Source organism: Daphnia magna, linkage group LG7, assembly GCF_020631705.1.
Source record: "Daphnia magna isolate NIES linkage group LG7, ASM2063170v1.1, whole genome shotgun sequence".
Lineage (NCBI taxonomy): Eukaryota > Metazoa > Arthropoda > Branchiopoda > Diplostraca > Daphniidae > Daphnia > Daphnia magna.
The window spans coordinates 10,798,291-10,936,128 of NC_059188.1; the positions used below are offsets into that span (position 1 = coordinate 10,798,291).

At 40.4% G+C, this 137,838-nt stretch overlaps 14 protein-coding genes, 8 long non-coding RNA genes and 1 pseudogene across 53 annotated transcripts; 14 read left to right on the top strand and 9 right to left on the bottom strand.

The window, feature by feature from the left end:
- Positions 1 to 827: 827 nt before the first annotated feature.
- Positions 828 to 1,600, top strand: LOC116927669 (serum amyloid A-5 protein). The gene is made up of 2 exons (XM_032934715.2): positions 828 to 1,018; positions 1,120 to 1,600. The coding sequence occupies exons 1-2, from the start codon at positions 979 to 981 to the stop codon at positions 1,452 to 1,454; spliced, it is 375 nt and encodes a 124-aa protein (XP_032790606.2). The 5' UTR covers positions 828 to 978; the 3' UTR covers positions 1,455 to 1,600.
- On the bottom strand, positions 1,553 to 4,692 carry LOC116927645 (Usher syndrome type-1G protein homolog). The gene is given in 7 exon segments (XM_032934677.2): positions 1,553 to 1,887; positions 1,961 to 2,074; positions 2,077 to 2,120; positions 2,182 to 2,374; positions 2,447 to 3,222; positions 3,319 to 3,462; positions 4,359 to 4,692. Coding segments are annotated over 7 exon segments (1,533 nt in total). The 5' UTR covers positions 4,379 to 4,692; the 3' UTR covers positions 1,553 to 1,645.
- Positions 4,693 to 7,008: 2,316 nt separating this feature from the next.
- LOC116927682 lies at positions 7,009 to 8,871 on the bottom strand. Of its 2 annotated transcripts, none has more exons than XR_004396738.2 (8): positions 8,685 to 8,871; positions 8,476 to 8,594; positions 8,069 to 8,183; positions 7,919 to 8,010; positions 7,765 to 7,830; positions 7,509 to 7,645; positions 7,345 to 7,442; positions 7,009 to 7,270 (listed from the first exon to the last, which is right to left on the bottom strand). It is a non-coding gene; the product is annotated as an uncharacterized LOC116927682 (long non-coding RNA). The 2 variants fall into 2 exon arrangements; XR_004396737.2 differs by having other exon boundaries at positions 7,514 to 7,645; positions 8,685 to 8,870.
- Positions 8,872 to 9,682: 811 nt separating this feature from the next.
- LOC116927677 lies at positions 9,683 to 10,817 on the bottom strand. Its single transcript, XR_006649452.1, has 6 exons — positions 10,784 to 10,817; positions 10,632 to 10,720; positions 10,491 to 10,579; positions 10,140 to 10,424; positions 9,936 to 10,077; positions 9,683 to 9,870 (listed from the first exon to the last, which is right to left on the bottom strand). It is a non-coding gene; the product is annotated as an uncharacterized LOC116927677 (long non-coding RNA).
- A 17-nt stretch (positions 10,818 to 10,834) lies between these two features.
- LOC116915802 lies at positions 10,835 to 15,993 on the top strand. Its single transcript, XM_045176823.1, has 10 exons — positions 10,835 to 11,280; positions 11,349 to 11,673; positions 11,741 to 12,383; positions 12,447 to 12,678; positions 12,753 to 12,845; positions 13,243 to 14,094; positions 14,168 to 14,323; positions 14,393 to 14,584; positions 14,658 to 15,035; positions 15,099 to 15,993. Exons 2-10 carry the CDS (start codon positions 11,352 to 11,354, stop codon positions 15,930 to 15,932), a joined length of 3,702 nt encoding a protein of 1,233 aa, XP_045032758.1. The 5' UTR covers positions 10,835 to 11,280; positions 11,349 to 11,351; the 3' UTR covers positions 15,933 to 15,993.
- A 1,128-nt stretch (positions 15,994 to 17,121) lies between these two features.
- LOC116927633 (probable chitinase 10) lies at positions 17,122 to 35,546 on the bottom strand. Of its 2 annotated transcripts, none has more exons than XM_045176824.1 (15): positions 35,526 to 35,546; positions 25,310 to 25,415; positions 22,252 to 22,890; positions 21,969 to 22,148; positions 21,376 to 21,809; positions 21,026 to 21,267; positions 20,666 to 20,856; positions 20,390 to 20,481; positions 19,946 to 20,301; positions 19,565 to 19,853; positions 19,251 to 19,436; positions 19,033 to 19,155; positions 18,737 to 18,953; positions 18,510 to 18,656; positions 17,122 to 18,434 (listed from the first exon to the last, which is right to left on the bottom strand). In XM_045176824.1, the coding sequence occupies exons 1-15, from the start codon at positions 35,529 to 35,531 to the stop codon at positions 18,367 to 18,369; spliced, it is 3,276 nt and encodes a 1,091-aa protein (XP_045032759.1). In that variant the 5' UTR covers positions 35,532 to 35,546; the 3' UTR covers positions 17,122 to 18,366. The 2 variants fall into 2 exon arrangements, with proteins under 2 accessions (XP_045032759.1, XP_045032760.1); XM_045176825.1 differs by lacking the exon at positions 35,526 to 35,546 and adding an exon at positions 29,937 to 30,874.
- A 1,545-nt stretch (positions 35,547 to 37,091) lies between these two features.
- Positions 37,092 to 63,026, bottom strand: LOC123474581 (rhomboid-related protein 2-like). Of its 2 annotated transcripts, XM_045176827.1 has the most exons (11): positions 62,337 to 63,025; positions 60,439 to 60,780; positions 58,070 to 58,093; positions 55,077 to 55,328; positions 44,396 to 44,508; positions 43,727 to 43,844; positions 39,631 to 39,773; positions 39,412 to 39,524; positions 39,196 to 39,296; positions 39,037 to 39,091; positions 37,092 to 38,959 (listed from the first exon to the last, which is right to left on the bottom strand). In XM_045176827.1, exons 2-11 carry the CDS (start codon positions 60,751 to 60,753, stop codon positions 38,706 to 38,708), a joined length of 1,488 nt encoding a protein of 495 aa, XP_045032762.1. In that variant the 5' UTR covers positions 60,754 to 60,780; positions 62,337 to 63,025; the 3' UTR covers positions 37,092 to 38,705. The 2 variants fall into 2 exon arrangements, with proteins under 2 accessions (XP_045032762.1, XP_045032763.1); XM_045176828.1 differs by lacking the exon at positions 58,070 to 58,093 and having other exon boundaries at positions 62,337 to 63,026.
- Positions 63,027 to 63,451: 425 nt separating this feature from the next.
- LOC116934703 (40S ribosomal protein S9) lies at positions 63,452 to 65,254 on the top strand. The gene is made up of 4 exons (XM_045176839.1): positions 63,452 to 63,590; positions 63,963 to 64,199; positions 64,443 to 64,629; positions 65,007 to 65,254. Exons 2-4 carry the CDS (start codon positions 63,977 to 63,979, stop codon positions 65,179 to 65,181), a joined length of 585 nt encoding a protein of 194 aa, XP_045032774.1. The 5' UTR covers positions 63,452 to 63,590; positions 63,963 to 63,976; the 3' UTR covers positions 65,182 to 65,254.
- Positions 65,255 to 67,724: 2,470 nt separating this feature from the next.
- On the top strand, positions 67,725 to 72,120 carry LOC123474588 (annotated as a pseudogene).
- A 1,370-nt stretch (positions 72,121 to 73,490) lies between these two features.
- On the top strand, positions 73,491 to 75,038 carry LOC123474583 (kelch-like protein 21). Its single transcript, XM_045176836.1, has one exon. It carries the CDS (start codon positions 73,827 to 73,829, stop codon positions 74,910 to 74,912), a length of 1,086 nt encoding a protein of 361 aa, XP_045032771.1. The 5' UTR covers positions 73,491 to 73,826; the 3' UTR covers positions 74,913 to 75,038.
- Positions 75,039 to 75,665: 627 nt separating this feature from the next.
- On the top strand, positions 75,666 to 77,327 carry LOC123466288. 2 transcript variants are annotated; one of them, XM_045176834.1, is made up of 4 exons: positions 75,666 to 75,720; positions 75,794 to 75,907; positions 75,998 to 76,022; positions 76,084 to 77,327. In XM_045176834.1, the coding sequence occupies exons 2-4, from the start codon at positions 75,869 to 75,871 to the stop codon at positions 77,196 to 77,198; spliced, it is 1,179 nt and encodes a 392-aa protein (XP_045032769.1). In that variant the 5' UTR covers positions 75,666 to 75,720; positions 75,794 to 75,868; the 3' UTR covers positions 77,199 to 77,327. The 2 variants fall into 2 exon arrangements, with proteins under 2 accessions (XP_045032769.1, XP_045032770.1); XM_045176835.1 differs by lacking the exon at positions 75,666 to 75,720 and having other exon boundaries at positions 75,727 to 75,907.
- A 327-nt stretch (positions 77,328 to 77,654) lies between these two features.
- Positions 77,655 to 80,243, top strand: LOC116927679. 3 transcript variants are annotated; one of them, XR_006649460.1, is made up of 4 exons: positions 77,655 to 78,347; positions 78,419 to 78,495; positions 78,588 to 78,882; positions 79,074 to 80,243. It is a non-coding gene; the product is annotated as an uncharacterized LOC116927679 (long non-coding RNA). The 3 variants fall into 3 exon arrangements; XR_006649459.1 differs by having other exon boundaries at positions 79,314 to 80,243; XR_004396728.2 differs by having other exon boundaries at positions 77,656 to 78,347; positions 78,588 to 80,243.
- A 758-nt stretch (positions 80,244 to 81,001) lies between these two features.
- On the top strand, positions 81,002 to 83,190 carry LOC123474582 (adhesive plaque matrix protein-like). 4 transcript variants are annotated; one of them, XM_045176833.1, is made up of 4 exons: positions 81,002 to 81,129; positions 81,580 to 82,376; positions 82,428 to 82,637; positions 82,734 to 83,190. In XM_045176833.1, exons 1-4 carry the CDS (start codon positions 81,126 to 81,128, stop codon positions 83,019 to 83,021), a joined length of 1,299 nt encoding a protein of 432 aa, XP_045032768.1. In that variant the 5' UTR covers positions 81,002 to 81,125; the 3' UTR covers positions 83,022 to 83,190. The 4 variants fall into 4 exon arrangements, with proteins under 4 accessions (XP_045032768.1, XP_045032765.1, XP_045032767.1 ...); XM_045176830.1 differs by having other exon boundaries at positions 81,580 to 82,637; XM_045176832.1 differs by having other exon boundaries at positions 81,580 to 82,637; positions 82,758 to 83,190.
- Positions 83,191 to 85,077: 1,887 nt separating this feature from the next.
- Positions 85,078 to 86,780, top strand: LOC116926328 (extensin-2). Its single transcript, XM_045176829.1, has 2 exons — positions 85,078 to 85,179; positions 85,326 to 86,780. Exons 1-2 carry the CDS (start codon positions 85,176 to 85,178, stop codon positions 86,687 to 86,689), a joined length of 1,368 nt encoding a protein of 455 aa, XP_045032764.1. The 5' UTR covers positions 85,078 to 85,175; the 3' UTR covers positions 86,690 to 86,780.
- Positions 86,781 to 87,985: 1,205 nt separating this feature from the next.
- LOC116926257 lies at positions 87,986 to 90,232 on the top strand. The gene is made up of 7 exons (XR_006649451.1): positions 87,986 to 88,115; positions 88,453 to 88,650; positions 88,721 to 88,776; positions 88,873 to 89,029; positions 89,088 to 89,191; positions 89,263 to 89,371; positions 89,434 to 90,232. It is a non-coding gene; the product is annotated as an uncharacterized LOC116926257 (long non-coding RNA).
- A 372-nt stretch (positions 90,233 to 90,604) lies between these two features.
- Positions 90,605 to 94,331, bottom strand: LOC116926881. Of its 5 annotated transcripts, none has more exons than XR_006649439.1 (8): positions 93,964 to 94,331; positions 93,742 to 93,906; positions 93,533 to 93,648; positions 93,357 to 93,422; positions 93,246 to 93,290; positions 93,136 to 93,179; positions 91,025 to 92,959; positions 90,605 to 90,714 (listed from the first exon to the last, which is right to left on the bottom strand). It is a non-coding gene; the product is annotated as an uncharacterized LOC116926881 (long non-coding RNA). The 5 variants fall into 5 exon arrangements; XR_006649437.1 differs by having other exon boundaries at positions 93,369 to 93,422; positions 93,533 to 93,658; positions 93,964 to 94,325; XR_006649436.1 differs by having other exon boundaries at positions 91,025 to 92,956; positions 93,533 to 93,658; positions 93,964 to 94,325.
- Positions 94,332 to 94,687: 356 nt separating this feature from the next.
- On the bottom strand, positions 94,688 to 96,842 carry LOC123474590. Of its 9 annotated transcripts, none has more exons than XR_006649447.1 (7): positions 96,806 to 96,842; positions 96,625 to 96,742; positions 96,080 to 96,539; positions 95,704 to 96,015; positions 95,378 to 95,497; positions 95,095 to 95,298; positions 94,688 to 95,031 (listed from the first exon to the last, which is right to left on the bottom strand). It is a non-coding gene; the product is annotated as an uncharacterized LOC123474590 (long non-coding RNA). The 9 variants fall into 9 exon arrangements; XR_006649443.1 differs by having other exon boundaries at positions 95,960 to 96,015; positions 96,602 to 96,742; XR_006649441.1 differs by having other exon boundaries at positions 96,602 to 96,742.
- Positions 96,176 to 99,650, top strand: LOC123474580 (snake venom 5'-nucleotidase-like). The gene is made up of 12 exons (XM_045176826.1): positions 96,176 to 96,477; positions 96,645 to 96,711; positions 97,418 to 97,489; positions 97,592 to 97,717; positions 97,801 to 98,002; positions 98,111 to 98,308; positions 98,378 to 98,541; positions 98,599 to 98,698; positions 98,757 to 98,918; positions 98,981 to 99,090; positions 99,169 to 99,259; positions 99,337 to 99,650. The coding sequence occupies exons 1-12, from the start codon at positions 96,176 to 96,178 to the stop codon at positions 99,570 to 99,572; spliced, it is 1,830 nt and encodes a 609-aa protein (XP_045032761.1). The 3' UTR covers positions 99,573 to 99,650.
- LOC123474591 lies at positions 97,046 to 97,739 on the bottom strand. Its single transcript, XR_006649458.1, has 3 exons — positions 97,626 to 97,739; positions 97,225 to 97,557; positions 97,046 to 97,154 (listed from the first exon to the last, which is right to left on the bottom strand). It is a non-coding gene; the product is annotated as an uncharacterized LOC123474591 (long non-coding RNA).
- A 611-nt stretch (positions 99,651 to 100,261) lies between the features above and the next one.
- Positions 100,262 to 126,253, bottom strand: LOC116926877 (zinc finger protein ush). Of its 7 annotated transcripts, XM_045176817.1 has the most exons (8): positions 126,134 to 126,253; positions 125,640 to 125,735; positions 123,525 to 123,675; positions 106,244 to 106,741; positions 104,659 to 104,763; positions 104,271 to 104,499; positions 102,518 to 104,154; positions 100,262 to 102,411 (listed from the first exon to the last, which is right to left on the bottom strand). In XM_045176817.1, exons 3-8 carry the CDS (start codon positions 123,562 to 123,564, stop codon positions 101,177 to 101,179), a joined length of 3,744 nt encoding a protein of 1,247 aa, XP_045032752.1. In that variant the 5' UTR covers positions 123,565 to 123,675; positions 125,640 to 125,735; positions 126,134 to 126,253; the 3' UTR covers positions 100,262 to 101,176. The 7 variants fall into 7 exon arrangements, with proteins under 7 accessions (XP_045032752.1, XP_045032753.1, XP_045032756.1 ...); XM_045176818.1 differs by lacking the exons at positions 125,640 to 125,735; positions 126,134 to 126,253 and adding an exon at positions 123,815 to 124,017; XM_045176821.1 differs by lacking the exons at positions 125,640 to 125,735; positions 126,134 to 126,253 and having other exon boundaries at positions 102,518 to 102,932; positions 102,999 to 104,154; positions 123,525 to 124,017.
- Positions 126,254 to 126,590: 337 nt separating this feature from the next.
- Positions 126,591 to 129,227, top strand: LOC116926882. 5 transcript variants are annotated; one of them, XR_006649456.1, is made up of 4 exons: positions 126,591 to 126,987; positions 127,074 to 127,477; positions 127,552 to 127,689; positions 127,800 to 129,227. It is a non-coding gene; the product is annotated as an uncharacterized LOC116926882 (long non-coding RNA). The 5 variants fall into 5 exon arrangements; XR_006649455.1 differs by having other exon boundaries at positions 126,596 to 126,987; positions 127,535 to 127,689; XR_006649457.1 differs by having other exon boundaries at positions 126,600 to 126,987; positions 127,074 to 127,236; positions 127,326 to 127,689.
- Positions 129,228 to 132,060: 2,833 nt separating this feature from the next.
- On the top strand, positions 132,061 to 136,518 carry LOC123474589 (extensin-2-like). Its single transcript, XM_045176843.1, has 3 exons — positions 132,061 to 132,212; positions 132,496 to 133,510; positions 134,986 to 136,518. Exons 1-3 carry the CDS (start codon positions 132,209 to 132,211, stop codon positions 136,139 to 136,141), a joined length of 2,175 nt encoding a protein of 724 aa, XP_045032778.1. The 5' UTR covers positions 132,061 to 132,208; the 3' UTR covers positions 136,142 to 136,518.
- A 351-nt stretch (positions 136,519 to 136,869) lies between these two features.
- LOC123474586 lies at positions 136,870 to 137,643 on the top strand. The gene is made up of 2 exons (XM_045176840.1): positions 136,870 to 137,022; positions 137,437 to 137,643. Exons 1-2 carry the CDS (start codon positions 136,870 to 136,872, stop codon positions 137,641 to 137,643), a joined length of 360 nt encoding a protein of 119 aa, XP_045032775.1.
- The last annotated feature ends 195 nt before the right edge of the window (positions 137,644 to 137,838 follow it).

Sequence of the window (137,838 nt, forward strand, 5' to 3'; positions counted from 1 at the left end):
AATCTACTCCTCACTCTCCATTTTCTCTTTCTTTTTTGCACGCAAAGTTACTGCAAAATTAGCATTAGCTTTAAGTATGATACAGGTTGCTCTTTCGTCTGAGGGTAGAAAGCCTCAGGAGTCGCAATTAAAATCCAGAAAACATATATCTGCTTTAATATGTAACTCATTATCTGGAAGGCCGAACTGAAGAATGAAAAAAAAACCGCAAATACACGTTGATAATTCAAAATATAATTGTGATTGAGATGGGAAAAAGGAAGGCCGAGGAAAGTCATAACCAACTGTATTTCGTTTAAAGATTTGAATTGCTTTGATCAGCGGGACAAAGTATTGAAAAGGAAAGAAGAGTTACACTAACAACCCGATACAAATTTTTGTATATGATTGGTGGTTTGTGTCGCAATTTGACATTCCACCCTTTATCGTGTAACTTGATAAGCACAGCCGAGCGCAACGCAGTAAAACTGCACCATAAACAAATAAAACTCGTGTTCACACATAGAGTGCGAAGTTTGAAGTGACATCACAAAGCCTGACATTTGAAAGGCCCGACTTTTTTGTGATCCTAGTCCTATTTAGTGTCGAAATTAAGTGGTTTTATTAACGTGATGCGTGAAAATGTTTGTTGCCTAACTTTACCAGCTTGCAATTAAAGATTCTCCGTGTTGAGTTGAACAATATCTTGTTGTTTCAATCACCATTCATTACGTCAAAATCAGGTATAATTTAATTTCCTAATAATTCTAAGGACTGAAAAGTGCGCGTGATTGTCAAAATTTGCCAGGTCAATCGTTATGTTGCCAATCGCCATCCGGATTCTACCACGTTTGCAGTTGACCTGACCTCCACCAAACATCAAAACATTTTGCGATAGCCTTTACTTGGCTGGTTGTTGAGAGATAACAGCTCTCAACTTCAACAGTTCCACTTTCACTACGCAGATTCACGAAAGTTATCGACATCATTGCCAACAAAATGCGTACACTCTCAGCACTGATGTTGCTCTTAATGTTTGGTAAGTTAACTTGTGATTTCAACTTCATCACTCATAACACCAATTGAATTAAAGTCATAATTCAACCGATTCTTTCAATTTCTTTATTGCAATGCGTATAGTGCATGCAAGCAATGGTTTAAACCCTTGCTCTTCAGCAAAAATGTGGGGGGCTTACAACGAAATGAAAGCCGCCAATTGCCGAAACTGCGACCGTTATTTTCATTGCATCGGAAACTATCGAGCCGTTTATCAATGTACTGGCCTGTTGAGAAGATCCACTGCCAGCTTCATCAGCAACATGCGTGAATGGACCGATGGATTTAGGGATTCGGGAAATAATTCAGCAGAGGACCAGAAAGCCAACAACCACGGCCGCCATGGCAGAGATTGCGGCATCTACCTGAGGAACGTGGGATGCGCTTACCGACCAAGTAACAAAAAATGCCACTGGTAAGGCTTTTTTCAAACATAACTATAACGTAGCTAACATGTAATGTGTAGTTATTATTATGGGCATATCACAGTTCACTGTAAACATTGATATATTTGACGTTCGTATAAACCGTTAAGTGTATTAAACTTGTTAGTTCAGTGATAAAATTTGTTTGCGTTGTTTATTTTTTAAGAAAAAGTAAAAAAAAAAAATTACAGGTGACTGTCCTCCATTTCGTCAGGACTTTCGATGGCAGCTTTTCTATCGTTAATGGCTTTCATCAGCTTACGCCGATGACCTAAAGGAATTTTCATTGAAATCAGGTCCGCCTCGGTGACGAGCATCAGCGAGTCCAAGTCAAATTTTTCTTTGACAAGCGGCTCGATGAATTGTTCTAATCCGAAAGCGGCCAGGAAAAAGTATAGGGGAGTCTTGTCTTCATCTTCGTCGTCATCTAGATTGAAGTAATAGACCCTCAGGTTTTATTTAAATAATTGTAAATATAAGAGTTTTGAAAAAAAAATTACCTGATTCTAAATCATCCTGATCCGAATCGTCTTCTCGTTGGCGTCTGTTGTGATTCAAACGGACGACTTCGTCGGTGTTGGATGCTCCATTTTTCTGAACTGTAGCGCTGCTCTTTCCAGTCTCCGCCGAATTGATCTACAAAGCGCTGCAATCGAATTCCTACATCCCCATAAAAATCAGTGAATGCATCTTGCTTTCTTGTGTACAATAGTTGAATTACCTAAAAGCAAGACGGCCAATTCCGGGCCGGTCGAAAATGGATCCTCTTTGCTGTTGTTGATATGCGGGAGTTTTATCGTCGTCACCGAAGCCACTATCTGAAGTCGTCGGAACCCGCAGATGTGTTCCTCCGGAAATACTTTTGCTGCGGCCTTCTATACCTGGAAAGGCGCCTCCCAATCCAGCGCGTTGACCTGCACACAGAGCGTAAATTGATTCACGCTCCTTTTCTTCCAGAAAAAAAAACAATCGGAAAAAGAGCTTACTGTCTGCGCCGTCGAATGTGGTTACATACAAAACCTCAGAGTCCCTCCTCACTCCAGAAATGGAGCGAACGGACCTTTTACCATCTTCAATTGCTCCGATTTTAAAATCGCCAGGTGCAGCTCCGGCCATTTCGCTGTTGTTATTGTTAAGGGCCGTCAAACTGGTACTTTTGGACAGTGATTGCTGGTTGGATCCGCTCTTCATCTTGAGGCGCTGTTGCTGCACCTTTTTGGAAACGATGCTAGAAGGCAATCTGATTTTATCTTTTTTTTCTTTCGGGTTGACTATTTCAGAGTACTTTGGACTCTGCGTGTAGATGAGCCGAGAATCTCGTCGAAGATCGAGCGCAGCAATCGACGGCCTAGGAATGATGGTGCTCGGTTGTTCAACCATACTGCTCATTCCGGAGCGTTCCATTTTCTGTTTTTCCTTTTCTAATCTTTTTTGTTCCTTTTCAGCCAACTTTTTGGCCTTCTCTTGAACTTGAGCAAAATCTTTGACGAGTTTGTCTGTATCCTTTTTAGCTTTCTCTGTTTGAGCTTTGACTTTCTTGGGATCGCTGCGCTGCTGCTTTGCAGTCTGTTCGTCTAAGTAGCGCAAAATCTCTTGGCGGTCATTCATGGCGGCCAATTCTGTAGCTGTATGGTAATCGATATCCTTGGCGAACAGATTGATGCCGTAGTTCATCAAGAACGTGACGCAATTCATGTGTCCCTGAGCCGCGGCAAAGTGAAGGGCCGTGTTGCCATAGTGATCGCATTTTTCAGGGTCGCCTCTAATGGGAAAACGGGAAATTAAAAGACAACAAAACAGACATTTACGTTAAACGTTTAATTTGCATTTACGAATTTCAAAAGTTTTGTCTTTGTACCCTCGTCCGACAATGAGCCGAAGAGCATCCAGTTTGCCTTCGAAGGCGGCCCAAAGCGTCGGAGTCATCCCGTCGTCATCTTTGGCGTTGCAATCTTTTCTCGTTGCTTCTTTTAAAATATCCAGCTTTCCATCACGAGCCGCTCTATTTTAGAAAGGTATGTTTTGAAAAAACAAACAATTTCTCTACGGGTAATTTGATTGATCGATTGAAATCAGGACAGAAACGTTGCGCTCCGATTGTGTCGTTATTCACTAGTTGCAACGACCAACAATTTGGATTAATTGAGACGGCATCCAGTTTCTTATCAAAAGAGAAATTGGATCAGCCACACAGCGAAACGTCAGTGCGGGCCATTATGATGCGATAACAGAGCAAAACTTTGCTGATAAACCGAAATGCCCCGGTTTCAAACGGACTATGTTCTCCTTCGACTGATACCACCCGTGTCAAAAATCCGTGATTGCGCACATCAAACGGGAATTTAGTTTCAATGTTACCACAGTCCAAGATTGAAATCAGATAAAGTTGTCCATCGCGTTTAGTTGATAGTTGAAAACTGTGCTAGTTTTGATGCTACAAGGGATTTGTAAAATTAAGTGGAAAGCTGTACTTTTGCGCATCAAGCCGAAAGATGGATTCGCCTGTAAAGTTCCTGCCATTTGATATTGAAAACAATGACGTTTCCTTTTCATTCTAGAAAATATTAACTGTACGTCAAAAGCAAGAGCACGTTTTTTTTTTTCTTTTAAATCCCCTTTGCTTGGCAGCGAATGTGTCCGTCAACTTTCCCCCTTTTTCCGAGAACCGGAAGTTGAGGGGCAATTCAAATAGAATTTAAAAAAAAAGGGGGGGGGGGATCGAGCAAACAATGGCAAGGGCAGGTTGTGTTATGCCTGTCTGGGTGGGGGCCCTAACAACGGAAACATTTCCACTTGCTGTAACGTTTTTCTCTTGTGAAATTTAGCAGCACGAAAAAGAAAATTAAAAAGCAAAAACGACGAGCGCTGCTGGAAATAAATAAATTCAACAAATCTTACCGATGAAAACGGTAGGCCATGACGATCTCAAAGCGTCGACAACACACAAATCCGTACACCTCCAACCGAGACTCAGTTGTAATCACGATTCCTTTCTCCGCTTCTAGATTATTACAGATACCGACAAACAGATGGGTAGCGTCAGGTATGAACTCTGGATGATGACTGACCCACCTGAATCCCTCCCCTTTTTCGGATGGGTCCACCTCTGAAAATAAACCATCTGTCGGCTGGCAACGAAGGCAGAAGAATGAACAGCTCACAGGGTACGCGAGGTTTCAGATAATCATATTAAAAAATATATTAATAATATAACTTAATGATATCGGAGGACGATGGAGTGAATGGGGGTGGTGTGCTTGGTCGTATGCAAAAAGGTGAGTTTATAGAAAAGATAACGCTGAAGACGAGGCCATGAAACCCAAAACTTTATGCTTTTGGTATAGCTATTCCGTGCAAAGTGGGGATACTAAAACGTTTCCGTCAAGGAGGTTTTATCCTATAAAGTTAATAAACCCATCGTAAAGACTGTGCGACAGGGTTTTTGTTATTCACAAGGGATCCTAAGAGACACACATTTTGGCAATTGTTGTTGTTGCCGAAAGACGAGAAAAGGCATCTCTTGCATTGCCGAACCCAGTTGATATCAGTGTCATCTGGCGTTAGCAGAGTTCACCTTCTTTCCTTGACTGATCTTGCTGGCGCGCCAGCATTATACGTATTGATCTTTTCCCCATGTTAAAAGCATATGGTAAACCAAGGGGTTTGCCGCCATTGCTAATTTCAACAATTGTTATTGTTTGTTTTTTACTTTTGTCCCTGAAAGACTTAATTAATTTTTTAAGTTTTGGTTTGTTTTGAGTTTGTTGTTCAATTAATCAATGTATTTCATTCATTTCATTTTTCGCCCGGTGGGAGCGCCTCTTGCGGGTGACGCAGAAACTCATTTGTCGACACCGAGTCGAGCTTAATTTTCCTGATAGAATTTCCGCTGGATGGCGATACAGTACTTTTCAAAACAATGTGCAAAATTGAGGTGGTCAATTATAGTTCGTCTGCTTCGGAAATAGTTAATCTGTCTCAGGAGTGGGGTTGACGTAAGCACGTAAGTTTTTAATTTTTAAAAGAAAATTTGGTTTTTATAATTTGAAAGAAAATTGGGTTTTTATAATTTGAAATCGCAATAAAGAAGCAAAATCAAATGTTTTTCTACCGGTTTGGGTAGTATAACAAGGGACAAGCCAAGTGTTTGACCTTTATGATATTCTGATTCATAATTCTGAAGGCCTTACTTTGATTATTGTCTAATGTTTAATAAGGTTGGTAGTGAAACAACACTTTGTTGTGGCTTTATGAGAAACCAAGATCCATTTCCCAAATGGAAAGAGACTAAACTGGACACAAACATATCTACTAAACACATTGTGTTCTCATTCATGCATTGTAGTTTATTTTTTTATCTTGCTACACGTTTCCCTTGATGTAGATTGCTACTTGTAGGGAATAAAAAGGGATAGCGCTCCTAAATTTTTTTTGACCTTTTCCTTGCAAAAACCCTTCATCAGGCCCTTGTAGTTATATCATAGTTGTCAATCTTCTGGCAGCCAATTGTGACACTGCCGTGGTTGACTGCAGTTGGTTGTATTTGTAGTCTGTGAAAAAAAATTAATACAAGCAGTATGAAACAACAAATAGCAAACATGTGAATACTTTAATTTAAGTTTAGGGGTTAATTGAATATTAATTGGAATTAGAATTAAGTAATTGAATATAGTTAGATTAATAGTTGAGTCGCAGTTGATAAACTCAATTTCACTGTTTATTCTTGCTTTTGATTGATATATAGCATTCTCATGTGTTTGATATATATGCCATTTTACTATTGTTTAGTAAAAATACAGCTCTTAACATGCCACCCAAACAGTCTGCAAAGTGAACCATATTTCATCCATTTACCTAGGGAATTCCCATTTGACAATATAATTCTAAGTGTATATAGTCTATACATTTACACCTAAATGTACACACACCTTACATGACATAGCAAAACAGTAAGATTGTAATGTGACTCATGGCTCAGTGGTTGAGCATCGGCAAGGGATGCTGTAATGTAAAGGTTCGATTCCTCACAGAGTCAAATTGAAATCAAATATGAATTGAAAAGAGTATTCTAATGGCAATATAGCACTTTCAAACAGTGTATGCTTAAATAAATTATATACCATTGGCATGCGGTGCTTACACTAATGAAACTTAGTTGCCTCAATCTGTGAATAACGAAGTTGTGACATGCAATATGTACAGACAAATCATAGGAGAACAAGTGCGTTGCACAAAATAAAAAAATAAAATACCAGAAAAAGAAACATTTTTGAAAATTTTGTTTTAAGCATTTTGTATTGATAAATAACCTGTAAAGTAAAATAAGGTAGGGGTAAACCCTACCTCAATTGAACCGAGCCCCCGGGGAGATTACCCGGGGAGTGGCTAAGAGAAGCCGGAAAAGGATGGAAGGTTTCGGACAAGTTTTTACGTGAGCGATTAACCGTTATTCGGATTTGTGGGTAGCCTCTTCGCCCTCCAATGATATCTCAGAACTTGAGGACCCCCACGTCCCCTTTCCGGACAGCGCACTCACAACCTTTACTGCTGATCACAGTAGGGGCATGACCCCCTACGGGCTTATTACGAGTCAAGGGGAAACGGGGCCACAGAAAAGAAGGGAGCCCAGATATGCACTTCAATTTATAAAAATTATAATATTTTATCTTCGGTTCGAATTAGTGGCTAGCGGTTAAGTGCAGGTAAGTTTCTTCGAAAGTGCAGCATCTTTTTTCGTCTTCTATTTCTGACACCGTCAAATATAAGACAAGACATCTTTTATAGTCAGCTGCAAAACTTCCTCGTGAAACCTGGAATGAAAAGAAAAACAAACAACGGGAAATGAGGCAACAGAAAACATGTGAACCCATCTAGTGCTTCTCACCTCAAGATGGGAGAGTTGGAATTAATATCCAGTAGAAACCCATCTATACATTTCACTCTGAATATAATGGTAGAGGGCTGGACCAAAATTTCCATTTCCTTAGAATAATACAGATGATATACAATTTAAAATATTTTCTACTTTGCCATCAATACAACATCTACCAAACCATGGTCTTGTTTTCTGGAGCCTTCATTCCGTAATTGACATTTTAGTTTAATAAAGGCATGGCCTCCCAATCACCAATCAGTTATAGATTTTTTAAAATGAAGACGCCTATGGCAGAATAACAGTCATGGATCTAAATTCAAGAATTTTTGTGGCATTTTTCGATTACGAAATGAACACCCCATAAAAAAGAGGAATAATTTCTTTTTAGTGCAATCAAATAGCATCACATGAACTAGTATCCACACATACCATGAGATAGAAAGTCCTGAATGATATTTGCACTCAATTCTGATCTGCATGGCTAGAATCCTTGCCCTAAAAAAAAAAAATACTATGGATGTAAGCATGCAATTAATGTAAAACCAAGTTTTTAAAATAAATTTGATATAGGAAAAATTTTTACAGCTCAGGACAAGTCAAGCTATGTACCAGGAGATGAATCTTTATTTTAAATAATTTTTAGATTCCCAAATGACCATTGTTCAGAATCAAACACTGAAAGCAAATAAAAATCTGTTAACGCGGAAACCATGAGAATCTGAAATCATCATACCATTTTGAGTTATTCCTTCCCTCTAGTACTCAGCATGGCGATGCATAATACACATACCAGCCTTAATTCAGAACTGCGGACCAATGAAAAAAAAATGGATCACCTCAGACTAGACCTAAAATACAAAGAAAACACATGATGAGAATAATTGTAGTTTACTGAACATATAGTAGTGAAATGGAAGAACTGTAAAAGTAAATCATGTAAATGCTATGGTTGATGCAATCCAGACTAGGTTTCTTCTTCCGATCACACAAGTCATGAAAGTGAGACATTTTTACAAGCTTGCATCCCAAACATTGTCATTTATCAAAATTGAAAATGAGAAGGGAAAGAACTTTTGATTAATAGGGTTATGAGGGAAACCATTATGACAATAATAGTGATTTATTTTGAATTATCTTTACCTCTTGATCTGGGGAACTGTTGGTATTCATTGTACTCAGGGGTTGTGATAACACAAGTCCCATTTAAATTCTGTCACCAGATCATGTGGATTTTAACACTTATCTTGAACAAAAGACATCTAACATACATTCGATTTTTATAAAAATATTTTCAATTTAAAAATAAATTCAATTTCTCTTTTTAAAAATACTTCACTAAATCTAGTTACCATTTGAATGTCTTCATTATCCATTTCATTGTGAACTACAGAATGCCATCAGACACTTTTTTACTACCGACACACTCGACAGTAGCAGACACCACTAAACAGCACTGCCATCTAATGACAATCTACCGTCCAGTAACACACCAACCACTTCGAAACCGAACTTGAAACCTACCCTGCCCAACGCGACTAAGGCCGCGACTAAGCCAACGCGACTAAGGCCCGACTTTTGTAAAAAAATAAGGCTTAAAAATTTTAAACTGGATTTCATGAAACCTAGCCTGCTGTAACCAAAAGTAAACTCTGATGCCGAATAAAATACAGTTTTTTCGCAAATTAAGGGGCGTCTCTCAAACGCGAAACTCAATGCGGAACACGGGAACAGCCCCCACGCAATGAGCCGCGAAACCGATTAATTTTGCACAAGGGCAGCCCAAACTACGAAACGTCTTTGCAAAAACCCTTATTGAAAATGCTATTGAATTTTGCATTTTATTGAATCAAATCATAGAAGTAATGAAGTACATGCCAAGATACTTATATTCAGTTTATTTCCATATAAAAAAACGTATGTCTAGGCGACGAAAATCAAATTGTGAAAAAGAAAAGGGTCCCGTGCTTTCCATTTCCTTATGAACATGTAAAAAATAAAGTAAGTCCGACTTTTTTGTAAATTATATTATGGTTTTGTAATTTTCCTTGAATTTCGAATCCAAATCATGCAAATTTTTGAACCCCCGGGGAGATTACCCGGGGAGTGGCTAAGAGAAGCCGGAATAGGATGGAAGGTTTCGGACAAGTTTTTACGTGAGCGATTAACCGTTATTCGGATTTGTGGGTAGCCTCTTCGCCCTCCAATGATATCTCAGAACTTGAGGACCCCCACGTCCCCTTTCCGGACAGCGCACTCACAACCTTTACTGCTGATCACAGTAGGGGCATGACCTCCTACGGGCTTATTACGAGTCAAGGGGAAACGGGGCCACAGAAAAGAAGGGAGCCCAGATATGCACTTCAATTTATTAAAATTTTAAAATTTCATCTTCGGGACAAATCAGCGACCAACGGTGATGTGGAAGTAGCTTTCTTCCAAAACGCAGCATCTCTAGCCGCGTACAATTTTTTGACATGTCAAAAAACAGTTACATGACATCTTTCGTGGTTAGTTGGCATAAAACGATCACGAAATCTGGAATGAATAAGATAACTTAAATCAAGGGGCACTTGAATTTATGCATATAATGTTTAGAGTACCATAACGTACGAACTCTGGCATTAGAATTAGAAGCTCTTACTGCGTCAACGTAAACTGGTTTCTTAAAAAAACCCATGGGGAATCACAATTTACATCCCGGAAAATTCCGAGCTTGGTGCAGCAAAATTTCTTTAAAAAGCACTGTAAAAGAATTAATCGATGTTAAACATGGCTTATGAGAATTCTACGCCGAAATGTATTACCTCAGACTTCTTTTTGACCGTATACATGACATTTCACTAATATCAGTTAGCCATATCTGTTTTAATTGGTTTCGTTATATTTCCATTTTTGGCCTTAGAAGCAAACATGAGTTCCATAACATTTGATGGAATTAATGCTTTTCATCTGAAGCAATAGAAAAAATTAAGTATCAGAAATATTTAAAAAAAACTTACTTCACAATATTCTGTTTTACAGTTCATATCAATTACATTCAATTCCATGGTTCAACTACATTTCATATTTTTGCAAGCCAAGCAACACCTCTATATTGAAATCAAAACGAGACAAAATTTAAAGATAAATCAAACAAATCTATTCATTTCATATACCTTGAGTGTCAGCAACATTTTGACAGGTAGTTATTTAAATTTTATTGGTGAGTGAGTTCAATGTGGCGAGTCTTTACCTTCTGTTATATCTAAATAAACCAGATTTTAGAAAACTGTATCAACAACTTCATGCTACTTTACCCATCATTTGTCACAATGCCAATCATGCACTGATTTGTATTTTGTGAACTTCACTGGGACGAGGAATTCTTCCAAGGATTAATCCATGCCTTTTGCAGAAGGTTAAATAATTCAAAGAAAATCAAGAAAAAGGACAACAGCAAACAACTTACAAATCCAAGTTTTCTCTTCACCTTGCTATCATAGACAACGAAGTGGAAGACCGCTAACGCCTATATTCCTCTGTAGCGATGCGCGTGAGATGCCGCATAGTGGCGCTGCCTCTGCTAAGATAATAATTTTGGGTTTCCCTACTGAACCAATGCTTCACACACCGTAATTTTTAATTAAATCATGCACGGTATAACTTTGGTATGCACATGTAAATTAAGCACAAAAATTCAGCATATCGTGTGAATTATTTCATATTTTTAGTGGTTGGGTAACCTACTTTCATAAAATGATTGATTTTTCCCCATTTTCCCCCATTTTCCGAAACCAGATTGTATTAATCGTGAAACGCTGCATGTAAAAAATAGAAAACTGCAGTAAAAGTCAGTGTTGTTTTGGCGGGTTTTTTTCATACCATCATAGACCAAGTTTAGTTTTGTACTGTTTTGTTTTAGCTGGTTTCACTTCAACAATTGATATGTTGTAGGGTATCCTTCTCGTAAGTTCTAAATAGAATTGTATATTAAAGTTAAAATATTAAGATCCATTTTTTTCTGTATGGTTTAGGAAATGGCGCAGTGTTACATAATTGGTTGTAGAAATGGCAGAAAGAAACGCACTGCTTTAGGGACACTACCTAATGTCAGCAACCTAGTAAAAAAAATCAATTTATTCAGAAACCCAAAAGAGGTAGAGTATCTAAAATTGTGGGAGAAAAGTATTCCAAAAGAGAAAGGAATTTCCTTTCCCAAGAATTACTGGTTGTGTGAGGAACACTTCGAAGAGGGTGACATAATTAGGAATGACATAACAGTCATCAATGGACAGCAAGTTTTGTTACCTCGACAAAGATGCAAATTAAAAGATGGAGTGTTGCCAAAAATATTCATAGGTAAAACATGTTAGCCTACATGCATTATGTTGTTCCGTTTATTGATATGTATATTATTGTTTTGTAGGAACACCTACTGAACTATTGCCAACAACAAATTCCATAAGAATACAGGAAACCATTAGATTACCTGTCTCTAACGTCAAGTATACAACCTATTACAATCGGTGCAGTACTAAAACGAAGAAAAGCACAACTGTAACATACAGTCACAGTGCAAATGATTGCGAGCAAGAAAGTCATATTGAAACTGCTAACAGTGCAAATACTATTCAGTTAGAGGAACCAATTGAAGCTCAATCTTGTACAACACCGGAAGAAATGCCATTACAAACTCCTTCACTACCACTAGCATACATGGAAGTGAAATTACCTTCAAGTATGTGGTTGAAGAAACAAGTAAATGCGTACAGTGTCAACTATTTTGAAGTACAGCAGAAAGATTTCAGCCTCGCCATTTTTAAGAATGTCAACATCAATTGGGTCTCAGACATTCACAAAGTAACTGTGGCAGTTCACTCTAAAACTGTTCCAGATTTTGATGGTGCAAGTATGCCATGTACAACTGAAAGGGATATTGAAGAACTACTAATTAGTATTGACAAATCAAGATTGTGTCCTGGTATAAAGAACGATGAGAACAAACACCCGAACCATACCAAAGTTGTTCATAATGGAAAATTACTCAACAATGTTTGGTTAGCAAACAGGTTTGTTGTAAAGCTATTTCAATAACATAACAGAAATAACATATTTTTCTCTTGATTTTCCAGTTGTAGGATTTTGCTTTCAGCGACAGAAAAATCGACAAAGCCATGTTCTGCTTGTAAGTTATTAGATCATTCGATGAGGATGCAAGTTAAACGAAGCAAAATTATGAAAGAGAATTCGAAACAAAATCATCGATACATGCATCTGAAACAACTGGCAAAGAAAGTGCGTGAAGAAGGAAAAAAAGCATTGTATTTCAAGAGACAAGTTGAAAAAAAAAATATCAAGATAAAAGTAAGTAGTCGATGATGTGTAACTACATTTGGATATTCGATAAAAAATTAATACCGTATCTGATTATCTATTAGGAACTCAAGTTGCAGATAAATGCGCTTCGTAATGAGATAGCATCTCTTAAAAAGGATAAACTTAAGGCCGTTTTAGACGAACTTGATGATAAGGTATAATGCGGAGTACTCCTTTATACCTACTGTTATAGTATATTGGTTTTTCAAAAATACTATTTTTTACTATTATAGTTGACGTATTATTAACTTATTAGAACTCTTACATGTAATCGCATTTTTGTAAAGTTTCCCTTCTTACTACAATTGACTTTTTTAAATTAAAACACAACCTATGTAACCGACTTTATGAATGTTTTCTCATGACAATTTCTTTGAATACTGCTATAATCAGTTATCCTTTAAAAAAAAACAGTAATTACTATTTCAACATACAAACATTCGACCTAAGAATGATTTTCTAATATGGTTATTGACTCTTCCATTGTAATTCTTAATATCCATGTTTGCTTGTCATTACACTGTTGCAATAATCTAATTTATTCTGTAATAGGGAAAGCTTGTGGTTAAAACCATTGTCATGAAAGCAAGATGTAAGGATAAGAAGTTTCGGGACATGCGATATGAGGTTGAATGGCTTTTAGAATGTTTGCTGATGAGAGTGAAAAGTCCTGCTACCTACGAACACTTAAGGATTAACAACGTATTACCTTTACCATGCAAAGATACAATTAGAAAAATGACTAGTTGTCTTTCAGCTGAATTTGGGTTCAACGATTTTGCAATTCAGTGCATAAAGAAACATTTCAGAAACTTGCCACTACATTTGAGATATGGTTCGTTGATGTGGGACGAAATGGCCATCCTACAAGACATACGATTTGACAAAAACAATTTCCAATTTAAAGGATTTTCCTACCTACATGCTAGCCCTGATGAAGCCGAGGACGACGAAAATAATATTTCAGCTCTCAATGAAAATTGGTTTGACGAAGAATATGAAGTGGATGAGAATAATATTCACGAAGAAACGTTAACTCCACATTTAGCAGATCACGCTCTTGTATTGGTATTTAGACCATTTCGTGATCGATGGATACAACCCATCTCAGTGTTTGCTTCAAAAAGTGCAGCTAAAGGCAAAGAGCTACAAAGCATCGTTATGAAAGCATTAATTTTGCTTGAAGAAGCGGGTGCGAGAGTTGTAACTACGGTCTGTGACGGTTCACAGCCAAACAATTCGCTGTGGAACTTATTGGGAATATCAGGCTGCAACACTGACTACGTGACCATGAAAAATTCCATCAAGCATCCGATCTCTGATACAGAAATTTTTTTTATGAGAGACGTCCCCCACTTGTTTAAGTGTATTCGAAATCATATTTTTAATCATGGCGATACTCAAGTAGGTTCTGTTAATTTGTTATATTCAGAGTTACAGTTGTATTAATTCATTAATAAATTCCATTGTTTTTTAGGTTTCCGGTAAAACGGTTCGATATTCGCATCTTCTGAAATTATTTCAGCATGATTCTGATCGGGGAAGCACAGGACTCAGTGTTGTTCCAAAACTTAAGCCTGTCCATCTAAGCCCTAATAGCTTCCAGAAAATGAGCGTCAAGCTTGCAGTTCAGGTATGAATTAATGTGTCTATAACGAAAATTCACCAGTAGTTTCTTTAATATAAGGTTTTATTTTTCCAGATTTTGTCAAATGCTGTCGCCGACGGTCTCAAGCGTTACCGTTCAGACGGAAATACAAAGTTAGCGAATCAGTTTAAAGACAGTGAAGCGTTGGAAGAACTCGTGAGGCTTTTAAATAACTCATTCGACGTCATGAATTCTAGATGTAAAGTGAATGCGACGACAAAACAAAATTGGGCCGACAGGCGTGAGGTACCATAACATGAACAAAAGAACTTTTTTGAAAGTTATAATAATAATAATAAGTCCTTTGAATTCCTTTAAGACACTCTCACAGTTATACAAATGTATTGAGGAAACTGAATTTGCTGCGTGTGGACAGTTGTCACAAATTGAGCAAGAAGATGAAACTTTGAAAGATTCAGTTCTAGAGAAGGATTGTTTTGATGGAAACACATTTGAAGACCGTAGAACCATAGTAATTGATTTGGAATACTGTTCCTCCGCTGAAGCGTTCAACTTGCCGGACAACGCTGAAAAACCTACAGAAAATACTACAACTGTCTATGAACCATTTCTATCAACAACCACCATGAATGGTTTAAGGGTGACGATCCTGAGTACAATTGATGTTACAAATTTTCTGTTTGAGTCGGGATACGATTACGTTTTAACAGGAAAATTTAATCAAGACTGTATTGAGGTGAGGTTCACATTAATTTATCTCCGTGGCACGTTTCTTTATATATTTTACTTATTGTTCTAGAGATTTTTCGGTATCATTCGAATGAGCGGTCGCTGTGGCGACAAGCCTACAGTTACATCTTTCTTGGAACTCTTTCGGTTGTTAACACTCTACTACCCTACTAAACAAATCCTTAGAGGGAGCAACTGTGACAATGAAGAAAAAAATGTTGTGCTTACAACATTTAGCCTATGGATGAAATCTAGATTCAACGATATGAAGGAAAAAATGAAACAACGAAAGGAACACCTCCGTGACGTACTACTAAAAGGAATAGAACGTGAGCTATGTAGTCTGTCAGTGATCGATCCACTCTCACAAGTAAGTATATGTGATCCAAACACAAAACTTGATGTTTTGGACTCTGAAATTATTTATTACATTTGCGGGTACGTTGTACATTGTTTTCGTAAGAAAGGCAGAAGGAAGAACTCGACATTTTGTAAAGAATGTCTGAAAACTGTCGATGTTAGTATTGAAGATCTACCACTAAATTTCACTGCAAAAATGCTCACAGAAATAAAAAAACGGGGACAGCTAATTTTCAGCTCCTATAGCTTGTTCCAATTGTTATGTGAAGTAGAATTAGCTTTTTTGTCATTGGTGCAACGTGATATGGTATTTGTTCGTGATGCCTTTGAGGCAACTTTAACAATTCTCGCTGCCAAAAAATTGCCATTCGTTGGTTGTCCGCAACACCAAAAATCTCTCATGGTTAGTGTAATTTTTCAGTATTTAATTCTACGTTTCCGTTGTTTCGGGGAAAAGAAATTTATCGATATAGTGGAAGAGAAAAAAACGCAATCTCATGCAAGGATGAAATTGAAAAAATTAAATAAGTCAGTTAGAAAATAAAGTCAAGGGCAAATTACTGTTCGTAAATTTCAAGAAAATACAAAGAACGTTTGAACATTAATGTATTATTTTAACATTTATTTGTTTCTTAAATAAAAAAAATAAATAGAAGTATGCAACAGCTATTATATCCATTATAGCAAAATTAGTAGGTTACCACAATAAGAAGTATCAGCAAATCATAATTAGCGCCCAACAATTGCACTCTATCAATATAAACAAAACAATGCTGCGTTTCAAGATTAATAAAATTGGTCTCGGAAAATGGGGGAAAATGGGGAAAAATCAATCATTTTATGAAAGTAGGTTACCCAACCACTAAAAATATGAAATAATTCACACGATATGCTGAATTTTTGTGCTTAATTTACATGTGCATACCAAAGTTATACCGTGCATGATTTAATTAAAAATTACGGTGTGTGAAGCATTGGTTCAGTAGGGAAACCCAAAATTATTATCTTAGCGGAGGCAGCGCCACTATGCGGCATCTCACGCGCATCGCTACCTACCGTCCTCTCAGCCTTATGGCCCCCTTCGTGGTCTTCCACTTCGTTGTCTATGTTGCTATTGCAAAAGTTAGAAGGGCACTTGCACGGAAATGAATATTGCCACTATGGATTGGAGTGGTGTTGTACCCAATCACCGAACCCGAATAGCATCAAGAAAGAGTGAGACTGGATTTCTCAGCGAATGTAGAAAATTTATTTAACTGACCATTATTCCCCAAGTGTAGAAGATCCAGTATTGGTTGATTACCTAAACACAAACACACAAACAGATCAGCATCGCGTGAAATTAATACAAAATACCGGTTTCTTCTGATTGGGATAGAGATGCATTTCATCACATAAATGATAAACGCCTACGTAATTAAGACTTCGAGTGCTAGATGGCTACGAGTAAATTTTTAATTGTGGCGAAACCGGTTGCCATAGTTTTCAGGTTTCCAACCACATTAGTCTATGCCTACTACCACCAAGAAAAGCAGATTGCATTTTAAAAACGAATCCTACCGAAAAGCTTGTTGAAGGTTAAAGCTGTGAACGTCATCTATTACCATTCTGTTGGCAAAAATAGCATGAAAAACGGTGCAAGTTTGGTAGTCATTTCCGTTTTCGAGGCAGAATCTCTATCGGGAAATTCAAATAGACTTTCTAAAAACTTGAAAAACGGAACAATAACACAATTTGAAAAAAAAAATGCGCTGGTATGTATTATGGTCAATCGTGTATGAGAAAAACAATTCAATAAAATTGGTAAGAAAAAAAATTATGTCAAAATAAGAATGCCTCTGATTGGCTTCAATCGACAGTAGTGCCATAACTTTTGCCAGATCGCACACGTAATAGGTGTGTCAACAAACCTTCCCCTCCTGAAAATGTTGCTAGGTTTTTTTTGTTTTTGTTTTTTTTCTTTTTTGTAAGGAAATTGAAAAACAAAAGAATACTAAAAACAAACTAGTTAAATATCATTTGCCATGGGGATATAGGGAAGGGAAATGAAAAGACAACGCGGAGCAATTTCCCAAAATATTCAAACCACAAAAAAAAAAGAACTCAATAAAAAAAAACAAACAAAAAAACTTTTGTATATATGACAAAACCAAGACCAAAACAAGAATATGATTTTTTTTTTTGTGTGTGTTTCCGCATCAGCAGCACGCTTAATTTGTAGTTCGGTTATATGTACACTATATCAATTTGTTGCCTCAAATTCGAATTCTTGTTAATTTCTGATTTAAAAAAAAAATCAGAGGATCAATCAGGTGTCGACCAGACATTTTTCCAACGTTCACGTCTTGTTAGGTTATGGTTATTATTTGCCACATCCGATCGAATATCGCAACACGTTGATTGTAGGTAATTATAGGAGAAAATAGTAAGGTGGTCCAGGCGGAAGGGAGAGATTTCTTAAAACTTCTAACATCATCCCATCGATATCAATTAATGAACGTACTAGAAAAATAAGAAAATCACAACATTTCTGGACAAAAATAGAAACAGGGGATAGGACGGAAAAGTAGCCGAGTACATTGTGGAGTGATCAGCTTCGCTTTCTTCTTTCTATCCTCACTGCGCGCAATCGCAACCCGATTATTTACTTATTTTTTCCCCTTCTTCTTACGTTCAAAAAAAAAAAGAAAAAAGAAAATTATCTAAACAGAAACCAAACAAAAAAGGCACTGGAAACGACGGGCTATATCACCACGCATATGGACACGAAACAAAATGTAGACCTACAATTGTAGAGGACTTGAATATATCATCACCCAATTACGAACGAAAAAAAAAAACGGAGGGAAAGAAATTACGCCGGAGCTGTAGTATTCGTGTGAATGTTTTTCTTGTGCGGTTGTTTCTAATTTTGAAAAAAAAATGGGGGTGGGGGGGTGGAGGAAAGAGGGCAACCCAACGCTCAGACACTTGTTTTTTTATCTTCGGCCAGTTCCCGCAGTAAAATGTGTCTCACAACCTGGTACATTTTCGGGCCAATCGCAAACTACGTCAAATACAAAAAGAAAATAGTGAATTAAAAGCGCTTGATCACTAATAAAAATTCCCTTGATTTAATTACCGTTTTGAGAAGGATTGAAGACAAGTTGAACGGGACACGGCATGTGATGTTTACGTTCACCTTCGCACATGTAGTACATGGCGCAATTGGCTTTGTCCGGATGATAAGAAATGTGACCGTCTTCTTCGTCGCACGTTAATACGTTAGCTATTTGAGTCATTAAGAAAAATGAAGATGAATCAATTCAAATAAGTCTCATCGAAGAAAGGAAATGTAGGCTCAATTACGATCTTTGGCTGCTGCCCTGGACGTGATGAGACTGGATGCCGATCGCTCGTAAGGCCCGTCATAGACGAATTGAACTTGATAATTATCGGCTGTCAGCTCCTGGCGGACGGCTTGAAGCAACGGGTAGCGTCCCGATCCGCAGTGTCCACGGAAATCGTCCATATCGAGAGAATAGAGCATAACACCGCCGAAACCTTGCTCCTTCAACCAGCTCACCTTAAATCAAACATGGGCGACGTTATAACAACTTGTCGTTGAAACAAAAAGAAATGCATTGCTTGTTCGATATATTTACTTTAGTGCGAAGACTGCGCTCATCGTCGAATCCGACCCACTGGTCGTCGCGGTAAGCGAACGGCACCTGCTGTTCGTTGTCCCAGACAAGAGTCGTGTTATCTTCTTGCAGAAAATCGCACACCTGCGTAGCGGCAGTCGGTTAGAAACATGAGAACTTACGTTAAATAACGCCCCCCCTCCCCGCAAAAAAATAGGGTAGTTCTTTGTTCCACGTACCTCATAGTAAGCCAAGAAACCAGCTTCGGAAGTATAAGGGCCTGGAATTCCACCGCCACTGGCTGGCGAACCGATATCGAATTTAGATAAATCGGCCAGCGTGAATGTCCTGCCGAATGTGGGCATTCCGATCATAATTTTCTCAGCTGGAGCTCCGAGTTTGACCCATTCACGTGCTCCGTAATCCTATTTTCCAGTTATGAAAAAATAGCATTAAATCACGGCTGCTGCAATCGTTGCGGTTACGAGAATGGGATGGCCGTAAAATGCAAAGTGGGACGATCAACAATGAAGGTAATGATTTGAAAACGTACGACAGTGAGTCTTCTTTGGTGAGAGGCGGCAGTTTCCAACGGGAAGAGGGGGCTGTTGTGTCCCACCTGACCTTCCCAATGACCGTGGAAATCGTAGGTCATGACGTTGAGAAAGTCGACGTACTTGACCACTTCGGGAACATCGTAACCGGCAGCAATGGCTTCCGGGCTGGCAGGGACGGCAGCCGTCAACAAGAGACGTGGCAGTTTGTTGGTAACGGATTCTCCCTCAAAGGCCAAACGAAGTTCTTTGATCAGATTGAGGAAGGACGCCCGGTCATCCGCACCTCTGCCAATTTTTCAAAAAATACACAAATAAAAATGGAAAAAAAAAGGGTCAATGAGAACTTTACTGGTAATTTGCATAATTCAAATTCATACCTGGGATACTCCCAATCGATGTCCAAGCCATCAAAGTTGTTGGCACGCAGAAATTCGGTCGAGTCGTACACGAACTGGTTCATGCGGAAGATGTTTGAAGTGAGGTCCTTGAAAGGACCGGATCCGACAGCCCAGCCGCCGATGGCCAAGATGATTTTCAAGTCAGGGTTTTTAGTGCGAAGGTTCTGGATTCGGGCGTGGACATCCATTGCGTCACCTTCGACGGCCACGTTGACACGTTGACGTGGCTTCCTGTTACCGGAATCGACATTCTGCTTGATGTTGCTGTCGCCGCCTACGAGCGAAAGTCGGTAGTCCTTCAACGCTCCAAATGCGTACACCAAATGTGTGCACAACTGAACAATAATTTTTCATCATCATTAACACGATTAATAAGGACATTTTATTTATTATTATTATTATTTATTTATTTTTGTAGGTTACCTCAACATTGACGTCCTCCGGAGTGAAACGGCCCAAACCAGGTCGATTGGCCGACCAACTGGTGTAATAACAAATCGTTTTTGCGTTGCTACCTGTTCGGGTTGGTTACATACATTTCACGATTGTTTTGTGTGTGCGTTTCCCCACGTCAGTAGAGCGAGTGAAAAGATATCCATCGCGAATCGTGAACGGGAAAAAGAGAAAAAAAAAAGAAAAGGAAATTGGCGTTAGAATTAGAAAAAAAAAAGAGCGTTGGACTTTTGTGTTTTAATGTACCGTTGATGGGCGCGGCATTTGGAATGGTGGGCAAGAGCAATTGCGGCTTCTTGGTTGACACTTTGTTGAGTATCTCCGATAACGAAATTTGAATGGGCGGTGGGAGAGTGGTAGCCGAAAGGGAGATGGTGGGCACTTCTTGGGCCCAGTCGACATCTTTGCCAGGTCGCGGAACGCCTCGCAATTCCTCCCTGAAAATAAAAAGACAACAAAATACGGTCACACTACGCTGTCACATTCCGTTGGCCCACTTTTACGATTTGACAAGTTTTTCGAGAAACTAACGGGCGCGCTACTAGTCGACCGTATAACAATCATCGTTTGACGACAACGTTTTCTACGTAGAGAAATCGAGCGAACCTCATGGCTCCGATGAGCGGGTATTTGACGTTGTTGCCGCAGACCGAGCCCGTGAAATCGTCCATGTCCAATGTCCACACCATGGCGCCACCGAAATTGTTTTTCTTGATCCAACTCATCTTGTTGCGGATGGCTCGTTCGTCGTCGAACCCGACCCACTGATCGCCATGGATCAGGTAGGGCACCTGCATCTCATCGTCCCAAATGTAAGTGGCTTTTCCCGATCTCAGCATTTCACAAATCTAAAAATTCACGAACATTTTTAATATTTTAAAATACAATTTTTGTTTTAAATGAAAAAAAAAAAAAAACATAGAAAAAGGACGACAGTTTCACGCGTTCAAACTAACCTCGTAATAAGCGAGGAAACCGGCCTCACGGGTGTAGACACCGGCCTGACCGCCGCCGCTGGCCGGTTCGTTGACGCGGAATCGGGCCGTGTCGGTCATCTGGAAGGAGCGGCCGTAGGTGGGCATTCCGATGATGAGTTTCTCACGGGGCGCGCCCAGTCGGACCCACAAATTAGAAGCGTGATCGACGGACAGCTGTTTGCGCCATTCGGAGTCGGAAGATGGCGAGAAAAGCGGGGCATTATGGCCGACCGTGTTCTCCCACTTGCCGTGGAAATCGTACGCCATGACGTTGATGAAATCCAGGTAACTGGCCACAGCTGGAACGTCGTAGCCGCCATTGATGTTGTCCGGCCCGACGGGCACGGCAGCCGTCAACAACAGCCGAGGGCTTTTCAATTCTTGCGATTCCGCTTCGAAAGCTTCGCGCAATTCTGTTGAAAATAACCAAGTCAAATGGAATTTCATGGTCGAACTTTTTTGTGATTATACATTCGCCTTTCTCTCACCAACGTCTCCCCTTCTCCCTTTTTTCTTTTCTTTCCTTTTCATTTTTTTTTCATTTCGTTTCATTCTTTTCTGTGTAATTTTACCTTTGAGGAGAGAGACGAAATTGCGCTTATCGTCAGATCCTTTCGGGTATTCCCAATCGAGATCAAGTCCGTCGAATCCGTGCTGGCGCAGGAAAGGAATGGCGCTAAATACGAACGTCTGACGGGCGTATCGTGTTGCAGACATCTCCTTAAATTTGGCCGTGCCGAACGTCCATCCACCTACAATCCCAAGACGGACCAAATATACGTCATTAAAAACCAAACAAAAAACAAAAAATGATTAATTATAAGAAAGGAATTGATCGGAAAATGTTTTGCTGACCGAGAGCGAGAAGAACCTTGAGATCCGGGTTGGTATTCTTGAGGGCCATCATGCGCTCGTAAAGGCCGATTTTGCCATCGACTGTTTCGTCGTTGGCCTCCAACGAGCTGAGCTTGCCTTTCTTCAGCCATCCGAAGGCGTAAATGATGTGCGTGCACAAGTGAGGGTCGATATCTTCCGGCAGGTATTTGCCCGTTTTGGGTCGGTACTGCGCCCAGTTGGTGAAGTAGCAAACGATCTTGTAGCCCTTGTCGGCGTTGCCGCTACCCACTGGTCTGACATTCTTGTCGTCGTTCTTGTTGCTGGATAAGGCCGTCGACAGTCCACCAGGGGCGACAGGTTTGCGCATGCCCGGCCGTCGCGACGGACGCTGGAAAATGCTCTTTGGCGTCGTGGTGGGTGCGTCAGTTGGCGCTGCCGTGGTGGAGGACGGCCGGGTTAAGCCGCTGCTCGGCCGTCTGATGAACGGCGTCGGCTGCGTCGCACCAGTTTCTTCTTTTTCGACGCTTGCCATCGTCGTCGATCCGAACGGTTTTTTCGTCGGTCGGATGAGACGGTTGCGCACGACGCTGTTGCCCACGCTGGCCGCAGCCGACAGGGGATCTCTCCTTCTCAACGGCCGGCGTACTTTTGATTCAGCTGCAACACATCAATGGCAATTTTGTTTTTGTTTTTAAAATCCGGTGAATGGGAAGGGTTTTGTTAAGAAAAAAAAATATATATTTAATTAAAGTAAATGCCCAAACGGACGCGAATTGCGCAATTAGCGCCTTTTAAGTTGTTTTGGAGTGAAAACCAATTTTCAAGCATTTTTTTTGATTATTTTTTTGAAATTTCTGGTTTCGGTATCGAATTAGACGGTGGCCGCCATTCGTCCAAGTATGGCTTCTATCTCAGACTGTCCTTCTTCTTTCTTATTCCAAAGCCATATTTGATCTCGAGGCATTTTCGTGACTTTTACTTTGCTGAGCTGTTTCACAGTTAACGAAAGAATGGCCAGACCGAGTAAAACCGAAAGAAGCTGAAAATAGGCATAACTTAACAAAACAAAACTTTGAAAATATGAAAAAAAAAAAAACGGCTACGTTTTAACCACTTTTTCTTTTCTTTCTTCCCTCTACTTTCAACTAAACGATATAGAATTATCGTCCTATTGGTCAAGAACAAATCCAACAAAACAAAAAGAACGAAAAAGAGAGAGGAGTCCTTGAAGTGCAAACTGCTTTGCGGTGTGGTGAGAATTTAAAAAGAAACAAAAAGCTAAAAATTTCAAACCGAACGTCGTTTTTTTTTTTGTTTTGTTTTTCTCTTTTTCTTTTTTCGAACAAATCTTTTCTTTTACAGACATAAAAGCAGCTAAGGGCGCACACGAAAACTGATCAAAAGGACTTCTCAGATTTCTTTTTGGATTCCATCTGTGGTATACATCTCTCTCTCTCTCTCTCTTCTATGCCTTTCCTTTCGTTATTGCGCGATGATGGACGGTGGGCTCGTCGGCTCTTCTGATTGGGAACTCTCGCCCAACAGGACCCCCCTCCCGCGCGTGCAAGTGAAAGTCCCGACGCTGCAATAAAAATGATTTTTTTTTTCTTTTTCAAGAAGATTTTTTGTTGTTGTTGTTGATGTTGTTTTCTAGTTAAATAAATTTTCCCGTTATTCGTTCACGATAAGTGCGACCGTGTACAGGTGATATCTTTATATGCAGGATCCGTGGCATGATATTGATGTCACTGGTCGCCGGAGAGCTCGTTATTTATTTTATTTCTCACGTTTCTTTCGCGACTTCGATTGTTTTGCATATGCGGTCATCGGCCAGAAGGAGAAAAAACCGGGAAGAGGCGACGAACGGACGACGAGTTTTTCCCGTTTCAAAGAGAGAGGGGACGAAGACGTTTCTAACACTTTAAACCGACAAGCTAACAGCGCGCACTAGTAACAAGTCGTGAGTGAAATCCGATGCCGACAGGTCTCGTGACTGCTGTGTTTTGTTTCGAATCTCTTCGGCCAGTTCCTCTATTTTCTCGTTGTTCCCGCCGACAGAGGATACACACACAACACGAAAAGAAAACAAGAACCTCATTATTGTATGCGTGTGTGTGTGTGTTATATACTACTACTCGGTCGGGGATCTATTTACTCTGCGACCGTACGTCTTTCTCTTTTTCTTTCATAGCTCCGTGTCCACAACGCTTGCCACCGTACAAACAACTTAGTTTACAGAAGTAAAAACGCGGAGAAAGGTGTCGGTGCCTTTAGCGTGAATCATTCGGGACTCCCGTAATTTTTTTTTTACTTTTGATTGATTTATTTCGTAGTTATTTAATTTTTTTTAACAAATCTACAGTGTCGGCGGTGTATGCGTAATAATACGTATACAAGGGACTTTGAATGCAGAGAGGCCGACGGCTGGAAAGTGAAAGGTGAAAGGATCTATTATAAACGGCGTGATTTTTCATCGTGCCCGCACGGTGGACCTTCCTTTTGATTTATTCTTTGGTTAAAATAAATCGACTCGGCAAAAGATGTGGACAAACAATCGGCCATTTTTGAGCGTGTCTCGCTGCTTCTCAATGGGGAAGTTCCAATAAGAGAAAGGTCTCTATCTCTATATGCAAATATTATGCGTCCCGCGTACAGACTATAGCAATACGGAGGAACCCGCAACCGCCAGACGGCAGTGCATCAAGCAGGTGAACTCATCAACCTGGCTCGCCATAGAACGACTTTCCCCTAACGCCAGACTGCCGGTCTCTCTCTCTTTCTTATTCATTCTCCTTTCTCTATCTTCTAAAACGATTCACCAAGTCTTCCCTTTTATTTTATTATTTTTTATTTTCTTCAGTTTTGTTGCGTCTCTGGCCCGCAGAGAAAAAGTCCTGAGCCAAAAACTTTCACTACTAACAAAAATATTACGACTCTGTATACTAAAAAAACAGCTCGACCTACCCTAAAAATAACATCAGCTATAGCAAATACAAAGGAGAGGAGGAAAAAAAAATAAAAATAAAATGCGTATGGTATTAATTATGATCATCGTGCGGGACATTGAGTAACTTACCGTCGACGGTGGTGGCCGTGATGAGCGCCAAAACGAGAAGGAAGACCGCTACCAGAGCCGTCAGCCGCCCTATCCGCAAGTGTTGGCATCCTTTGAAAGCGGCAACCTACCACCAAACGATTTAAAAAAATATTTATATTTTGATTGATTTATTGTGAATAAAAAAATATTCTTTGACGATGGAATGAATTAACATCATCAGAAAAGGGTTTTCTGCGCGCATGTACAGACAAACATAGAGCTTTTTTTTTGTAGTGACCCGTTCCAAAGCATATCCATATAAGTCAAGGTGTTGATTGATTCCGTGATTTTGTGTGTGTGTGTGTGTGTGTGCTGTACAAGCAAGTGTGTAAAAAAGTAGAAAGTTTTTTTGTTTTTTTTGTTTTTTTCGTTCAGAAAAACACGCAAAAAAAAAAGGATTTTGTATGAATGGTCCGCGTGTGGGACTTGACGCCTTGGCCGGGGTGAAATCGTCGCCAACGGGGAAGAATAAAAAAAAAATAATTTTTTTTTTTAATAAACAGCCGATTGTTAAACGTGAGAAGAATGTTTGTAAAGAAATTCTTTTGTCTTGTGATGGATCACGGCCGATTGGGATCACGTAATAGCCCTAGAGCTGGTATAACGATGTGGTCATTTGAGAATGACCGGATGGAGGGGAGAGGCCACAACAAACGTTGCGGTCAAGCAACGAGTCATGAAAAAAAAATAAATAAATAGGAAAAATAGGAAGAGAAGGGACAACGTAATCGTCATTATTTGAAAGACAGAGTATCCGATATTCAAGGAAAAGCGAGAGAGACAAATAGAAAGTGTTGGATGTATACGCAAAATATAATATCCATACAATACGTATACTACACACAATCGGAAAGTAAAAGTGTGTGTCATTATGTTTTGCTTGTTTGTCGTTCGCTTTCGGTGTGCCTAAGGTTAAAAAACACATCACGGCAAAAACGAAAACAATCGACAACATCCAAGGTTTATTTATTTTTTTTTGTTCTTTAACGAGAAACAAACAAAAACGCGGGGGGAATCGATTGGCTTTTTACGACTCTAAATATAGTGAACACTCGTGTTCAGTTGGCCTTTCAGAGATTATTAAAAGAAAACAGTGTTCGGCCTCCTCCCACTCTGACACCTGACCGCGTCTATTTTTCGCCAGTGTCTGGTTGTTTTTGGTGCAGTGGCGAGAGGAAAAATAAATGACGTCAGAACAAACACACAAAAAAAGCCTTGGGACGTCGATGTTGATCGCAGATTATGGTAACAGATAGAAGGCGATGAGGGGCCAACAGCGATATCAGTAAATGGACGGAGGGACCTGGGCGGCCACAAACATCACACGACTTTTGTTTTTGTTTTCCCGAAAAAGAAAAAAAACAAAAAGAAAAATATCGTCCATTTATTTTTCTTTCCTTTTTCTATTCACTTGTTTGCACTGAACACTAAACGAACGCAGCGAAAAATACAAAGAAAAACAATGGCGCCCGCCCAAGCCGTTGGCACAACGAGAAAAAGCACCTACAAATGCGCAAAAAGAAACAACTAAAATCTAGTCTGTTACGTAAAAGTGGCTTGCATGTCTACAGTTGTACAAACACGGCGAAAGAATTTTGGTTTTGGCCAGAGAGAGAGAGACTCAACCACGCCCTTATTCCTATACTAATCTTTTTGCCCCGGTGTACAGGTGTGTGCGTGGAAGACCTTCAAATTCTCTTTTGAATTCGATTTGATTTCTAAATCGTCGTTAAATAAAAATAAATCGTGATTCACGCATTTAACGTGTCACACACACACACACAATCGAAAAAGAAAAATCGCATTTCGACCATGAAGATTGGATCCCCCCATTTTTTTTCTTTCTTTATTCCTCCGTGCAATTTACTTGTTGACAATTCGTGAAACGAAAAGCGGGGGAGTCGAAGCGGGAGGTCTTTTGCAACGAGACCTACCAACACGACCGCGTCACGAGCTCGCATTTTGTGAAAGAAAACGTGTTCGTTTCACATAATTGTGTACAGAGCCGTTAGACGGTGTTTTTCGTGTGTTGCCAAGAAAAATGCGCCGTGATTGATAGGTGGAAGAAAATATATGGCCGAACCCCCCACCCCATCTGTACGTCCTATCGTTGGCCAAAAGACATCAAGTACAGACAACGGGAGCAACAAAAAAAAAAAAAAAAAAAAAAAACATAAAAATTTGCATAGACTAAATATGGCGAAAATTCACCTAAACGAAATGTGCTTCTCCGTATCACCTTATCAGCTGTTTTTCTGTTGGCTGCGCACCCAGCCAGAAATAGAGAGAGAGAGACAGAGAGAAAAGGACAGCTGTTTGTGTGTGCATTTACATTATAACTCGAGATGTATGCAACATGAAAAGTGAGTCTGACATCAGCGTCTCAAGGTGAACAAGGTGCACACATTAGATTCTGGTGCACACTTCTTTTTTTTTTCGCACAGTTGCTGACGGTGATTACATTCAACTTCTCTTCAAACGCCGCAGTTGCTCATTAGCAAAGGGTTGGGTTGCAACTATAATCTTCTGCTTAGTGTCTGAATGATATGCTTTTCTCATTTAATGATCATTAACAACAGACGCAGGTGTGTGTTACATACCAAGGACAACGAGATTTCAGGAATCGACGAGTTTTGTTTTTGTTTTGTTTTTTCTAACTAAGAGGCGGATTGCGATTTGTGGGTCGTGTCCAAAAGGACATGACCGACAAGGTCATTTTGCAACACACACACACAGCGAATTATACAAGCAGGCGAAAAAAAAAGAAAAGAAGAGGAATGAACAAAGTCTTCCGGGTTGTTTCATGATATCCATCCCACTTTTTTCCAAGTTCTTTTTCTTTCTCTCTTATTTTTTTGTTGTCGTCCCTCCCTTCTTCGCCCAGGTGAAGAAATCTGTCCCTCCGTGCCCTGGAACGCAAGTTCGACCCACAAGATGCGCCACAAAAAGGAGAAGAAATAACAAAATAATAATCATAAAAAAAAAAAAAAGCAACGGGGGCAATGGTCTTGGAAATCACATGACTATTGAATATTCTTGCACACGGAGGAATTGATGTTGTTGTTGTTGTTGGCATAGCGGGTTTCCTTGCCTCTGTGCGCAGTTCTCTAGGTCAATCGTTCATAAAGCCGCAGCCCAGAGAGACACTCGGCCAATGCGGTGCAGAAGACCCACATGCCACCAAGAGCAACAACAGGTGAGCGCGCATGTGTTATTTTTTTCTTTTCTTTCATTCTTCCTTCTTTTCTTTCAAGATTCCTCCACTTCTTTCCTTTACTATTCTTCTCTCTTGTTTGCCTATTTTTTTGTTCTTCCTTCCTTTCTTTAATGGATTCATTTCGAGGGTGGCGTTTAAACAATGCGCATGTGCAGCTTTTTATTTTCAAAACGAAAAGAGAGAGAAAGAACTTTGGAATAAATAAGTTTATTTTATTTTTTGTAACAACCGTCAACAGGCGGCGCCTTCAGGGGATCGGCACCGGCTCTTTCTCTCTCTCTCTCTTATTCCACTTTGATTTTATCCTTCACTTGATTCATGACCATCAGCTGCTGTCGTCAAGACCACGAACCCCGAAAAGTACCGTACGTTTCAATCAACGTGCGAATAAATTCGAGCGTTACAGAAAAACAAAAACGGGTATCGCGGGCAATTGTCGTGAATTTTTCTTTCTCCCGGCAATGTCCGCGGCCACAGGGAAAAATTCAGAAATAACGAAACGAACGTTTGGGGGGGGGAGAAGAAGAGAATCACGAAAGACGAATAAAAACACAGGCGCAGCTGCGCTTTGTCACCTACTGACCGTATTTCCTACCCCGCCCAGGTGTGTATAATAAAACGACTGGGAATTCTTTAAAAAAAAAAAAATATCCCGCCCCATCCGCCCACACGCAAAAAAAAATTCTTTCGCATCCGCAGCCCGACGCCTGACGTCATCGGCGTATTCCAAATTACACGTTTGACAAATCAATTGAATTTCGTGTATCGCCTTCCATTTTGAATGGATTTTTATTTTTTTCAGCCGAATTGTTTTTCCTTTTCAATTTTTTCGATCATTTTTGAAACGAGAAAAAAAAGACACAAGAGCGCAGTCGTTCGTGATAAACAGACGATAGGGAGAGAAAGAGAGAGAGAGGGTCACCGGTGACCTAGAAATGAACTCTTTTTGATTCTCTCTCTTTCTCTTTCTCTCTCTCTCTCTCAGTCTTTTCCATGTTGCCCCTTCTACATCATCACCATATTCTTCTTCTTTTTCTTGTTCGTGTTTCTCCCGATTCGAAATCGGATCTTTTCATTTCTATATAGGGTTTCAAAAGAGCGTTCGATTTTTGTTGACGTTCGATCAACTTGAAAGTGACTGTTTTCTTATGTTTTTCTTCGGAAATGTAACGAACAAAAGTTTCGTTGTCGGTCACGATTCGCTCCACTAATTTTTCTGAATCAAAATGAAATCATCGCGGCTTGCCGATTTGTTCTGAAGGGGTTAGAACTGGCGTGACACATATTTCCAACGGGAACGAGACCAGTTGGGGGAGCAAACAAAAACAAAGACAAACAAAACTATCTAAAAACTAACAAGAAAAAACAAAACAAAAAAGAAATTGTTACCATTTTGTGATTAGAAGCGGATGGCTCGTCGTTGTAGGATTTTCGGAAAGGGAAGTGAAGAACAGAAAAAAATGGACGTGGAGATCCGTCAAAGTGATCAGGCCGGGAAGAAGATGCAGCCAAATTGCACAGCACCAACTGATCGGAGTTTGTCAAACGGTGGGATTTCGACCGGACCGAACGGTCTTTTCTTTTTTGCAAAGCAAAATCTGATCTGCACTTGACGTCGTTGCGATGCTTTCAAGTGTCTCCCAGAATGAATGAATTCACGGCAATTCACCCTCGTCAAAAACAAATGGAATAGTTTCGATTCAATTGGCACTTGCTTCTTTGTTTTGTTTTTTTTTTTGCAAAAAGAAATGAGTCAAATTGTTTGCCGAGCCTAGGTTTGTAAAAACCAACAAACAAACAAAAAAACAAAAAAAAAATGTTGCCGATCGAGAAGTAATTGGGGATTATGGAAGGAAATGAAAACCAATAAAGTGAGTGCTTTAGAGGGTCCGCTTGGCTGGCCGTCTGGATGGCAACTGACTGGGCCACTGGTGTCTCTCTTTTCTTCTACCTGCTAGTTTTTTTTTTCTTTTTCTTTTGGGTGCTGCCTGAGTGTGTGGGAGCTGGTGGGGTTTTATTCTTTCTTCTTCTTCTTTTCCTTTTCCTTCTTCGAGCACCTTGTTAGCCACCTAGCGGGGGTTAGTACTGCCGGCACACACACTTTACCCAAGACTCAACGAGTGTTGTGCTATACAACAACCCTCCTCGCCCTCCTGCCTGCACTCAGAAGAAAAACACCGTTTCAGAATTACAGGTTAGGGCCCCCGGTGTCACTCAGTTTGTGTGTATGCACTGGCAAAAGGTTTTCTTACACACACACAGACACGGAGTACAGCAGACATTTTGGGGGCTGCTTGAAAAGACACCTTTCTCCTCGCTACTGCAGCCCAAACAATATGTTCGACGTACACCCGGTTTTCTTGTGTTGCCAAATTTATTTATTTTTTTTTTCATTATTTTTTTTTTTTCTTTTTCCATTATTTTAGTCTACGTTTTTTTGTTTTGTTTTTTTTTGTCCGTCTGTTGGCACACGCTCTCTTTCATTCAATTTTTTCCATTTGAGAGAGCGGGAAACTATTTTCGTGAATCACGATGAAAAACGTTTTCTGATTACACGCAGCGATGCCGTCAGGCTTAAACGACACTCCCAGGTATTACGCTATATGGAACACAAACAATAGAAGAATTTTTCTTTTCGACAGGGAAGTTTTATCGACATCGCATCCTTTTTTTCCCGCCATGGCGGCGCTTTCCAACATTGCGAAGGATGCAGCCATTTTTTTATTAGCAAACTATAATTAAATTGTCCCTTTTTTTTTGTTTTTTTTTTTTTTTTGCGAAACTGTGTGTGTTTTTAAATCCTATTATTTATTTTCATTAAAAGTAAAAGGATTTTGTGTTTTGTAATAAATAAGAAAAATGGGAGGCGCGTACAGCCAAAGAAAAGAAGGTTTTCTTTCATTTTTCATCCCAAAAAAGAAAATACTTTCATTCAAACTTTTTTTGGTGCCATCGATCATGTCCATATGTCGAGTAAGAAAAAGGGAGAAAAAGAAAAAAACAAAAAAAAAACTCGTCGCCCGGTTCTCTCTCCCACGGCAAAACTGGACGACCTCTTGATCCGTACGATCAGACCTCCCTCCAGGAGCTGGGATACACACACACACACGAAGAAAGAGAGAGAGAGAGAGAGAAACAATCGGCTTATGATCTAGTTTAAGCGTTGTTAGAGCTGTTTCTTTGTACCGCGTGTAAAAAATTATAAATTACTGTTACTATACTAGCGTTTTTTTGGCTCTGCGAGCTCGGCTAGAATCTTCAAGGCCCTCCAAACTGCTGGCCTATCCAGCGTTATGTTGTAACATTGGAGCTGTTTTTTTTTTTATTTTTATTTTTTTGCTGACACACAATAGAGTCGTGTTTTGTGTGTGTGTGCTCTAGTTCTCCTGCACCCTGCTTGCAGTTATGATAGACGTACACACACCTTTCGGGCTCTTTCGCCTATAACCGTGAGGACGTGGACTTTGAAGGTCGATTTAACCCTTTAGCGAAATAGATTGGATTTATGCTCGGAAAATACTTGGGTTTATTTTTATATTTTTTTTCTTTTGTTTTATTTTCATTTTTACCTTTCTCAAGGTGGGCTGGATTGGTAACACACGAACCTTATTTTTCTTTGCGCAAGAAATTCTAGTGAAGAGAAAGAAACAAACATTAATTTTACTCTTTTTCGCAATGCACGACGTTTATAAGATCGCCCGCTTTTTACTCTAATCAGTTTCTTGTGATTCATTAACAAAATTCGTTTAAATTAAGAAAAGGGAATTGCATTCCCCCCCCTCCAAAATCATCCGCTTTTTATGTATGCCCATCCATAATCGTTTGGCCAGCGCACAAAACTAATGGGCCAGACAAGTTTCTTGACCCAAGGTGTACGTACACGTCGGCCCGGCACTTAATATTTAATATCTAAAAACGTGATACTCCAACTGGTGGTGAAAAAGAGAAATAGCAATGAAGTTGTTCAATCAGAGCTGTGCAACATCAGAAAATCACCTGTTGTTTGAAAAAAAGGTGCGCCAAGGGCGGCACAGGTGCGACAGGTGTTTTTCTCAGGAATCGGACCATTATTATAATTTTTTTTTTCATTTTTTGGGTGGGAGGTTTTGACTCACGCACGGCGCTCGCCGCTGTAGGCGAAGGTGCGGTCCCATTGGCGCGCTAATCTTTTCCGTGCTCCTTAAGGGGAGTGCGTTCGAAATGCCATCGGATCGGATAGCTGCACTTTAAAGCTGCGAATAGATTTCGGGGATAACGTGGAAATTCCTTTCGTTGATAGCCAAATTACAAGTTTGCTGTTGTGTACAGGCTAAGTTCTAGTATTGCTTCATGTAAACGAGACAGACATTATGGCGATCGCTGTAGTTTCCTCCCTCTCTCTTTTTAGATTGTCTATTAGAGCGGCAGGTTGAGGGGTTTCCCATGGGTCGGTATTCATAAATCCGCCTATTTGCTAGTAATGGCCAAGGGTTCCGTATTTTTTTGTCCGACAGCAGCAGCAAGTTGTGGGATGCCTTTGGATAAATAAGAATGAAATTTAGCGATTCCCAACGATCTACATCGCAGAATTGGATCTACAACCAGTTTCAAACGTTAACGAGCAGTTTTTGAATGTAATCGTGACACGGACTTTGTGCAATCGGAGCATCCGATTGCAAACACAAAAAAAAAATCAGCCAATCCAGTTTAACTGTTCTCCTTCCATCGTCTTCTTCGTTTTCTATTTGTCTGTTTCCTTCATCGTGTCCTTTTTTTCCATTTGCATTTCACCCGGATTTTCGTCAAAAAGATTTCCAAAGAATCGTCTTTTAGGTTAAACGCGCCATTCTATCGTTTGCTTCGTTTGTCTTTTTCTTTCTTTCTTTCTCTCTCTCTCTCTCTCCCTCCCTCTCTTAAGCGAGAAACAAATAGGTAAGCGCGGCCTCGTTCTGATTGGATTGCCCGCCCCTCGACTCTGCAGGGCTCCTCGGGAGGTTATCGGGACGTGACAGGAATAGCCAACAACAAATGACTGAAATCAGAGAGTGAGAGAGATGGACGCAGACAAGAGGCGGACTTTTAATGCTAACTGCGAAAACAGTCTAGTGGAAAAATGGAAAGTACCACCGCCGCCCTGAAAAACAAAAATCACTAACCGCTCCGGGATGAAATACATCAGAAACCCACTCATTATTAGTCACATCCATCCAAAGGTGTGTGTGTGTGTGTGTTATTAAACTGTTTGCGCGCGCTCACCCGGTCCATATTCAAATATTCCCACCCTTTTGTTTTTCTTTTTTTTTTTTTTTTGAAATGAAATAATGTACGATGTACAACAGATGTAGACAGAGAGGTTGATGAAGTCACGCTGTATATTAGTACCGGTATAGTTGGGGTTCCCGCGCCGATATGGCTGCATCGGTCTAAAGTGAAATCCGAGCCGACCAAGAAAAAAATAAGACAAGCCGATGAACAACAACACAGAAGCGCTTTCTCATTTTTTATTTTTTTATGTTTTCGTTCGGGAAAAGAGGGGGTTGGGTGTCCTGTTGGCGTCGTACCGCCATCGCTGATGTATCCACTTGTTCCTACTGTCCTTTTATTTTATTTTTTTGGCTCCTTTGGCTGTTATCGCTTTTATAGAGACACCATTCATATTATTTCCTTGGTCTCTCTCTCTTTTTCTTCTTCTAGCGTTCGGTCGGTGGCCTTTTTGGCCGGTTACGGTGTGCGCTGAATGACCGATTGCGCAAAAGAAGTCGACAAAACAATTCGGCCAGTTTAGGTGAGGATAAACATGAAACAACTTTTCCTTTCTCGATTTTTGGAGGAACTCAACTTGTGTTTGGCCGCTGACACACACACACACACACACACGCAAAAATGAATCTCGCTATCGGGGCTGTGTAGAGTGAACGTTTTCTTCTCGAGAAAGAACCGGCTGTAGAAAGAAAACAAAATACCGTCCATCACCACCATCACTCTAGGCAACCACCCCCACTTGTATTGCGCCGACGAGGGAAAGTTACAACGACCATTTGCTTTTCAAAGGATCAATAACCTTTTTCAAGAGAGAGAGAGAGAGAAAGAAAAAACAAAACAAGAAAGAAAAGCCTTTCGGGTATAGGTATTTAATGCACTACTCTTACTTTGATGTGTGTCTACCTGTTCACTTGTAGACATACTTTTTAAAAGGTGTGTGCGTATAGTTTTATGCTCGTTGCGCGTAATTAGGGTCTAAGGAGAGGGCGGATTTTGTTGTATATATGGCTGAGTGTATATAGACCTTGCTTCGCAAAATGACAAAAACAAAACAAAAAAAGGGAATAAAAAGCTTGAATTCCGCAGAAGACCGCAAAAGCCATTGCGGTAATAAGAAAGGACAGTAAGGTCCGTTTTCACGCTCGGTCGCGGTGAGGGCAATTTCCATTTTTTTTTTTCTTTTTATTTTTATGATTTTCTACAACGAAAGAAAGTGCACCGTAGTTGGGAGGCTTTTACATGATTGCGATAGACTTCCTATAATTTTGTTTTGTTTTGCAACCTGGAAGGGTTTGAAAAGTGTAAAGAAAAAGCGAGAAGCAAAATCAACGACATCTTTCGTCAACCGACAGAGAAAGGGAAAGAGATATCCAAAAAGTTTGACGAAAGTTCTATGAACCGCTTTTGCCCTTTTTTGAGTGTGTGTTGTGTCTACAACGTATCCCCCTGAAGCTCTCCTTAATAACATCCAATTCTTGAATAACAATCTCTTTCCTTTCGCAAAAATTGCCGGCAGTTCATTTCGTGAAAGAAAGAACGTCATTGTCGTAGTTTGTCGTGAGCCATCGGGGCAAACAAAAGTGGAGGACTTAGAAGAGAGAAAATAGAAAATGGGTTTTGATGATCGGGATTGGTTACAACCGATGCACGAAAACCAATCAATCGTTAACAATCTACGTGTCTATTGTGATCGAATCATTAAGTCGGGATATATCCAATGAGATGGGTTTCACTTACCCCCATTTTCGTTTGATTCAGTACAGACAATTCACGTCCAAAGATGGCAGGTCTCCATTTTGACAACTGAATGCTATTTATCGTCTGCTGATTTTTTTGTTGTCTCCAATGGTCCTGGAACGTGACGCTAAAGGACATCCATCGTTTGACGTGCAAAATATGAGGGCGAAACGGGGACGACCGAGAAACGTAATAATTGCAATCGTGACAATTACATATCACTTGTTTTGTAGTAAACAGTACGTTAGTAGCCTTTCGTTTGGGTCTGGGCACAACTTTGTTTCGTTGAATTTGTCAAAGCTAAATGGCAATTGCAACGAAACACGAACAACCTTGTTTTCAATTCCCTTTATTCTGGCCTTCTCTGAAATCTACCCCCCACGTAGTGTCTTCAATAAACATCTATCCCACCACAACCGCCATGTTTTTTTTTTGCCTCCTCGAGGGCTCCTGGTGGCTTGTTGCGTCACTACAATATGCGATCCCGAGAAAATGTCCTGCTTCGCAAAACGTTGCAGACAGTTGTCTCAAAACAAAACGACAGCAAGTTATTCGAAATTATGCGTGATTGTGAACTCAGCCGAACTACGCATATTTGCTATATAAATTATATGCACGCGCGTGTGTGTAAACCGTGAAAGCGATGAAAACGGGAATCAAATGCACACACACCTTTTTGCTTATTGTGGTAGAAAACAGGAAGAGAAAGAGAGAAAACATGCAGACAACGGGACGGGAGGACTGGCCCGGGATTCCTCCTATCGTTTCTTTCTTTCTCTTTCTGTTCTCCTTTTTTTTCTTCTTCTTCTTCTTTGTTTTTTTAAAGGTTTTTGTATGTGTCTCTTTTTCTTTCACTTGGATGTATACGAGATCGAGAAAGTTGTGGGACGACACACGTCACCGCACAGCGCGTGCAACATGCGCATTTGTATCATGTGTTTCTCTTTCTCTATATGAAACGGAAAAAAACAAAATGGAGGATCACAGAGTGAGAAAGAGGAACTCCCATTTTTACTACTGTGTACAAATATGGATATTGTAACAGTCCTTTGGTTGGGAACACTATGCGGTAGGTTGTCTGCAAGAAGATCCGTTTCACCGGAATCGAGTCCAGAGATACAAAAAAGAAAATCAACAAAAATTAAACCAAAAAATTTTTTTTTATGGTAATAAATTATCATATGGGAAAAGCCTTTCTCCTCCAGACCACCGAAAATGTTATAATCAACACAAAACCGGATTTTTTTTTTCTTCCTTTACTCGGAAACCCACGAGGGCGGCCTGTTTGCTGCGATTGATTGATGTTTTTTTAGTTTTATTTTTTTCTCAAAAGGGGAAAAAAGTGGAAATTTTTTAATTGTATTGAAATGACAAGCGTCTAGCGGTGGCTTTTCAAATCTAAACCTTTTTATACAATTTCATTTTTGTTTGTTGGTTACTTGCGCATTGAAACTTCTTTCTCTCTGCGCATTACTTACCGAAAGATGTCAAACTATCAAAAGTCTGTTTCAGCAAATAGTACGAGAGATTAGAAGAAAAAAAAAAGAGACGCGAAATAACAAAACGTTTGTTTGATGCAATTATTTGTTTTCCACTTGGTTATACAACAACAGGAGAAATATACACAAATTGTTTGTACAAATATATATAATATATGTAGTAGAATAATATGCTTTTCTTTTCTTTTTCAAGCAATTTTTCATTTAATCATTTGCAATTAAACTTTTTTTTTTTTTTTTTTTTGTTTGTTTTATAATTCAGGGCCACGGAAAAATTGTTCAATGCTTTATCCTACTGTGCATACGGGCGATGGAAAAATAAGAGACAAATCGATTTGATATAATTTTGTAGATGCAGTAGCAGTAAAGAACGAGGGAAAAATAAGAAACGGAGGGATTAGACTGGTGAATTTAAGTTTTGCAACGGTTTCTGTGTAGAGAGAGAGAGAGAGAGAGGAAGAGAAAAGTCGCGTTTGTTTCCCGGTTGAATTGCCTCACATCCCTGAGATTACATAAAGTGATCTAATCCCGACAAGGCGATGTTTTGATGATGAACGGCGTAGTTCCAACTTGACGAAATGTGTTGGAGTTTTAAGAGATTGGAAATTATGACAACTCGAGAGACAGAGAAACAAAGGGAGACACAATTGGGATGTGGAGCAAGAAGTGACAGGAGTGGCGTTTTTTTTTAGATATTTTTGTTTTTGTTTTGTGGAGACTTGCGAGATACTCTGACCTCCAATGGTCAAAGTAATCAAACGTTCTTGCCTCCCATTCTCTCTCTGTGACAAGAGAACAATGACTATATGGCCAGGCAGACCTTCAAGGCCAGAAGGAAGGTAAAAAGTGAAAGAAAACAGAGTAACAACTTGCAAGTACGTTGGGGATGGGTGGACAAATAATTTGGAGGGGTTATAGATTGGGAGAGAGAATGACGGGATAATATTTTGTTTTAAAAATGGAAAGAAAACAAGGTCTGATTGACTTGCGTGACAAGTTTTTTGCAGACTTGATGAGGAAGGGACTTTGACTTGAATGAAAGGGTGACGGCATTCAGACTCAACATGCATGCAAAGGCAAAATCTACACGAGAAACTAATTTTGTTTAAAAGTGTGACAACAGAAAGATCAACAATCATAACTTTGGATCACGTTATATATCTATAACATCCTCCTCAATTTGTAAATATCATTCTGGAAAAAAAAAGGAGGACAAAGAGTTGAGGGAAAAGGTAAACCATTTTTGAACGAGTCGCGAGTGAGCCAACAGGGGAGAGAGACGGACAACCAACAAAACAGGAAAGAAGAAGGTCAAAGATAATAGTGTCTGTCAAACCGTATCCAATCATCGTGCGTTTTCCGTTCGACTAGCTGGTACTCTTCGATGATAATTCGCCGACGTTTTTTGTTTGTTTTTTTTTCATTGGGAGAAGCAAATCTCTTCGATGCATATATAAATTTAATGTTTGTGTTTCTCAGATGGTGGCTTTTTCTTCAACAAGCACTTTTTTCCACTTTGGTTATTCTTTTTGCGTCCAAAATAGAACAAAACCACCAAGGACCATTGTTTGTTGTGTTGTTTTTTTTAAGCTCACTACAATGCCATCTGGCGATTGTGATTGGAATCCTTTCGCACTTGTAGACATCTAGCGGCCAGTTTCCACAACAATTAGAACGGGAGTCAGTTTGCCGGATAAAAAGGATCGGGATTGAAAACGTTGAACAGGATGCCGAAGAGCGTGCACGCAGCGTAGACGCCCAGAGCCACCCACCAAATGAGCTGTTCGTGCAGTTTTTGTTCAAAATTCTTCAAAACAAGAAGACCGATCGTCAGGCCGGCCAAAGCACCCGTTAAATGAGCCACGTAAGAGACGGGCGGGCCTATTTGCTCGGCAGCGTAGCGGTCATAGATGGCGAATCCAACGTCAGCGCTTGCTACATTTTCGAAAATAGAAAAAAGAAATGAACAATTGTGATCTCAAAAAATGTCTAATCATTTTTCAAAAACTCACCGACTATGAAAATTCCGATCAATCGAACGATTCCGAATTCCATATTGTTATAGTTCTGAAAAAGAAACAAAAGGACATGAAAACAAACGGTAAACATCCATTTTTCTATTGTCACAAGAACATTCTTTCTTGCTCAACCCAGCGGTTCATGTAACGTACCAGCAAAACATTGGCCAAATGGGCGGCCAGTAAAGCGTAGACACCACCAGAAGCACCGACCAGGTAAACGTCCGTGTCGAACACAGATGTCCCCAACGAACCTGTCATTGAAATAAAGCAAAAGAAAAAGAGAGAGAAAATGTTATTTTTCTGTTACAAAAACGGTGTCGTGTTTCTTTTTTTTTGTTTATAAAAGAAAAAGAAAAAAAAACTTACCGGCCAAGACACCAGCCATGTAAACGGCTCCTATTCTCATAGATCCGTGGACCATTTCGAGCGGTAGGCCGACCAGGACTTGAACCAACAAGTTGAACAGTAAATGTAACCACCTTTATTTATTTTGTTCGTAATTAACAAAAGAAGGATTAGTTTGTTTTTATTTCATGATCATTTCAGAATGAAGTAAAAAAAAAAAAATGGTGTGAATGAATTTACCCAGCGTGTAGGACCATGTAGAGAAGAAACCTCCAGATTTCGCCCCGTTTGTCTGGCCGGTAGATGAAAACGGAATTGATGGGCACGGGACCGGACGGGTTGATCTCTCCCATTACCACCGTATAATAAGTGAAGAAGCCCAACTGTAAATCACAAAGAAAAGAAAAGAAAAAAAAAAAGGGTTTTTTTTTTTAAAGGTGTCCATCATTTTTCCTCAAGTCATCGCCGAATTATAAATCAAAAGATAAGCGGATGATGAACGTTTTACACACCCGGGTGTTAAATTTAGAAAGAAAAAAAGAAAAAAACGTCAGCTTTTCTAAACACAAGAGAGAAAAAAAAAAACATAAAATAAAATTCTTGACGATGTAAAAGAGAAGAATGGTCGGTTTAAAAAGCTTCCGAAGTCCCGCAAAAAATTAAAAAAAAAAAAATAAAAATAAAAATGGTTTCGTTATTTTTGTTGTACCCTCCTCTTCTAGTTCTTCTCTCTCATTTCCACAACAGACAGCTGGTCGATATGTTTCGACAAGAGCTCTCCTTGTGCTCTCCTTGTTACGGTCGGCTCCCAATTAGCTCTCTAATCGCCGCCGCCGCTCGGCCCCGACAGGTGGCCAGTAACAGTTTCATTTCATTTCATTTTTTTTTTTTTGTTTCTCCTTTAATACATTTTAATTCTTTTTTTTCCTCTTAAACTTAACAAGCAAAACGAGTCTGTCTCTCGCTATTTTGTACATGCAATTCACTTGTTGGATGGCTAGAACGCGAGAAAAAACTGTTGGAAAAACAAGACCATACGACAACAATAGAAGAAAAAGGCCGATGTTGGACCTCCCTCATCGTTAAGACACCTTTTCTTTTTCTAGTTTAATTTTTCTTTTTCATTTGTAGAAAGAAATCGAGCTGTGTCTCTACCCAGCCAGAAAGACGAGAGAAGCGTAGATAACATATATACACACACACAGCAATAGAATTCTTTTCAAAATCAAATAAAAAATAATAATCATAATAAATATTAGGCAAGGTTTCTCTGGGGTTCGAGTTCTTTATTATTTTCAATGCATTTGTTCTTTCTTATTTATTTTTGCTCCCATTTTAAATTTTTTTATATTCTTTTTCTGTGTTACTCGAATTTCATGCCGCCGTTTTTCAATAAAAAAAAAACGGAAAATATGACGAATCGTTGCAAAGCCACGTAACCGTCACGACGATTAACTTTTGCTTTCCTTTCAACATTTTTCGTTTAGGGAGTGGGGGACAAATCGAAAAGGAAAAAGAGATGGGCGAGGCCAGCAAATACAAGTCCCAATAACCAACAGGAGGCGATACGCTATAGCGGTACAAATTAAATAAAAGGCTAATGCAACACCCCCAGAAAAGAGCCTTAACCTTAAAAAAAACCCACCGAAAACAAAAAGATAATAATAAAATAACACACAAGAAGAAGAAGAAGGTAAAATTGATGATATGGTATAAGAAAAAAAAATAAAAAATAAATAAATAAAAAGGTTTTGGCGCGCGCCAGAACGTTCCCCGCTTGCTGTTGGGTCCGCTTTGCCCCCTCTTTTACTCAAGAAACTGTAGCCCTGTAGCCTATCAAACGTGTAATTAAATACAAGTAAAAAGAAAGAAGAAGATCCTTTTTCACCCCGACAAAACCCAGCTTGCCATCTGACGGCAGGCCGCGTGCCAATCTGTTACCTTTTCATTTGGGGGGTTTCAACCCCTCATTTCACCCACCTCCTTCAATAATTATTTGAAAAAACAAAAAAGAAATACATACACTATTTTTTTCTGTTGCTTGTTCTGTATGTACACACACACACACATTCCAAAATTTCAAAAAATAAAAAAAAAATAAAAAATATGTACCGGTCAGCCGTCTGCTACCTGTCAGAAACCTTCAACAACCTTCGCCCCCCTCTTTTTTTTTCCGGATATGAGACTATAAGGTGGTGTACTCTCTTTTGCTTCAGGTAGTAATGGCACATAGGGCTTCCCTATTTTCATTTATTTGATATACATTTTTTTTTTGTAACACTAAAAATTCTTTTCCTCTCTATTGAAATCCCCCCCCCCACCATTTTTTATTTTTTTATTCCATAAATGTACACACACACACACATAACTTTGTGTGTGTGGTAGTGTGAAGCAGAGGGGAGAAAAGATCTACTACATCATTTTTTGGGTTTTTTTCGCTTTTAAATTCTTTCATTTAGTTGCGTTATTACAAGCAGAGGGGGTGACATATCCGTCCGCGTGTCACCGCATACGTAACAAGAGTGGTTTTGTGTATGCGCGGGTGTAGTGCGAGGGTGGTGTAGGGGGAAGAAGAAGAAGAAGGAAAAAAAGAAAATGTTAAGCATCCGATTTCACCGTGTCCCGCGCGCTAAACGTACAAAATATGTCACCCAGGATTTTTTAGAAAAACATTTGACGACTCGTCAACACAACATGATGAAGAGAAAACACGACCCCCTCAAAAAAGAAAAAAGAATGTGAAAAAAAAGATGGCTCTTGTTATTCTATGCACGTTTTTTGTTTGTCCTAATTGATTGGGTTCTTAATTCAACCTTCAATTGACCGGTTAAGTCAATTTAACCCTGAGGGCGCATTAGTCGATTATGCAAGTGGGAAGATAAAAGATTCTAATAAAAATTTAAAAAAAAAATGAATGGGATTGATTAATATTTTTTGTATATCCGTATTATCCGGTATGAAAATCCGGTTTGCAGTGCCTTTGTGTGGGGGGGAGAAACGAAGTTGAAACGCAACTCAGCGAATCCTTAGGAAAACTAACGCTGATGTGTGCATAGTAAATGAGTTCCCTAAACCCCGATGTTCTTCTACATTACATCGAGAGGGTGGCAGTAGACTGATCAAGTGGCAAAAAAAAAAAGAAAAAAGAAGAGCTTAAACCCGGATTAGAACACATGTAATGTCTTGTCCTGTGATTTAGAGTTTGTTTTCCTTCACCCTACCCCTACACCTACACCCTGAAGTATTGCAATCGATCGGTTGGCTCTTCTCCAGCGTTCTAAAAATAAAAAAATAAATGAATTGCCCTTAAAAAAATGTTCCCACCCGAAATGTGTGTAACACTCATTAAAAAATGTGTGTTAAGAGCCTACACCAAAAAGCAAAAACATCAACACACACAAAAAAGGAAACAGCGGGAGGCGCCCGCTGCGGAGAAACCGGTTCCAGGTGTCAACAACAGCGTCGGCATCCTTCACTTTTAAAAAGAACATTTGTAATTTTCTATTCCAAGTTTAGAAAATTAAACATTCAAAAATAGACTTGGTAACTAGGCACGTTCCATTGCATCCGTCAAACGTCTATCTGCTTTTTTGTCTCCCCTCTATAATTTTAGGTGTAACTCTATCGCAATCAAAAACCGATAACAAAAGATTTTTTTTTTTTTAACAAGAAAAAGAAAAGAGAGAGATCTCCACTTTCTGATTAGAGTTCCAGCAGCTGAACAGGGCGGGCCGAGTGTAGGAGAAAAATAATAAAAAAATAGAAAAATGTTCGGTGTGGTCTTCTTTTCTTTTTCAAGTGAAAACACGTGCCATCCGGTCTTGTTATAGAGATGCGCTTGCCCCAGAAGACAAGACAAATAGAAATGAGGGGCCGTGCATATAAATGGATGATGTAATTCTAGATGTTTTCATTCTACTCGCAAAAAAAAAAAAAAAAAACAGCCGCCACAAATTTGAGAAAGAAAAAAAAAGGAAAAACAAATCCCCTATTCATTTTTTTTTTTTTGTCTTTCTGAATGACTCGAACATTTTGTTGTGGAAGAAGAAACTGAGAACACCACACGATGCGGGTGAATGGGCTTCTATCTACACGCACGACATGCAACGGATTTTCCCTTTCCCGCTCCCTGAAAGCGATAAAGAAAGAGGGGGGGGGGGGGAATACCAGAATCTACAAGAATCGCTTTCATCGAAATTCAAAATTGATCGCAATCGATTGGGCCGGTTTAGTGGGTAAAACAAAACAAAAAACGCATGTCGTGAGTCACGGTCGATGTTTCTTATTTATTATGATGGGAATAATAAAAAAAAGGGAAAGAATTCTCAAAACTGACCTCAACGAGCGTGATGAAGATGATGAAGAGGGGCGGTGGACAGCACGAATAACGGTCGGCGTAATATTTGCGCTCCCGATCGTCCGTCAGGAACTCGTCGGCAATCACCTTCACCATTCTGCGTTTTCCCGTTGATGAAATTTAAAGACGGAATAAAATTTAAAAAAAAATATTAATAAAAGAGTTTTGATTGAAATGTTCTTAAGATTAAATTTTAAAAAAATAAATTAAAAGAGCTACTGATTTATTTTTTCAAATCCAATGCCACCTCCCCGCTGTGCTTTAACTTTGTTTTGTTGGCCATTGAATTTGAATTTTTTTTTTTGATTGACACATGGACAGATTCGTCACTGGGGGGCCCTTAAAGGGTGTCATACTGTGTGGCATTTCATTAGCAGCCCTGTCCTCCAATCACACGCACTATAATCTACATTGTACTCGTATAGCCCTGAGACGATTTAAATTTTGTTTTATTTTTTACTGCCATGATGATAATCCTCTTTGTCTTGTTAATCCCCTTGTACGCATCCAATCACTAACCACCCAACACAATGGAAATCGAGAGCAAAGAAAGCACATTCCCCGATATGTTTTTTTAATCTACGTAGGAGAGCCAATGCACAAGGAGAAAGAAAGTGGAAAATCAAAAAAAAAAAAGCGATGCTGTACCTTTGAAAGAGAGTGGGTGGCTGTAGGAGCAGGTGAAAATCGTTTTCGCTGCACACTTGACGGTCGCGGTGATGCACGGCGCACTTGAAACTCCGGCTACGCTTCCCGCTCATCTGTCGAAACGAAATAAACAACAACATCAAAAAAACATTCAAATCAAAACATTTCGAAAACTAGCGGCAAGGTCGATGTGTTGGTTACATAATGGGAAAAATGAGGTCAAATGAGGTCAATGATGCAACCCGAAAAAGAAAAAAAAAAATGGGGCCATTTACGTAACTCTTCCTCCGATTGCAGAGGTGGAGAGAGAGAGAGAGAAAAAGATCAAATTGAAGACGGGCGTGGTTCTTTTGCTTCATTTTTAACGACGTGTTTGCTTGTTCAAGGTGCACAATAATGTCAATTATTGTGCACGATGGAAAGGAGAGAAGAGCGGGAGTCCCCCCCCCTGCCCCTTGGTGATCCCACAAACGGTCCAAAAACAAAAATTTGAATAAAAATAGACACAGAAAATGACCGGCGGAAGTGACGCTTGATAGAACCGCTGCTTCTCATTCAGTTCGTTCGGGATTTTTTTCCTTTCTCTACACATAAAACACACCACGAAAAAGGAAGATAGAAAATAAAAATAACATCGAAAAATATTTATTTGAAAAAAAAAATAAAATTGCAGTTTCCGGAATGGGAATGGGTTAGACCGGGAGAGAATCTCACGGTGTATTATAATGCCGTTTGGAATGTGTCCTCCCCAAAGCCCCCCCAAAAAAAAAACGAGAAACACATTCGTGACAATCAAAAAAAAAAAAAAAGTCCTGACATAAAACAAGATTTCATCAAACGTAAATGAAATAAACAACTAACCAGACGTTTAGAATCCAATGGGAAGTGAAAACATGTTCGCAAAACGATTGGAAAATGTGTTGTGTTTTTGGGTTTTTTTTTTTTATATTTCTGGTGGAAATCCGCACGCACAACACCGAAACAAATTTCACGTCTGTCGACGATGGGGGTATAAACTGGTTGGCGTTCACAAGTGGACACCCTCTCCCCCCCCCAGCAAATGATAATGAAAAAATAATTGGAAACAAAAATATTGGTGAAAACGACCTGGCTTAGGCGGCGGCCGCCACGACACTGAAGTAAGAGTGGCAAAGGTGTAGGGAGCTTATAGTTTTCTTCCCTTTCTGTGCGTCCAAGGGTGGAGGGGGGGGAGGGAGGGGTGTGTACACACACAGAGTGCTAGGGAAGCAGCAAACTCCAGCACAATATCCAACACACACACACACACAGAGAGAGAGAGTCTAGTACTGTGAAAAGGGGCGCTCCTCCTTTCATCAGGCTCCTCCTACTTTTCTTTTTTTAACACACACACACACGGCAAACGATGGCCAATCGCTGCTATCTGTCCCCGGTGTGTTTGGACGTTAAGAAATGAACTTTGCTCGACCCTTTCGTCTTTTAACACCGTTTGCGCATGGAACATCAAAGATTTCCTTGTGTGTGTGTGATGGAAAAAAGCACAAGGGGAAAGCCAGCAGCCGAAATGTACACACACACACACACACAGAGAAAAGAAAATGATGGGAAATCATTTCAAAAGAGAAGATAAAGATAAGACTAATCGATTTTCGGAATGATGATCCGCCTCTTCCAGTCTCTCTCTCTTTTTTTTTACTGGAACGTATTTCATTTTCAAAGAATAAGAAAATCTAAATCAATTCTATTTTCATGATGAGATCACAACGCGTGACTATTGGGTGCGCCCCCCCCCCCTCCTTTTTCTTTCTTGAAAAAAAAAAAAATAATTCTTGAATTTTGATGTTCCCTTAAAAAAATCAAACCAAAATGTGCTTGATTGATTTAACGGATGGGACTGGCATTGTTGACACTTGAACTCTTTGATTTTCTTTCGACAATGGGTGCGCCAGAGGTTAAGGAGGTTCAACAGGAAGAAGAGAAACGTCTTTGCTTCTTGTATGACTACTACACTGGAGACAATTGGTGGAGGGAGCGCGCAAGACGTCCTCCTTCCTTCCTTCCCCCCCACACACACACACATACAAAGTTCCGGAAATGGAGAAACACAACATTCTTTTGTTTCAGTTCCTCTATCCTCCCCCACACTCACACACACACACATACAGAAAAAATCTTTTTGGGAGCACGTTCTGTCGTTTAAACATTGGAGCAGAGCTACTTTTCAATGTCTGTCAAGATGAGACGAGTTGGTGCGTATTGTTTTGTTCCAAAATTCAAAGAGAAAAAAAAAAAAACTGCATCGAATCGGGGGAGGGGGGGAGGGCAGACAATCTTTTGTTTCATTTTCATTTTCATTTTTTTGAACTTTGAGAACGTGACGACGATTCAAGCCAACAATCAAGCATTAAGACTCCAGTGTTCCAGGAAGGCCAGACATTTTCTATCGTCATTAAAAAAAAAAAAAATGAACAACATTTTTGAATTCGGCCCTTTTTTTTTTTCTTTTATTTAGGAGGCATGTGTTTTTCTTCAGCGAAGCCTGTCGAGTAAATTAGTAACAGACTATCGAACCGGAGAAGGTCGACGACGACGGACGATACGTACAACAACAACAACAACACAAAAAAGAGCAGGTGGAAACAAGAAAACAACGGGGGGGAAGAAGGCGGCGGCGCTCGGCCAGTGGCCGTCGTCGCCCGGCACCTTCTAATACATAAAACGCAACACAAACAACTAGACGGACACGCTCCGATGCGCTTCACCGACTCTGCGCACGCGCCCCATTTCCCTTTTTTTTTTCTTTTTGTTTTGTTACACTTTTTTTTTTTTTGACTTCATCAACGTCTAAAAAAAGGTAAAAATGTTGGCTGGATATTTGTGGGTGTGTGAAGAAAAATGCGCCTCGTCACACAACAACAACAACGTCCCTTAAAAATGTAGTTTCATTTTGTGTTGGGCTGGCCTTTTTGAATGGAGATTGAGATAACGGCTGCCATCTCGCTTTTTAACACGACGCTTCGACAGCTCCCGATGAATCCAACATTTTCGAGGAAAAAAAAAAATATCAACAACAACAACAAAAATTGCATATTTTGTTGTCTGTTTTCTGTTTTTTTTCCTGGTTTGTTTTAAAGAGATCGCGATTAGATCATCTTAACGAGGTTTTTGCATGAGCAAAATAGTCCCTACGTGGGCGATATGCAATGATGGATCATCTTCGACCCGATACACAAACAAATTTACCTGCATCGAAAAAAAAAGAGGAGGCAGGAAAAACAAAAAAAAAACTCGCATATTTTCCGTTGTCTTCCTCTTTTCTATTTTGTTTTTTAAAATTTCTAATCAACGAAACGAGAAAGAAAAAAAAAATGGGAAGGGAGAGCAGAAATGGTCAGTGAAAGAACAGGTGAGCGGATGTGGCCATCTCAAGCCGTGCGGATCGCCGGACCAAAAAACCACCGGCCCATTCCACCTGCTTTCCCCCCGTGTAACACAAGTCCAACGCGCGTTACAATTTGTGTGTGTACCATACGAACGCGCGCCTGTCCAATTGTTTCCCTTTTTTTGGGTTATTTTTGAATCACACATACAACGAGACAAGGAGGGGAGGGAAACCTAGAAAGAAACGCTATTTATGTGCAGACACAGACGGTTTAAATTCACATTCCCGACGAACTTTGATAAGTTTCAAGGTGTATAGAAACACTTGAAAGATATTAACTTTTGAAACGTCGAAAAAAAAAAGAACAAAAGAAAAACGGGGGGAAAGGGTTGATTTAATTATTCAATCAGATAACAAATGCTCGTTTTTTTCTAGCGGAAAAAAGGCAAACAAGAATTTGGGAATTTTCGGTTTAGTGACAACAACAACAACAACAAACTGGACATGGAAACAGAAGCCACGCAATGGCTTCTGGAAACCTTTGATGTTCTACATTTAAGATGATAGTTATATATAATATAACATCTATCCATTTCCTTTCTTCTTTCCTCATCCTCATTTTTTAAATGTTCGTTTCTGTCGTGAGACTGAACAAAACAAAAAGATGACGAGAGCATAAAGGAGAGCGCTACTGAATCGCCGATGAGAGAGAGAGCCGATAGGCTAATGAAAGCCCCTTCTGAAAAAAACCAAACAAAAAGGGCTAACGAAACGATCCAATTATCGAGGAATTCGTTGCGCGTTAAATAATTCATTAACTGACCCCCCCCTCTCTCATCGAAAAAAAATAAAAGACAAAAAGCCCGACCGACTTGCTGATGATTGTGTCGACCTACCGCACAATACCATTTTCTTTTCCATCTCCAATAATGATGAGCACGTCTGTTTTGTTTTTTAAAACTTGCAACTAATAACATAATACACAACGTTTCTTACTTGTTTGTCTGCCTACCTAGTGATGCTGTTTGCGTGTTTGATTTTTGAGGACTCGAAGCTGGAGCGGCTCATTAGGCAGCTAAAAAGGGCGGAGTAAAAGAGAGGGGGGGTTGTTTTTTTTTTTTCAATGAATAATTCATCGTCGGCAAACAAAAGAAGACGATTCAACTATCGTTTCGAAAGAAAGAAAAAAGGGGGCTAAAGTACTATTAGGCCTACAACAACTACCTCGACAACACACAAAGTCTACACACACACACACATCAAGGTATACACGCAGCTCCTTGGGCGGGGCAATGAACATTTTTTTTTTGGGGCCTCAACTTAAACACAGAGGAAGATAAAAAAAAAAAAGGGCAGCCAACGGGGGCAAAGTCGATCGAGCTGGACGGATGGGATCCGCCTTATATTTATAGGTGAAACATCTTTCTCTCTTCTGCTGTGGTATATAGCAAGTAGAAGAAGTCGTAGACCCCCCGCATTGCATGTCAACTGTACCTTTTTTTTTGTTGTTGGGGGCCCCCCTTTTTTTTTCTTTCCAAACAGAAAATACAATTTGAAAAACATTCCAATCGTTGAAAACCCCCAGATCGTCAGGTGGGGCAAAAAGTCTGCAACAAAAGGGGAAAAAAAAAAATATAAAAACCTTTGACAGTTCTACAACTTCTTCTGTGCAGCCATTTCCACATGTGTTGTGTATAGATGCAGAAAATTGTACCGGCTACTCCCTCCACTAACTGTATAGACCCCCCTCATGAAAAAAAAAAAGGAAATTTTATTTTAAATAATGTACGTTTACTATATGGGATTTGGTAAATGTATTGATAATGTCGTATATACTGTCCACACCTGGGGGATACGCTTCTTCTTTGAGGTACACACAGACACACGGAGGAGGGTGAAAGGTAATAAGAGGGCGCGGTCGGCTGAGAATCGCGTTCAATAGAGGCGAAGAAATGCGTGGCATTTTGAATGAAAGTATCTAACAATTCGACCATGCCCTTTATTGGTTCAACAACAATTCGGCACAGCTCGTTACCATGACGATATGCCGCCCCTATTCAATCAATTCATTAGTCCACCCATCGGATCTTTGAAAAAAGAAAAGGAAAATGTTTCTGTTTCCTTTTAGATCTCTCTATTTTCATCGATGAGGTACGTTGACGACTGGGGTGGTCGACTACCTTTCTTCTTCTTTCCTTTGAATATACACACACACGAGTAACACACGTTGGGGGTAGATTGGACTTGTAAAATACCTGGAACAACTTTCTTCTTTCCCTTTTTTTTTTTTTGTTTGTATTTTTTATTATTTCGGAGTTTTGCTATTTCTGTTGATGTGTACCTTAACTCGGCGTGTACATGTACACTATAAAATGTACATCTTCATTTTTATTTTTTAACAACTGGCCACAATTCTGCCGCTCGTGTTTCAATAGTCGCACCGAAAGAAGAAAAGATCCATCAAAAAATAGTCGCAGCAAATTGGGTCGGTCTTCTTCTCTCGTTTGCACCTTTAAAAGGTTCCAAAAAAGAAAAAAAGGGAAAGAAACAACGGGATCGACATAAAAATAAAGTTCATTTACGGGTCTTTTTTTTTTTTATGGCTTTCAAACAGAAAAAAGAAAAAAACTTTCCATTTCGGACCCTGAAAGCCAATAACCTATACAATTAGTCTTTACATTTGTTTAAAGCGCGTGCTGTTGTTCGTGCAACATTTCGGGCAGGAGGCAGGATAGCGGCCGGTTCGTTCGTCGAAATCAAACTTCAAATATTTGAAAGATAAAATCAAGAGCGACGTCAGTTTGTCAGTCCAACTATTTGCTTTTGAAAAGGAAAAAAAACAAAAAAAAATGAAACAGGAAGAAAGATGAGTGTTACTTCCGTTTGTTTCTCTCATGTCATTGCGAAATGGACAACAATAGAAGAATTTTTTTGTTTTTTTTCGTGAGGGGAGAGAGTTCGGTTCCCCCCTCGTGCAAAAGTTTGAAACACCTGACTCGTTACATATCCGGTTTTTATTTATTAAATACCCTACCAAAAAAAAAAAAATGAAGAAGACCGGATGGAACTACGCTTTTACATTTCTTTTAATTTTTTCATATTTCTGTGGGAGGGGGCTAAATATCTATTGTCCCTCATGTCCGCCTGTCCAGCAAATAACGCATATTTAGCCCATATATATACAGTTGTGTGTCGCAGTGACTGTGCCAAATATAGAGCGGTGTGTGTGGGAAAGATCAGATAAAAAAATAAATCAAAATGAGCAAATTGGGTGTAGGCTCTTTCTTCTTTTCAAACGCTTCACACAAACTTGAAGAAAGAAAAAAAGATAAAAATAAAAATCGGACGTGCCAATCCTTCTAGCCAGAAGCTCTGATCATCGGAGATTTTCTCTTTCATGTCGCCCCCCATCAGCTTCCCCATCTACCGCCAACACACACACACACAAAAAAAACGGATCCATTAGTAGCGGACATATGGCCCCATCATATCTATTGTTGTTTTCCAGAGACGTGATCTGGTGATCCCACACACATACTTTCAACATCAGATTTCTTCAACTAGAAAAAGAAAATTGAATAGCATTTATGTAAAAAAAAAAAAAAAAAAGGGATTTTTGGGTTTAAATCATTTTTTTTTTTAATAATATTCTTTTTGATCTATGGTTAAAAGATTTTCAGTGATCTGTGGCAGTTGGAGGGATAATCTGATTGCCCTCTCTTAAACTATTTAGACTTGGCCTTTTTTTTTTTTTATTATTTGGCTGTGTACTTTTCTTTCTTGTGTGATTTATTTGTCCAGAAAAAAAAAAAAAAAAATCCAAGAAAGGGAAACATTCCAAAGCGGATTATAGCGAGATATGGACTGGAACTTTTGCTGCATGCAAAAGAGGGTACCCCTTAAGGCCTCTGCGTATTCACGTCGAGCACGTCCCGACCATTTTGGACCAAAAAAAAACTATTCAAAGAAAGAAGTGACAGAGTAAGCGGACGACAACTGAACGTAAGGCCAATTCTCTTATTTATTTATATATTATTCTTTATACTATATTTTTTTTTTCGCGCAAAGGACTTGTTTATAAGAGGGGAACTAAATAAGAGACGGAAAAAAGAAAGGCCCGGCCGTGCGGGATGAAGAAAAGGGGCCTAGTCTCTTCTTTTTTTTCTTAACAACACAAGGTATTTATTATGATCAGAACCATCGTAAAATTTTAGTGGGGTTAAACGTTTAAAAAAAGAAAAAGAAATTTAGGGGAGGAGCTTTCTCTAAATGGTTTTATTGACTGTGTTTTTACCATGTCAATCTTTACTCTTTTGTTTTGTTTTCTTAAGAAATAACATTTCACGTCATTTAAAGATGATGGCAAAAGAAAAGAAAAAAATGTACCTTTTGAATAGCCATCAAGTTCAAGATAATTAAGTGCTAACTATTGTGTATATATGGCCAGACGTGTGTGGAGGAGGAAAGAGTCTTTCGCTATCCGGAAATGGTCGAAAAAAGTTTGTAATTGGAGCGCCAGGATTCACGTGACCTCATGTGTGTGTGTGTGTGGACAGCCGGTCTATTTGACTCTCTATCCTGTGTTTTACACACACATATGTTGGAGTGAGAGTTTGCTGTAAGACATAAGGATATTGGGCAGTTGGAAGGGCACAAGGAAATAAGGGCCGCTCTTCCTACATCTTCTTCAGCTTCCTACTTCCTGGTCGCTTGTGTCAATTTCATTGCCGCCCATTCTTTTTCATTTTCCCTCTTCTTACACACACATTTGGAAACACCCTTATCGCTCTCCCCACACACACACACACACGCTAACTTGTACAAAACACATGCACGAGCCAAATGGAGGGGGGCAAAGGGACTTCCGCGTTTGCGAACGGACGAGAAAAAATGTTGGCCATTGCCTTTGTGTTTCCTTTAGGGAAATGACGACGACGTCGAAGGCGCAAAACTTATGGCTTTTGTACTCTACTAAAAACTAGTTCACCAGTGACGTAATTGGCTCATTAAAACAACGCCCACCCTAGTCGTCCACGTTGCCTGTCGAACTCGTAAATTTCGATTCCAACAAAGCGAAAAGACGGGCGGAAAAGAGTTTCTTTTTTTTGCCCGTTTGCGAAGGAATTCGAACCTCCCCACATTTACGTAAAATCCCCTCCCCTTTTTTCTTAAAAACGTATTACGTACAAAGTTCCGACATTATATTGAAAAGTCCCAAATATTTTATGAGTTTGGAAATGAAAATATTTTCTTGCCTATTTACTCTCTCCAAAACCCCCAAAAAAAAAAAAAAAGAATAAAGAAGAGCGTTGCACGCGAGCCTTGTTGACAAAATGTTCAACCAAACAATCACAAGAACCGGACTCTTTTTTTTTTTTCGGGCTCTTCTATTACACACCCGCAACAACAACATGATACAAAAAAAAAAAATGAATTCGATGGTCTCCCCTTCCGTCATAAAAAAGTTCGTTCGTGTCCGTTGTAAAATGAAGGGGGGGATGACATTTTGTCAATGAATGGATGAAATCTACAATGTCCTTTTTTTCATTCATTTTTATGTTTGTCCTTTTCCCAACTATACCTTTCCAATATTTGAATTGCCGTTTAAAAGAATGGTGTACGGTCACGGTATGGTTTGGTTCATTTTATTTCCCTCCCTCCTCCTTTTTATGTGTTATATGTACTAGCGTACGCATACACTATAATTTAAACCCCCCCCCCAATTCATCAAATATTTAGAGGCTGGATGTGGCACACACAATTTTTTCTGAATGGGGTACCATGTTTTTCAAAGGGGGACGTATATATAACACATTTTCGAAAGAGGCTGCGGTTCATTAAGTGTCACCATAGTGACGTCAAGTACCAGAGAAAGAAAGAAAAAGGGCGTGCCCCCTTTTTGCCATGTTCAACTCGACTAACGACGCCATTTATATTACACACTACACTGAAGATTTTTTTTTTTTTAAAACTCCGAGATGTGAGGGGGAACCCACTAGTTCCGGTCTCCCCCCTCTATCCCCCCTATAGGAATAACAAAAATAATATTCAAATATTATTTCGTCAATAGGACACACACAAATAAAGAAAAAGAAACATTTTCGGGTTGAATTGAGAGAAATAGAAAATCCACACGTTCGTACAGCTGTGAATTCTTCAACCATTCGCTATAGGTCAACAATAATAGTCGGAGAAAGAGAGAGAGAGAGAGAAAAATGTACATATAAATATAGAAATAACACCGGGACCCAAAAGGAAGGTCCACTTTTGGATCCGGAGCAGCAGCAGCCGCAAGTAAAGGGGGGAGTTTGTGTGTGTCCCTTGTTGACACACGCGCGGCGCGAGCGGACACATGTGGCCACTTTCACTTTTGTGCCTTTTGTTTTGGCAACCCAATGAAGATTTTTCTGGAAATAACCTTTTGCACCCTCTGAAAAAAAAAAAGAAACCTCCCTAAAAATATATCGTTTTTTTTTAAGGAGGGGGGGCTCTTTTGGTCCCACAATACCAAACATATTAGCACCGGCCTCCGAAACCCCCCCTTTCCTGCCGTTCTTTCATTCGTCCGCGAAAAACAAGCGCGACACATGCCGCGCTATTTTTGAGTGAGGCCAATCCCCCCCAATTTCTTACAATCTGCTGGCCGTTCCATCAACTCGTTAACGCTCAAAATTATTATTATCGCCCCCTCCTATTAGCCGATTTCAGCGCAAACGGAGAGCAGTTGACGACGGAGAGTATTGCGAATGCACACGAAAACAAGTGGGTACACATCAAATGCTATTTTTAGGTCCTTTCGATTACGTAACATTGAACCCCCCCACCCATCCCCTGGTCCTGGGTTATTTGTAAGAGGAGGGATGTCATCGTCATTGAATAATCATAGCAAAATGGCCAATAGGTAAACAATGGGGAATTGATTGACAGAGAGGAGAAGAGAAAAAAAAGGGATAGTGATGGACGGGAGCAACAACTTTTCCGACATCCGTCACGCGATGCAGTGATGGATGATTGGTGCGTGCGGACGGACGGGTCCGCGAGGGTGGTGAAGTTTGGAGAAGAAGAAAAGGGAGGGGATTTCAAGTCTCGCTAGCGTTTTTGAATTATTAATAAAGAGAGAGAGAGAGAATGGGCCAATGGCGTGATGCTGGTCGGGTGATGAATGTCAACGCCATCTTTGATCGAGTATCCACAACTTGTGGATCAATCAATCAATCAATCAATCAATTGGAGAGACGGGAATATTTTTGTTTTGTTTTGAAAAAAAAAAGAGGAAAAAGGGATGGGAAAATAATCATAAATAAATTCACGTCCACTCACCACATTGACAAAGTCCTGGAAGGTGATGGCCGATGTTCGATATTCTGATGTGCGACTGGGTCGGTCGCCGTGGTGACCACTGCAGCCGCTCTTGTTGTCCTCTTCCTGGTCGTTGTCCAGTTGTTGTTGCAGGTGAAATTTCTCCTCCAGCTGCTGGATCTTGTGCGGCTCAATATGTTGACGAAATTCAGGCGACCGCAATGCCCGGCCGAAATCCTCCCACGGAATCTCTCCGAAACCTTCCGGATCGAACTGCAGACAACGAATGAATTTTGGCTCTTGTTATTATTATTTAATACGCCCACACACACACACACACACAGACACAATGATGATGAGAAATGGCTAACGATCCAAGACGGACTAAAAGAAAAAAAAAAAAAAAATCTTTTCTTTTAATGAATGTGTCCGATCTCTCTTCCTCTATACCAACTCAATATACCGGAACCCCTTGCGGGAATGCCTGTTTTTTTTTTCCGTCCTCAGAAACACAAATCATATCCGGCTTACGTTTGCTTTTCCTATATTACTTGTTTCAAACGATGTCCATTTTCTTTTCTTTTTTTTTTCCCGCGCCCCCCCCCCCCTGTCCAACGATAATCTTCAAACCGCTCCTGTCACGCGTTGTTGAACTCGTTAAACGAACCTTCCTCTTTCTCTCAAGGAAACGGCAAAAAAGCACACAGTAAAAGACGCTGGTGCGTGAACTATATTAGAAAACGTCTAGCCAACAAGTCGGGCACACACACACACACAAAAAAAAACAGAGAGAGAGAGAAGTCCAGCTATAGATACCGTAGGTTTGTTTCGCTCATTATCAGCCTATTCTCATGGAAAATTCCGTTGAAATGCGTTAGAAATTCCAGTTTTCTCGACAGTTGGGTTTTTTTTTTCATTTCTTTTCTTTTGATGAGAAAGTGAAATCAATTTTTTTTTTTTTTCACAATAGAAGAGGGAAAAAAAAAATATAGATGCACAATTCAGAGAGGGAGAAGGAAAATAAAAAGTGGAGCGGTCATCGGAGAAGGTTTCGGATAACAAACAAAAATGGAGAACGTGGGAAATGTTTCAAGCAAAAATCGAAATACGGAATAGACCCGTTGTAAAACGTTACACAACCTCATTACTTTTTTTTTTTTTTTTGCTGTTGTTGTTGTTGTTCAAAGTGAAGAAAATGTTTGATTAAACAAAACCGTGTAGAATGTGTACCTGTTCTGGTGTAATAAAGTTTAAACGGATAATCCCTCGGAGGGAAAGAATTTTGTTCTATAGGGACGCAATATATGCGGGTCAATCGCGCACTGTTCAAAACGAGGATGAAAACAACAACAAAAAAAACAAAAAACGATCGGGGAGGTGTTTCTTTTTTTTTTTTGAAAATCCCGCGGACCTTTTGTGAAAACACGTCCGGCGGACGGCAACGTTAGCGGGCGACTGGAGCGACGTTAGTCCTTATACAACGTAGTTGTTAGTCCACGGTGGGACGATGTTACGAAAGGGGGGGATTTTTTTATTTTATTTTGATTTTGAAATTGATGGGAATCATGTCATTTTCAATATCTAAACTTTCTGTCTTGCTAAGCCTACAACCCCCCCCCCTCCGTGGGATTCGATCGTTTAATCGATAACGTCATCGACGAAAAGAGAGGGGAACATAAAAAAAATTCACTTGTTGAATTTGGTTATTAAAAAGAAATAAGATAATTAGATTTCCTCCCCAATGTGGACAAGCTTGAAAAATGAATCCCTGCCATGATTAATACAAGGCCTTTCAATTTATACACACAAACACGCAAAAGTTGTTGCCTTTTTTTTTTTTTTTTAGATTTTCACGGAGGCCACTGGACGAAACTTGGGTGCCGCTAAAAAAAAAAAAAAAAAAAAACTTGTGTCTCGCAAAGCGGCCAAGCGAATCCGGTGAATGGCCGGATGCGGTTTTCTATTCCGTTCCATCGTCTTTTCTCCGGCACTTGATGTGTGTTGTTATTATTCTATACGTATCGACTGAATGCCTGAGCGCGCGCGCGCACACACGCACTTCGTTTCTCTGCATTTTTTTTTATTTATTTTTTACTGATGACCATTACAAAATACACACGTTACAGGGATTCCCAGATTGATCATCCGTTACAGCCCGTTTTTCTTTTTCAAAGTCTCTTTCCTTTCTCACATGACGTCACCTGGTTTTGAATGGACGAATTGGCTAATGCATTTGTTTCTGAATTGGAAAGGTAAAAATATGCCCAGTGACATTCCGATTGACCAGGTGCAATCGCTTTCTCCACAAATCCACACACGCCCCCCCGTCTTATAGCATTCGCCGTGTTTCCTTCTCTTCTTTTTCTCTTTTCTCCGTGTAAAAACATTTTATCGATAGGCGATAAATCATCCGGCCACAGGCTAACCAATTTGGCAGCACGTGGGCTTTCCCTGGACATACTGAACAAACTTATGGCCATGCCTACTGAATGGTCAACAATAAAAATATCTGCCAACACCCAACTGTTCTGCATGCAGGGCCACACAAAAATGGAACAAAATAAAAAAAATTTTTTTTTATCAGAAAAACCTTTGACCCTATTCTTCGTGGCTTTGAATAGAACTGCGGAAACCTTAACCGATGCGACAATAGGGTTATTCATTTTTATATTTATTATATTTTTATTTTTCCCCATTGATCGGAACGAGGGGGCCCTGTCGACGCGCGAGACAAAAGACGCTCCCCACTTTTTCTTTATTCCTGAACGACGACCGCCGACGCTTTTTTTTCTTTTTCGTTTTGTTCTCCAGCGCGTTTGTTAAGTTATGGGATCCCTCACCCTCGCTTACCCAAAAGAAAATCGGCCTATTTTTCTGCCAGAAAATCTTTTCTCATGGGCACAACGGACGCGAGCCGTTGATTTCATTGGTAGCTAATAAAGGCAACGCTTAATCCGTACACGAATTTTTACGAACAAAAATATGTTTTAAAAAAAAATGGCCGTTTCTCTTACCTGGTCGAACAGCTGGCGCCATTTCTGCGAGAGAGATAAAAAAGAAAGAGAATAAAAGAAATAGATTAGCATCAATTAACAAGTTGTTTGGCCATTCTTCAACTACAAAACCGCCAACGAAAGTGACTAAACATGGAACAACAAAGCATCGTCCGATATGACAATAGGCAATCATTTAAGAAAATATGAAACGCATGAAATATGCGAGTTACGTGGAATGAGAATCTATTACAGTAGCTTTGCAATAACAAAATGTTACGCCACTAATTTTTTTGTTTTTTGTTTTTTTGTGGGAGGTTCTTTTCCAAATATGAGCCTGAGAAAATCGGAAAAAAGGAGGATAAAAAAACTTGGGAAGAAAAATTTGAATGCCGAAACGGATGGCAAAGATGGAATGTGTCTCGTTATATTTATACACTCTAGTGACGAGGTCGTACGTATTTTTTTTTATCTTCTGTGTCTTCGGGTCGGTCAAAAGGACGGAGAATCACACGAGAAGAGCAGCAGCAGCAGCAGCAGCAGCAAAAAAAAATGTTAAAAATAGGAGGTAAAAAGGATGGCCAGAGCTTATGGTATAAAGGAAGACTAAAGAGTCACACACACACAAAAAAGAAAAGGGAATTTTCAAAGCGTGATACTATTCCGCCGCAGCGGCAAAAGCAAGGACGGTATAAAGAAGCTTCTATATAGAGGAAAGTAAGCAGCTACTATGATACCGATAAGGAACCTTGGCGGTCATTCATCACGAGCTCGTATGCTGGATAGTGACTGGCTTGTCACTAATTTGTCCACTTCGTCAGCTCGCCAAGTCATTTTTTGTTCCCCATTTCTTGCGTGTGTTGGTATATTTTGAAAATGGTGGGAGAGTCAAGGACTGAGAACCCCCCGATGGAGAAAAAAAAAAAAATTAATGAAAATAAAACAAAAAAGAATACGGGATGGGTCATCAGTCAATCTGGGGGAAAGAAAAAGAAAACGGGTCGCGCCCGGCATTCCGGACGGGCCGACATTTTCCCATGGAATATCAAAAGAAAGGCAAGGAGGACAATTCCCGGGACGGAAAAGACAGCGCGACATACTCCTATATGGGAGCCACAGACAGAGAGCTACCACTAACTACTACCGAATAAGACTCACGTGAAAAATAAACCAAAAAGAAGACAAGGACAGGGGAATTACACAAGGAGAAAAAAAAATGAGCGACCCAGAAAAATTCTTTGCCTCATGAGAAAATTAAAGATTCAAACGTTTTTAAGGAACAAGAGAGAAAGAGAGAGACTCTCGTGAATGTGTGTTTTCCTTTTAGGAAAAGAAGGGAATGTCGCCCATCAGCAATGTGTGCGTGACAGCTCATCAAATTCTTCCGAGATCGAAATGTACAGATAAATTAGTGTTACTATTTGGGTTTAGGTAGTTTCGCCCTGCTAGTAGCCTCTTTCACCGCTAGATGGCATTGGTTACTATATCTAACGTTAGATGGCGCCACATGTCGGCGAAACATTTCGCAAAAAAAGGAAAAGTGACTGAACACGAACAAAGCTTCGTTAAATCATCCATTCATAAACAGACCACAGCTGTTTCCATGTCTGAGAAACGTCTGAATAATTCATCAAATCCCTATTGAAAGCGAGGAAAATCTCATTCTAAAGAACCATTTATTTTATTTTTTTGCTTGTGTTTTCCTTTTTCTCTTCTCGCTTCCGTCCTGTTTTCTCCGCACATATTCCGGGAAAGAACCACCACAATGTCGTGTCTAAATCGCTTTGAAAGTTCACTTGAATGTTGTACAACAAAAGACGGTCTTAGGTAGAAGAAAAAAAAATTTGTAAAAAGAAAAATAATAAAATAAGAAGGGCGTGTTGTGTTGTGTCAGCGTTGCTTAATGGACTGGAGAAGGATAAAGAGGGGTAAAAAAAAAAATTTTAAAAAATGAGGATCGAAGGAGCGAATGAAGGATGAAAAAAAAAAGTGAGTGGATTTTCCTTGTTCAAGACCGCGATGTATAAAAAAAAGGAAGCGAGTCGGAGCGCTGTATGCGTGTGCGGTCGGAGTTCACGCCGACCATTCCCTTATTTATATCTTTTATGTGAATGTCTCGCTGAGAAACGACCAGAAGAGGGGTGGACGCATTGTTACGGGACAACAAACAGCTTGTTATTTATCTCGACCGACGCCCAGCAGCCAAACAGAAAGAGTCCCGAGAAAATGACGTTGCTGATTTTTTTTTCTTCATTCTTAACCTTTAACGACACCACCATCCGCACCCATAGCACATCGATCACATTATTTAAAAAAAAAAAAATAATAATAATAATAAAAATGTCGATACGTTCGATCTGAGGGCAAAATGCAAATTTAAAAGAACTTACGTCAGTTAATAGTTGCCTTTTCTGTTCGTAATCATCGTCCTCTTCGTCATCGTCTGATGCTACCATCGAAATAGCTTCAAGCTGTTGGGCTCCATAACGGCTGATCCTTCGGTTATTGGTGATCGGTAATGATGAACGGTGCTCCGGTGAAGCGATCAGAGTGGCCGCATCATTGGTAGTCGACACGGAGCCAGGAGACGATGGCATATCGTACGAGACGGGCGTTTCAACCACCACCATTCTGCCTTCCGCATCTTCTTCACCATCCGTCAAGATCCTTCGATTGTTGGGCCGTATCGGCCACGACAGACGCATGGCTTTTCCTTCCCCCACTTCCTCTTGCTGTAAGAAATAATCAAAGTCAATTGAGATGGTCCCACCAAAAAATAATTCCTCTCAATCAACAATGCATCATACCAGACGGGAAGCTGTTACGTTTAGCTCTCTCTCTTATGTTCCCTACAGAATATAGAGGGACTGTGCCTATAACCCGATAAGCACGAGTACAAAAATGGCTGCCAAAAACATACACATAAAAAAAAAAAAAACTCGTTCGAGCAAACACACACTGTGTCTCGCATATACAGTACAAACAGGCACATACACGTAGTATATTTACTGAAGAAATGAGATTATATGCCCCGCATGAAAGTATCCAATATCTTTTTCGGCTCCCCTCTCTAACTCGTTTTTGTTTCTTTCCCTTTTTGATACGTTTCAATATATATTTCTGTTTTTATTATTATTAAATAGAATCCCCAAGAGGCAATCGGCTTTCACGCAACACGGCGTTCTCCCTCAACACAGATAGCATATACTTAACGAAATGGAGAAAGAAAAACTTGTTTAAGTTGCGCGTTCCCCCGCTTTTTCTAATGGAATCACAACTCGACTGTGTGACTAAAGCTCATCAAAGATTTGATTGCTATTACGCTGACGACATCATGCATCTTTCACCCTATGTACGTCAACAACTGTCTCTTTGACTACTTTACGAAATTAAATCGATATACAGCACCTTTTGGGAACCAAGTTCTTTTTGGGAGGCACACATTGACTATGTGCACGTTAACTGTCGATCGTTTTCTCGTATAGCCTTATCTCGTTTTTTCGTGACAAACCGTTCGGGTACCCCGAGAGCCTGCAAGGGAGGATTCCGGAACGGTTACGTAAATACCCAGAGGCAAATTTGTTTTTGTTTTTACAGGTGAAGAACTTCTTTTGTATTTTTTTAAAGCCCTCGAGCTGGACTGTTTTTTTGTTGTTTTTTAAATACACAAATTAAAGGCTGGAGGGAAAGATATCGAATTTGGCGTGTTTCAACGGTAGCTATCGATTGATAAAGGAAGCCTCCTGATAGGCAGCAATTCAATTAGAAGTTCAAGCGCCTCAGCCATTAAGCGCCTTACGGCGACATTTGAACAACTTCTCCGTGTTTATTATGCATGTATTCTATTATTTACTTCACTTTTTTTTGTGCTGTCGTTTGAAAATAGAATCACTAGTACACGGACCGCAAGAGCCAAACTCTTGAAAAGTCGTACAACGAAGGGAAAGAAAACGAGAAAAATTAATGCCATCACGTTTCTTTAGAATCGATTGGATTCTAAAAACTGTGTTTCCTATTGCGACATCATTAAACCGAAAGAACTTGTGGCAAAGAAGATTGAGTGCCATTTCAAGTGGATGAACGCCACGTTCCACAAGCATGGATGGCCATTAAAAGAAACTTGACGAAGTGCTAGCAACAACAAGTAAAAGTTTACGTAGTTAATCAAACGGGCATGTGTCATCAGTCTTAATTAAGCCTTGCTATTCGTGTGCTATGCCACCATAATAGACTGTGCACAAATTACACATCAATAGACCAAGTTATTTAGTGAAAAAAAAGAACTTACTTTTGTGTGTGTACGCTGGCGGAAAGGAATTCACTGGTACGACTGAAGTAAAAAGAAACGAAAATGGAGGGAACGGCCATACACACCCGAACTTCCGGTGTAATCAAGTCGACACACACGAGCGATTGTTTCGTTGGCACTCGACAAAGTTCGTCAGCAACGTGCGTGATTCACCACGAAACGAAGAAGAAAAAAACAAATTCTAATGAAAGGACTTTAATGGCAGTGAGGGGGGAAGAAGAAAAGCATGGGGCACCACACGACGACGTTGCTCGACGCAACCACATGCCACGCCGTCGCAAAACAAACTGAACTGTTGGCGCATGGGAAAGAAGAACTTTCCCTCCGATTGTACACACACACACACGCACCAAACGATGGAAACGAAAAAATATATATATATTTACGAAAAAAGAAAAGACGACGTCCCGCAGGGCGAACTAGTGAAGCACCTCCTATTTTTCGGCACGTTCAACGTGTGTTTTTTGTTATTCGATGGGTTCGTTGACATGAGGCGAGTTCGGCCATTATTGAAACTTGGACAATGAGCTTTTGCATTGAACATGGGGTAACTTTTTGTTTAAAAAAGTTGATTCGAGTTACGAGGTATCATCACATATTCAATAGAATACTCTGGATTACAACTGAGGCACGTGGCAGTCAGGCAACGAGGAACAGCGAACTGAGAGTGGGGGAGGAAAGTTAACCCCCTTCCAACGTCACTTCCAATATCGCCCCCCACCCCCAATGCCATAGAATTGAACAGCCCCTAGTAGAGGGTGACTCATTCGAGATCAATATGAACCCCCTCAAAATAAATATGGCGGAAAATCAGCCATATTTAGACATTCACGAGAAATATTGGTTCGACACGAAATGGTTTGCAAGGAAAACGAAAATGTGATTTCCACCGTCGACGCAAGCAAAGTTTTGTTGTAATTTTGTTGATGTCGTTAACTTTGAGAGTGTGAATTAGAGACAGCAAAGTTTTCAGTTTGTTACGAAGTTGGTAAGCTGGGATTAGCTGGGAAAAGCTACTTTCAGTTAAACTTGCAAGTATAAGTTTGCAAGTAGCTTTTACCTGTCGTTTTCCATAACCATTTTCGGAACTCTTGCAATGCTGTATTTTGTATCAAATCGCGCGCGTTTGGCAAGACAAGGCTTCATCGACGTCTATAAGAAGAGGTACCCCATATACCAACCATCTATCCGGCCACACTCTCTCTGGCCGCCGTCGCTTCTGTAGCTTGCTTGGTAAGTTCCAGTTCATATTTATTTCCTGAAAGTTGGATGATTTGTTAAAGCGTAAGCAGCAATCTTATTTTTGACAAACAGCTTTTATCAACATATTGAAGTAGAATTGAAAAACAATTAGGGGATCGTAAAGATGTGTTTGATTTGTATGGATTTTGCGTACCGGCCCGGGCATGCCTCTGTTCCACTTTTGACTACTCTTGTTTAAATAAAGACTGTCGATGGAATGTGGCTAAATTAATTGCCAGTTTTAATCCCAGGAATCTTGTTGTAGATTGACCTGATTCGTGACTAGGCGATAATGAAACTTTTCTTTTTTCAATGTTCTTGATTTATGAATGTAAAACCTTAATTTCTTTGTTATCTGTACAGGCTAAACAGTCAAAATGGTGAACCACCGTGCTCCCTTGGTACAGCGAAAGGTGTGCGTCGCTCCCCGACGCCCCTTCGAGAAAGCTCGTTTGGATCAAGAGCTTAAATTGATTGGTGAATATGGTCTTCGCAACAAGAGGGAAGTCTGGAGGGTCAAGTACACTTTGGCCAAGATCCGTAAAGCTGCCAGAGAGTTGCTCACTCTTGATGAGAAAGATGGCAAACGTCTGTTTGAAGGTAATGATAATGTTGTGATATATATTTTTCTTTGCATGCTGATTAGAGCATGGTAGGCTTTGTAGCCTATTCGTTGGTGAATAGAACTAATTTGCATGATGCACATTATCTGACACTTCTTGGCTGAGACCTGATGTCAATCTTACATGAGTAAATAACTGAGATAATTAGTTGTATAATGAACCCTATTCTGTGTTCATTGAATATGTGGAGTGATTTATCATGCAATTCTTTGTCGTATAGGTAACGCCCTTCTTCGCCGTTTGGTACGCATCGGTGTGTTGGAGGAGAGCCGCATGAAGCTCGATTACGTGCTCAGCTTGAAGGTTGAGGATTTCTTGGAACGTCGCCTTCAAACCCAAGTTTTCAAATTGGGATTGGCCAAGTCGATTCACCACGCTCGCGTTCTCATCCGCCAGCGACACATTCGGTATTCAGCAACTCCCGTTCAGCTAGCATTATGAAACAAGTTGCCTGACACGTCACCGGATTTTCCCTTTGACGTGATATTATGTTCCATTGGATGTCATATGGGCCACTGGTTTGTTGCTAGCAACAGTCCACGCCTAGTAACATTTCTCATTGTCGCTGAGCGTTACGTGTTGTGGAAAACATCTACATGTAATCTAACGCATACGAGATTTTCTTTGAATGGCCACTGGAGTTGTTGCTAGCAACACTTCACGCCTGATGTCTAGTTTTGGGTAGACACTTATGGCTCGGTGGGCAAACTTGACTGAATCTTATTGTCAAACCTTCCTAAAAATGCATACGTTTCAAGCAACTTACTGTTTTTCTTATTTTCAGCGTTCGCAAGCAATTGGTGAACATTCCCAGCTTCATCGTTCGGTTGGATTCCCAGAAACACATCGACTTTGCTCTTCGCTCACCGTTCGGTGGCGGCCGTGCTGGTCGTGTCAAGAGAAAGAACTTGAAGAAGGGCACAGACGGTGGTGATGGCGGTGAAGAAGATGACGAGTAGGCTATTCGCTCCACTCTTAATTCGAGCCTTATATTGTATCTGATCAGCAAATACAATTTCGTGCGCGAAGACAGTTTTCCATGCGTCAGGTTTGTTTTTGTAAGCGTATGGACCATGGTCTCAGCTATGAAAGGAACTCTTAGCAAAAACCCTTAATCTTTCATGTTCACTGTTGGGGTTAAATGATTGTATTTGCAATTTTTGTAAGTAACTTGGCAACAAGAAACTGTTAATAACTAGAGTGAGATAACTTGTTGCAGAGAAGAAAGTATAAAGTAAGTTAACTTTTCAGCTGTGATATTACAATTTCTAATTGATAAAATATTAACGTAAATGAGGTTATTGTCAGAATTTCTATGGTGTAGTAAACCCGAGCGTCGATATAGCAGCTAAGAGCATAATAGCTTGTAGTGGAGTGTTTGGTGGTGTAGTAGGGATTCATTATACTTGAGTGAGTCGGTTTAGTAGACAGCATTTGTGGTGTAATATTCGGGCTCTTTGGTGTTGAAGTAAGAGACATTAGTTTACATAACTCATGAGGTGTTGTAGTTGTGTAGTATACAGCTGAGCACGAATCCGTCGGTACACAAGAGAACGAAGCGGCAACATCACCATGACGCCGTAGTTACATACAGATAGAAAAATTTAACAGCTCAGTAGATAATTTAAATAATAAACTATTTTGAGAAATATGGCAGTTAGTTTGGCTTAAAAATAAATGAAAGATTCTGTCTTAACCATGATTGCAAGCTAAAGTTACCAAAATTAGTGAACGGTGAAATCAGTTTGAAGGTACCTGATAATTCGCACGTTCCTTTTTATAGTACCTACCGTCACCCTGATTCATCGCTTTAGCCCAATGGCATCTTGAAATTGAACATTTTTGAATTACCAGTATTCTTACCCCACCTCTATTGCACTGGACGGTGTAAAGAAGATCCTCTCAGGCTCTATTTCCACCGCTAGCCGGGTTTTCTTATAGTTTTCAATTTAAAATGTTAAGTAGAGAGTCGATGCTCAAAATTTGGTATTAGTAGCTAGAATTAATTGTTGGCGCTATATCACTAAATTCTGAAAAAAAAAAAAAAAGGTTGCGCTAAGCACTTGATTGACTTGCTATTTTAGTAACCTCCAGACCTGCCCGGATGGAGATCATATTGCTGTACTATATGATCCACATCGTGACATCAGCTGATAGCTCTTACCTATCTATTCAGTCTTGCATTGCAATGGGGGGCCAATCCCATTCCAACGCTAGACCTTTCGAGTTGTAATTGCTTACAGACTCTTGGTTACTATAGCAATCCCAACATTGGGAGGGTACCATACCCAGTCATTTCAAGCTCATCTCGTGCTGCATTTCCATCGCTATCGTGGGTTTTCCTAGTTTTCCATTGAAAATGTCAAGTAGAAAGTCAATGCTCAAAATTGGGTACTAGCAGCTAGAGTTCATTGTTTGCGCAATTTCACTTAATTGTGAAAAAAAAAAAAAAAAGAAAAAAATGGTTGCGCTAAGCTCTTGAATGACATGCTAGATCCTCCAGACCTGTCACGATGTTGGCCCGGATCATATTGCTGTACTATATGACCCACATCGTGACATCAGCTGATAGCTCTTACCTCTCTATTCAGCCTTGCATTGGAATGGTGGGCCAATCCCATACCAACGCTTGACGTTTCGAGTTGTATTTGCTTACAGACTCTTGGTTACTAGCAATCCCAACATTGGGAGGGTGCCATACCCAGTCATTTCAAGTGCCGCTACACATAGAAATGCACTCAACTCTTATATACCGTGAATTTAGGCACCAAACCACGTTGATAAAAAAATCGGGCAATTTCCGACATAAAACTAACTCCCATTTAAATTCTGAGAAAATATTACACAATGTCTTAAATGAACATTACTGGGAAAACAATGATGAATATCATTTGACTTGACTATAAAACAAATAACTTAATTAAATGTTAAAAATTTCGAATTATTATCTAGCACTCACGATTTAGGGTGTGGCATCACGCATCAACACCGCTAATGACATGCAAGAATCCTCCATATTACCTTGCGGCCGATGTCGACACTAATGAGTTTATGCATCAACTAAGAGTTATACGAAACGAGAGCGCAAATTTTAATCGCCGAGTTCAATTTACAATTAGATTTCAATATTTAGATTTGTATTTACCCGTATAAGCATTAAGCAATGTCCCTTGTCATTCAATCAGTTACCCGTTGAAAAAGCAACTACAAACTTATGTAGGATCTTTATTGTTTATTTATGACAATTATTGTCAATCCTACGATTCCAGTTTTGAGTTTTACATTGCAATGGCATTAAGGGACACATCCTTCTTTTTTTTTAACCATCATAACGTTTTGAATGAAAATTTAAGACAAGAAAATACGTGGCCTTAAATCGCAATTGCCAACGGCCAAAAAGAGAAGGAAATGGGGAAGATGATGTCATAAGGTAGGCGAAAATATCAATAAAGGAGGGGTAAGCATCATACAGCACTTGTAATTTTCAATGCCATGGGCTAGTGGCGTGCACATCAGGCTGACAAAAATTCTTATAAAATGAGGACAAAACTCAATTGGAATCAGTCGAGTGGACTCATCGATCAGTAACGGTAGGAAGGAGAGTGTCACACAGCCGTTCATTACCAAGTCAAATTTCACTTATTATCATGGGTAAATATGTTACGTTAATCTCACCTTTGTTTTGAATGAATTCTATTTTTCTAGAAGAAGCTTGTCATTTTTATCAAACATGTTTTGAACCGTAATTTCAAGCTAGATTTTCAAAGTGATGATCGCATTGTTTAGTTTTATGTACTCAAGATTTACATCTTGTAATTATGGGAAAACCAGGCTCATTTATTGACTCTTGGATATTGTTAAAAAACTGATGTAAATGTTTTCTAAGGCTCTTTGTTTAGATCATACCTTAAACCGCATTCTTTTTCAATTTGCAGCTAACTACGCCACATTGCTGCTATTGGCTGTTTCTTTGATGGCTGGAGAGTCCATGGGTGGACCGATGGGATCGTCTTCATCCGGGTACTACACCACGCCGGCGTCCTACTACACCACCAAGGCTCCTGATTACTACACAACGAAGAAGGCCGAGTATTACACGACAACATATGCTTCCCCGAGTTACTACACAGAGCCTACCAAGTACTACACGACCAAAGCGCCGGAATACTACACCACTACTTATGCTGCTCCGACCTACTACACTGATGATTATTCCGCTGATGATTATTCCGCTGATGATTATTACGACACTGATGATTATTCCGCTCCAAGTTACTACAAAGAGGCCCCGGTTTATTACACCACAACTTACGCTACACCAATCTACTACACCGAGGCTCCTAAATATTATGCTGCACCCAGCTACACCACCACTACTATTGCCTACTACACCACAACAGAAGCAGCCAAATATTATACAGCTCCGACTTACTACACTGAAGCTGCTCAGTCTTACTACGTGGAGCCTACATACTACACTGAGGCTCCAAAGTATAACTCTGCCCCCAGTTACTACACCACTGCTGCTCCTTCGTATTACGTTGAACCTAGCTATTACACTACAACGTATGCTGCTCCATCTTACTACACTGATGCTCCACAATATTACACCACAAAGGCTGCTGAATACTACACAACTAAAGCCCCGGAGTACTACACAATGAAAGCTGAATACTACACCACCACTTACGCTGCCCCTGTTTACTACACTGATGCTCCCAAGTACTATCCGGCTCCGACCTACTACCAAAGTGAAGAGCCACAGTACTACACCACCAAGGCACCTGAATACTACACCACATCATATGCCACTCCCAGCTACTATACAGAGGGTCCAAAATACTACACTACAAAGGCGCCCGAATACTACACCACCACTTATGCGGCTCCCAGCTATTACACTGAGGCTCCAAAGTACTACTCTGCCCCAAGCTACTACACTGAAGCAGCTCCAAAATACTATTAGAGGATAAGTTTTTTTAAATAGCTAAACATTTCATCTCCCATATTTATTGGTTCATCACAGTCGTTCTTGAAGTACAACATTAATGTCAAATGATATGTTTCATACAAAAATGTTCTCGTTAACCCTTCGCATTTAATATCTTTTTTTAAAATAAAACTTGGGTAAAAAACAAACGTGTCATGGTGAATCGAGTTTCTTTCACGATAGGCCTATAGGCCTTCGGAACACCTTTACACCTAGCCGTACAGTATACCCTATGGTAATTCTTAATGGCAAACTAATGAGGCTTAAAGAATCCCGTTATTACCTTATTTCTTCAAATGTGAAATTACGTGAGGAAAAATGTCCATCAACATAGTCCTACGTGTGATAGTAAACGTATTCGTAAATGCCTACGTACCGTACGTACCCAAGGCACGTCCTCTGATCTTATCAAGCCTAGTTAACTAAATGTATGTTCATAATTGCAATCAACTCAGTTATCACGACGTATGCCCCACAAAGGATTTTTGATCGTTGGTTTACATCTTGGATACACAGGTGCAAGATTGGCACTTGAATGCAAACATGAATTTTAACATTTTAGCAACTTTCAACGCTTAATTTTACAATGATTTTGACGCAGCGTAAGGCGTCCTTTCTTGACAACCGTAAAATTGGTATATTTCTTTTTTTATCTATGAAAATTAAATTAAAAGAAAACCAATATTATAAATTAAATTTGGTAAAATAAACCGAAAAAAAGTTGAAAATTTTTCAAATTTCTAAAAAACAATGAATAAAGGACCTTTTTCTTGCAATTACCGACTAGGAAAAGGAAAAGATTGAATCATTCGTTAAATCACATCTTTTTGTGTTTTCTTTGTCTCGATGTCGTCAGCCAAATCATTGAAATTAATAAGTTAACGGATACATTTTGCATTCCCGGGGTAATTATAACAGATAGTTAACAAGTTTTAAAATTATAATAAGAGTTTTAAAATTAACATTCTCTTGTGCCTATTGTTTTAAAGAGAAATTGATATTCACGTTAAGGATTGTTGTTTGACATTGAATCAGCAATGTTCGCCCTTTCAAACGTGCTCCTACACAACAAAAGCGCCAAGCCAAAAGGGTGGGGTAAGAATATTGGCTGTTACGTCACTACCCGTAAGGTGCACGTGTCGTAACCGCAGGGCCAATGAATTGAAACAGGGTGACTTTGCAGTCATATAAAATGAGAGGAAAGAGGTGTATCAATTCATTGTAGTTAACAACTTGGACAGCAGCACGACATCTACCATCAGTTGTACTTCACATCGTGTTTTCTAACTCTAAAATGACGAGTAATTTATCGTTTTATTTAATTATTTAATCGTAGGAATTGAAATTGTGATTCATTTTGATTTTAATCAATCGAAATGAACTTGTGTGCATCTAATTATTACATCCAGGTGGATTCAGGAGATAACGTTTCATGTATTGTCTTGTTTCAGCTAACTACGGCGCGATGCTGCTGTTGGCTGTCGTTACCTTGTTGGCTGGAGAGGCCATGGGTGGACCGATGGGATCGTCTTCTGGGTACTACACCACTCCGGCGCCTTACTACACAACGACGTATGCAGCCCCCAGCTACTACACCACCAAGGCTCCCGAGTACTACACAACGAAGAAGGCCGAGTATTATACAACAACATATGCTGGTCCTAGCTACTACACTGAAGCTCCCAAGTCCTACTCAGCTCCAAGCTACTACACTGAGGCTCCCAAATACTACACCACTAAGGCACCGGAGTACTACTCAACTACTTACACTGCACCAAGCTACTACACCGAAGCCCCAAAGTACTATGCTGTCCCCAGCTATACTACTACTACCACTGCCTACTACACCGAAGCAGAAGCAACCAAGTACTACGTAGCTCCGACTTACTACACTGAAGCCGCTCGGTCTTACTACAGTGAGCCCACTTACTACACTGAGACCCCTCAGTATTACTCCGCCCCGTCTTACTACACCGAGCCTAGCTACTACACAACAACCTATGCCACCCCAGCTTATTACCCTGAAGCTGCCAAATACTACTCGGCACCAAGCTACTACACTGAAGCCCCGGTTTATTCTGCTACATATGCCAAGCCAAGCTACTACACCGATGCACCACAATACTACACTACAGCTTCTTATTATACCACTAAGGTCCCCGAGTACTACGCTATGGAAAAGGCCGAATACTACACTACCACTTATGCTGCTCCCGTTTACTACACTGAGGCTCCTAAATATTCGGCTCCAACCTACTACCTGAACGAAGCTCCGAAGTACTACACCACTAAGGCGCCTGAATACTACGCGTATTCTTATGCTACCCCAAGCTACTACACCGAATCCCCCGTCTATTACACTACGACTTACTCCGCTCCCGAGTACTACACCACCAAGGCTCCCGAGTACTACACCACCAAGGCTCCCGAGTACTACACCACCAAGGCTCCCGAGTACTACACCACCAAGGCTCCCGAGTACTACACCACCAAGGCTCCCGAGTACTACGCCACAACGTATTCTGCTCCCAGCTACTACACCGAGGCACCAAAGTACTACTCAGCTCCAAATTACTACCAAACTGAAGCCCCAAAATACTACACCACAAAAGCGCCAGATTACTATACCACCACTTACTCTGCTCCCAGCTACTACACCGAGGCTCCAGCCTACTACACAACATATGCAACCCCATCCTACTACACTGAGCCACCAAAGTACTATTAATCGTTAAAATTGTGTTGTCCATCTAGCTCGATGAAGTGTCAATTAGATTTTGTTTTATCATTGGCAGTCCTCGTTCCAAATTAAGTATTTCCTTGATATATATTTATGCATTCACTAGTCGTTCCATACCATTGTTGTTTCTCAATGAAATGTTGAATACAAATGTATATCGTTACCTAATTCATTACTGTTTCTATTCTTTATCAAATAAGGCGGATGAAGACAATTTCAATTTTGTTTTGAACAGATTTGTAATTCTGAACATTAATTTACAGTTTAAAATTTTAAAGTTATATGAAATATTTGTGAATCTGTTTATGACATTATATCTTCAGATACGTAGTACAGAATATTGACTTCATTCATTACGTTAGCCCATTGGCATAGAGAATTTATTGGGCATCTTTAAATCTTACTTCTGCTGTTTACCCTATTTCATTGAATAGCATAGTGTAGCGAAATTCTTTCAGTATGCATTTCCACCATTAAAGCTAATTTCCTAGTTTCATCCTGTAATTTCTATTTTAGGGAAATGCTTAAATAGTTGTTGAAAAAAAAAAAAAAAAAAAAAGGGTTGCGCTAAGCTCTTGATTGACTTGCTATTTTAGTAACCTCCAGACCTGCACGGACGGAGATCATATTGCTGTACTATATGATCCACATCGTGACATCAGCTGAGGGCTCTTACCTCTCTATTCAGCCTTGCATTGGAATGGTGGGCCAATCCCATTCCAACGCTTCACCTTTCGAGTTGTATTTGCTTACAGACTCTTGGTTGCTAGCAATCCCAACATTGGGAGGGTGACATACCCAGTCATTTCAAGTGCCGCTACACATAGGAATGCACTCAACTCTTATATACCGTGAATTTCGGCACCAAACCACGTTGATAAAAAAATCGGGCAATTTCCGACATAAAACTAACTCCCATTTAAATTCTGAGAAAATATTACACAATGTCTTAAATGAACATTATTGGGAAAACAATGATGAATATCATTTGACTTGACTATAAAACAAATAACTTAATTAAATGTTTAAAATTTCATATTACTTTCAAGATCTCACGATTTAGGGTGTGGCATGACGCATCAACACCGCTAATGACATGCAAGAATCCTCCATATCACCTTGCGGCCGATATTGGCACTAATTGGCTCACGCATTGTTTAGGTGTTATTCCAGTTGTCGGAAATAAAACAATCGAGGATCGTCACCCGTCACTACTAAATTCTAGCAGTTATAGTTATTCAAGTTTAAATAGGAAACGTGAAATAAGGATCTTTATTTCACCGTATGTTTGCCATTCAGATGGGTTAAGAACATAGTCCATTAAATCATTTTCAACTACACATCACATCTAACAAATACGTTACCCATGCCCGATTACACGGTCAGGGCTCAGCATATTGCACAATGAAGACCGAACACTTTAAAATCTATTGCTACAGTGTTCGTTCAAATAATTGGCATTCTGTGCACCACATTTATTCGGGCACTATAGCTCTTCCATGAAGAGTAACTCGGCTTTAAAAACGCGACATTTTCATTCGTATGTGAGCCGTTGGTTAACGTAGATGTTGCATCTCCGCCGCCAAATTGAATAACGCCGACGGACATCGGTGCAAAGGGGAAGGTAAACTAGAAAAGAAGAGGAAGGGAATGGGCGTTTTCGAAGAAAAATCTGTGCAAACAAGTGCAGCTTAGGTGTCACTTGATGTAATGTCGCCTCGGGTTGGTGTTCGATTGTGCTTGATTTAATCTCTTGTGTTTCGTTTCGCCAAGGAGGAAATTCTCAAAAACCACTTGGGTAAAGGATAGTAGGGAATTCAACAGCTGTGCCGAGTGCAATTAAAAGTGTGTTTTACTTCATTATCTACTAAGTAATGTCGGAGAAAAAGAGTGTGCTTCTGGAGGCAAGTACGAAAATGGCCAGTTTGTCAGATTCAGATGTTTCTTCTTCGATATCGGTGAATGTTCCATCAGACGTTCAGGTAACAGCGCTATCTGGCGGATTGTATCATATTAAATGGGCATTCGACATCAGCTCAATTGAAAACGCAAGAGGAAGCCAAGAGACGACGTTTAGACTCGACCAATATTCCTCAGCTTTCTACAAGCTTACCTTGAAGTTCTACAAGCAAGATCGTGAGCCTGATCAATGTGAGTGCTCACCCGATACTCAGTTCATGGTGAATCTCAAGCTGAAGCGTGAAGCATGCCCAACATCGCAGTGGTTAATTTCTATGGATGGTAGGGACCAATCAGCTGCTGTATGGTCTCGCGTCGGTAGATGTCAGAAAATCATTTTGGACCAGTTACCTTACATTGTATGTAAGTCCGAAACGTTCCCCGTCATTCCAGATTGGGATGCAACTGAAATTCCTTGCCAATTTTGGATCAAGTTTTATCAAAGTGTTGGAGAGATTAACGCTCACAGGCAATTCACGAACTTGTACGTCAATCAATTAAACTGTGACGTTTCGTTCAGTTTCGATGAGATCAATGAAGACGAGCCGATCGGTGGTCATGTCTTCCTTTTGTCGGCCAGGAGCTCCGTCTTCGCTGCCATGTTCCACGGCGGAATGCAAGAAACGAGTACGAGAAAAGTTTGCATCAAAGACATCAAAGCGGATATTTTCAAACAATTGCTCCATTACATTTACTCTGGTCGAACATCGTCAAAGTTGTCAGAGGAAAACGCCCAGCCTTTGTTTGTTGCGGCCGATATGTACGACATTGAGGACCTGAAAGACGAGTGTGTTCAGTTCTTGTTAACTTGCATCAAATTGGAGAACGCTATTAATCTAATGGCGTGGGCGCACGTCCATGCAGTCGATTCCCTTAAAGAAGCAGAACTCGCTTTCGTGGCATCACATGGAAAAGAAATATGCAAACAAGATGATTGGGAGAGACTGATCAAGAATTATCCAGATCTTTGTTTGTTAGCCACTCGAAGCATGTGGAAATAACACTCTCTGTCGGGCAGAGTATCTATATGTTTACAATTAAATCAATTTCTAAATTGGGATGTTATGTCATCAAGATGGAGAAAAAACTGAAATCTTTTTAATAAAAAATCTGATTTGGTGCTGCAACTTGTCGAGTTTCATTTGCCAGTTTGATAAATTGCGTGAATTTTTTCATACTTGTTCCATAATTTAAAGCAAATTGAATATTAAATGAGAAATTTTACCTGAGAAATCTGGGATGTATTACGTTCACTGCAAATGGATCGAACCAATTCTAGGAGCCCTTTAACGTTCTTTCCAGGAAACAAAAACGTCAAAAAGGGTAAGAATAGTGGCTGTTACGTTATATTTAAGGTGTGCATGTCGTCGTTTCAGTTTGCATTTTTAACAATTAAAATTTGGAATCAAATTGTCTTTAAGTAGACAGATTGTCTTGCAGGTTGGTTTTCAGATGATGTAGGAGCCTACTTTTATTTTCAGTTTGCTGATATCATGCTGTTTACAACAAATCTCAAAGCAAAGGTAAATAGACTACTTTAAACTTATGAAATTCAATTATCAATATCACTTATGTCTAATTGAAGCAGAAATTAAATGATTATTTGCTATTTACGTATCTTCAGGGTCGCTCGCAGCCAAGATGTCGTCATAACTATTTCGCTGATAATTTGGAGTTGAGTTGTTATCGTACGTGTGAACTAGACTCAAGCGACCATGGAAAACATATTATCTTATCTCTTATCTCTCACATTTTAGTTTCTTTGACTAGCAAAAAGATTTCAGTAAAGAGGAAAGAATTGAAGTTCGTGTATGTTCCATTAGAAAGTTGAATGGGATTCTCTAAATTTATTACTCTATTTGTTCTTTCACAATTTTTTTAGGCATTGTGCATCAAACGCGATAATCTCAAACGACCATCGCATAAGAAGAGAAGATAAAGAAGAAAACTTGAGAAAATGGACAGTCGTTTGTGGAAACCGCCAACCTACGTGGCAGTTAGTAATTTCGTCTAAAGTATTACATGTTTCGTTTCTCTAAACATTTTTCCCTTTGTTTGTTTGTTTTTTCTTTTTTCTTTTGTCAAGGAAAAACTTAATCCGGGGGAAAAAGGTAAGAGGAAATTTAACGTCTGTGCATATGCGTCTATATTCTATCGAAATCATGTTATTAGATATTATTGAAGAAAAACCAAAACGGTCTAGTATCACTGCAAGACTATTCCTGGCTCGGAAGATCCTGGTTCGGGAGCTCCTGGCGAATACAGCTGCTTTGTCACCGGAAAAGCACCCATCACCTGTACCTGATTTTCAAGTAACAGAACTGGATGATGGTTCATTTAAAATTCAAGGGACATTCAACACCACCGAATATGAAACGTCACGCCAAAAGGTGAAATTTAAGCTCAACCACATTTGTCCGGGGCTCTTTTCCTTTAATCTTTCCCGGACGTCCTACCAACCGAACCAACTCGGTGCTGATTGCGAAACTTCCTCATCCAGCTTTGAATTTATGGTTGAACTCTCCTTGGAGAACACGTCATCGTGTTTTCGACACGATGACCACTGCAAGCTAACTGCTGTTTGGGCCAGCATCAACGCAAGTCCGACATTCTTTTTGAAGCCGATCTCTCCAGGTCAATGGAAGTCCGCAAAAATGCCTTTTGGATCTCAACGTTTTGAGTTGAAGCAAACAAAGATCCCTTACGTGCTGCATATTAACTTTTCAAGAACTTGTGGCGAGATGAACGCACAGATGCAATTCATTAATTTGTACGTCAATCAGTTCAACTGCGATGTTACATTCCATTTCGACACAGCCGAAAAAGACGAGTCCATCGGCGGTCATGTCAATATTTTGTCGGTTAGAAGCTCCATCTTCGCAGCCATGTTCCAGAGCGGAATGCAAGAAACAAACACGAGAAAAGTTTGCATCAAAGATATCAAACCGGATATTTTCAAACAATTGCTCTATTACATTTACTCTGGTCGAACATCGACGAAATTATCAGAGGAAATCGCCCAGCCTTTATATGTTGCGGCCGATATGTACGACATTGAGGACCTGAAAGACGAATGTGTTCAGTTCTTGTTATCTTGCATCAAATTGGAGAACGCTATTAATCTAATGGCGTGGGCGCACGTTCTCTCAATCGATTCTATTAAAGAAGCAACACTCACTTTCGTAGAATCGCGTGGAAGAGAAATATGTAAACAAGATGATTGGGAGAGGCTGATCAAGAATTATCCTGACCTTTCTCTGTTGGCCAGCCGACGCATGTTGAAATAACAATTTATGTTGGCAGCATATCTATATGTATATGTTTTAAATAATATTTGAAATCTGGGATGCTATATCACCAATACGGGGAACTGACCACTATCTAAAGCTTATCTGTTCAATAAAAACTAAATCAGATTTTGGACTGAAAATCATCGAATATCATTTGCCAGTTTGAGGAATTCCATTAACTTTTTCATGCCCGTTAACTAATTTAGCAGATTGAATATTAAATGAGAAATTTCACCTGAATATCTAGGATGCATCACGTCCACTGCAAATGGATCAATCCAATTCTAGGAACCGTTTAACGCGTTTCCAGGAAATAAAAACGCCAAACAAAAAGGGTGGGGTAAGAATATTGGCTGTTACGTCATTACCTGAAAGGTTAACGTGTCGTAACCGCAGGGCTAATGCGTTGAAACAGGGTGATTTTGGTGTCGCATATAATGAGAGGACAAAGGTGTTTCAATTCAATGTTGTAAGCAATTTGGACACGACAACAGCAGTACGACATTTTTCATTGGTGTTATTTCACATCGTGTTTTCCCAGCTTTGCAGTTATGAGTAATTGGACGTTTTATTTTAACATTTGATCGTAGGAATCAAACCTGTGATCAGTTTTGATTTTAACCAATTCAATTGAATTTGTGCCTACCTGCATGGCATTCAAAAGGATTAGTTTTTTAAGCCCTCAAATAATAATCGGCCCCAAGTTACTACACAGAGGCACTGGTGTACTAAACTACGACATACGCTACACCAAGTTATTCCAGCGAAGCCCCGAAGTACTATATGCTGCTCCCAGCTACACCCCTTACTGTTGTCTACTACACCGCAACAGAAGCAAACAAGTATTACGTAGCTCCGTCTTATTACACCACAGCTGCTCCATCTTACTACACCGAGCCCAACTACTACACAACAACCTCGTCACCCCTGCATTCTACACTGAGGCCCCAAAATATTACTCGCCTCCAAGTTACTACACTGAAGCCTACACCTCATACGCCAAGCCAGACAACTACACCAATGCTCCACAAAACTATGCTACTGCCTCTTATTATACAACTAAGGCCCGGAGTACTACGCTATAGAGAAGGCCGAGTACTACACCACTACCTATGCTGCTCCAGCGCACTACACTGAAGTTCCAAAGTACTATTGATGGCCCCAAAGATTTTAATTGGTGAATTGCAAAACCCTAACTGAATTTTAATTTTATGTAGTTATACAATAGACGTTTTTTAGTAGACTATCACGGCGTGCTGATGTCATGCTGTTTGCAACAAACCTCAAAGAAAAGGTAAATATTTCAGACTAATGGAATTCAATGATCAACATCAGCCATGTTCAATTGCACGAGAAATAATAAGAAATTTTGGGATTTATCCTCAGGATTGCAGCCGAGGTATCATCATAATAATTTCGCTGATGGTTTGGACTTTGGAGTTCAGTTCTTATCACTGATATTAACCAAACTTAAATCGACTAGAAAACGTAGACGCTTATCTCTCATTCTTTTAGTTTCTTTGACTAAGACAGAAATTTCAGTAACGAGGAAAGAAGAGAAGTTCGTGTATTATGTTTCATGACTTGTACAGTCAATTCTTTTGCGTTTTTTAGGCATTTTGCATCAAAATAGAAGGCAATGAAAATCGGAAAACCGGAGGCAATGAGCCAGCTGCCAGAGGTAAAGGCTTATCTTGGGTTTTCTGTAATTTCATTTAGAGTTTTCCATGGTCAACATTGTTTTCTTTAAATTTCCTCTCCCTCAAGTTTTCATGACCTTGCCCTTTTTTTTCATTAATTTCTTAAACTTGTTCGATTTTATCAGATGTACAAAGGTAATAGAAATTTACCACCTGTGCCGTATGTCTTTAGATTCCACTGGATATCATTTTATTTGATACCAAATAGCCCGGACATTTGAAAATTGAATAAAATTTGTAATTTGGGGTGTTATATCATGAAGGCGGGGACCATGATTTAAAGCTTATATCATTCATCTGGATTTGATCATGTTCACAGCAAATGTATCGGACTGAATGTATTAGAAGCTGATAAAAACCCGCTTGGTCTATGTCAAGTAATTTCTCTAAATACGAACGACCCATTTTGCAGGAGCGTGAACAATTGGCACTCAAATACACCACAAGTGATTGTCTTGTAAATAATGATGTCACTCTTTAACAAACCCGTCAACAATACCACCGAAGGTCTACCGAGAAACGAAAGGAACCTAAGTATTACTCAGCTGTCAGCTACCAAACTGAAGCCCCAAAGTACTATTGATAGCCCTGTGATTTTAATTAGCTCGTTAACAAAAATAATGCTTCACTGTTTAATGTAAAGTTCTACCGAAGGCGTTATTGATCATCATAATAATTTTGCTTCAGCTTTATTTATGTTCTTGACTAGAATCACTTCCGATTTGGAATGTGGTATACTAGCTCATTTGTCTATAACAAATGTTGCCGTTAATCAACTTCTAATTACGTTGTTTGTACTCAACACATCAATCAATCGTTTCACATTCGCTAATCAATAAGAGTTTAGTTTTGCTAGTCTGATATTTTGAGCGAGTTATTTCAAAAGATTAAACGAAATACCTCAGCGGAGGAAATGCAGCTTCTGAACATTTTCATTTCACGCGTTTGTGAAATGTTAATTGATTAAGAAAATTGATTGCATAATAATCAACGACGCATCACATTTCACACCTACGCCCGCTTGAAATCATCACGTTTTCTGCACCCACTTGTTACATCAAAGGTACAGCTCACTCCATAACGCGGTAGGCAAAGTTTTAAAGGACAACACGAGGTGCTCTCAATCTACTAAATCAAGCCCAACTTACAGCACTGAAACTACATCTTAATGTGCCTGTAGTCAACACATTGGAGTTTATTCGCACATTTTTCGTTTCAAACGATCGATATAGTCTTTGCACTTTACTAACTCGTACCCTAGCTTTTCCCTGCATAGTTACTCTGTCATGTTTAATAGTTAATTTCACGTGAAAGTGTAATAAAACCGGCTTTAAAAACGCAATATCTTCTTTCGTATTTTAACCGTTTGTTATCGCCTGTTCAAAAATCCATAGACTCTATACGCTATTCCCTATGTTAAACTTTGGATATCAAGTTTTCTAAGAGTGTTGGTGAGACTAACGCTGACAGGCAATTCTCTGATTTATTCTTCAATCAATTAAACTGTGACGTCGTACGTTCTGTTTCGACGAGATCGAGCCAATGGTCGCTATTTTGTCGGCCAGGAGCTCCGTCTTTGATGCCATGTTCCAGGGCGCAATGCAAGATGATGATGACTGGGAGAAGCTATGGTCAAGAATTATCCAGATATTTGTTTGTTGGCCACTCGACGCGTGTGGAAATAAAAATTCATATTGGCAGTTTATTTATGGTGTTGAATGTTAAATGAAATTTTTAATTGGGGTGTTTATATGATCCAGATGGGGAACTCATCGTTAGCTAAAGCTTATCTGTTCAATAAAAATCAAATCAGCTGCAACTCGTCGAATTTTATTTGCCAGTTTGAGAATGTCGGTGAACTTTTTCATTCCTGTTCAATAATTTTGCAGACAAAATATTAAGGGAGGCATTTTAATTGCGATATTTAGGATGCATAACATTCACCGCCAGTGGATCGAACCAATTCAAGCAGCCCTTTACCGCGTTTCCAGGAAACAAAAACGCCAAGCAAACAGGGGTGGGGTAAGAATATTGGCTGTCACTACCTGTAAGGTGCACGTGTCGTAACCGCAGGGCAAATAAATTGAAACAGGATGACTTTGGAGTCTTAAAAAATGAGAGGACAAAGGTGTTTTAATTCAGTGTAGCGAGTAACTTGAATCTGACAACAGCAGCATATTTTCCTTCAATTGTATTTCACATTGTGTTTTGCAGTTTTGCAGATATGGGTAATAATTAACATTTAATTCACACAATTCACACTGTGTATGGTAGGCTACAAAAAAGGGAAAGGGTAAGAATCGTTACGTCATATTGGAAGGTAATACCCGCTGGGGATGGCGAGCAACATCAGGGTGACACAAAATCGTATAAAATGATGCAATAGAGACAACTAAAATCAGTCGAGTGTTCATCTTCGACGGAACAAGAGACGTTTAGTTGTTTACCAATTGCTGAATTCCTTTGCTCGTTACCATCTGCTAAATTTCGGCTTGCCACAATGGGTAAAGTATACAATGTATAACTAGACTAGAAATTGATGTTGATGGACGGCTATTTAGTGATGTTCCTGAAGATGTTGAAATGGGATTTAAATTAAATTCTAAGCATTAATTGTAATGTTTTAACACTCCAGTGAGCTATTAGTAATTGATTTCGTTTTTCTTCCATCGGTATAGGTATCCATGGCATTACACTTCTAATTACTGTTGCCGTTATGGCTGGATCGTGCATAGCTGTGCCAATGGGTTCTCCGTCTTCTAGCTATGGTGGTTATTCATACCAAACTACCACTGCTGCGCCGTACTACACGACGACGTATGCTGCCCCCAGTTATTACACTACAAAGGTGCCCGAGTACTACCCCACAACAAATGCGGCACCCACTTACTACACCGAGGCTCCCAAGTATTACAGCACGAAGGCTCCTGAATACTACACCACCACGTATGCAGCTCCGACTTACTATACGGAGGAACCAAAATACTACTCCGCACCGAGCTATTACACGGAAGCGCCAGTATATTATACCACTCCAAGCTACTACACCGAGGCTCCCTCCTACTATACCACAAAGGCCGAGGCCCCAAAATATTACTCTGCTCCAAGCTACACTACAACCGTGTCGTACTACACAACTACAGAGGCGCCTAAGTATTACGTAGCTCCAACCTACTACACCGAAGCCGCCCCATCTTACTACTCTGAACCGACCTACTACACTGAACCGACCTACTACACTGAAGCCCCGAAGTACTACGCTGCCCCAAGTTACTACACCACGACTGCTCCTTCGTACTACGTCGAACCTACTTACTACACCACAACTTATGCTGCTCCGTCTTACTATACTGAGGCTGCTGAATACTACACAACTAAAGCCCCGGAGTATTATACCACGAAAGCTGAATACTACACCACCACTTACTCCGCTTCAGCTTATTACACTGAGGCTCCCAAATATTCGGCTCCACAATATACTACAACATATGCTGCCCCAAGCTATTATACAGAAGCCCCGAAGTACTACACTACAACATATGCCGCTCCGGTTTACTACACCGGAGCTCCTCAATACTATACCACAAAGGCCACTGAATACTACACAACTGCCGGCCAGGAGTATTACACGAAGAAAGCTGAGTACTACACCACACCATACGCTGCTCCAGCTTACTTCACCGAGGCGCCTAAGTACTACACCACCACCTACGCTACTCCGGCTTACTACACTGAGGCTGCTGAATACTACACCACAAAGGCTGCTGAATACTACACCACAAAGGCTGCTGAATACTACACCACAAAGGCTGCTGAATACTACACCACAAAGGCTGCTGAATACTACACCACAAAGGCTGCTGAATACTACACCACAAAGGCTGCTGAATACTACACAACCACTTACGCTGCTCCAGCTTACTACACTGAGGCCCCCAAATATTACCAGACTGAGGCCCCTAAATATTACCGGACTGAGGCTCCAAGATATTATACTACAAAGGCCCCCGAGTATACCACAGCATATGCTGCACCGAGCTACTACACTGAAGCTCCGAAATACTACACAACAACCTATGCAACCCCATCCTACTACACTGAGGCTCCCAAGTACTATTAATCGTGAAAATTGCGTTGTCCATCAAGCTCGACGATGGAATATTCAGATTTGATTTCATCATTTACAGTCCTCGTTCCAAAATAAGTAATTCCATTTATGCATTCAGTAGTCGTTCCATACAAATGTTTCCAAATGAATTGTTGAATACATATATAATGCCGTTAACAAATCCCCTCGTTGTTTTTATTCTGTATCAAATAAAACTAATGAAAACTATTTGTTTCTCTACAACATTGAAATTTCTGAACGCATTTATGCACTAGAACATTAGTGAGAATTACATCATTGGTATTCATCAGTCTGGTATAATTTATATAGCTATTTAGTTGCGTAGCATAGAACATTGCTTTAATTCATAGCATTAACTAATTAACATAGAATTGGGCAAGGTTGAAATCCACTTATCTTTACAGTGTTTAATTGCGTAGCGTATAATTTTTTAGTTTGCATTTCCACCAATAATGTTAATTTCCTAATTTCAACCTGAAATTCCCTTAAAAGGAAATGCTCAAATATTCGGACTAGATGTTAGAAGTTTTGGTTTGCCGGTTTGAATTATAGTTGTTGAAAAAAAAACAAAAGTGTTGCGCTAAGCTCTTGAATGACATGCTAGTATCCTTCAGACCTGTCACGATGGACCGAATCGTATAGTACAGCTTTTGATCCGATCTATCATGACATCAGCTGATAGCTCTTACCTCTCTATTCAGCCTTGCATTCAGCTATTCCGCCTTGCATTGGAATGGTGGGCCAATCCCATACCAACGCTTGACGTTTCGAGTTGAACTTACAGACTCTTGGTTACTAGCAATCCCAACATTGGGAGGGTACCATACCCAGTCATTTCAAGTGCCGCTACACATAGAAATGCACTCAACTCTTATATACCGTGAATTTAGGCACCAAACTACGTTGATAAAAAAATCGGGCAATTTCCGACATAAAACTAACTCCCATTTAAATTCTGAGAAAATATTACACAATGTCTTAAATGAACATTATTGGGAAAACAATGATGAATATCATTTGACTTGACTATAAAACAAATAACTTAATTAAATGTTTAAAATTTCGTATTACTTTCAAGCACTCACGATTTAGGGTGTGGCATCACGCATCAACACCGTTAATGACATGCAAGAATCCTCCATATCACCTTGCGGCCGATGTCGACACTATTGTGTTCATGCATCAGTTAAGTTTTTTTTCCAAGTGTGTGGCGAAAATATAAGATGTCGAGATGAATCAGTTACGCCAGTACATTCAAAGATATTCTGTTTGTCTTTGATTATTTGATCTCAGTTATCACAACGTTCCTGTAGTAGGAAGTTGTACATGACTATAACGCCCTCCGACTACTGTACTACACCACCACATCCTACGTTCAAACCTACACTTAAATACCATCTGATTTCAAGCTAGCATTCCGAAGCTCTTTAACTACTACACTACAACAAAGGCCGAATCCTAGCTACTACACCGAGGCTCCAAAGCGTCATTCCGCCCCAAGCAACTACACTTATCCAGCCCTGAAATTTTACTTAAACATACCGTTGCTAGAGTTTAGCACATGAGCTTTTCAGGTGGGATGACGTAAGCAAAGATTCACACCAACACGAGCCCAATGCGTCCAATGATCCAGGCCGCTGAAAAGATTCCGTATTTTCAATTTCCGGATCTGGAAAATGATCGTATCAAACGTAGCTGGAAAATTTGAGTTTATTATTATCATCAATCCGATTGTCACGATGGATGTCATACCCGTACGCTTTCATGATGAGCTTATACGTTTCTGTACAATTCACATTCACCTTTCTCATGGCATTATATATTTTAAAGAGAAATCCCAATTTACTTTCCTTGTTCTATACTGAATCAGTTTATTGAGCTCACTTGTGCCCCTTCATAAAATTCCTATACAAAAAGCATCAGTCAAAAGGGTGGGGTTAGAATATTGGATATTACGTCATTACCTGACAGGTGCACGTGTTGTAACCGCAGGCTAATGAATCGAAACAGGGTGACTGTACAACCATATAAAAAGAGACGACAACGATGCAGTAAGTCAGTGTAGTAAGGCACTTGGGCACTCCAGCAACAACATTAAATTTTCTGTCGGTTGTGTTTCACATTGCGTTCTTCAACTTGGCAACTATGGGTAATTTGACGTTTTATTTCGATCGTATCGTATCAATTGAAACCCTAAACAAGATTGGTTTAATTCAATGAAAATAAATGTGTGTGTAACTACGTTGCAATTAAATAGGATAAGGAACTGAAATGATTTACATTTTCTTGTTACAGCCAACTGCGCCGCAATGATGCTGCTGGCAGTTGTTTCCTTGATGGCTGGAAAAGCCATAGGTGGACCGATGGGCTCATCTTCCGGGTATTACACGAGTCAAGCGCCATACTACACCACGACGTATGCAGCCCCCAGCTACTACACCACCAAGGCTCCGGAGTATTACACGACAACATATGCTGCCCCCAGCTACTACACCGATGCGCCCAAGTACTATACGACCAAGGCACCCGAATACTACACCACAACGTATGCTGCTCCGGCCTACTACACTGAACCCCCGAAGTATTACTCGGCTCCAAGTTACTACGCAGAGGCACCAGTTTATTCCACCACAACATACGCTCCTCCAAGCTACTACACCGAGGCACCCAAATACTTCACAACAAAGGCACCGGAGTACTACAGAGCTCCCAAGTACTATGCTGAGCCCAGCTACACCACCACCACTGTTGCATACTACACCACAACGGAAGTAGCTAAGTACTACGTAGCTCCGACTTACTACGCTGGAACTTCCCAATCTTACTACAGTGAGCCCACATACTACACCGAGGCTCCACAGTACTACTCTGCTCCGTCTTACTACACCACGGTTGCGACATCTTACTTCACCGAGCCCAGCTATTACACAACCTATGCTGCTCCGGCATCCTACCCCGAGGCTCCAAAATATTTGGCTCCTAGTTACTACACCGAAGCTCCGATTTACTACACCGAAGCTCCGATTTACTACACCGAAGCTCCGATTTACTACACCGAAGCTCCGATTTACTACACCGAAGCTCCGATTTACTACACCGAAGCTCCGATTTACTACACCACATATTCCAAACAAAGCTACTACACCGAGGCACCACAATACTACACTGCCACTTCTTATTATACCACTAAGGCTCCGGAGTACTACGCAGTGGAGAAGGCCGAATACTACCCTACCACTTATGCTGCTCCTTCTTACTACACTGAAGCTCCAAAGTTCTATCCGGCCCCAAGTTACTACACCACCAAGGCTCCCGAGTACTACACCACCAAGGCTCCCGAGTACTACACCACCAAGGCTCCCGAGTACTACACCACCAAGGCTCCCGAGTACTACACCACCAAGGCTCCCGAGTACTACACCACCAAGGCTCCCGAGTACTACACCACCAAGGCTCCCGAGTACTACACCACCAAGGCTCCCGAGTACTACACCACCAAGGCTCCCGAGTACTACACCACCAAGGCTCCCGAGTACTACACCACCAAGGCTCCCGAGTACTACACCACCCCATACGTCGCCCCCAGCTACTACAGCGAAGCTCCGAAATATTATTCAGGTCCCAGCTACAGAACTGAAACACCAAAGTATTACAAATAGCTCCGAAGATTTTAATCAGATGGTTCGAAAATCAATGTTTGTTTTATTTTTGTTACACGGTAGACGTTACACAATATAATGGTATCCGCTAGTTATGTACTATTGCACTTATTAAGATATGATGTTAAAATGGTACTGGAATATTATTATTCCATAAAGAAGTTAAGTTTACTTACAAAATTTGTCCTGCTCCATTGCCTCCCATTGGCATCAGTTAATCATCAGTATCAGTTTAATTTCGACAGCTGTGGAGATCTTTTGCTGGGTATGGGCCTACCATTGTTTCACTGCTTCTTTCATCGACATGGCGTTCCACTTAGTGAGGTATTTTCAAAATCCGGCGGTTTTTACCCCGCCGGCTGTGTGTGTCTTGGAACTATTGTATCAATCGAAGAACTTGAGAAGGTAACTGTTTACAGAAACATTGCACGATGTAGGCGTTACACGTTTGCGTAAGAGATTTTGCCTTAGCAAGCTTAAAAAATTATACAAGCAGTTGGTCAGCACCCCATCAGTAAGCTCGTTGGGGGATAGCTGGTAACGAAATAACAAATAAACTCATCGCTGCCCAGCAACAGCTCTAGGGCAACGGCAACTAGTTTGGTCGATTGAGAAGTAGTAAACCATCAAGAATATTTTCCTTCCTGATCATGAAATCAAATTTATGATTCAGGAAGCTTTAGTTAGACAATCTTGCAGTATGATGGTTATTTTAACAAATCGATTGTATTCGTATTATTGTTTCTTTTTCATGTTTTTAGTTTTCAGAGAAGTAGCCATGTTGAACATTTCAAGATGGCACCGGTTGTCACTGAGAGTCGTTGTTTCATTCAGGTTGAATCTATTGCCACGAAAGATTTCCTTTTTACAGTTTTTGAATTAAACGTAAAAAACAAAGTTAAGTCGTTGCACTAGCAGTATTTTGCTTTCGTTTATTTTTAAAACGGCTGATTTTACGAGAAAATCAATAACTTATTCGAAATCCCCGTTCAATTTTGATTATACCGTGGGATTTTTGTCGAATTCCAAGAGATGTCGTTTTTTTCATATTTTGACAAAAGTGGGAAGGGGCCTTCCCACTTTTTCATTTTTGGCCAAATTTTGAATTTTGCTTAAAATACATGATTTTGATTCAAAATTGAATGAAAATCACGGAAATCAAGTTTATTTTTCCATTGGTCCTATAGTTTTTCAACTAAACGTAAAAAACAAAGTTGGTGCTCTAACAGCAGTTTATTTTCGTTTTAAAAAAAAAAATGGCTGGTTTAACGAGAAAACCATATAGTAATCAAAATCCGTGTTCAATTTTGATAACATTGTGTGATGTGTCTTTTTCTCCAAGGTTTATCGGGAACTTTCCGAACACCGGTAGCCGTTGAGTCCTTCTTTCATCAAGAGTAATGCGTATTTTTAGGCGCAACCTAAGGTCTAAGGCCGAAACATTCCTATTGAATACCATGTTATAGACCTTATTAAGATCCAAAGGTATGGGTCAAGCCTACCCCCTAGCGGCGCGTTTCAGTGTGAAGGGGTGCCGTGAACAGCCGCTTTTTATTTGGCTTGCCGCATGTGGCATGCCAAATAACGGCCAAATACGGCACCATGCCATCGCGCATGTGGCACCATGCCACATGCGGCGAGCCAAATAAAAAGCGGCTGTTCACGGCACCCCTTCACACTGAAACACGCCGCTAGGGGGTAGGCTTGACCCATACCTTTGGATCTTAATAAGGTCTATAATTCTTATTGTTATACCATGCTAGAATGCAACAATTGGGTAAGGACATCTGGCGGATGAATTTCAGACTAACTGAATTTTGACATCCATTAAAATTATACAGGATGGAGTGTGTGACTGTGTGTCCAAGTAACAAGTAACCCTTAAGTTTGTTTTCTTAGCTAATTTTTGTGTTCCCATCGATAATTCAGCTATTGACTATGGGTGTGTTATTTGCGATCTAGTAAGTTCAGTGTTACGTGTCTGTTGGAGAAAGGACACTTCAAAGGGATTGTTTTTTTCCTGTCTCGCAGTTTCCCTTGTCATCAGCTAGGCAAGCTGTTGAACCACAAAATTGTTAGCAGCCCAGGTTTGTCACTTTCCACCATGCTATTGTTTAATGAGAGGTACTTATATTCTGCCTATTATCAAAGTAATTGGTATGGTTCTATTGTTCACTTTCAAGGATGAAACTATTTCAAAGTAAAAGCACTAAGGATGTGGACGCTGGAAGAATTGTGAGCATCTTACGTTTGTTGATTTTCATCATGCCATTGTTCAGTGAGAGGATACAATTCTACCCACCAATCTACCCATAAGCTTTAATGCTATCATCTTATTAGGTATTTCAAGTTTCTCTGTTGTTTTAGTATTCTTCTATTGTTATGTAATCACATGTAGGGATGTAATCCCAACATTAGGGCTGCGAGCCTTCGTCTTTGTTTCTACGCAAACCGCCGTCCAGACGATTTCCGCATTTCTATCCATCAGACTGCACGCATTAAGTAAATTGTTTTTTCCGTTATGGTTAGATAAAATACATTTCACTTCCTATCTAAAAATGCTTCCTTTTTAGGTAATTCCATCAATTCAGAACAACTATGTTCAAAGCCAACTTCAGGATTTCGGTCTTGCTGTTTTCTTCCTTCGCCTTCGCCTCATCGCTGTCCTCAATCCATCTATCCGTAAGTTCAGTTTTATGTTGCTTCAAGAAATTAAAAATGCTCCTATCTCTGTTCTTTATTAGGATAACGTCATAACTTGAACGAAATGACGAATGACGAATGACGCCATCGCCATCGCCATCGCCATCGCCATCGCCATCACCGCTGCCGCCGTCTTCGCCTTCGCCATCGCCGCCGTCTTCGCCTTCGCCATCGCCGCCATCTTCGCCATCGCCATTGCCATCGCCGTCGTCTTCGCCTTCGCCATTGCCATCGTCTTCGCCTTCGCCATTGCCATCGCCGCCGTCTTCGCCTTCGCCATCCCGTTCATGCTTCACAGAAAAGTCGATCACAATTGGATTTGGTTCAGCAAACAGCCCACGGCGATGGTGGATTTCACCGTGGATCGTCCTCGTGGTATTGTTTTGTTTTGCATTGTATCTTGTATGTATAAGTTAACCCGTTGGCTGCCACCCCGTTTGCGTCCCATTTTTTTTGTAGCTTTTAGGGAACCGGGCGCTGTTCTGCCCCATGGCCATGGGGTGAACAGTCGCCGCGCCTAAAGGCTTTGTGCCTTTAGGCGCCGTAGGCAATGCACCAGTAGGGACTTCTCTTTGTCGGTGCGGTGATAGATTCCTGGGGTGTGCATTCCCGGAATGGTTTCTATTGCCGTGCCAGCCCGGACTTGTCTTCGGACAAGTCCCACCTTGTTCGTGATCCTTCAGACGCGATGCGTAGCTAATGTAGTTTAAGCAACCTACGGGTTGCATGGCCTGGCAGCCAACGGGTTAACTTAGTTAAGTGTGTATGTTTGTATGTATGTATGTTTATGTATTTTACATTTATGTAATATTTTGTGTTGTATAAAAAAGTGGTGGAATTGTGGGATGGAGGAGGGTCAATAAAACTATTTATATATATTAACTTTTTTGTATTTCATTTTATAATATGACAAAAAATAACAGTAACATTATATAACTTATTTCACAAACCTCTCACTTAATCTCGTCGTCATTTGAGTATGTGACCATTCACAGCTGTTTACCATTCTGCAAGACTTTGTTGTCGAAAGAAATCCCAAACGAATCTTCATGACTAAAGGAATTTTTGTTGTTGTTTCCATTTTAAAAGTATTTCTATCATTGAATTTCCATCACGTGACAAACAGTCATCAATCACCACAATTAACAAGACAAAAATCTTGAACTTCCTTTTACTTCTTACGTGTGAGCTAGCAATTCATCAACACAAGAGTGACACTAAAGATCTTTTATTTACAGTGGCAACAAAACATCTGTGGCATTGCATTCTGTCACAAACAGGGTCCTGTGGCCATCACAGCACATCGAGCACAGTTCTGAGACCTAAAGGTAAAATTAAAATAGTAATCCTGTTAATGATCAGTTGTAACATTACCATATGATACAACTAGAAAATTTAGGTTGGAATACAATATTAAGAGCTGTTTTCTTTATGGAGTGCCATTGGTATAAAAATTGGATGCATTTGACTAAACGAGATAAAAAACGTGCTGGCAAAGCAAGCCATGCTTCTACTTCGAAAAATTTTGAATAAGTATGTTACAATGTTTATTATGAATTAGTCAGTGCCATAGTACCTTCAATTAAGTATGAGTTTACTTTAAAGTTGTAAAGCACAAAATGGAAAACTTACGCTAAATTCCAGGTAAAACCACACGACATCAGGAGTGTAATTTTAACAAGAACTTAATGACGCAGGTATTCTCCGTGGACGCTAAACCAGAAATGAAACAGGTTCTGTCATGTCTTGAAAATATGCAGCAGTGGCTCCATCTACTTTGAAACCCAACTTAAAATCCTCTCACTTCTCCATAAAAGAAGTAAGTCCGACTGTTTTGTAAATTGTATTGTTTTTTTGTAATTGTTGTTGAATTTTGAATCCAAATCATGTAAATTTTTTACACAAAACGTGTTATTGAAAAAAAAAAAACTATTTTCCTGTCAGAATTCCGCTAGATGGTGATGCCAGTGACAGTACTTTTCAAAACAATGGGCAAAATTGAGTTAGTCATACAGTTCGTCTGCTTCAGAAATAGTTAATTTGCTTGGTAGAATCTATTGCAACGAAATATTTCGTTGCAATAAGAGACTTTTTCCCTATTTGTTTTTTTGCGGTGGGCCACTTTGCCCGGCTACCGATGCCCGTGAGGCATATTTTTAGCCAAAAGTCGGATTTGACCAAAATCGCGATTTTTCATGATTGTGTGTATTGCGCTTACGTGACACCGTTATATCTGGCAAAATGGGGCGGGGCTATCAAGACACTATCAAACAAGTATGTTACATGAAGATTCGGCAAGATGAGAATGCCAAAGAAGCTAGAAGAAGGAGTAATTTAGGGGGGAAGCTGGAAGGGAGCGATGTTAAGCTAGGCGAGCAATGTTAATGTACATGGTTTATGGTAAAGCCGTGACGGTTGCGGATATTGGTGCTTCGATCCTGCCACTCGGGGGTGACGATGGGTCCCCATCTTCGAGGCTCGCTGCTTCTCTGGTCCCTCTAAGGTAGTTGGCGATTATAGCCAGCGACCCTTGGATGGCCATTAGTCTGCTTTTACGGCGGAATTGTCACCAGGCTTTTTGGGTGATCCCCAGCTTACAGACTACGATAGTACTAATAGATGGATTAGTGGAGGGTCATAAAAGTATAAAACTGTAATTCCTCATGGCATTTTCATTCACACATGTGCGACAGTTCGTGAGCAAACGAACGAGCCTTGCAGTCTAGCTGCATCCAACCAGATACTAGTAGAACCCGAAACATTGTTTTGACAAGTACTGTGATATTTCGGTTGCGGGTTTTCAATAAATACCAAGTGAGTAACGGGTTTAATCGTGTTAAATGTTTGATTTTACGATTCAAGTATATTTAGGTGTCAGAACTGAAATTGTACTTTTAGAACACCGCATAACTTTTATTAACAATAGTTTACTTTTACAACTATCAAGATCTTGTTAACCTTTTAAAGGAGAACAAAGCTTATTTTTTAGATTTCCGGAATTTCTATTTCCGGTTTAATTTTCGGTTTTTAAATGTCAAATAACTCCTTATTTATTGGTCTGTCAGAAAAAAGATTCCCATTTTCGTGATCCTCGTCAAATTTGGGGTCGATTTCGACTCGATGTATCAACTCAAAATACCCGAAATCGTCAAAAATCGCGATTTTCCTGTTCATGAAAATCGCGATTTTGGTCAAATCCGACTTTTGGCTAAAAATATGCCTCACGGGCATCGGTAGCCGGGCAAAGTGGCCCACCGCAAAAAAACAAAAAAACAACGTGTCTCACGGGCATCGGTAGCCGGGCCAAAATGGCCCGCCGCAAAAAAAATAACAAAAACCATGCCTCACGGGCAACGATAGCCAGGAAAAAAGAATGCCTGACGGGCAAAAACCCGGCAAAAATAACTGGAAATAATTAAAAATGGAACTAACCTTTTCACCATTAACCTTCACCAGAAAAGTAAGCACTGCACAAAACCACCAACCAACAGATACACTTACACACAAAAACACTGATACACTCCACAAGCGTTCTGCTTCGCCACACCATGCGACTATACTGAACTACTATGCATAAAAATATACAATTTAATCTTTCGTTAAAATAGGGAAAACGAGGATTTATTGCACCGAAACATTTCGTTGCAATAGAGAATAACGCCACTTATTGCAACGACATATTTCGTTGCAATAGTGAAATAGTGCGTTATTGCACCGAAAGATTTCGTTGCAATAGATTCTACCTTGCCACTATGGATTGGAGTGGTGTTGTACCCCATCACTGAACCTGAATAGCATCAAGAAAGAGTGAGACTGGATTTCTCAGTGAATGTAGAGAATTTGTTTAACTGACCATTATTCCCCAAGTGTAGTAGAACAGACAGCATCGATTGATTACCTAAACATAAACACACACAAAAATCAGCATCCCATGAAATTAATAAAAAATATATTACAATACTACCACGCATTTTACTTGTCATTTGTGATCTTTATCAAAGTGCATGTCAACGTCATCTAGTTTTTCATCCTGAAACCAAACGAAAATAGATTTTACTTTTAAATCAGTATAATTCTTGCTTTTAAGTGCTTGAACTTTGCTAGCCTTAGACAGTTGATTCCAATTTTAAATATAAAAACCTAGAATATCAACTACAAATAGTTGCAGCACGAGAAGCTAAACATCTTTAGCTAAAACTGTCGTTGCTCGTGGGGTCAGCCTCTACTGTTGATGGCAAAAATACACGGAATAAAAGCTACAACACCCTAACACAAGCAAGAAAAACATTTGGAATTGTTAGAATAATACAGGTCATTTCAAACTTTTTCAAATTGTCACGAAAATTTACCGGAAGTAACTGGAAGTAGCCAATATCTTCGGAAATAGGGATTCCATAACAAAACGAATAGGATTTTCGTGATCCTTATTAAATTTGGGGCTGGAATGAGGTGTTTTAGCCAAAAGTCAGATTTGAGCAAAATCGCGATTTTTCATGAACAGTCAGTTCTGACACCTAAATAGAATTGAATCGAAAACTCATACATTTAACACGATTAAACCCGTGACTTACTTGGTATTTAGTGAAAACCTGCAATCGAAATATGACAGTACTTGTCAAAACAATGTTTCGGGTTCTGCATATATCTGACCGAATGCTGCTAGACTGCGCAAGGCTCTTTCAATGGTTCGTCTGCTCACGAACTGCCTCGCATGCGTGAATGAAAATGCCTTGAGGTATTACAGTTTTATAACCCTCCACTTATCCATGTATTGGTATTCTTCATGGTTTAACCAGCAAGTATCATCAATAAATCCACTTGAAAAGTGAAGAACACCTCTGGGTTTTAAGAATAAAGATTGGGTGCCACTGCTAAACGCCACCTGCCAGTTCCAAGTTTAGATTCATTGGGTAAACGAAAGAGTTCATTCTTTAAACCGTCATCTGACACTTCAATATGCAGTACTTTTTCGCTTACCAAAGACGTCAGATCTGTTCTTTGCTTTAAGAAACCTAAGTACCCTTTTCTACTGTCATACTTTATGGTACTACTCTGAAAAGACCTTAAAAGTTTGCGAACTTATAACAAATTTCCTGAATGTTAAATTTCAGGAAATGGCATAACGCCTCGAATAGCCTCCCGCTTGTTTTTGGGCGACATCCGAACGTTCCCATAAGAATTAGATTAACAATTGGGTGAAAAAGGGTAGTTTTACAAGGGAGGGGAACAACAACCCACCTAGCTGCCCATTAACAATGTTTAATTTGTTCGACGAAAAATTAAATGCACCCATTATTTCCGACAAGTGTGCACGTATATTAAGAAATAGACAAGTCATCACGTGAACTCCTCTTAAAAAGCGAGTTAAAGAGATTTTCACGAGACGACAAAGCTAATAAATTTTTTAATTTCAAAAGTCTATACTGAATCCAATGTTCGTAATATCTCCCATCTAAGTCTGGTCATGATAAAACTCCGTATCCTTGTCCTATAAAGAGTGTGGAGATCATTTGCCTAAGCAACGTTCGTAAATCAAATCATCCCCACTCCGTTTTCTCCGGTGGTTTCGCCGTCAGGTCATACAGGACCTTGGAAATTGCTGGAACAGTTAAGACGGCTTCAGCCATCTTGTCTACAACCTAATAAGCGGTATCCATGTTTACAGCAAGATCAGTTTTAAAAATGTACCACTTTTTACGTACCTCTTAGGACAGATGGTATCAGGAATTGCAGGAAGTCCAGTCATAAAATCCTGTGAAAAGAATGGTCGAACAACGTCTGCAATCGCTGGCATGATGGAATGCGTTGACTCGAATCGCAATCAAAGGGAGAGGGATCAAGACGATTGGCATCTGGGCTAGCTTCTTATAGCAAACCGAATCCCGAAGGGAATCTGCGAAGGGAAGCTATATTTCATCGATTTACCTCTGTGAGTTTCATTTAGCAAAATTATACAAGCAAAATTAGTAGTGTACAAAGGTTTACCCTAAATCATATGGAGAAATAGTGAGCAATAAAATGTGAATCATGGCTCAATGGTCGAGCATGGGATAGGTGTGCCGCTAATTAAGGGTTTGATTCTCGATAGAGTCCAATTGAAATTTACTGGTGGTTTCAGTTTGATAATTGTCCATCGAATAAAAAAATACATTTTTTTAGTAAAACAGGTGAAAAACTAGTGGTTGTTAGAGTTAACATTAGAAATTCAATTGAGACAATTCTGTGACATCATCAGTTATCACAGATGTTCCATACAAACAGCTGGTTGACACAAAGTAGAACATTTTGATGCTGTGACTGTCTTCACTCACCTATTGGTTACAAGCTACAACAGAAACTTAAAAACAAATTCATTTCCAGGAAGAAGTCGTCGCCACAAATTTACTGTGCAAGTACCTACTGAGTTGTTCTTAAAATGACAGGCTAAAATGAGACGAAACTGCATAATAAGAGCTTATGTAAGTCCCACGCTAACGAGAACTATAGGATATCAGCAGCGAGAGATTTCGTCTGCAATATGGACCAGACGGCTTATTTGCTATCAAATGGCAAAAGAAGTTCACTCACTTTGAATAGGAGATGACTCTTGCTGGTTACGTCCTTCGGATTTAGTCTCCTCTCTCCTGTAAGCGAAAATGCAACCATGTTACTGGGTATGGAGACGATCAACTAACTTGCCAAGGTTACCGAAAGCTAGTAGACAGCTTGTGGCGACGCCTATTTCCAGTTTGGTGAGCAATATAACGCTGAACGCTCAAAATTTTGTCCACAGTTGAGCAGAAAATGCAGGACTGGTCGACACGTAATACCGTACTCATGTGGTTGAGGCTGTTGGGTCTGTTTTGTGTATCTTTCGTTGTCAAGCAGGCATCAGCTTCGTTTAATTTGACTATCCTACACACTAACGATATCCATTGCCGTTTCGAAGAGGCCAACAAACTCGGTGGGGCGTGCAAACAACGAGACTCGGAGGATGGCAATTGTTTCGGTGGATATGCCCGTCTGGTCCATCAAGCTCGAAAAATTCGTGAACAGCATCCGGACACAATTTTTTTAAATGGCGGTGATTTCTTCCAAGGCACCATGTGAGAACAAATGCTGTGCAATATTTATATCTCCTTGCCTGCTTTGCTACTTCTGATTGGCGCTAGTAAAAGAAAAAAAATATCTGGCAATCTTCAAGATTTTTATCTTTATTTTGTTTATTACTTTGGTTTACGTATTTGGTTTACGTATTTGGTCTCGCCGACAGATGGTATACCATCCATAAATGGAAGGCCGTCAGCCACTTCGGTAACTTGCTCAACTTAACGGCCATGGTAAGTTATTCATGTTTCCTCCGTTGTTTCGCTACTTAATATTCATGTATTCTATTTATCCCGACGAATTGTTGAATTGTGTGTTGTGTCTTACCTTTCTAAAGACAGATGTTTCTGTAGCATAGTGGTTCCGGCCAAGAAGCCAAACAATCCTTTTCCTTTCCATTCACTGTGGTTATTAGGTTTATCGAGGTAGCCTATGTTGAAATGGACAATGGAAAACGTCCGTCATTCTTTTTAACGGCCACTTTCTATTCCAATGATTTTCACAATGCGAGTTGTTGAAATCCTTCTTATCTGCTTGTAATGGAATGAAAAAAAGCTGCGTTTTTGCGTGATCATCGCCGACAGTTTTCCCACCCATGTGGCAGCGCGTTAACGGTCCGTTTGTTTACACTCACGTTGATAAATTTGTTTCTTAATTATTGATGTAGCGCGTTTTCCTATTGTTGTTCAAATGTTGTTTACACACATGGTCGGAAAAGCATATGATTGTATGATTTTTGGTACTACCTGGTTTAGACAACCACGAATGGGGAAACGCCCTATGCTTTGTACACATCCGTCGGAAAGCCTGGCAGCACATATTGAACGTTCATTATTATCAATTGTGCTGTCAAAACGTTTACAGGCACGACATGTAGGGATTAGAAATTTTTAGCAATTAATTTTTGATTTTTTTCCCTCATCCTTTTGTGCTGAGTAGTCTCTTGGCAACCATGAATTTGATGATGGCGTGGCGGGGCTGGCACCGTTCGTGAATGCAGCCAACCATCCGGTAAAAATACCTTTTCTTTTAATCAATTATGCCTCTGTAAACTCTGATTGAACTTTCTTCCTGGAACTCTAGAATAAAGTTTAACAAAATTAATTAATCTAGGTGTTGGCAGCAAATATCGACACAAGCAGAGAACCTTGGCTTCATGGGAAAATTCCAAAATCAGTAGTCGTCCAAGTAGGTGGACACAGGGTAGGCATCATTGGCTACCTGACGGTTGAAACATCGGTGATAAAACATTTTTCTAACAAAATTGGTGATGTGAAAATTATAAATGACATCTTCTTTTGGCTCTTGATCACAAATGGCAGTACATCTCCACCTTGGACGCAGTCAAAGTCTTTGACGAAATTCAAGGCGTTCGAGAAGAAGCAGAACGCCTTAAAAAGGATGGAGTCAATATTCTAATTGCAGTCGGTCACGCGGGTTATCTCAAAGATATGGAAATCGCTGAACAGGTGCCAGATATCGACGTGGTGGTAGGCGGTCATACCAACACATTTCTCTGGAACGGTAAGCTGTTAGTGTAATCAACTTTCAGCTCGAATCCACTGCAACGAATCGCTGAATTTAAGTTCAACCAGTCCAACTAACACTTTCAATCATTTACTTAACGTGCAGGTCCGGCTCCGTCCATCGAAATTCCACAAGGTCCATATCCGACCATGGTGAAGCAACCGTCTGGGAAGGAAGTGCCCGTCGTTCAGGCATTCGCCTTTGGCAAATATCTGGGCAACTTGATGGTGACTTTTAACGACGATGGAGATGTGATCGCTACTGCTGGCCTACCGATTCTCATGGATAAGACCATACCTCGAGGTACTATTGTAGTTGTAAATCCTACTGGTCGTAAATTACACATCTGCCATCGTTTCATCCACGATGCAGATCCACACGTCCTGCAGGAACTGATCCCATTTCGAAAAGAAGTCGAAGCTTTGTCAGAGAAAGAAGTTGGAAAAACGCTCGTCTTCTTGGATGGTAATCGTCTGTCCTGTCGCATGGTTGAATGCAATCTTGGAAATTTCATTGCTGACGCCTACGTTGATTTGGTATGCTAATAAGATACTACGGCAATCCTTGAATAACCGTTTATAGCTTTAATGCAGTTCACCAAGTTTGCAGGCGAGGGTCAGTGGAGTAAAGTGGCTATCGCTCTCGTCAATGGCGGCGGAGTCAGGGCATCCATCGATGAGCGCGCCCAAAATGGTGAATTCAGTTAATGACGAGTTCTTTTAAAAATCTACAAGTGGATTCTGTCTTGTAGGATCCATCACGTACGGTGACCTTCTTTCAGTCGCTCCTTTCAGTAATACAGTAGACATCGTCAAAATCAGCGGTGAAACGCTGAAGAATATTTTCGAGTTTACAGTGCATGATTACGATCCATCAGCTCTGGATCCCTTCGGTGGATTTCTGCAGGTTTCAGGTAAATGGTTTTTCTTTCACGAATTCTTTTAAATGTTTTTTCTATCGAGCAATGATCCACAGGTCTCCAAGTTGCGTACGACATAGCTAGGCCCATAGGTGATAGAGTGGTAGAGCTTTTGGCACGATGCAACAATTGTCGTATTCCAGCCTACAGTCCGGTCCAGCCCAAGGTTGACAATCTAATATCATTTATTAATAAAACAGCTGTTCATTGTTATATCTTGGAATTTTGAAATGTAATTTACTAGGAAATCTATGACGTGGCGATGCCTAGCTTTTTGGCCGATGGTGGCGATGGGTTCGATATCAAAGGCAACATCACTGAGCACACTTTGACTGGTAAGATCAAAGCCAACTCGATGTCCAGTTCAATCTAAAACAATAAACACAAAAATTTATTTATTTGATACGCATAGGTATATTAGATGCGGATGCGATCATACGTTATATGGAGAGAGTGCCGTCCATCACAATCGGTTTGGAACGTCGGATTCGTTTTGTCACCAAAACTTACCCCTCATCCTGTGGTGAAGTTTTCGGCAAAAGGGTATCAGCAGAAACTTCTGGATCGACAAGCACTTTGAGTTTCATAAATTTCAACATTTTCCTAGTTTCAACAACACTTTCAACGCTTTCAGTAACAGCTTTTTAACATCTAGAAAGAACATTTATCACCTTTAAATTGTTGACCATTAATCAATTGTCACTTTTCACCAGTTACCTCTTTGTTTTGGCTAATGAAATGATTTCCCAAGCTCCTCTTTTTATTTTTTCATTTAAGAACGAGAGAAGTAAAAATGAACTTCTTCGGGTGTCCGACATGAACTAAAATCGATTATAGATAATGTTCTATAGTTCAGAGATAAATAGATCGATTGAGGTAATATAGTTACAAATTGTATCAAGCATTTAGGCAGCCACAAGTTTTAAAAACCAATGCAAGGGAGAGTAAACGATGATGGTCACACTCGGTACCCAACGTCAAAGGTCAACGACGCCATTACATGGCTGACAGATGCAGTACACTAAATTGTGGAACGACAAGCTGGAAGTGCATGCAGCAGCGCCAAACCAGATAACAAAGACAGACACGGGAGATTACAATTTACAAACCTCTTATTTTACTGGCGAATGTAATAACGTGAAATACCTTTGCACGCCGAATCGATAATCGAAGGAAGCGGAATTTGAAAAGAACTTCCTGTCCATTGATCCCCTGCATGAAAAAAAAAAAACGAATTAATTTTTCACAAACTCCCGCCATGACGTGGGTTGTTTGTTGATCCTGTCACAAAACAAGCCAGTCGCGTCAACAGTAGTCTAGTAGCTTAGCTAGACCAGTAGAATATTAACGACTTTGTATTTGACACTAAAAAAACACGCACACTCACGTACGCAGACAGTCACGCACAACTGAGCATAATTGATTCACCAATAAACTGAGTTATAGATCTGTGTTGAGAATGGGAGGGAGGGTGGAGATGATCTACATCGATGATTTCCCCTATTACACGATATACCACATTTGATGCAACAAAGCCCTCAATCACTCCAACCTCTGCGTATAATATACTTGGAATTTGAAAAAAACCGAACAAACAAACAAAAAACCAAACACAAAATAAAGACATCGAAGTTGTGTTTTAAAAGAAACAAAAAATAAACATCAAATTATAGATATGTAGATCACTTCCATCAGCCCTATTAAAATGCTGACACGAATATTGATTTCACACATTTTTTTTTCTTCTTTTTGTGCCATAAATTAGAAAGAAAAGAAAAAGAAAAAAAAAACAAAAACAACACAACTCTCAAGATGATGATTTTCGACAGGGGGGTAAGAAGTGGTGGACAAAAAATTCCACAACTTAAAAAAAAAATGACAATGTCGTATTACGAATAGATTATTAAGATTGCACATAGCGTCCCTTTTCCCTTAATTATGATTAAGTGTTGAACCTGACTCGAAATAAAAAGCACAACGAGACATCGGTAATAGATATGCTTCAGTTGATATCGATTTGAAGTTCAATATGTCGAAATAGAAATCCTGAACATTTGAAGACAAAAACAAATGACACAACGTGCCAATTAAAACACAAAATGAAACCGAATTATATAAATGGATTGTTGAAGAAGAAGAAGAAGAACGGCCCCAATGAGAAGGAATACCAAGGAAGGGCGACACTGATGATGATATAAAAATTCCAAAATGTACGTGGGATGTGGGTTGGGGGTAGGGAGGGGTAGGGGGGATTATGTGGGCGTGGCCTCTGAGTGATGGGCGGGAGCCGGTGGAGGACTTGCTGACGTTTCGGCCTCCAACTCGTCATCCTCGTCGTCCATTTCGTCTAGATTTTCGTCCCTGTCTTGGTCCCGGTCCTGATCCTCTAGAGGGGCTTGACTAGAGCAGTAGTACTTCTTATGCGCCAAAAATGTGTTCATGTAGGTGAACGTGATATTACACGATTTGCAGTGCTTGCGGAAGGGATCAGTTCCGCTGGCCGTGGCCGCAGGACCCGAATGGAAATCCGGCGTCAAATTGCTCAGCGGAGGCGAGTGACCTTCGCCCGAATGCGATGAATTCGAGCCGCCAGTCGACGATTGGTGCATCATCATGACATCATCCGGATCGATCTTCACTTGAATAGCTTCGTCCGGTGAGCCGGTCGACATCATCCTGCTCGTCGGCAGCGATGACGGCGTATTAATTAGGGCCGGCCGCGGCGGAGGCGAATGATCCGTTATCGTCTTCATCCGATTTGCGGGCACGTTGGGATCCGGGAAAGGCGGTTTGGCCATCGCCGCCGGATTGTTGTTGACGGCCTGTTGAAGGAAGTTGGAACTGACGACGGCCACTTCGCTAATTTCTCGACCGTGAACCAATTTCGAGTGGCGGATGACGTTGCCCCGATAGCTCGAGCTGTAACAGCAGAGATCGCATAGAAATAACTTGTCTGATCGGCATCCGGCTCCGGTTGTCGGACCCGGTGAGTGATTGGCGATCCGCTGGGCCAGCTGGAGAAATTGCAGACCGGCCAGCGACGATCCGCCAAGTTCGCGCCTGTCCCTCGCGTTGCCAGCCGAAGAATCCGCGCTCGGCGGATGCGCGGCGGAAAGAACTTTGGCGCACACTTCGGGCGGGATCCCCAACGATTTGAAAATCTGATCGACATCTGGTGGCGAATTCGGCATTCCGCCAGCTGCTGGATTGAATTCACCCACGGCGCCCGTGCCGCCCATTATGCAAGAGATGTAATTATCCTCACACAGATCCGCATTCCGGCGATCAAAGTGAATGCGGACGTGAGTGCGCATTCCGCGCAAAGTGTTCCCGCGGTATCCGCACACCGAGCAGCGGAACGCCCGCACGTTCGAGTGCGTCTCTACGTGTTTCTGCGCGGACGCGGCCGTAGGGCTGACGACGTCGCAACACGGGCACTTCCATCCTTGCGGCTGAATTGATCCCGACCCACCTGCCGTTGGGCTTCCTGTTCCAGAATTTTTAAAAAATAAATAAAATAAATAAATGACTTATAAGAAATTCACGGCTTTCAAAGTGGAAAAAATAAATAAATAATAATAATAATTTAATACCATTGTGACCGGGAGACGGGCCGGATGCTTTGGGAGAGGCTGCCAAAGATTCCGCATTAACTTTTCTAACATCGGCAGCATTTTTAAGCGCCGGATCGACTTCCCTTTTAGGGCAATAAAAGCTACGATGAGCCTGTAGGACAACGGCGGATTCGAATTCGATTCCGCACAGCGGACACGCGTGTTTGTTAGCCCGCTGAATGACCGGATCGCGATGGATCGCAGGAGCTGCCACCGGTTCTTCCGGCTGATTGCCGTTCACCTGTTCCGCAGCTGGAGCTGGCAGTTCTTTGCTGCCCGGCTGCTGGTGCCTGGCAGCGCAATAGTACTGCTTATGGACCAGGTAGCTTTCCATCCGCCGGAAGCTGATGTTGCACTCTTCGCAAGGGATGGCGCTGCTGGGTCGCTGCGCCTGCTGGATCAAATCCGTTTTATTAGACGAAGGTACAACGGGCACGGTGGGCGGGGCTTTGAAACTTGCTTGCAAAACGGCGTTCTCCAGCATGGCCAGCCACTGGGCCGGATTGGACGTCATGTCGTGGCCGGAAGGGACGCCCAGGCACATGCCCAGCGCCTCCAGTTCGGCAAATACTTTGGGTGGAAGAAACGGAAGCGCCGGCTGCTGCTGTTGCGATGCATTGTCGGGGCTGGATTGATTGACGTGGGCCAATTCCTCCCTAATGCGGATGCCTCCGATCGCGTTGCTATTGGCAACTGACTCCTTCGTTAGCGGCTCCTTCCTGGACGACTCCGCCGTGGCTGGATCTGATTCGCTCGTTTTAGAACTGAGATCCAGCGCAGTTTCCGGCGGAACGGTGGCAGAATTCGCCGTCAGGGGCGGCTCTGCCGGAGGAACAGATGTGGCCGGAGGAACGGGGGTGACCGGCGCGGATGGAGCTACCGTAACAACTGGAACAGAAGCCAGCACAGCGGCCGGGGTAGTCGAAGCCGCCGGAGTGACGACTGCCGATGAGGCCGTCGATCGTGGCTCTTCGGGCGAATCAGCGCGGAACTGGATATCTCCATGCGGCGAGACGATGACCGAGTGAGGCGGCATGGGCTGATCAGCCGTTAGCAAACGCGCCGACTGCAGGATGCACAACGGAATGACGATCGGCGGATGAGTCGGCAACATCAGAATAGTCATAGGACCTCCGCCCGCGTTCTGAGCTCGTCCGGCCAGGCTTTCTCCAGCTGGAATGGATTTGTCCAAAGACGGGACAGGCGATCCGGCCGGTAGGTTTGCGCCGGCCACTTTCCTCGACTGGCAGTAGTGCTGCTTGTGCACCTGGTACGTTTTGAACGAAGAAAACTGGATTTTGCAATCGCAACAGAAACGATCGGCTCCCGCATCCGACCGGCTGGCCGGCTCTTCCTGCAACTTGTTAATGGCGCGAAATTCTGGAGAAGAACCGGCCGTCGGTCTGTCGGACGATAAGGAACGCGACGTTTCCAAATGGCCAGCCGGAAGCGGAGGAGGTGAGACCGGATGGGTGGCCAAAAGCGGCAGGCCAACGTGAACCCTCATGTGTCGGTTGAGGCTGACTCGCTTATCGGCGCTGAACGAACAATACGGGCAGGCGTAATAGCGTCCGCTGCGTCTAATCTTGGGGGCCGACGGACGGTCGTTCAACTGCCGCAGAAAAAAAACCACAAAAAACATGGAATAAAAAAAAAAATAAAATAAAATATCCGTTAAATTATGCGAAAATAAATGGAATCATTTGATTTATTTATTTATTTTCTTTCCCTCACCAGTTCGTCCATTGGCTCGGGAGTTTGACTCCTGCCGTTACTCAGCGCAACGTTGGCCATCATTTCCGGCTGCGTCGGAAGTGTGGGAAGCGGAGACGCGCTGGTGACAGGTGCTGCGGCCGGTGACACTTGAGGTCGTTTGGAGCAATAGTACGTAGCGTGGGCGCTAAGGGTCGAAGCCGAACTAAAGCAGATTCCGCACGACGGGCACATATGATTTAATCCAGCTGAAAAAATAAAAAATAAATAAATAGAAATAAAAATTTAATAAATAAATCAAACAACAACAACAACAAAAATGAATAGAAATGTTAATAATTCATTCCTTGCATACAATTGTGGTGTCAATAATAATGGGAGGGGAAACGAAAAATGTTCTTCGTTACCTGATGATTTACTGCTAGCCGGAGGCGTTGGAGATAATCGATTCGGAATCGGCGGTGGCGGCGGTGGTGGAGGTGGAGGTGCCACGGGCAAATTCATCAAAGAACCTTAATTTAAAAAAAAATAATAAATAAATAAATAAATAAATAATAATAATAAAAAAAATAAGTAAATCAATAAATAAAAAATTTCGTGTTTCAAATTAATGAGTTGTCAATTATTTGTTGCCCCTGTTCCTTACACAGAAATACACGGACAGAAAGACAATTCAACGGAATCCAGTTTAACTGATAGGGAGATTTAAAAAAAAATTTGCATAAAACAGAATTTTATCTTTTCCTTTTTTTTTTTTTTGTGAAAAGAAAAGAAAAGAAAAAAGGGAAATGGTAGTTGAAAATGGATCAAAAGAAGAGCTTTGAAATCATCATTCCCGGCGATTGAGATTTGATGTTTCTGAGCGATAACAATTGAAAACGAGTCGGGAGGGCCAGTCATCTTTTATCTTCTTCTGCGTTCCTTATATTTTCTCTCTCTTCTTTCTTTTCTTCTTGTAAAAAAAGAAAAAAAAAAAAAAAAAAACTGGAACTGGTATAGAATACATTATGCAGCTGCTGGGTCGATGCGATAATACGCAGCTGATGGCCGATTGGCCGCTGATGCGTTCAGTGTGTCGCGGTGCCGTGTTCAGTTTCCATTAGCTGGCGCAATCAAGATGTAGATAAATCTGTATACTAGCTAACTCTCTTCCCGACTCCTCTCTCTCTCTCTCTCTCTCGTATTATATATATACACACACACACACACATTCAGGATAATATATAGTGGAGGAAGGAGATCTAGCGAAAAGGCTGGAAGTGGAGGGGATTTGGACCGGCCTTCTTGCCCTCTCTCCGGGGGGAGGACGGCCTTGAATGGAGAGATGCTGATATGGACGTCGCCAAAAACATGTACATCAGAGAGAGAGAGAGAGAGAGAGAGAGAGAGAGAGGAGGAAGAGAGAAGAAGGTTTCACTCAGCGACTAGTTATCATCATCCAACTGTAATATTCAGTTGGCCGGAAGGAACTGCGGATTTTAGCCTCCGTAATCATAATCACTGCACAAACACACAGAATTGAAATCGAACAAATCCAAGAGACTAGACGTGTTAGTGTTTTTTTTTTTTACTGACTTTCTTTGACGTCACGTATCGACAACGAAGCCATGCATTTATATCTGAGAATTAAAAACAATTTTTCTAAATAGCTGATTAATCAAACAGATCCCATTCGGTTGGGGCATTTATTTTTCTTTGAAAGATCAATCGAAACACATCCGGTCGGCCTTGGATGACGGACGTAACCCTATCTCTCTTTCTGGCTAAACATCTATCGGCATCATCATCAATGATTGTGTTATTTTATTTTTTATTATTTTTTCCCCATTCCATTAATTGGATTCATTTTTTTTCTACGACAAGAAGAAGAGAAAAAACAAAAAGAACGGGAAAACAAGTCCCTCCGGTTCTTGTAACCCACACGATACGTTCAAACAAATGAATCACGATAGCAAAACGAAAAAGAAAAAAGAAAAAAGGGAGTCAACTTACCATTGGGTATACTTTGACGTAACAATGCAAAGTACTGGAGGCTGTGCAGAAGGTCAGCGCTGAGCAGCGGATGTTGAGTGGGTAGACCTGGAACGGTGAGTTGGGCCGGCGGTGACGGCCTGGATGCGCCTGGAATGATAATCAATTCGTCCTGTTCGATTTCGCGCCTCCGCTTGACGGCCGCCATATTGGCCGTCGCTTGTTGTTGCGGAGGCGGCGGCGTAGGCGCAATCCGCGATTTGCCAACAGTCGATTTAATGGCCGGCTGATCCGCTTCCTCCGACGGAGGCCGAGACGGAGGTCGGCCTCGGTTAGAGGGAAGCGGATGGGCGGGCGGTGGCTGCGGCGGAGGGGACGCAGCTGCGCTGGAACTGGTCGTCGTTAAACTGACACCGTCCTCCTCCAGTTCTTCCTCCTCTTCCATCGACAATGCCGACGACTTTGCATCGCCGCCATTGAGGCTATCGTCGTCCATTCCAGCAGGTAACTCGTCGTCTCCTGATCAAGACAACAACAACAACAGAAAAAAGAAAGAATAAATTAAAAAGAAAAGAAACAAAACAAAATTCCGCCAATGAAATCAGTTGAATCGACGATCGCTAGCAATGCGAAGTTTATAACATTATTTCTAGAGATGCATTTCTGTAGATTGCAAGCCGCTCTTCTTCTGATCAATTCACCTGTGTTACTTAACGAAGAAATACGAAAATAAAAAAAAAAAATGATAAAATAATCATAAAAGCCAGCGGGGAAATTCAACGATGCGCTGCGTGAATATTTCAGATTGTTATGCGACGTTGAAAGAGGGAGGGGGGCACCGGGTAGAACCACGAAAAACAAAACAAAAAAAAAAGGGCGGGCGGGCGATTTGAAAGCGTAGAAGAGCGCGCGCGTGCGCGTTATGGATCACCCGTCATTCCCGGATGAATCCACCGCAAGAACGCGATGGGTGCAAAAGGAAGCGGGCGCGTGCGGGATTTTTATTCTTTTTAAAAAATTAAAATAAAAAAAAAATTAAATAAGCTCACTGGTCTCTTTCCACTTGGTTTCGTTTGACTGAATAAAACGGGGGGCTACAGCCGGGATAATCATAAAAACAAAAGAGAGAGAGAAAAACAATGTCGTCCATCAAAGCCAAAATGAAATTGATCCGAACGGAATGCGGATGGATGATGGCTTTATCGCGATATGTGAAAAAGAATAAAAAGAAGAGAGGAGAAGAAGAAGAAGAAACGGTCACCACGGCCGCGGGCGTTAAGAGCGGACGCAGCTTAAGACGGGCTCCTCACCTATCAGACACACAGACACACACACACGCGCGCATACTCATTTATTTATAATTTATGGCTCAGTGATGCATCAGCTGATAGGAGAGCGCTTCCCTGCTGCTTTTTTTTTGCGCTGGATGCGATTTATTTTCGCGGTTTTTTTTTTTCTTTCTTTTTTTCTTCTTTCCATCCGTTTCAGATTTTTTGGGCTGCCATCCAGAAATTAAGAAAAGAAAAACAACAACAACAACAACAAAAATCTGAGATGCAAGTTAAGAGATGGATGGAGTCGCCATTGGCAGATAGCATCGTCTGCAGAACAGCTTTTTGACACCGTACATTGTGCGTCGCCTTATACGCTAACACGCACTATTTGAAATTGAAAATCAGCTGACGGCAGATGGCACTTGGAAACTGATCCAATAATTTGAAATTTGGTGGCATTTAAAAAAAAAATTTTTTTTAGAGAGAAATGATTTAAGTTGAACCGTGACGGGAGTAAAGAACGCGCCGGGCAAATGTAGCGTGACATTTTGTCCACTTCTTTGATCAACGAGGTCCTTGTGATTCCGACGGATCGGACGCCTTCCATCAAAAGATCAAAAGAACTCACGTACGACCAGAGCCCCTTTTTTTATTTTAAATTTTATTATTTCATTTTTTTCTTTTCAAGTATCCCCGGATGAGTATCGTGTCATCATCACCACTCTGCTGGAACGAAAGGCGCGTTCCGCAATCAACTCCCTCCCTCCCCCTTTTTTTTAATATTATCCGATGGTGGCGGTGAATGCGCACCGTAATTGTATCCAATCGATTTAGCGGATCTGTCATAGAACATTGGCGAGCGCGCGCGCGTGTGTGTGACAGAAAAATACAAGGGGGATAAGACTAGCAAAGATATTCCATGTGACGTCAAGCGGACGATGCAGCGCGCGCTTTTCAAACTCAATCACACGGAACCATCTTCTTTTTTTTCTTCAACATGTCAAATTATTGAGTTCCCCCCTTTAATCTTATTCTTATTTTTTTTGTTGTTGTCTCCCCATCAAAAAAAGATTACATGTATTCCTCGGTTTGGGATGTCAATCCCGCAGCCAACGCCAAGCAAATGAACTGTTTACACTTCTTTTGGCTCCTCACTTGCTCTTTTCATTTACATTTTGATTTCTGTTTGAACATGTTCCTTCATTGTTTTTCTTTTTTCTGTCTTTCACAGGCACATTTGGCCGTGTGTGTGTAACCAAAAAAAACAAACAAAACCAAACGAAAAAAACAAAAAGGAAAAAAAGAGGGAATATATAGACGAGGGTCGTTTTGATGCGATAAGGAACATAACACCGAGGACAATCTGGCAAGGGAGACTCGACCGAGTCGGGAGAGAGTGCCCGCATTTTTCATCCATCGATTGGATAAGCCTGAAAGCTTCTCTCTTCTCTCTTTCGAAATCATTCGGCTTTATAAGATTAAGCTTCTAAAAACCAGCGATTCAAATCACTTTGCCGCCTTTTTTTCTATATCATCGCTCTCAAGCGGATGGGGAAAGGGAATGTTTATCCGCCGCAACGGCGGCGTTCCCGTCTGACAGGAACCAAAAAAAAAAAAGAATTTGATATTACCAAATACACGCACTCCACACACACACACAGAGACGAGAGAGACACAGACATATGGGAGCTGGAGATGCTTGACGGGGGTCATATGTTGATTAGCATCTTACACATTCAAAGGATGACATCATCCGCCATGAACGAAAAAAAAAACAAAAACAAAAATCTTTCAGAAAACCCTAGAGGCTTAAGACTAAAATGATTGCAGCATCTCTTCCTTTAAAAATATATCTATAACATTTATTATTTTTTTTTTAAGGCGGGAATTTTAAATATTTGTTTTTTTTTAAATGACGCGCATTCTCCGTTCAGGATATATAGCAGAAAAACATTTAAAATTATTTTTTTTTTCGCAAAGAAAAAAAAAGGGAGGGGAAGAATTAGAAAACGAAAGGGATGACTGCACGGCGGATAATGGAGGCGGAGTAGGACGAAACGGCTAGCAAGCTCCTCCTTATCTTTGCTGACGATCGATCGATAAGCAAGTCCCCCCCAGTCGCCAACTCATCAAGATAAAAGGAAAGAAGAAGAAAAAAAAGTGAGAGAGGAAAAGAACTTTTAAGAAGAAAGTATTGGGGTGGTGGTGGTGGTGGTGCTATAGAGGTGGTAGTAGTAGGATGGCTAAGTAACAAGAGGGGCATAAAAGCCTAGGCAGATGATGGAAAGATAAAGAAGGCACGTCGGGACGCGGGCAGAAAAAAAACACAAAAATCGGGGAAAAACAACCAAACAAAAAACAAAAAAAAAAAATAGATAATGAGGAATCGATTGCATAGCGAGTGTGTCCTCTTCATGTCTCACGACTTTCTTCGTGAAAAACAACAAAAAAAATGCTGCTTTATCTTTCGTTCACTCCCGACCACGAAAAAAACCAAACACATGCGCCTTTCATTATTATTGCATCGCATCGTACGCCACGGTTTTACTTCGGCTGCCAACATTTGATGACTTAAGTGAGAAGTGCAGTCATAAAAAAAGGAAAAGAAAAGAAATACGTACGAGAGCGCCGTATGCGGCCGAATGGCAAACAATTGACAATTGGTCAATAACAAAAATAGCGATGCAACAAATTCACTGGAATCACTTCACCGCGCCACTGAAACATCGTCACCAAACGTCAATGTAAAACAAATAAGAGCTACGTTCAAACCAACTCTTCTTTCCTCCTCTGCACACACACACACACACACACACACACGGTAAAAAAAAAAAAACCTGTTTTCTTTTCCCCCCCTTTTTTTGAAATTTATTCTTTGGTTGCTTCCTCACTCGCCGGAGGTCGGTCCAACACTGACACTCGCTCCCCAGGAAACTCTTTGGGCATTGGCGTGTTATTGGTGTGTGTGTGTGTAGCGGAGATGGCGAGAAATGCAACATAGGGGGAACTACTACTACTACTACAACTACTACCGCTACTACCATACCACCCAGACATCCTTCCAGTGTTGACTTGTCTCCTTTCTCTTTGCTCCGATGTTGTTTTTTTTCTTTTTCTAAAGGTGTCGGTCACCTTGTTTCTCTCACCTCGTCGCTATGGCTTCCCTACTGGGCTCTATACATTGGTCCCCCCCTTTTGTTTGTTGTCCAAGAGTCGATAGAAGGATCAAACAATTTATATTTTTGCATCGCTTCTATTTTTACGTGGGGGGAGAGAGAGAAAAAAAGAAAGGAAGGAAGAAAGAAAGATCCATTTCTTTTTCTGGCAGCATCGCTCTGTAACTCGGTCGAGATTCTTTTCAAGGGAAGGGGAGTAATGCCATCGATATCAAAGCATTCGAGATTGTAAGTTACGATTAGGCGAGTCGAGATAACAGCGCGCAGTCAGCTATCCTTCCATATTCCCATTGCACAAAAAAAATGAATATCTTCAAAATAAATCGGATTTGTTTAAAAAAAAAAATAGTTTTTTTTATAAATAATAATAAAATAAATACAAGAACATCGGTTAGGTTGTGCGAGTCTGTGTGCGCGCAGGATGTGAGAGAGAGAGAGAGAGATAAGCCGGTCATGAAAATCCCAGCCGAGATAAGAACGATATCAAAGTTTCCTATCTAGAGAGTTAAAGGCAAGCAAGAGTACAGAAAAAGAAAAAAAAAAAAGGGGAAATAGAAATGTCTGAAAGATGTTTACGGTGATAACACACAACTACTCAAGATGTAAACGCAGAGGAAATAAAACATTTTTATATGTGGGTTATAGATGATGATGCAAGGATCCTCATTCTTTCTCCCGAGGGTCTCTTATAAAAGAAACAGATTGTTATTATTATTATTATTTTTTAAATCATTTTCATATGAAGTCAGTGTGTGTGTGTGTGGGTGTATTACATGTACTGCATAGAGTTTCGATTAGAATGACGAGGATATAAGGGAGACGAACAAGCAAAGCATCAGCCAAAGCCAGTGTCGTGTGTGCGTGTGTTTCGATGGCGTCTGCGAGAGTGAGATAACCGTTTTGCGGCAGGCGAGGGATGAGGAGGAGGTGGAGAAATCAATCCGCTTCTCCTTGCGTGAGGGGATAAAGCAGCGATTTTGATATGCCTCGACGATGCGCGCCAGGTCTTGCAAGAAAGCCGATAACGATGGAAGAGGAGAAAAGAAAAAAGGGAGGAAGGAAAAAAAAAAATGCCGGCCAGGATATGATTTAAAAAAAAAAAAAAAAAAAACACATTTTAAATGTACGTGTGAGTTGATTGCGTAAGATATTTATTTATTTTTTTTTTTTTTTTACAGAAACTAAAAAAGGGTGTTTTAATTCAGGTTGTATTTTTATCCTGTAATATTAAGGGCCTTTCCGTTTCGTAGGTAGCGACATCTAACGGCAATTAGCGAAACGTTTGCTTTATTTATCGGTAGATGGCGTTTAATTAACCACCCCACCGAGTTTTAATTATGAAAACAATGTCACCACCTAGTTAGATATTTCCAGATAGCGTCGAATGATACTGCAACGTTAATAAACGTCACGCACGTAGATTTGTGTACAAATCACAAGACACGGAGCCGGAAGGGGGAAACGATACCGCACTACCTCCCCACAAAGATTAAAAATTTAGAAAAAGATAATAATAATAATTAATATAAAAAAAAAAAAAACGAAATCACAGCTGTTTTATTTCAGCTTCTGCCTGTCAAACAAACGAACGATGATATTTATTCCAATTCGATGAACGATCAATCTCCCTTTATATCTCGTTTTGGATTTGAAAAAAACAAAACAAACAACACGAGATTTGTCATCGCGTAATTTTTTTTTCTCTCTTCTTTCTCGGTGCACACAATTTTCAATTAATTCCTAACACAAATTTCACGTTGTTTTCTATCCATTCCCCTCCAACTCGATTTTGTCTTATCTTAATCATATGAAAATATGTATATTATATACGAGAAATCTCTTTCGGATGGAGAGACTAACCTTTTACGGACAAAATTCTAATGAAGAAGAAGAAAAAAAAAACATCAAAAAATGAAAAGCCTTCAAAAACTCTTCACAAAAAAAAAATTACTCTTCAAAAAGGAAAGGGGGATAGAATCCAGATTTTGTTTTGGGCGCGGGCTTCTATGGAATCAAACACGGAGAGACACACGAGAGATTACAGTCGGACTTGATTCAAATCATAAAGGGATGTTAAAATCCACATAACAGAAAGAAGAAAAAAAAGAGACAAAATAAAAAAAAAAAAACTACTACTAATAATATGCATTTAAAAAAAAAAGATATAAGCGCGCAGAATAAGGAGATGGCTGTTGTTGTCATGCACTGGCTGGACGGGATCTTGTCGTCTTATCTATCTGAGAGTGACTTTTTGTCCGCGTATGTGTGTCTTGTGTGTCTTGTGTGTGTGTGTGTGTGTGTGTGTGTAGTGTACTACTACTGTAAGAGGAGGAGGAGGTGGTGGAGGGGGGTGGAGGTGGGCTTTGCAACGGAATGGCAAGAAGAGATAAGGCACTGGGAAGTCGTCGAAAATGATACGGTCCCGAATTGCGCGACCTCGTTCCCGAAAAAAAAAAAAAGAAAGAAGAAGAGATAACACGCATACATAAAAGTCAATCATTTTTCTTCTCTCTTTTTTTTTGGGTTTTTTTTTTGTTGTTGTTGTCCCGTTGGCCTGTTGTGTCCCCTGGGCGTTCGATTAGAGAGACATTGATTTTACATATACATATATATATTCATTCAACATCTCCATCAAAAGACGGTAGAGGAAGGGGAGGAGGAATCACACAAAAGATTGTGAACTTTGTTCGTTCTTCGCTGCTCGTGTGAGTTGCACGAGATACAAGCCCCTCTAAATAAAAAAAAACTCGTTCAACAGCTTTTTTTTTTGTTTCCTTTTCACAATAAAAAAAATGCATCACAGTTGGATAATCAAACGTCCCTGCCTTCAGCACACGACCCACCCGCTGTCACCCCCCAGCATAGATCATCTCCTCTTAAAAAAGAACAATAAAAAACAAAAAAATGCGTGATATCCTCTGTGCCAACAAATATATAGACACACCCTAATCTTTTTTCATCAACCCCTTTGGAACTATACGTTCTCCCATTATTCTATTTTTTTCTGGCATCGGTGTTGTGGGAGGAAAGGTCTATTTTTTTTAATGTGTTACTCTTCAGATCAGAAGAGATTTAGGGTAAATCTATAAATGAAATAATAATAATATTATTTTATTTATTTTTTTTTCATTTTCGAATATTCAAATGAATAGGTGATGCTTAAATTCTATTGCGAGTGACGTGAGGGTCAAGCTAAAATAGATTTTTCTCAGGCTTGAACTGAAGAGAGCGAACGGTTGTGGGTATTAGCAAACAACAGCTGTCGGGGAAATTGTTATGAATTAGAATTAATGCGATAATGTGCAACCAAACAATAAATTCTTTTTTTTTCTTCTTCTTCTTCATCAAAAAATAATGTACACAATTTTTCTGTTATCTACCGGTAGCCAGCGCTACTCTTTCACGCCTCTCTCTCTCTATGAGCTAACCAATCCATTTTTTTTTTCAGCCAAAAATAAAATGGGGATTTACTCACACACACAGACACACACACAATATCCATAACTCAGCAAAAGACTGATGGATATACACAAGCGAAATAATAAATAAAAAAAAAGGGCTACTATGTGCGCACACAGACACACACAGTAACTACTATATAGAAGGCTTTCTTATCAGTCTGAAACCGACGCTTGCAGGCCGAGCAAACACACACACATTTTTCTTCTCCTCCTATAACCCCCTTCCCACTCCCTCTTTTTCTTTATTTTCTTCCTTCTTTCAATAGAACTATTACACATAATAAAGAGTGTATACGTTCATATACGTTACGCAGGGCCGTATCTGTTGGGTAGCAGCAGCACCAGCTTGGCCTACCCCGATTACGGACAGGCTGTGCGAACATCAGCGTCAGATATACACACAATGCTTTTCAAGCTAAACACACACACACACACACACACGCTCTATATTTTTTATTTTGGCTTTTCTACTCGGGCAGTTTTTGATTTAAAAAAAAAAAGAAGAAGAAGAAGAGAGAAGGCCTTAAACACACAGTCAGTATCGTTTCCTTCTTGGAATTTATACTGTTACGAAGCTGCTTCGCTATCTCGCCGCACACCCCCTTCTTTCCTCTATGCAGCCAACCCCCCTTATTTAATAAAAAAATAAAATACGTTAAAGAATATAAATAAATAAATAAATGAAAAAAAAATGTTTTCCTCTCTATTTGGCCCCGAATAGACGACGAAGGCCTACGTAACGCGCGAGTAGACGCAAGTTTTGCTGGCATACTGTTGATATCAAGTTTTGCGGGTGCGTCGCGACGCCGTCCGTTATTATTATTTGAGATGTTCCCTCATCCGGCAGAGAGGGAATTATCGCCGTGTGTCAGAGACAGTCAAACAAAACCAGAGAGCCGAGGCTTCGCGTGATTGGAATCAATTCAAATGAGACGAATCCAGATCGAAAATGAAGAGAGCCACACATTCTGAAACGCGCCAGATAGGCAGCCACTATAAAGCGAGTAGGACTTTGGGGGATATCATCCAATCACGCGAAGCAGTTGCGCATCAAAGTGCACAAACGCCGTACGTAAATAATTCGGCAAGTTTTCAATTCAAAGTTACGTATACATACATATACGACGGCTTTAGAAATGCGACGTCACCTGGTGTCGGGTGACAGTAGCTTCAACACACACACACACACAAAAGAGAGGGAAAAATCAAATTCTTTGAAGAAAAAAAAAAATATATGATCAATTTTTTATTATTTCCCTTGCTGTTGTCAGACGAGTTGACTGACAGCTGACTTGCTTCTACCAATTGTATACACATACACGCGAGTTCAGTTTCGGAGCTAGGAGGATGGACATTGTCATGGCTCGTTTCCATTACAGCAAGGGTGGGGGGAGTGTAGGGGGTGTAGGCCTTTGAGAAAGCGGCCAGATTCATTGGAACTTTGAAACCTGGCCAGAGTCGCCGATTTCGAAGGACATGCATATATAATCAATACGCGTGCAATCGCCATTTTGGAAGAGGGGAGTACTACCAGAAAGAAGAAGGGGGGGAAAGGTTCAAAGAACAAAAAAATAAAACAAAATGATTAAAAAAAAAAAAACTGTACTTAAAAATAAAAAAAAATAAAATGCTTCATTTGCAGTGCCGGAGAGAGAAAGAGAGAGGAGCGAGTAATAATAGTGGTAATAGTAGTAAGTCTCGCTATACACATAGACCCTCCCCTTTTATACACAAGAGTCGTCAAGAGTTTCGCAGTTAGTAAAGGGGGGGTTGGGGGGGTGGAACGGTTGATTAAGTAGTGATGGGGTGGGAGGCAAACGGTGTGCACAGGGAGGGAAAGGCTGGCCCGTCGCCATAGCAACGCTTTTTGGTACATATATTTTGAGAGGTAGACACATCACAAGAGACTGCGTGAGCGCACATTTCTTTTTGCGTGTGTGTGTGTGTGTGTAAAGGTGGACCGGTACAACATGTTGTTCTCTATTTAGTCCATCGAAAAAGAGAAACGAAAGACGCGACATTGAAACAAAACAAAATGAACGTCAGTTGAGGCGATCGGCTGTATCGATCGTGAACGACATCGGGGACAGCTGTTGAATTTTTCCTCACGTCTTGCGTGAAAAATCACGAAAAAAAAACAATTAAAAAATCTGTGAGAGACAAGAGAACGAAGGCCCATAAGAGGGGAGAATGAGAGGGAGAGAGGATGTGTTGTATTGATCGACGCCAGTTAGCGAAAGGACCGACACAGAGAGAGAGATGGTAAGAGAGAATTCAATTGCAATTGTGCAAGTGCCGCGTCCCTTTTCTCCCTCTGCAGCAGCGACTTGCGCCAAATCCCCTCCCTATTTCCACCAGCCTCCTGTTCCTCCTTCCTTTTCCCCACCCGACAACGTAATCATTTTCTATAAACCAGCAGCGTCTAGATCCTTCTTGCCCCCCCCCCGCAACCGAATATAAAAATGAATGAAAAAAACATTTAAAAAAAAAATCAAATAAATTTAATGAAAAATTACGCGCATCAAAATTCGATTGAATGGATCACACACACACACAAAATCTGCTGGCCGGAGTGCGATAAAGAAAGTCGGTGGTGCTGCCATCATCATCATCATCTTCTTGTGGGGCTGTTGGTTAGTCGCATGTGATGTTTGGCCCAGACTTTATCGATAACATTTATCGCCGTTCTCTTTGCTCCTGTTCCCTTTAGTCCCCCCCCCCCCATCTTTCTTTCTTTCCATCCTCTGCCTGTTTGTGTATATACGGCGTGAATGCAATTCCCGACGACTATATGTGTGTGTGTTGCTTATCGCTGATCGCCAGACACAACCGCTCCCGCACACCGCCCTCGGCTGCCCCCTTTTCTTTTTTGTTTTTAAAATATATTTCCTTTACCGCGGCAGCGCAAACCCAACGAGCGAGAGCGATATGTCAGATGATATATTGATGGACTCACTCACTTTTCTCTTGTTGTCCTCTACAGCGTGTAAAAATGAATCGAAGAAACTGGAATATAATAATGTAAGCAATGACATCGGAACGTTCCAGATCGCAAGGGGCGGGCACAGTCCTAACCGAACTACCTTCATTTTTTTTTTGATTTTGATTTTTGGTGTGGTCCCGATTGGTCCGATTAGTAGAAACAAAAGACTGTACGACAACGACCAATAGCTGACTAGACCATTGTTCTATCCGGGGTGCCCCAGCGTGATGTTACAAGCAGAAATCAGCCCTTGTAATCATCAACTTTGATGATTTTCCCCTTCAACATCATGTTTAACTAACAAGTACTACAAACGACAAGAGCTTCCAACAATGAGATGTTTTAAAGAAATGAAACGGATATACGAGATTCTCAAACTGGACTTTGTTTTTTGTTTTTCCAACAAAGAGAAGGGACATGGCCAAGCGAAAACAAAAGACCAAAAAATGAAAAAAAATTAAAGTCTTTCTGCCTTTTCTTTGTTGGCACATCGAGATGGATGCAAGAAGCGATGCAACACAAACAGATGCCTCCAATCCGATGGAAACGGATATACAAGATTTGGCTTCTCTTTTTTTCTTTCCTTCTGTGTACGATCTTCTCAACACTTGAGCACGGCTACGGTGATAGAGGCCGGCACTATTGTTTCGCCATCGTATTGTCATTGCGGTTAAACAAAACAAAAGAAATTCTAAATAATGCGAGAAAGTCAAAGTCAAAACAAAACAAAAAGGAAGACAAATTTCATCCAATCGCAGCGTCCTCCTGCCCTTCGCTCATCGTCAATGCACGGCGCGTGTGTGTGTGTGTGGTCTGTGTGATGGTCTCCTCTATTGGTCTAAGATCACGACCCCAGATATGCTAATGATTCGATGTAGAAATAAAAAAAAAGAGGGGAACTTAAAAATCATCCACGTGATTTTTTTTCCTTTTTACGCGAGTGGGGGGTAAGAAGCGAGAAAACAGCGTGTGCGTGTGTGTGTGTAAAAGGATAGATGCAATTTCATTCGGAAAGCATTTATACGACAATAAAAACGGAATAGATATCCCCTATTGTTTTTTTGGCGCGAGCCATTCAAACGAATAAGAAAGAAAACAAACAGGCCTTCGTGATGTATAAAAATATTATGATACGTCCGTGTGGGTGGCCTGTAATAACCATCCCTTCCCTACCGCACAACAACCCACAACAATGAAAAAAAAAACAAAACAAAACAAAAAGATGGGAACAAACAGCGATCATCATCAAGCATCCCGCATGTTTTCATTCGAATGTTATGGTATTTCAATCAGATATTGGGAAACCAGTAGTAAAAAAAAAAAAAAAAAATTCAAAAATGGCGCGGATTTTGAAATAAATTAAAAATTCAAATTTTTTTTTTATTTTTAAACAAAACAAAAAAAAAATTTTGAATGTCGATTTGCTGATGATTTTGAAAGCAAATAAAAACCAAAAACAAAAAAAAAAAAGGTGAAAAACACGAAATGCCCTCCAGGAGAAAAAGAAGAAAAATCGCTGGAAAACGAACGCGGATGGAATCACGATTGGACCAGCGGGCCGCATACCGTCACGTTCTTCTTCTTTTTTTTTTTTTTCGGTTGGGTGTCATGGGGCAAACAAACACAAGACACACCGTTGTGTGTGTGTGTTTGTTTTTCGTTAATCTATACACAAACACACACGCCGAATAAAAGCGCAACGGAGGCTATATAACAGAAAAAGAGAGAGAGAGAGAGCTATTCAGATTAGATCACTACGAGCAACTTGCTCCGGTATAATCTTACGCATTTGTTTTCTCTTTCTCTCTCATTCTCAAAGAAAAAAAAAACCCAAAGAAAATGAGAGGAAATACTACAAAAGAGAAACACGGAAAGGACATTTGGATCGAGAGCTGCCCGCCGCATTGAACGGACTGTATTCAAATATATTTGGGGGGAGGGAGGGAAGGAGATTGTTGCTTCTGTTGCTGGGGCTGTCTTTGTTATCAGGATGGAGCGACGCCATCTATTTCCACCCTGCGATTCTTATTTGATTGGGAAGATGGAAGAAAAAAAAAAAGAAAAACTCACTCGGGATTTGTCTACGTCATTTTTTGTGTTTCTCTTTCCCTGTGAAAGATAACCAACTCTTCGTCTGCTGCTGCTGCTCTGTGTGTGTGTGGATATAGAAAAAAAACTGACAAGAAAAGCTTTAGAAGAAATCAAAACCTTTTTTTTTTCTTCTTCTTCTTCTTCTCGTAAGAGTCAAATCTCTTGTTCATCTCTTCTTCTTTCGTCTGTTATTCGTCTGTTTTTTCTTTCCTATTTATCTCCTCTTTCCATCAGTATCGCAGTTCGAGAGACGGCGGGAGTCTTGCCCCCCCTCCAAATGTGTGTGTGTGTGCCCACCCAGTCCTTCACTTCTTTTGAAAGACACTCCACAAAATCAAAACAAAAATGAATTTTCCTTTTCTCTTTAAAAAAAAAAAAAAAAAAAGATTAATACAGGAAAGGTATCGTTATTAATATGCCGAACAGGTACGCGGGGCGGATGGGAGCCGATGCCTTTTCTCGAAAAAGAAAAGAAAAGCAATTCGTTTTTGCTTGTTCTTCAGCTACTGACGATATTTATACAGTTCCACACAAACACACAAAGGAGATCGAGACATTTGAAACGTCAGGGCCGCCCCGTCGATGCCCGCATGCAAGAGATTTCAAATCAAGAAAAAGATTTCATTTTTTTTTTTTCCTCAAGGTTTTCTTTTTTTTTTTCTTCGTTATTTTTGGGTGTCGATAGATCATCAGGACTAATCCAAGGCTCTTTGATTCTTTCCTAATAATAACTATAAATAACGCAACACGATTTTCTTATGCGAGCGGGACCAACGAGTATACGGGGTGGGGAGGAATGCGCCGACAAAAGTGTCAACGTCATAAATGAATCAAGACAAATATTTTTCAAAGATAAAACATAGTTTTTTTTTTATATAAAGAGAAAGAGAAAAGGGGCGACAAGCCGACGCACACGCAGTCATATTTGCAGTCGTAAACGCATTGAAACGAAATGGAATGTGGACGCGTGTAATTCTCTCCTCCCCCCCACGACACATCTATCCCGGTTTCGAGTCCGGCTAGCCGCTTGCCGTTTTTCTTTGGTTTAAAAAAAATAATAATAATGATAGTAGTAATAGTAGTAGTAGTAGCTGGTGTATCTATCCACCTTTTTTTTTCTTCATTTAATATCCATGTAGTAGTGGTAGTAGCAGTGGTAGACGAAGGTTTTGCCCCTCTGTGTGTGCTGTCGGATTGATCGAAAGATATGCAAAATAGGAAAAGAAAAAAAAACCTTTTTTTTTTCTTTTTCTGTTTGATGATCCTTATCTGAGCATTCACTTCTTCTCTCTCTCTCTCCGGATGATTTCTATTTCTTTTTTCGATTCTACTAGCATCACTCCTTATTTATTTATATTTATTTTTTTCTGGGGGGAGTTGAGCAGGTTAATCAAAAGCCCATATCAGAGGCTTCAGCGGGAGTTGAGAGATGGCGCCATCCCGTCCCGAAAACGTTTTTTTTTTTTATAAAGTTGCTCCTCCTTTTTTTTTGTTAAAATAAAAAAAAATCTGACGCTCTCGGGAGGAGAATCTCCTCATCCACCCCCTCATTCAAGTCTTTGGTTTCTTCTTGACCAACTCGGATTATTATTTCCGTCAAACACGCTGATGGATCTTGAAGACATCTCTTATCTCCCCCCTTCCAATCCCGCATCCTTTAAAAAAATAAAATAAAATAAAATAAAATAATATAATAACTGATAAAAGTCGGAATCAAAAATATTAAAAAAAAAAAAGTGAGTGAGAGATTATCATTTTCCCTTTTGGGGAAGGGATGGATGGATGGATGGATGGATAGGAGGTAAACCAGTTTCTCCCAATCGTTCCTCCTTGCGCTTCCCGGATTTTTCAATCAAGATGAGCCGGCCATGCTCCTGTGCATATAAGAGCTGGCCTTATATACAACAACACGGAAAACTCGTCATTGTCGTCGGCATCGACGTAAACTATACAAATCAACTTGTTTTTTGTCGAAATCATTTTCAGTTCGCTGGTGGCTACTGCCCTTTCAAGTTTTTCTTTTTCTTTCTTTTTCGTCTGAATTTCTTTCTTCTGCGTCTTGTATTTATTATTTTATTTTATTTCTACAATAAAGAAAAAAATAATCGAAATTTATTCGACGACACGTAAACATTTACGTGCCAGTCATTGGTCAAAATTAAAAAAATAAAAATAAATAAATGAAAAGAAAAAAAATTTGAATAGGGCGTGGTCAAATAATTCAAGCCAAACTATCAAATCATTATGGATTTTCTCTATCCATGTTACGGATTGGATAGTTGGGCCCGTTTCATATGAAGCGAGGGGGGGACTTCATCTCCGATCAAATATGAATCGCAGCGACTTTGATCTATTAAAACTTTAGATAATGCAATGTGGCAACAGTGGCACAAGGCACGAAAGAGAAGGAACGTCGCCGCGTGACAGTCCCATCTCTCCTTAAAAAAATAAAATAAAAATAAAATGTCCTTATACTTCGCTTAGGTCCCCATGTAAAGTGTATGTAGTGCGTAACACCGGAGCTGGGCAGAAAGCCGTTTAGGAATTATTGAAAAGGAGGACGCCATGTCGTGCGATCGACGACGGATACAGAACGAAAGAAGAATTAAAATAATAAATGGTCGAGCGGATGTGTCGCTTTTTTTTCATTCCCGCCGATCGATTTTGTGTCCAGCGCTTGCCCGTCTATATCTTTCTGCGTCCGTACTAAAATGCGGTCTAAATATAACCATAAAACGTACTACATTTTGCAGTGAACTGCCTATTGCGTGTCGGATAGGTAAACAAGAAACAGGTGCACAGCATCGCACTGTTTTCAAATGTGCATTAGTTCAAAAACATTTTTTTTTTATTTCAAATTGCCCGCCAAAGAAAAACACTTAAAGAATGAAGAAAATCAATTTGAATTTTTTTTCCCTTCTTTTTTTCTAATCAAAAGGAATGCGTTTTTCGCGAATGCGAGGAAAACTCAATTTAGAAATAAATAAAAAAAGAATTCGGGTCGCGCTGGGATCCGATCAACACATTCCGCTAGAATGAATATTAACAAGTAGTGGAGCAATCAACATAATCCCAATCAAACCCCCAGCAAAAGAAAAAGACAAAAAAAAAAAAAAAAGGGAAAGAAAGAAAAATAGAAGGAAGATAAGAATAAGAAGAGAAAACCTTGTTTTCTTTCTCTTTCCAGGTAGTAGCCATTTTTAAAACGGGACTATAAATAGACAAGCGACTACCGAAAATAGACCAAATTAGCGGATACACAAAAAAAAAAAAAAAGACAGAAAGCTAAAGAGAAAAAAAAAACAGAAAAAACTTATATACATCGTTACAAGACAAGTGAAAAAAAAGAAAAGAAAAGAATAGGGGGGGTGGTGTGTATAGAGCGAAAGATTACAGAAGACGAAAAAATAAAGCCCGGGCCACCGTCCAAAATCGACAGTCTACGTTTTGATTGGTGGCAAGCGATAAGGGTTGGTTGTTTTCTGTGGTAGTTAGTGGTGGAGTTTTCCGACCGCCATCCATCAGTGCCAGTTGTTTGTTTTTTTTTAACGAAAAATAAAAAGGGAGACGAGAAGACAAATCAAGAGGCGACCGAATCAAAATGAAGCGTATCACTTGCGTATGCAAGTTGGAGAACATGCGAAAGAGCTTATAGCTAATAAGCCGGTATACACGATTGCGTCATATAACGATCTGTTGGTTTTTCTCATTTGCTTGCGGGATTTCAGAAAATAAAAAAAAAATGTGGGAGAAAGGCATTTTTTTTTTCCCGCCCCGTTTCAACAGTTTGGCCATTTATAGACACGTTGTGTATAGTGGGCGGGCGATCTCGTTTTTTTTTTCAGTATTGGGAAATCATCAAAGTGAGACACACACTCGCAAAGTCCATTGGTTGAAAATATTTCAATAAATCAGATCCGAAAATAAGTTGGGAGAATAAAATCAAAAGGGAAAGGAAACGCCCCAATCGTTGCTGTAATGCATTTTCTACCTACGCTGTTTGTTTGTTTTTTTCTCGATAAAAAAAAAAAAATTCTAAACGCAAATTTCTCTATGCTAATGTCGTGATTTCTTCGATTGTTTCGTGTACAAAAATAGCTCGAAACAATCGAATCGCCATTCCTATTTCTGCAGGCAATTATATCGAGTCATGTGACAATCAAACGTGATCCATTTGCCCAAAAAAAATCCCACGCCATTTTCTTTTCAAAAACACGATTTCGCCAAAAGAAAAATTCATTTCCTCCTTTCATTTTTCTTGTGCCAAAATTTTTTCGCAAGGCCTTAAAAAAAAATATGAATTTAAGAGGGACTTACTTTTCACCGGTTTCGGATTGCTCTGCTTCCTCCGTGACATAATAGTCTCTCTTGTTGAAAATTCTTCAACAGCGTCCCGATGTAAGAACCGGCAGATTTTGAATTTTTTTTCCAACACAGCTCAAAGGAATTGTTTGTTTTTTTACACCAACTAAAAAATAAACAAAACAAAACAAAAAGTCTTCGTTGAATTCGAAACAAAAATGTGGCTTTCTTATTGAAACGAAATGTGTTGCGCGCAATTGTCTTTTTTTCGAAAAATTCTAGTGAAAAGGGAAAACAAAACAAACGTGAAACGAGAGGCGTGGTCACTGCTGGAGGAAAACACGTCCTCTCGCCACCGCACGCGAGTGACTACTGGTCTCTCGGCAGCCACCGGAGGCGGCTGCATGGCCCCACGAACCCGACTTCCAGTTCACTTTTCTTTTGCGCTCAAAAGGAGAGAAAGAGAGACGGTCCAAGAGAAGCGAGCAGAAGGGGAGTGAGGGTATCATTGCCTAACATTTTCAAACTGAATGGATAGCAATTTTTGTCTTCTTTTATAGCGCACAGCCGCACACGGCTAGCCCGCGGCTCGCTTACAACCGCTGTTAATATTCCTACTTGACATTCTTATTCAGATAGATCATCTAGTTTGTTTTTCTTAAAATTTTTTTTTTTCGGATTCTTTTAAATTGTTTGACTCCACCTATCCCCCTAGCACCACGTCAACTAGTTTGGCCGAGGATCGGAGATAGAGATCCACATCTAACACACGCCACAACTGGTGTCCTGACATGTCAAATGAGTTTTTTTTAGAAAAATAGAACACATGCACAAACACACACACGCAAAGCTCGTTAACGATAAAATGATTGGCTCCTGGGCACAGTGTGTTCTTCATCTGTTATGATTTTTTTTTTCTTTCTAGGGAGAAGAATGTGAAAGAAGAAATGAAACAGCGTGCCTACAGGTGTGTCTGTATTCATTTGTTGGAAGACAAACCCCTTTTTTTTTTCTGACGCCTGTTAAGCATCTTGGTCATGACACAATAAAGTATCGTTTTCCAGCGGGGGAGAATATAAGAAGAAAAGGAATAGATTATAATAATTTTTTTTTTAAGGAAAAAAAAATAATAATAAAAACGTACGTCCATCGAGCATCATGCCATCTAACGGCGGGATTTTGAAACGCAACATCAGCGGATCCCGTTAGATGCGATCAATAAACCGCTGAAAGCTGAAAATGACGGAAGGATAACAAAAAGAAAACCAACAAGGAATTTCAGTGCGTGATGCTTCCGGCCGCTAGAGTGACACGTGACGCTATTCGGCCGCCCCTATTTTCTCTGCTTATCAAGAGCAGAGATAGAAAAGAGGCGAGCGCAATCAAAACCTCGATCTCGTATGTATACACACACACAATACCCTATCTGGAGGTCACACCAAAATAAAGATCTTGGAAAAAAGGAAAGAAATAAAAAAAGTAAACAAAAACAAGAAAGAGAGAATCATGCGAGACGCATATAATCGTAATAGATCAAAAGATTTCAAGTCATGATTGTAGCACACAGTTCCAGCGTTTTCCTTCTCTTGTCCTTACACAAAAAAAAAAAAAAAAAAAAGGGAAAATAATCTGAATAACAAAGGATGTGTTTGAATTCTCTTGTGTGTGTGTGTGTGTGATGCTAATCACACAAGTTTCCCTTCTATGGAGGTTTCTGCGTAATTTATATTTTCGACATACACCCACACTCGCTGCATCATATAGTGCAATCGAAAAGGATCAGACACGGCGATGATGTGATCGTTAACGTAAACCAACCTAGCGCAGTTGAAACCATGACGATGTGATTAATAAATTCAGAGAAAAAAAGCTACCCAAAATAATTCGGGCGGGAAATAACAGAACACACCCTGGCGGGGTACTTTTGGTGTAACAAGTAATTGCTATCTATATGTTGAAATAAAGATTGCTTGCTTTTGGGTAGATCTAGTGAAGCTTTAGTTTAGAAAATATCTTGTCGCTTTCAAAAAGTTATCACAGCCTCAAATTTCAAATAAAGCAAAGAAATTTATCTACGCAGACTAAAGTCATAGCTACAACTGGATAAGGAATTAAAAGAGGCCATATTACCTTTCTGATTATGATGCAAACTGATGTATTCCAGAATAGGCCAATGTCAGCAGCTCAATTCATTTTTCTCCTGAATTTTTTTCCACATCGGTTGACCTGTCAAGAAAATTAGGCATCAACATCATCACTTGAAAGTCTACATTTTAAAAACTTGTTTCTCATGTGACATTAAGGAATTCAACTTGTTACACCAGTTTAAATCCAGCAACTCCCCAAGACATTTTATGACAGGTGTAGCTTCCATATTTAGTTAAGAGATTTACAGAGATAGCTCTTCTAATAGTGACTTGACTGGCCCTGAAAGACCACTAGATCGTATCAAAGCAGGGAGGCAAACAAAAAATATCTTATAAAACATGTTTAAATTAACGATGCAATCACGATTTTGGCGAGTATAACGGTCTGACTCGAAAGACTTAAAAACGATTTTTTGGCTATCGAGACCCGGCATCAAGGAATTTTCCATGGGCCCGTTAAGGTAAAAGTAGAATTACCAGCAGCAGCAGGGGAAAAATTTTATCATATTTCCATCGGTGTTTATCTTTTTCCAATGATCTGACCATCTCGTTTTCCATTCGACTCGAAAATGGCACCTAAAGCGGATGCCATCTAACGTTCAGCAGAGTTGCCACTTTCCAGGATTTTTGACCAATTTCTGTCAACTTTTGAAATTGCATGCGAGTTTTTGGGAGACTGGGAATATTTGAGATTTAAGCTAAAAAAAGAAGAAAATTTCAAAATTTTACAAATTACTTTAAGAAAAAACATCTATAACTTTTTTTTTTAATGTGATCTTGCTTACGTTTGAAGCGTAAAATCTATTACCATGCCGGTCCGTCGTTTGAAGGATTTGTTTTTATTATTCACCTCCTTTCCCCGAAAACAAACAAATTTGAAAATCTGGTTTCCGAGTTTATTTGTGTACCGACTATTTCAATATTGGCAATGCTGAATGAGCGCCTTACTATGATCTTTTGGGATTTTTTCCCTCCAATTCGGGAGCGGGAACCGGAATCGGGAACCATGCGATCGCGGTGTCATCACGTGGTAGAAAATGAAACTTTGATTTGCCGCCTGTCGGGTATTGAATTGAATACAAGTTAGAGCAGAACTACACCAGCGCCGCCATTACACTACACGCATTTCATACATCCATTGATTCATCATGAAAGCGGTGAAAGTGTGGGTCTCGTGGTCGAAATGTTGTTTTGCTTCTACAACTGGTATTATTCGCGTGTTTTTGGGTATGTTTTGTCCTGTGGCTAGATACGTACGTATATAAATATTTAAACTACGATGGTCACGTTAGTTAAATCAGCTCTATGAAATTTGTTAAAATCTTAATGGGGTAAGTGATAGTGACAGCAATTTAATGTTAATCCTTAGCTCCCCAGAAATGTGCGGATTGCCTAATCACTGTTCCTTTTGTTTCAGAATCTATTTACAATATCAATTGAACAATTTTGAGCTCCAGTTTGTCAATTGATGAAGGATTCACCATGAGGAAGGGTTTACCGGTGTTCAGATCATGGTATAATAGGTTGAGACAAATTCTATTAAGACTTAACCTATTATACCATGGTTCGGATTACATGGGGTATCTCTTGATTTAGTTATTGTATTTACTATTGTATGACATGATTTCTTGAAATATTTCCTGTATAACTTTCCTATTTGATAGTGCAGATTGCTGGAGGGAAGCAGGATGTTTGTGGATGATTCTGATAGCAGTTTAAAGAGCGTGAATGTTAATTGCTTGCTCAACCTTCTTGCCATAAGGTTGCTTGTCATGATTTCTACTGAATCTGAACAGAACAAAATAGAATTTCTTTTTTATGGTGATTAGTGTGTTTTAAAAATGAAGTCTTTTCAGTGGTGATTAATGTTTTTCCCAGGATATTTCTATATGTAGCACCAGAGGTGTATTGCAAACTAAACCAGTTGGTTTTCGATTCTGGCTGTACTCCTATGTTGATTAAAGGCCTTCTACTCGAATCATTCTGGTGACTAGAATATGACATAATCTATGCCCATATCCTGCATGTCAAAGGTACTGTTAACCACTTATGGATTTTACATCATGACTGCTATGAAAACAAACACTAGTCACCTTCTAAGTGGCCATGTTGTTTTTTAATTTATTTTTATTTATTGTTTCAGGTTGGCTTAAGTAGACATCCTTTTCTTTAGTTGCTTGTCTGTCCTGTACTGTGTTCAAAAAAGGATCTTCTATTGTGCAAGGGGGTAAGGGACTGGTGACACATCCCAGACACCCAAAAATGTACTATATTTATATGTTATTTGAAATGATGTAAGTTGGTTGGACCAGTACTCTTCATATTCGGATTTGCCGATGCGGTTAGGTTTGAAGCGATTAATTGAATATGGTTAGATTAATAGTTGAGTCGCAGTTGATAAACCCGATTCCACTATTTATTCTTACTTTTGATTGATATATACCATTCTCATGTGTTTGATATATTTTCCATTTTACTATTGTTTGGTAAAAATGCAGCTCTTAACATGCCATCCAAACAGTCTGCAAAGTGAACCATATTTCATCCATTTACCTAGGAAATTTCCATTTGACAATATAATTCTATCTGCAGTTTGAACATTTACACCTAAATGTACACACGCCTTAAATCACAGAGCAAAATAGGGAGATTATAATGTGACTCATGGCTCATTGGTTGCGCATCGGCCAGGTATGCTGTAATGTAAAGGTTCGATTCCTTACAGAGTCAATTTGAAATAAAATGTGAATTAAAAAGAATATTCTAATGGCAATATGGCACTTTCAAACAGTGTGTTCTTAAATAAATTATTTCCATGAAAAGTTCACTATTTAGCATGCGATGCTTGCAGATTGGCAATTCAACTATGATACACTGATGAGATCTATATAGTCGCCTCAATCTGTAAATAACGAACTTGTAAATCATCATGGAAGGATAAGAGCATTGTACAAAATGAAAACAAAATTATAGGAAAAAGAAACATTTTTGAAAAAAAAATTTACGCATTTTGTATTGATATATAACCTGTAAAGTATGCTCCAGTTTACTACACTGAGGGTCCCAAATATTCGGCCCAAAAATACACTACAACATATGCTGCTCCAAGCTATTATATCCTCAACACTATACCACAAAGGCAGCTGAGTACTACACCACAACATACGCTGCTCCGGCTTACTACACTGAGGCTCCTGAATACTACACAAACACTTACGCTGCCCCAGCTTACTACACTGAGGCACCTAAATATTACCAGACTGAGGCTCCAAGATATTATACTAAAAAGGCCCCCGAGTATACCACATCATATGCTGCACCGAGCTACTACACTGAAGCTCCGAAATACTACACAACAACCTATGCAACCCCATCCTACTACACTGAGGCTCCCAAGTACTATTAATCGTGAAAATTGCGTTGTCCATCAAGCTCGACGATGGAATATTCAGATTTGATTTTATCATTTACAGTCCTCGTTCCAGGATAAGTATTTCCATTTATGCATTCACTAGTCGTTCCATACAAATGTTTCCAAATGAATTGTTGAATACAGATATAATGCCGTTAACTAATCCCCTCGTTGTTTTTATTCTGCATCAAATAAAGCTAATAAAAGCGATTTGTTTCCCTACAACATTGTAACTGCTGAACGCATTTATACACTAGAACAATAGTGAGAATTACATCATTGGTTTCAATGAGTCTGGTATAATTTATATAGCTATTTAGTTGCGTAGCATAGAACATTGCTTTAATTCATTGCATTAGCCAATTAACATTGAGTTGGGCAAGGTTGAAATCCACTTATCTTACAGTTTTTAATTCCATAGCGAACAAATTTTTAGTTTGCATTTCCACCACTAATGTTAATTTCCTAATTTCAATCTGAAATTCCCTTAAAACGAAATGCTCAAATATTCGGACTAGATGTTAGAAGTTTTGGTTTGCCAGTTTAGATTTTAATTATTGAAAAAAAAAAAAAAAAAGGGTTGCGCTAAGCACTTGATTGACTTGCTATTTAAGTAACCTCCAGACCTGCCCGGATGGAGATCATATTGCTGTACTATATGATCCACATCGTGACATCAGCTGAGGGCTCTTACCTCTCTATTCAGTCTTGCATTGCAATGGGGGGGGCCAATCCCATTCCAACGCTTGACCTTTCGAGTTGTAATTGCTTACAGACTCTTGGTGGGAAATCGACACCTGCTACCTTCGACACTAGCTACCTGGGGGGTCGACACTGGCTACCCCGACACTGGCTACCCGACACTGGCTACCCATAAGACCGACACTGGCTACCCCGACACTGGCTACCCGACACCGGCTACCTATAGAGGGTGACACCTGCTACCTATAGTTGGCGACACTGGCTACCTTTCTTTTCTTTTTTTACCCCTTCAAAATTACCTATAATGGCCACCTGTCCAACTCAATGTAAGAAACATTCGTTTACTTGCATTAACTAAATAGTCCAATGAAAAGACCCCCCACCCTCCGTCGATTCTAAGCCCTCGGCTTGTATAAAAAAATGATTGCTTTTCGAATGTTTGGCAAATATACGCGAATGTAATCAAACGTAAAGGCAAGCGAAATTAAATTGAATTTCAAAAAAGGTATTCAAAGTAAAAAACCTTTGAGCAAAGAAATTGAAAGCAGTTAAATAAAATTATACTACATCAGGATAACAACATGAATTCGCACCCGAACACAGTGGCGGGTAGATCAACTGAGGGGTTCCGCGAACCCAGAAAATCCCACAGTGGCCGTTTGTGGGTTGATCATACACGGCGGTTGGATCATAAGAGTGGTTACTGGATTGTTATGGCGGGTGGAGCAACTGAGAAGTTTCCGGACCCCAATGGCGCATGGTCATCATGTTGGATATAGAAATGTAATTGCAGGCAAGAAACAAAAGGCCATGGGATTCTTGCTTACGTTAAATGTAACAGGGTAGCAAAAAAGAGGTAGTTAGTGTCGCCAACTATAGGTAGCCGGTGTCACCCTCTATAGGTAGCCGGTGTCGGGTAGCCAGTGTCGGGGTACCCAGTGTCGGCCTTATGGGTAGCCAGTGTCGGGTAGCCAGTGTCGGGGTAGCCAGTGTCGACCCCCCAGGTAGCCAGTGTCGAAGGTAGCAGGAGTCTCCATGCCCTCTTGGTTACTAGCAATCCCAACATTGGGAGGGTACCCAGTCATTTCAAGCTCATCTCATGCTGCATTTCCATCGCTATCGTGGGTTTTCCTAGTTTTCCATTGAAAATGTCAAGTAGAAAGTCAATGCTCAAAATTGGGTACTAGCAGCTAGAGTTCATTGTTTGCGCAATTTCACTTAATTGTGAAAAAAAAGGAAAAAAAGAAAAAAATGGTTGCGCTAAGCTCTTGAATGACATGCTAGTATCCTCCAGACCTGTCACGATGTTGGCCCGGATCATATTGCTGTACTATATGACCCACATCGTGACATCAGCTGATAGCTCTTACCTCTCTATTCAGCCTTGCATTGGAATGGTGGGCCAATCCCATACCAACGCTTGACGTTTCGAGTTGTATTTGCTTACAGACTCTTGGTTACTAGCAATCCCAACATTGGGAGGGTGACATACCCAGTCATTTCAAGTGCCGCTACACATAGAAATGCACTCAACTCTTATATACCGTGAATTTAGGCACCAAACCACGTTGATAAAAAAATCGGGCAATTTCCGACATAAAACTAACTCCCATTTAAATTCTGGGAAAATATTACACAATGTCTTAAATGAACATTATTGGGAAAACAATGATGAATATCATTTGACTTGACTATAAAACAAATAACTTAATTAAATGTTTAAAATTTCGAATTATTATCTAGCACTCACAAATAAGGGTGTGGCATCACGCATGAACACCGTTAATGACATGCAAGAATCCTCCATATCGCCTTCGGCCGATGTTAGCACTAATAAGTGAATGCATAGGCTAAGAGTTATACGAGGTGAGAGCGCAAATATTAATCGCCGAGTTTAATTTACGATTAGATTTCATTATTTAGATTTGTTTTTACCCGTATAAGCATTAAGCAATGTCCCTTGTCATTCAATCAGTTACCCGTTGAAAAAGCAACTACAAACTTATGTAGGATCTTTATTGTTTATTTATGACAATTATTGTCAATCCTACGATTCTAGTTTGAGTTTGACATTGCAATGGCATTAAGGGACACATCCTTCTTTTTTTTAACCATCATAACGTTTTGAATGAAAATTTAAGACAAGAAAATACGTGGCCTTAAATCGCAATTGCCAGCGGCCAAAAAGAGAAGGAAATGGGGAAGAGGATGTCATAAGGTAGGCGAAAATATCAATAAAGGAGGGGTAAGCATCATATAGCACTTGTAATTTTCAATGCCATGGGCTAGTGGCGTGCACATCAGGCTGACAAAAATTCTTATAAAATGAGGACAAAATTCAATTTGAATCAGTCGAGTGGACTCATCGATCAGCAACGGTAGTAGAGAGAGTCGTGATATCCAGCTATTCATTACCAAGTCAAATTTCACTTATTATCATGGGTAAATATCTTACGTTAATCTCACCTTTGTTTTAAATGAATTTTATTTTTCTCGAAGAAGCCTGTCCTTTTTATCAAACATGTTCTGAACCGTAATTTCAAGCTAGATTTTCAAAGTGATGATCGCATTGTTTAGTTTTATGTACTCAGGATTTACATCTTGTAATTATGGGAAAACCAGGCTCATTTATTGACTCTTAGATATTGTTAAAAACTGATGTATATGTTTTATAAGGCTCTTTGTTTAGATCATACATTAAACCGCATTCTTTTTCAATTTGCAGCTGACTACGCCAAGATGCTGCTGTTGGTTCTTGTTTCTTTGGTGGCTGGAGAGGCCATGGGTGGACCGATGGGATCGTCTTCATCCGGGTACTACACCACGCCGGCGTCCTACTACACCAGCAAGGCTCCTGAGTACTACACAACGAAGAAGGCCGAGTATTACACAACATATTCTGCCCCGAGCTACTACACCGAACCTCCCAAGTACTACACGACCAAAGCCCCGGAATACTACACTACTACGTATGCTGCTCCGACGTACTACACCGAAGTCCCTAAGTACTATTCGGCTCCAAGTTACTACGCAGAGGCCCCAGTTTATTACACCACAACATACGCTACTCCAAGTTACTACACCGAGGCACCCAAATACTACACAACAAAGGCACCGGAGTATTACACAACGACTTACGCTACACCAAGCTACTACACCGAGGCTCCTAAATATTATGCTGCCCCCAGCTACACCACCACTACTAAAGCCTACTACACCACAACAGAAGCAGCCAAATATTATGAAGCTCCGACTTACTATACTGAAGCTGCTCAGTCTTACTACGTGGAGCCCACATACTACACTGAGGCTCCAAATTATAACTCTGCCCCCAGTTACTACACCACTGCTGCTCCTTCGTATTACGTTGAACCTAGCTACTACACTACAACGTATGCTGCTCCATCTTACTACACTGAGGCACCCCAATATTACACCACGAAGGCTGCCGAATACTACACAACTAAAGCCCTGGAGTACTATACCAAGAAAGCTGAATACTACACCACTACTTACGCTGCCCCTGTTTACTACACTGAGACTCCCAAGTACTATCCGGCTTCGACCTACTACAAAAGCGAAGAGCCACAGTACTACACCACCAAGGCACCTGAATACTACACCACATCATATGCCTCTCCTAGCTACTATACAGAGGCTCCAAAATACTACACTACAAAGGCGCCCGAATACTACACCACCACTTATGCGGCTCCCAGCTATTACACTGAGGCTCCAAAGTACTACTCTGCCCCAAGCTACTACACTGAAGCAGCTCCAAAATACTATTAGAGGACAAATTTTTTTAAATAGTTCAGCATTTCATCTCCCATATTTATTGGTTCATCACAGTCGTTCTTGAAGTATAACATTAATGTCAAAAGAGATGTTTCATACAAAAATGTCCTCGTTAACCCTTCGCATTCAATTTCTTTCTCTTTATAAAATGTGTGTGCAAAACAAGGGTGGCATGGTGAATCGAGTTTGTTTCACGATAGGCCTATATGCAGGATCTTTATCCTTTTACGTACAGTAGACCCTGTGTTTATTATTAATGGCAGACTAATGAGGGTTAAAGAATCCCGTTATTACCATATTTTTTAATTATACGTCAACAATTGTAAAAAAAACCTTTAAATTTTAATGACATATGTACGTATATATATACGTACGTACTAGTTAACTACATATTTGTACATGACTGCAATCTGCTCAGTTATCACGATGGATGCCCCACAAAGGATTTTTGATCGTTGGTTTACGTCTTGGATACATATAGGTGTAAGATTGGGTTCAATGAGACCCACTTCCACATCTCTTTCCTTGCTCTACTGCACGCGAATTTTAATATTTAGCAATTTTCAACGATTCATATTTGACAATGAATAAAGGACTTTTTTCTTGCAATTACCGACTAGGAAAAGGAAAAAATTGAATCATTCGTTACAGCACAAATCACACCTTTTTGTGTTTTCTTTGTCTCGATGTCGTCAGCCAAATCATTGGAATTAATCAGTTAGCGGATACATCGGGGTTAATTAATAGATAGTTTCACTAGTTTTACAATTATAATAAGAGTTTTACAATTAACATTCTCTTGTGCATATTGTTTTAAGGAGAAATTGATATTCAAGTTAAGGATTGTTGTTTGACATTGAATCAGCAATGTTCGCCCTTTCAAACGTGATCCTACACAACAAAAGCGCCAAGCCAAAAGGGTGGGGTAAGAATATTGGCTGTTACGTCACTACCCATAAGGTGCACGTGTCGTAACCGCAGGGCCAATGAATTGAAACAGGGCGACTTTGCAGTCTTATAAAATGAGGGGACAGAGGTGTTTCAATTCAGTGTAGTAAGCAACTTGGACAGCAGCACGACATCTACCATCAGTTGTACTTCACATCGTGTTTTATAACTCTAACATGACGAGTAATTTATCGTTTTATTTAATTATTTAATCGTAGGAATTGAAACTGTGATTCATTTTGATTTTAAACAATCGTAATGAACTTGTGTGCATCTATTTATTACATCCAGGTGGATTCAGGAGATAACCTTTTCTGTATTATCTTGTTTCAGCTAATTACGGCGCGATGCTGCTGTTGGCTGTCGTTACCTTGTTGGCTGGAGAGGCCATGGGTGGACCGATGGGATCGTCCTCTGGGTACTACACTACTCCGACGCCTTACTACACAACGTCGTATGCAGCCCCCAGCTACTACACCACCAAGGCTCCCGAGTCCTACACAACGAAGGCCGAGTATTATACAACAACATATGCTGCTCCTAGCTACTACACCGAGTCACCGAAATACTACACGACCGAAGCGCCTGAATACTACACCACAGCATCCTACTACACCACTACATATGCTGCTCCGACCTACTACACTGAAACTCCCAAGTACTACTCAGCTCCAAGCTACTACACTGAGGCTCCGAAATACTACACCACTAAGGCACCGGAGTACTACTCAACTACTTACGCTGCACCAAGCTACTACACCGAAGCCCCAAAGTACTATGCTGTCCCCAGCTATACTACTACTGCCGCTGCCTACTACACCGAAGCAGAAGCAACCAAGTATTACGTAGCTCCGACTTACTACACTGAAGCTGCTCGGTCTTACTACAGTGAGCCCACTTACTACACTGAGACCCCTCAGTATTACTCCGCCCCGTCTTACTACACCGAGCCTAGCTACTACACAACAACCTATGCCACCCCAGCTTATTACCCTGAAGCTGCCAAATACTACTCGGCACCAAGCTACTACACTGAAGCCCCGGTTTACTCTGCTACATATGCCAAGCCAAGCTACTACACCGATGCACCACAATACTACACTACAGCTTCTTATTATACCACTAAGGTCCCCGAGTACTACGCCATGGAAAAGGCCGAATACTACCCTACCACTTATGCTGCTCCCGTTTACTACACTGAGGCTCCTAAATATTCGGCTCCAACCTACTACCAGAACGAGGCTACGAAGTACTACACCACTAAGGCGCCTGAATACTACGCGCCTTCTTATGCTACCCCAAGCTACTACACCGAATCCCCCGTCTATTACACTACGACTTACTCCGCTCCCGAGTACTACACCACCAAGGCTCCCGAGTACTACACCACCAAGGCTCCCGAGTACTACACCACCAAGGCTCCCGAGTACTACACCACCAAGGCTCCCGAGTACTACACCACCAAGGCTCCCGAGTACTACACCACCAAGGCTCCCGAGTACTACACCACCAAGGCTCCCGAGTACTACACCACCCCATACGTCGCCCCCAGCTACTACAGCGAAGCTCCGAAATATTATTCAGGTCCCAGCTACAGAACTGAAACACCAAAGTATTACAAATAGCTCCGAAGATTTTAATCAGATGGTTCGAAAATCAATGTTTGTTTTATTTTTGTTACACGGTAGACGTTACACAATATGTAAAGTAAAGTCCAAACCCGCTTCTCATCTTTTCCCTTTTGGCCACCAGAGTGGTACTACGGTTTAGTACTAATCTCCACAGCTGTAGTGGAGAGGTCTGTTAATATCTCTCGGGTTACTTGCTTCTACGATCTATACTGTGAAGGTACTGTCTCTCTATTTACATTATCCCTATCTATGTATCTTGTCTAAACTCCCACGTACATAACTGCTCTATGTAAGTGTGTGTTAATGTACAAGTGTTGTGGGTTCAGGGTTAATAAAGTAACGTTGTCTGCGAGTAGAAGCAGGGAGAGATAGCTTGTGAGTTAACTTTCTTATTAGGTTATGGGCCCAGTTATTGCTAGAAGTATATTTGTTGAAATTACTCGATATTGTTAGTACTTAGGCCCCAGTTTTTTTTTTTTTGTTTGGGGGTAACACGTCTGTGCACATACTGGCTTTTAATTTTACAACCTCATGCAAGGCCTGCCTGGGACTAGGGAGTATACAAATAGACTAAGTGTACAGTAGAAATCCATCGCAGTTTTTCTTTTGCATCTAAGTCATTGGACCTGCTGATTTTGTTGTTTGTGTAGGCCTACATGTAGCCCCCTGTCTAATGTGTGTTTTTTTTTGTAAGAAAGAAAAAAAAAAACGAAACATTAACGATGGCAAATGTTGGACCTCCAGTTGGTGAGGTGAGACACATCGCCAAACTTAACTTGTTGAACTGGGGTTCATGGAGATATGGCATATCAATATTGCTTGAAAGAAGCAAGCTGTTTCGTGTGACACTGAGACAGGAACTTAAACCAGCTGAGGTAATTATTGTTGTGTATTGATCATGTTATATGACTTGATGTGGTGACTAAAGTGATCTGTCAGAAATCCACTGAAGACAGCTGAGTATGTAATAGAGTATTCTCATGAATACACTATATCTTACGGCTGTAGGAAAACAAAAGTATAGTGATAACACAGAAATCACTGAAGACAGCTGAGTATGTAATAGAGTGTTCCCATGAACATACTATGTCTTACGGCTGTAGGAAAACTGATGTGTAGTGATGTAAAGAATGACAAAAGAAAATCTGAATTGTCATATCTTACTACTGCAATCAACACAGTGTGGTATTGAATGGCTATGTACATGTGTGTGCTCTTCGTTTAGTGTTAGCCATATCGTACTACTGTGTCTAATTGAGACTAAACTTAAATTGGTCTGATTGTTACAGATTCTGAACGATGCTGGTGTGGTGACGAATCAGGCCCTTATTGATGTTTGGGATCAGAAAGATGTTGATGCCAGGATGATCATCTACTGCAACATCGAGCCTCAACTACAGGTGCTAGTTGAAGGAGTCGTACAGCTGCTGATATGTGGGATCGGCTTATACTCCAATTTGCTCAAGCAGCTGCTGCGAATGCAAACCTGCTGTTGAGTAAATTCACGAATTATCGATATGAAAAAGGAAACAACGTGTTGAGTCACGTCAACAGAGTGAGGACAATGGCTGAAGAACTAAGAAACCTCAACTCTGCAGTGTCAGAACAACAAGTTGTCATGAAGATCCTGGCAACACTTCCACCAAGTTACAGACCTTTCTTGTCTGCCTGGCAGAGTGTACCTCCTGCTG

What these genes read in the sequence shown, in the direction of transcription:
- LOC116915802 (XM_045176823.1), top strand. Translation starts at nt 11,352, where the DNA reads ATGGCGCAGTGTTACATAATTGGTTGTAGAAATGGCAGAAAGAAACGC. An exon ending in AATGTTTGGTTAGCAAACAG is followed by an intron (nt 12,384 to 12,446) that starts GTTTGTTGTAAA and finishes TTGATTTTCCAG; the next exon opens with TTGTAGGATTTTGCTTTCAG. An exon ending in GCGTCAAGCTTGCAGTTCAG is followed by an intron (nt 14,324 to 14,392) that starts GTATGAATTAAT and finishes TTATTTTTCCAG; the next exon opens with ATTTTGTCAAATGCTGTCGC.
- LOC123474589 (XM_045176843.1), top strand. An exon ending in TATTACACTGAGGCTCCAAA is followed by an intron (nt 133,511 to 134,985) that starts GTACTACTCTGC and finishes TGCAGCCCCCAG; the next exon opens with CTACTACACCACCAAGGCTC.
- LOC116934703 (XM_045176839.1), top strand. Translation starts at nt 63,977, where the DNA reads ATGGTGAACCACCGTGCTCCCTTGGTACAGCGAAAGGTGTGCGTCGCT. An exon ending in TGGCAAACGTCTGTTTGAAG is followed by an intron (nt 64,200 to 64,442) that starts GTAATGATAATG and finishes TTTGTCGTATAG; the next exon opens with GTAACGCCCTTCTTCGCCGT. An exon ending in ATCCGCCAGCGACACATTCG is followed by an intron (nt 64,630 to 65,006) that starts GTATTCAGCAAC and finishes TCTTATTTTCAG; the next exon opens with CGTTCGCAAGCAATTGGTGA.
- LOC123474583 (XM_045176836.1), top strand. Translation starts at nt 73,827, where the DNA reads ATGTCGGAGAAAAAGAGTGTGCTTCTGGAGGCAAGTACGAAAATGGCC.
- LOC116926877 (XM_045176817.1), bottom strand. Translation starts at nt 123,564, where the DNA reads ATGTCACGGAGGAAGCAGAGCAATCCGAAACCGGTGAAAA. An exon ending in CAATCCGAAACCGGTGAAAA is followed by an intron (nt 106,742 to 123,524) that starts GTAAGTCCCTCT and finishes TGTCTTGATCAG; the next exon opens with GAGACGACGAGTTACCTGCT. An exon ending in GAGCCAATGGACGAACTGGT is followed by an intron (nt 104,155 to 104,270) that starts GAGGGAAAGAAA and finishes TTTTTTTCTGCG; the next exon opens with GCAGTTGAACGACCGTCCGT.
- LOC123474580 (XM_045176826.1), top strand. Translation starts at nt 96,176, where the DNA reads ATGCAGGACTGGTCGACACGTAATACCGTACTCATGTGGTTGAGGCTG. An exon ending in GATTTCTTCCAAGGCACCAT is followed by an intron (nt 96,478 to 96,644) that starts GTGAGAACAAAT and finishes TCTCGCCGACAG; the next exon opens with ATGGTATACCATCCATAAAT. An exon ending in CTGACGCCTACGTTGATTTG is followed by an intron (nt 98,542 to 98,598) that starts GTATGCTAATAA and finishes GCTTTAATGCAG; the next exon opens with TTCACCAAGTTTGCAGGCGA.
- LOC123474582 (XM_045176830.1), top strand. An exon ending in CTCCGGCTTACTACACTGAG is followed by an intron (nt 82,638 to 82,733) that starts GCTGCTGAATAC and finishes TACACCACAAAG; the next exon opens with GCTGCTGAATACTACACCAC.
- LOC123474581 (XM_045176827.1), bottom strand. Translation starts at nt 60,753, where the DNA reads ATGCGTCTGTCGTGGCCGATACGGCCCAACAATCGAAGGATCTTGACG. An exon ending in AAAGGCAACTATTAACTGAC is followed by an intron (nt 58,094 to 60,438) that starts GTAAGTTCTTTT and finishes TCTCTCTCGCAG; the next exon opens with AAATGGCGCCAGCTGTTCGA. An exon ending in ATTTGGCCAATGTTTTGCTG is followed by an intron (nt 39,092 to 39,195) that starts GTACGTTACATG and finishes TTTCTTTTTCAG; the next exon opens with AACTATAACAATATGGAATT.
- LOC116927633 (XM_045176824.1), bottom strand. An exon ending in CACGGCCACCACCGTCGACG is followed by an intron (nt 22,891 to 25,309) that starts GTAAGTTACTCA and finishes GATGTGTTGCAG; the next exon opens with CTGAATCAAAAGTACGCCGG. An exon ending in CAAGGTTCTTCTCGCTCTCG is followed by an intron (nt 22,149 to 22,251) that starts GTCAGCAAAACA and finishes TTGGGATTGTAG; the next exon opens with GTGGATGGACGTTCGGCACG.
- LOC116927669 (XM_032934715.2), top strand. Translation starts at nt 979, where the DNA reads ATGCGTACACTCTCAGCACTGATGTTGCTCTTAATGTTTG. An exon ending in GATGTTGCTCTTAATGTTTG is followed by an intron (nt 1,019 to 1,119) that starts GTAAGTTAACTT and finishes CAATGCGTATAG; the next exon opens with TGCATGCAAGCAATGGTTTA.
- LOC123466288 (XM_045176834.1), top strand. Translation starts at nt 75,869, where the DNA reads ATGGACAGTCGTTTGTGGAAACCGCCAACCTACGTGGCA. An exon ending in AACCGCCAACCTACGTGGCA is followed by an intron (nt 75,908 to 75,997) that starts GTTAGTAATTTC and finishes TCTTTTGTCAAG; the next exon opens with GAAAAACTTAATCCGGGGGA. An exon ending in ACTTAATCCGGGGGAAAAAG is followed by an intron (nt 76,023 to 76,083) that starts GTAAGAGGAAAT and finishes TCATGTTATTAG; the next exon opens with ATATTATTGAAGAAAAACCA.
- LOC123474586 (XM_045176840.1), top strand. Translation starts at nt 136,870, where the DNA reads ATGGCAAATGTTGGACCTCCAGTTGGTGAGGTGAGACACATCGCCAAA. An exon ending in AGGAACTTAAACCAGCTGAG is followed by an intron (nt 137,023 to 137,436) that starts GTAATTATTGTT and finishes TGATTGTTACAG; the next exon opens with ATTCTGAACGATGCTGGTGT.